At 39.0% G+C, this 144179-nt stretch overlaps 1 protein-coding gene across 1 annotated transcript; it reads left to right on the forward strand.

The window, feature by feature from the left end:
* The first annotated feature begins 35918 nt into the window (after nucleotides 1-35918).
* On the forward strand, nucleotides 35919-119158 carry Ppef1 (protein phosphatase with EF-hand domain 1). Its single transcript, XM_040743946.1, has 16 exons — nucleotides 35919-35946; nucleotides 48206-48333; nucleotides 50507-50567; nucleotides 57742-57905; nucleotides 70222-70336; nucleotides 74356-74402; nucleotides 93653-93819; nucleotides 96900-96936; nucleotides 97805-97954; nucleotides 99779-99931; nucleotides 103525-103710; nucleotides 105589-105731; nucleotides 108341-108447; nucleotides 112912-113075; nucleotides 114132-114216; nucleotides 118548-119158. The coding sequence occupies exons 1-16, from the start codon at nucleotides 35919-35921 to the stop codon at nucleotides 118805-118807; spliced, it is 1995 nt and encodes a 664-aa protein (XP_040599880.1). The 3' UTR covers nucleotides 118808-119158.
* Nucleotides 119159-144179: the final 25021 nt, after the last annotated feature.

Consider the following 144179-nt stretch of genomic DNA (forward strand, 5'->3'; position numbering starts at 1 on the left):
CATGCCTGCCTGCTTTCTGCCGTGTTCTCCACTATGATGGTCATGGACTCATCCTCTGAAACTGTAAGACTTAGTAAACTCTTCTGTAAGTTGCCTTGGCCATGGTGTCTCTTCACAGCACTAGAAAAGTAACAAAGACACGAGGCATTTCTTTTCTGGTCCTGTCCATTTGGAGTTCTCTAGGCCTCTCATACCTAGATTGACATCTCTTTTTCTAGGTATGGAAAAGTTTCTTCTATGATTTTACTGAAAATATATATATTCCATACCTTTTTGCATGGTGGTATTCTTCTCCTGTTTCCATGATCTGATGATAATAGATTTTCTTGGTTTCCTAAAGCTCTCCCATGTCCTGTCACAGATTTTTATAAGTTTGTTATTGTCTTTTATTGACAGATGCAATTCCTTTACCTTGTCTTCCAACCTTGATACTCTCTTTTCCTCAAGGTCCATTCTATTGATAAAGCCTTCCACTAAGGTTTTTAATTTGGATTATTGAATTTTTTATTTCTAGCATCATTCCAGTTTGGCTTTTCTTCAGTAATTCTCTTTATTGCATTCTATTTTTCTATCTTGTATTGGCTTCTTTATTTCATCTCTTTGCTTTTGCCTTCTTTGAGTTGATTGAAGTTATAATCATTCTTTTGAATTCCTTCTCTGGAAGTTCTTTGAAGTCATTCTCATTTGGGTCCATATGATGGGATTGGTAATTTTCGGAGGACACATGTTTTCTTGGATCTTCTTGTTTCAGTTTTGGACTGAGATTTGTGCATTTGGAGTTAGTTGAATGACAGTGTGGGACTGGGGCTGGTGCTCTTGGGACCATTACCTTTCAGTGTTAGGAACTAGTGGAACTTCAGAGGTATGAACAATTGGTTTGGGGTCAGTGATTTGGGTCGGGGGGGGGGTCACTTACTTGTTGGCATTGGAGACTGGGTTGCCTGAGTAGTTTGAGATGAGATGTTGGTGCCAGGGGCCCTTACCTACTGGGGAGTTGTAGCTCAGTGGACTAGGAATGTAAAGGAAATGGCTGGGTCTCAGGAGAGTCTTACTTGTCAGTGGCAGGAACTCTTTTAATTACTTCCAGTGACTAATCAAATCTGACCTCTCCTCTTTTGCAGTCTGATTGTTTATCAATACTTAGAATTCATTCTTAGAGATATGCTTGAGCCTTTTTAGTAATTTAACTAAAATTACTTGGTATTCTACTGAGACGCTTAGGAGGTAAGGTGTGCTGTGATTTGTTGCCCCTTCTCTCTATTCTCTCAGCATTTCCCTCTGTATCTGACTCCGGCTTTTTATTATCTAGACCAATTTAGAATGCCATTTACAGAAAAGTTAATGATAAAACAGATAAAATGTAAGTTTCAATACTTTGTTTTCTAGTAGTAGATCTCTGTTCATTTGCTGGGAACTAGGCATCCCAATTTAGGAAACTACTAGGAATCAGGAAGTATTGATTGAGTGTGACTGCAAAATACTGTGGTTCCAGCATTAGAAGGATAGTTACTAGTTAGTTACTAGGGTTGGGAAGCCTGTCCTGATTTCTCATCCTTTTAGTGCTATTTAACTTGAAGGCAACAGGGACCATGAGTGGATAGATTCCTTAAACATTCCCAGCCAAGCAGACATGTGAATATTGATATTTCTCAATCTATTCAGCTCTGCTGCTGTGCCTAGATTTTATCATATTCCTCAGGGTATGTCATGATTCATAATAGCAGCTATCTATTAGAAGTACTTTGCTTGGGAGAAATTCGAGCTGTGGCCTGCAACACAAATAAAGAAATGATCCAGAGACTGATATAGGGGTTCAAACTTCAAGCTGCAGAAGAGAAAAGCAAAGTAGCAGGCTGCTAGCTCTTACCACTAGCTCAGGCTGAATGGGCTGATCCTGCTGCCTTTCTCTCCTCAGTGTGGCTAGAGAATCAATGCTTCCAATCTTTAGCATGGCTGGAAAACGAATGCCTGATACTGAATCCTTGCTGCTGCCTTATATACTTCTCTAGTGCTGGGATTAAAAGTGTGATCTCTGTTATTCTTTTAGACTGACTCATTCTTGTGTATCCCTGGGTGGCCTTGAACTCAGAGAGATGTGTCTACCTCTTAATCCTAAATCCTAGGAATAAAGGTGTGTGCCATCACCTCCTAGCTTCTAATGAAAGGTGTGTGCCTGAATTCTATGGCTTGTGGCTGACTTTGCTTTCTGAATCCTCAGGCAAGCTTTAATTAATCATAAATAATATATCACTACAGTGGCGAGTTCCAATAAGTATGTGAAACAGGAAAGCTTTTCCTGCAATGTCTCCTCTTGCCTCTGCTGGTAGCCAGTATTCTCTATTCCCATCTGCCTTTTTGAAGTTTGTTACTACTATCCAGATAACCAAGTGTCCTAGTTTGGGGTACCTCAGTAGCAGAGCCTGAGACCAACATTTTAAAATAATAAGTTTTGTTTAGTGGGTTTTATTTTTAGGGGGCAGTCTCATTATGTATCCTTGACTGTCCTAGAACTCACCATGCAGACCAGGCTGGCCATGAACTCACTCTGCCTCCCAAGTGCTGGGATTAAATGTGTGTGTGTGTGTGTGTGTGTGTGTGTGTGTGTGTGTGTGTAACCTATTATGCCTATCTTAGAAGTTTATATGTAAGATGAAAGCAAAGCTAGTAGGTGAGTGGGGAATTGAGAAGAGGGAGACAGTGAAGAGTTAGTCAGTTCCTCCTGTAGAGAGGAACAGGACATTTTCCCCATTATTATTATTTTTTTCTCTTTTTTATCATTTTTTATTTTAATTTTAAATAGCTTGTTTTACATGTCAATCCCAGTTCCCTCTCCCTCCCCTCCTCCTGCACTCCCCTTCCCCCCCACCCTTCCCCCCTATTGCCAAATCCTTCCTCATAGGGGATATCTAGAGTCTGTCATTTTACTCTGGGTAGGGTCCAGGCACTCCCCTAAGAGTCCAGGCTGAGAGAGCATCCCTCTTTGTGCTATAGGCACACGAAGACTGTTTGTATACCAGGGATAGACACTGATCCACAGCTCAGGGCCCCATAGGTTGCCCAGGCCTTCTCACTGACACTCACATTTGGGGGGTCCAGATCAGTCCCATGCTGGCCTCCCCACTGTCAGTCTGGGGTCCAAGAGCTCTCCCCTGTTCAGATCAGCTGTCTCTGCTGGTTTTGCCAGCCCATTCTTTGCCAATTTGCTCATCATTCCTCTCTCTCTGTCACTGGGTTCCTTGGGTTCAGTTCAGTGATTAATTGTGTGTTTGCCTCTGCTTCCATCAGTCACAGGATGAAGGCTCTCGGATGGTTATAGACATCAAGTTCATTATCAGGAATGGGCATTCGAGGTGGTCTCTCCACTATTGCTTAGCTTGCCAATTGGTGTTATCCCTTTAGATCACTCGAGATCGCTCTGGTGCCTGATCTGTATTCGATCCTATGATTCCCTCTTCCCCCTATTCTACCCCCACCCCCTCAACTTCCTGTTCCCCCATGACCAACTCCCTTCCTCTTCACCCCCTCTCTTCTTCCCAGGTCCCACTCCCCCCCACCCCTCGCCGTGTTCCCCATCCATTCAGGGGATCTTATCTCAATCCTCTTCTCTTGGGTACTATGCATATATGCATATCTTTTAGGTTCTTTCCTGTTTCCCAGACTCTCTATCAGTGGAAGTGCAGACTGGCACTATCCTGATCCATGTCTAAAATCCATATATGAGTGAGTACATACCATGTTTGTCTTTTTGCGACTGGGTTACCTCACTCAGGATGGTTTCTTCCAGTGCTATCCATTTCCCTGCGAATTTCAAGATTCCATTGTTTTTTTTCTGCTGAGTAATACTCCATTGTGTAAATGTACCACATTTTCTCTATCCACTCTTCAGTTGAGGGGCATCTAGGTTGCTTCCAGGTTCTGGCTATTACAAATAATGCTGCTATGAACATAGTGGAGCAGATGCCCTTGTTGTATGAACTTGCCTCATTTGGATATATGCCTAAGAGTGGAATTGCTGGGTCTAGTGGTAGATTAATTCCCATTTTCCTGAGGAATCTCCATACTGATTTCCAAAGAGGCTGTATGAGTCGGCACTCACACCAGCAGTGGAGGAGTGTTCCCCTCTCTCCACATCCTCTCCAGCATAATTTTTCTTCATTGTTTTTGATTTTAGACATTCTTCCAAGAGTCAGATGGTATCTCAGAGTTGTTTTGATTAGCATTTCCCAGATGGCTAATGATGTTGAGCACTTTCTTAAGTGTCTCTTGGCCATTTTAGCCTCCTCTACTGAGAATTCTCTATTTAGCTCTGTACCCCACCTTTTAATTGGATCCTTTGGTGTTTTGGAGACTTGTTTCTTGAGTTCTTTGTAAAGTTTGGAGATTAGTCCTCTGCCAGATGTAGGGTTAGTGAATATCTTTTCCCATTCTGTGGCCTGCCTTTTTGTCTTGTTGACTGTGTCCTTTGCCTTACAGAAGCTTTTTAGTTTCAGAAGGTCCCATTTGTTAATTGTCGATCTCAGTGCCTGTGCCACTGGTGTTATGTTTAGGAAGTGGTCTCCTGTACCAACTCGTTGAAGAGTATCTCCCACTTTCTCTTCTAAAAGTTTCAGTGTGGCTGGATTTATGTTGAGATCTTTGATCCATTTGGACTTAAGTTTTGTACAAGGCGATAAACATGGCTCTATCTGCAGTCTTCTGCATACCAGTACCCAGTTATGCCAGCACCATTTGTTGAAGATGCTTTCTTTTTTCCATTGTACAGTTTTAGCTTCTTTGTCAAAAATCAAGTGTTCATAGGTGTGTGGGTTAAAATTAGAGCTTTCGATTCGGTTCCATTGGTCTACCTGCCTATTTTTGTGCCAATACCAAGCTGTTTTCTTTCTTTCTTTTTTTTCTTTCTTTTTTTTTTTTTTTTTTGGTTTTTTCGAGACAGGGTTTCTCTGTGGCTTTGGAGGCTGTCCTGTAACTCGCTTGGTAGTCCAGCCTGGTCTCGAACTCACAGAGATCCGCCTGCCTCTGCCTCCCGAGTGCTGGGATTAAAGGCGTGTGCCACCAATGCCCGGCCCAAGCTGTTTTCAGGACTATAGCTCTATAATAGAGCTTGAAGTCAGGTATGGTGATGCCTCCTGAAGTTCCTTTATTGTATAGGGATGTTTTAGCTATCCTGGGCCTTTTGTTTTTCCATATAAAGTTGATTAGTGTTCTTTCCAGGTCCTTGAAGAATTGTGATAGAATTTTGATAGGGATTGCATTGAATCTGTAGACTGCTTTTGGCAAGATTGCCATTTTTATTATGTTGATCCTACCAATCCAAGAGCATGGGAGATCTTTCCATTTTCTGGTATCTTCTTTGATTTCTTTCTTTAAAGACACAAAGTTCTTGATATACAGGTCTTTAATTTCCTTGGTTAACATTATCCCCAGTTATTTGATGCTGTTTTTGGCTATTGTAAAGGGTGATGTTTCTCTGATTTCTTTCTCAGTCACTTCATCATCTGTATATAATAGGGCCACTGATTTTTTTGAGTTTACCTTGTATCCTGCCACATTGCTGAAGGTGTTTATCAGCTCTAGGAGTAACCTTGCAGAGTTTTTTGGGTCACTTATGTAAACTATCATATCATCTGCAAATAGTGAAAGTTTGACTTCTTCTTTTCCTATTTGTATCCCCTTTATCTCCTTTTGTTGTCTTATTGCTGTAGCTAGAACTTCAAGTACAATATTGAAGAGATATGGAGAGAGTGGACAGCCTTGTCTTGTTCCTGATTTTAGAGGAATTGCTTTGAGTTTCTCTCCCTTTAGTTTGATGTTAGCTGTTGGTTTACTGTATATTGCTTTTATTATATTCAGGTACGTTCCTGTTATCCCTGATCTCTCTAGGACCTTTATCATGAAAGGGTGCTGGATTTTGTCAAAGGCATTTTCAGCATCTAGTGAGATGATCATGTGGTTTTTCTTTCGCAGATTGTTAATATGGTGGATTACATTGATAGATTTTCTAATGTTGAACCATCCCTGCATTCCTGGGATGAAGCCTACTTGATCATGGTGGATGATTTTTCTGATGTGTTCTTGAATCCGGTTTGCGAGTATTTTATTGAGTATTTTTGCATCAATGTTCATGAGGGAAACTGGTCTCTAGTTCTCTTTCTTAGTTGTGTCTTTGTGTGGCTTGGGTATCAAGGTAATTATAGCCTCGTAGAAAGAGTTTGGCAGTGAGCCTCCTGCTTCTATTGTGTGGAATACTTTGACGAGTATTGGAATTAGCTCTTCTTTGAATTTCTGGTAGAATTCTGCACTGAAGCCATCTGGGCCTGGGCTTTTTTTGTTTGGGAGACTTTTGATGACTGCTTCTATTTCATTAGGGGTTATAGGTCTGTTTAGGTTGTTTATCTGTTCTTGATTTAGTTTTGGCAAGTGATATCTATCCAGGAAATTGTCCGTTTCCTTTAAATTTTCAAATTTTGTGGAGTACAGATTTTAAAAGTATGCCCTGATGAGTCTCTGGATTTCCTCAGAGTCTGTTGTTATGTCCCCTTTACATTTCATTCTGATTTTTACTTCTCCTCTCCCAATCCTTGCTAAGAGCTATAGAATGTGCATGTTTATGAGAACAGCCAACAACCAATCTCTTTTTTTATTCTATGTGTTTTTCACATTATGTATCTTGATCCCATTCATTCCCCTTCACATCTGCCCTCCACCCCTCCACTCCCACCCACAGAGCAAAACAAAATTGAAGAGAAAAAAAAGTAAATAAAATGAGAAAAATAAAAAAGGGAAGGAATTAAAAATCTCATCACGGAAGCTACAGTGTGACACAGTAAGTCACACCATGAACCCCTTTTTCCATACATCTTTACTTGCAGATGTTCATTGCAAAGAGTCATTGGTCTGGATGAGGCCTCTGGTTTCTACTACCCTATTGATGCAGGACCCTTGCTAGGGTTCCTGCTGGATATCCTGTTGTTGCCCTGTGTTGTGGAGATCCTGCAGCTCTGGATCCTGCAGGTCCCTTCACATGCTCCAGCACATCATAGATGAGGTGGATGATGGGGCAGGCCAATTCAGAGCCTTGGCTCTGGACCTGGGCAGCTATAGGGTTGGTTTGCCAGATGGTAAGTGGGAACATTTTTCCCATGGCCACAATTTCAGGGCTGACTCACCTTCACCTATGCTAACAGAGTTGGCTCTATTGTGCTACCTTGGTGAGATGCAGGGCTGCTCCCCAGAGTGTTGTAGCTGGTAGGGGTGACAGATAGTTTTCCCACTCTTATGACCACAGGGACAGGTCTCCCACCTGTCCCAGGTGTGGATGGATGGGAGGGGGCACTTATCCCCTGCCCATTATGCACAGGACAGATGAGAAATTGGGGCCACTCTCCCATACTCACAATTTTGTGGCTGGATCACCCACACCTCCACTAACAGGGTTGGCTCTATTGTGCTGCTCTAGTGAGGTGCAGGACATATTCTCCCAAGTGTTGCAGCTGGTGGGTCAGGGACAGCTGTCCTGCTCTTATGACCACAGGACAGCTCTCCCGCGCCTGCTTCAGGCATCGATAGGAGGCACTTCTTCCCTGCCCATGTCGACACCAGACAGGTAGGTAATGGGGCAGCTCTCCCATGGTCATAGTTTGGGGGCTGGCTCTTCTATCCTCACCTCTTCTAAGTTCTGCCCAGTCTTAAGTCATGTGTCCCTTTCAGAAAGCCTTCTCACATCTCCCTCTATGATTCTTTTGTGCCCCTGTAGTGCCTGTATTTTTCCTATTAGGGATTCTATCTTACCATATCACTTTCATTTATTTATTGATGTAATAATTGCATCATCTACTTTGTTACCATCTGCGTCCTTTCCTTCAGCGTAATTGAGTGAACTAGCTCCCGGTGTCTGTCTGTTTGTCTCTGTCTGTCTTTTGAGAGTCTTATGTAGTCCAAGTTTGCCTGGGAACTCACTATGTATGCAAGAATGATCTTAAACTCCTGACTTCCTGCCTTCACCTCCCAAATACACGGTGTGTACCACCATGTCCAGCTCTCCATCCATTTGTTTTTCTTGCATGTGCATTTGGCATCACATCTGTGGGATGTGTCAAGATTAAAGTCTTGAAATTTTTGTTATTCCAAAAAGTTCTTCTTTATTTTCCTCTTTGGAATTTTATGGACACAGGTCTTTCATTTAAGGCTTTAAACCATTTTAAGTTGACTTTATTTGTGTGTAGTGTAAGATAGAGATCCAATTTCATTCTTGTGTGTAAGTATAATCAATCTCCCCAGCACTGATTAATTGGGGACAATTATTTGTTGTTTGAGACAGGTTCTTACTAGTAGCCTTGGCTAGCTTGGAACTCACTATGTAGAACAAGGTAGCCTCAAAACCACAGATATATGCCTACCTCTGCCTCCCAAACACTGAATTTTGGGCATGCACCACCAAGCTTGGTTCTCCATCAAGTTAAAATGATATCATTGCTTGATGGAATAATGTTTGTTACAAGTGATTTACATTCAGAGCTTGCTAGATACCATCCCATGCCTTCTGGATTTGGGATTTTGTGATGAAAGGCCAGATGTTTCTCTGATAGGTTTACTTTTATGGCATCATGGATAGTGTGCTGTTTGGATATGTCCCTAGAGATATCTGGAGAAAGAAAATCTTAATTGAAAAATGCCTCCATAAGATTGGCTTGTGTATTTTCTAGATTAATGATTGATGTGGGAGGGCCCAACCTACTTTGGGTGGTACCACCTCTGGGCAGGTGGTACTGAGTTGTCTAAGGAAGCAAGCAAGCCATGAGGAGCAAGCTAGTAAGCAGCACCCCTCCATGGCCTCTGCATCAACTCCTGCCTCCAACATCTTGCACAGCTTGAGTGACTGTCCTGATTTACTTCTGTGATGGACTGTGATGTGGAAGTGTAAATAGAAGTATATCCTCTTCAAGTTGCTTTCAGTCATGCTGTTTTACTACAACAATAGAAATCCTAACTAAAACAAACATTCTTCTCTAGTCATGCCTATTTAGGTTTTTAAATATCTAGTGCTTGCTATCCACAGACTTAGGAAATTCTATATGATGATTTAATTGAACAAATTGTCCATTCCTTTAACTTTTATCTCATTTTCTTTTTCTACTTCATGGATTCTGAGGCCTGGCTTCTTTCTCCTGTCCCAGAGTTGTTGACCGTTATAGTCATATTTTTTAATTTTTCTTTGTCAATGTGTTAATGTAATATTTTCCTGCCATTGTCTTCTATCTTTAATATTCTTTTTGATGTTTTATCTAGCCTATTAGTGATGCTTCTCATTGTAATTTTTCTGATAAATTGAGTTTTAATTTTCAATATTACCTACCTCCAATCTTTTTCCTTGTTGAAATTTTCTTTTTTATTTAATAAATTTTATTGAAATTAGAAACAATCTTATTTTACATATCAATCCCAGTTTCCTCTCCCTCCCATCCTCCCATGCCTCCCACTGGCCCCCATCCCATCCCCACCCACTCCCCATGGGGGGTGAGGCCCTCCATGAGGGATCATCAAAGTCTTACACATCATTTGGGTCAGGGCCTAGGTCCTCCTCCCATGTATCTAAGCTAAGAAGTCCGTTCATGCACTAGCGATAATCCTGGTTCCAATGCCAGAGTCCCCATAGTCCTTCTAGCTGACACCCATGTTCAGGAGGCCTGGTTTGGTCCTATGTTGGTTCCCCAGCTGTCAGACTGAGGTCCATGAGTTCCCACTTGCTGAGGTCAGCTGTTTCTGTGGGTTTCCCCAGAATGGTCTTGACCCCTTTGCTCATCATTCCTCCCTCTCTACAACTGGATTCCAGAAGTTCAGCTGAGTGTTTAGCTGTAGGTGTCTGCTTTTGCTTCCATCAGCTACTGGATAAAGGCTCTAGGATGGCATTTAAGGTAGTCATCATTCTCATTATAGGGGAAGGGCACATAAGGTAGCCTCTCCACTATTCCTTAGATTCTTAATTGGGGTCATCCTTGTGGATCTCTGCACAATTCCCAAGTGCCAGATTTCTTTGTAAACATACGATGGTTCCTCCTTGCTGAAGATTTTCATCCATTTTTTTCTCTTTTTCTTTAGTTACTTCTAGTTTCTTTTTCTTGTGTTAGTTACTTTCCATTGATGTGATAAAACACCACAACTAAGGAAGCTTATAAAAGTAAATATTCAATTGGGCTTACAATTTCAGGGGGTAGAGCCCATAATAGTAAAGCAAAGGCAGGGCAGCAAGAACAGCTGAGAGCATACATCTTGATCCACAAACAGGAAGCAGAAAGAGGAAACTGGGAATTGTGCCAATCTTTTTAAACCTCAAAGTCTACCCCCAGGGTCATACTTCCTCCAACAAAGTCACACCTTATTTCTTTCCATACTCTTCCACCTACTAGAAACCAGTATTTCAAACTCATGAGTCTATGGGGGCCATTTTAATTCAAACCACCACAATTGCTGACTTATTTATCCATATCTTAAATTGACTTCTTAATTTATCTAGTTTCCTCTTGGAAATAATTGATCTTTTTTAAATATTTCTTTTTATTTAGAAACATCCTTTAGGGAAGGACGTAGGCCCTCTTTCTTGTATCTGGACTGCAATAGTGTCCCTCCATACAGAATGGGCTCCCAAAGTCCATTTGTGCACTAGGGATAAACACTGACTCCACTGTTAGAGGTCCCATAGACTGCCCAGGCCTCCTAGCTGGCACCCACATTCAGAGGGCTTGGTTTGGTCCAATGCTGGTTCCCCAGCTTTACAACTTCGATCGATCTATTTTTTTAAACAGAGACTTATCATATAGCTTTGGCTGTCCTGGAACTCATGATGTATACCAGGGGGACCTCAGACTCACAAAGATCTGCCTGCCTCTGCTGCCAAAGCTCTGGGATTAAAAAATGTATGTATGTTGCTACACTCAATTATGCAATTATGTAAAACAGACTTTTGAATGTTTTGTTAATTATGTCAACCACTTCAGTATCTTTGGATTCAATAATAATTTTTTTGGAGGGATCAGGTTGCATACTTTTTCTTATTGTGTTTCTGTGTTGCAATCTGTTCATGTGTTGGTTTGAATATTTCATCCAGCTTTCTTTGGAAATAGTACAAGTGAGAAACATAGAAATTTTTTTTCTCCCAGGATTGAGATTCAACCCAGCTACCGATGCATGCCAGGTAAACACTCTATCCCTGAACTACATCCTCAGCCAACTTGAGACAGAGGATCTCAGTACATTGCCCAGGTTAGCCTTCAGCTCGCTCTGTAGACTAGGCAGACTTTGACCTTGTGATTCTCTTACCTCAGCCTACAAAAATTTCTGGGAATACAGACTTGTGCCATCAGGGCTGGCTAGCAACCTACTCTCTTTTAAAAACGTTTTCAATCAAAATATAATTACATAATTTTCCCTCTTCCATTTACTCCTTCTAACCCTTCTCATTCCTTCTACCCAGTTCCTCTCATATTTCACTGCCTCTTTTTTATTTTGTTACATATGTATATATATGTAACGTAAATCAAACGTGTGTGTGTGTGCGTGCGCGTGTGCACACGCGTGCATGTGTGTGCATAAAGGACCATTTGAAATGGAGGCAAACTGCTTTTAGGTTTCTGTCCCCTCCCCTCTCTTGGAAGCTATACTGAGAACCATATGGTGGTCACTCATTTTCCTTTCTGTTTCTCTATACTCTTCAACTACCTAATTATCCTATTTGTGATTTCTCATATCTATTTTTTGTCACCCTGACTGTGCTCATTCACTTGTCACATGGAGGCAGCTTCCAATCTGCTATCCTAATTAGAAGTCACCCTATGTTTTTAAAAAATATATATATTAAGGATATAGCCAATGTAATTCGTGGCGCAGAGGCTGGCTGTTAAAATAACCATCTGAGTTCTTTTCCTTCTTTTCTTTCTTTCTGTGATTAAACAAATAATTATTGAGTACCTCTTGTGTATCCAAGGCTATGGACACCAAGAGGACTAGCATGAGTCCTTTCTCTTTAGGGTTTAATTTGTAAAAGGACAAATTAGAGCACACTTTGGGAAGCTCTGTGATTGGACACACCCATGACTTTGAGAGACTGGAGACAGAATGACTAATTCCCCTTTGATGATTTAGAAAAGGCTTCACGCAGAGGAGGTGACATTTGAATAACTACATCTAGACACAGCCATCATTTAATCACTGTGGATCGAATAGGCACTTGGCTGTAAAGCTAGCCATGTAGCTACATGGTTCACAATTTTGCGGGGGAGCCTAGGCAATTATGCTATCATTTACAATGTGTGTGGCAGCCTCATCAGATCCTAGCTTTTGCGTTCCTGCAATGAAAACCTGTATGGTTGTACTGCCTCATAATGAGACTCTCTGGTAATATTAAATATGCTAATAAAATACAGAAACTTCAAACTGCCTTCCCAGTTATTTTTGAAGTGACTCCATTAGACTAAATAGCAAACTAGTCACTATTTTGTTAGATCTCATGTGGTTCTCAATTGTAGAAAGATATTGGACTAAAGAGCAGTTTGGGTAGGGTTATGAAGCGGTTATATCCAGAGTCCTGTCAATCTTGGTTGCCATAGCCTAAAGACAGTTAAGTGTGAAAACATATATGGATGTAACCACCTAGTGAGAGTTTGAGAGAAAAATTGCTGGTGGTGCAGCCAATAGCCAGCATGAGTCTCTAGGAACAAGGGCCTAGGATTGTTCCAGAAGGTGAATGAGCTGCTGCCATTGGCATCTGTGAATGATATTGTTGCTTTAAATTTTCACATGTGCTTTCCATCTCTTACTTCTAAAGCCCTACAGAATTATAGACCAAGTTTCTGTTCCATTTTTGATACTAAGGAGACTGAGTCTTTTTCATAGATGGGTTTGCTATCAAAGAGTTAATTGAATAGCTGAAACAATATAAATGTCATGTGAAACAGTTTTTGACAGTGTTCTGAAATGCATTTCTTTCAGACCCATGTCTTTCTAGTTTTAAGGAATATTTTCCTATTTCTTTCTAACTATACACAAATTACATCAATATTTTCTAAAATTCACCTTCATTTGACCCAAAGAACAATTTTTATGCTGATGTGACTTGCCTTTGCAAACAGCAGTCTGGTCCTGTAGGTGGAGTATGGTCGCCTTGGAAGTAGTCATGTGACCGCTGAGATTGCAGCCCATTACTTAGGCACACCCCTTTAGAAACAGCAGGGTTGTGGCAGATAGCCACACCTTAGAGGCTTGATCAGCTTCTCCAGGATGTGTATATCCAGGCTTACCTCCCACACTGAAAGGCACAGTAGTTTGGCCCTCTTGTAGCTATTGTGCACTCTCTCTCTCTCTCTGTCTCTCTCTGTCTCTCTCTGTCTCTCTCTGTCTCTCTCTGTCTCTGTCTCTGTCTCTGTCTCTCTCTCTCTCTCTCTCTCTCTCTCTGTGTGTGTGTGTGTGTGTGTGTGTGTGTGTGTGTAAGAACTTTCCCTCCAAAGACATGAAGTGTGGTTTTGTGTGTACGTGTGAGCAGCACTCCAGAGAGTACTGAAACTGTACCTCTTTCTTTTCAGACCTCTGAATTCTTTCACACATAAGGCTTTTCTCGTATTTGTTTTCCCCAAACCACCTGGAGTGAGAAAAACCTCTGCATTGACCAAGCAGAAGATACAGGTAATATTTTTTGGTACTTAGGCATTACGGGTCAGCAAAATCATATACTATAAACATATCTCATATGGAAAGAGGGAATATGTACTCTTTAGAGTACATTTTATGGCTTTGTAATTTCTCAGAATGATTTTTTTCAGTATTGCTGTTAGCAAAGCAAGTAGCATCATTTAAAAAGAGTGTATAGATAACTTTGTACTCTAAAGAGCTGTAGCCTATTGTAAATGAATTTAATTTTTTGAAAAACTCTGGTTTCCTTGGGTGAAGGTCAAGAAATGAGGAAAGAGATAAATGAAGAAAGGACCTTTAAGGCAAGTCCTTCATGGAGTATTTTCCACATTCCTCTATACAATTTCATGTTTAGAATTTTCCCTTTCTCTCCTTTGGCCTCATAAGATCTTAGAAGACTACCACATTTCTATCTGTGTGTAAGAATTGGTAATATTTCCTTGCAATGGTCAAGAATTCTGTTTTTTTATTTAGTTCTTATATAGAGTGATAGAACAGATCCTGAAACCAAGACTTGGGTTACTTTTAATGGGTAGACATTTTCATTTTTTGTTTTCCAGACACAGTCTCATTTTATAACTCAGATTGACCTGGTACTTGCAATGCAGTCTGGGCTGGCCTGGAACTTAAGGCGATTCTATGAAATGCAAGGATTATAATGTGAACCACCATGCCCAGTTAGGTCTACTTTCTCCACCCCACCACACTCCCTGCCTGCCTTTTTGCTATGACTTCTGTATATCACCAGGATGGTTATAAATTTACTGTTACTAAAACTGTTTTCAAACTCCTGATCCTCCTGCCCCCATCTCCCAAGTGCCAGGATCATAGGTATGGGCCACCATGCCAAGCTATAATTATTTAATGACTGCTAAGAGGTTTTAGTGTTACCACTAATAACTTTTGCCAAGGAATATGATATTTAGTTTGTGAGCCTTATTTTCTTCATAAAATGGAATGATGATAATACTACCTTGAAGACGTGTTCTGAAAATTCACTGGAATACTCTAAATATAAAGCACCTACTGGATGAGTAAATAGTGGTGATTTTAGCTATTATCGTTACTGTTAGCATAGCATTCTTTCAGATCTTAGTGCCCTGGTGGGGACTAGGAGAGTCCATTTCTTTGTAAAGCTACAGTTATCCCAGATTATCTAGATACCCATGGAGGTTTAGCCTCTGAGAGGCCCCAAACAAATAATTGTGAAGGAAGTGAGTTGAGCAAACACAGTGGGTACCTGCCACGCACAGATCCTCCTAACTTTACACCCACTAAGAAGGGCTGCTCTCTGTTCTAGCCAGTTTGGTGTTCAGCAAGCTCTTCACTAAGTACAAGTCCCATCAGATATTTTTTCTTATGCACAATCTAAAGTACAGAGGAATTGAATACATGCTGAATTCAAATTCTAGTTTGTCGGATTTAAAATCAAGACTCACTGGGCTAGCATTAAGTGCTTTGCTCGTTGTTGCTTTGTTGTTGTTGTTGTTTGGTTTTTGTGACTTTTCCCTCAAGAGTCCCTCTTTGGAAAACAGTGACTGGCTTAGAGATTCACAATTGTGAGAGGTCCTATGGTAAGGAAGTCTGATCAACTGACCTCTCCTGCACTTCTCAGGTGATGAGATCTTTGCCCCACCTGTATCTCTAAAATCATAAACAGCAAAGGCAGTCAAACTTTGGAAAACCTGATGCCAGTGCAAGCCACTGCCTGGCTATAATAATAACTTCAGATGCACCAATGGGTACTTTCAAGCACTTTCCAGGAGTTGCTATAGTTTCCTTATTTTTTCTATCCTTTCATCTGATGGGATCAAGGAAAAATCACTACATCAGTCTTACATGTTTCTCCTTGTTCATCTAAGATCCCAGATACAGGCAAACAGTATAATATTCTCTATAGAAGAGAATTATGGAAGGGACGTACTTAGTGTGGTCTGCCAGCCATTTCTCTACCCCACCCTGTCTCCCTTAAGTACGTTTAGGCCATAGGCGTCAGGCTACAGACCCTGTGTTTCAGTAAGTGCCAATAAAAATGCAGTATGAGAGCCTGGCGAGATAAATGTCCCTCTACCCAGTTAATGCCAACACATTTCACGGAGAATGAATTAAACCTTCCTGACAAATTCCCATTATGTTGGTGAGGAAGGACTTGATGGCAGGGGAAGGACATTGGGTTCCAGGCTTTTACTTCCATAGAGCCAGAGCTTGAGTAGCAGTTTTACAAAAAAAAAACCCAACACCTTTGGGAAAAGCTGAATTTCTGACAAGGGCAACTGCGTAGCTGACATCCAAAGCACTATCAGAAATGGACTCATGGTCAGGGCGGCTGAGCCAAGATGTGGGAGCTGGATAGAGATACACTTTGTAATAAAACATATGCTAAGAATGAATAAGAGCAGGTTGAGGCTGGGCTGGCACTTGGAAAGCTCCTAGAGCTGGAGGTGAATCGGACTCCAGGAGCCATCTTTTGTTCTTTCAACACATTTTCGTCTGTGCAGTTACAGTGGTAAGGGTGAAAAGAATGAACACATTAAACAGTTTCACCCTTCAGGCTTCCCTGGAATACATTGTACAAGCCTACTAGTAGAAGTACTTCCTTTTGCAGATTGGCCATGAGTGTCTGATGACTCACTATCTTATGTTTACTCTTTAAAAAACATCCTTGGTATGATTTTAGAGAAATTGTCATGGTACAAGGTGTCAATTCAAGTGGGGCTTTAGGAACCCTAGAGAAACCCATGCCCCCACCTCCCCGAGCCTGAGAGCTCCTCAGGGAATGGTTTCTTCAGGCTTTGCTAATGCACTAAATGTTTTGCTAATGCTGACAGACGGTGGGGATAGGAGCAGCGCTCAGGCTTTATCAGTTTTACAGTCAGAGGTGTCCTCAGAGGCACATGGACACAGCTCACAATTTGTTTCCCACTCTGCTTCAAGGTCTAGGCTGGGCAGCCTGAGACAGTGTTTCCAATCCTGAACTGGCTCATGTTTTGGTGAGAGATAAACAGAATTCTTTGTTTCTTTGTCATCCTCCCCCCTTTCTCCCTCCCTCCATTAACGGAGAGAGAATAATAGGTTTAAAATAATTTAATAATTAATAACACACAATTCGAATAGTCAATTACTGTTTCTGACTACCAAATGATTCTACAATTACCATTTGTTTCTATCATGATTTTAAAATATGCTTTAACAAAGGTTAGATAAGCACTGCCCATTTCTACTTTAATAAAAGGCTTTTATACCATCAAAACAGCACATATCTGTGTATGAAATAACAATGGACTTAGTAATTAATTTTTAAGGAATCCTGGTTTAGAAATATTCATTTCATTACTTATCTTTCCAGCATTTATTAAACACATTCTAAGTGAATTCACTGTACAGGTGCCTGAGATTCAAGGGTATGGAGGAAGAAGGTTATGCACATGGAGCTCACAGTGTGCAAAATGAACTCAAGTTTCATGCTTTTTAAGTTCCTAGTGATTCTTTTGTTTTTATTTTTGAGACAAGATCTTCCTGGCTGCAAGCTCTTATTTTTACAAATAAATGAAATTTCTTCTTTCACAAGTTCTTTCAAATTTCTCTGTTGCATATGTTTATTTTGTGTAAGTGTGTGGTACTTGCTACAACATGTATGTGGAGGTCAGAAAACAAGATTGTGAGATTAGTTCTTTTCTCCCACTGTGTGGTTTCCAGGGATTGAATTCAGGTCATCAGGCTTGGTGGCAAGTGCTTTTACCCACTGTGCCATCTTGCCATCCTTTTTTTAATTTAAGTTAAAAAAAGCTTGTTTCACATGTCAAGCCCAGCTCCTTCTCCGTCCCCTCCTCCCCCACCCAACCCACCAGGCTCCCCAGTCTCCCAACCAATCTCCACTCTGATATCCAGGGAGGATGAGGCCCTCCATGGTAGATCTCCGGAGTCTGCCATTTCATCCACTGAAATGGCAGACTCTTTTTAATTGGATCATTTGGTGTTTTGGAGACTTGCTTCTTGAGTTCTTTGTAAATTTTGGAGATCAGCCCTCTGTCAGATGTGGGGTTAGAGAATATTTTTCCCATTCTGTGGGCTGCCTGTGTCCTTTGCCTTACAGAAGCTTCTCAGTTTCAGGAGGCCCCATTTATTAATTGTTGATCTTAGTGTCTGTGCTACTGGTGTTATGTTCAGGAAGCTGTCTCCTGTACCAATTCATTCAAAGGTACCACCCACTTTGTCTTCTAACACGTTCAGTGTGGCTGGATTTATGTTGAGGACTTTGATCCATTTGGACTTAAGTTTTATGCAAGGCAATAGACATGGACATATTTGCAGTCTTCTACATGTTAGTCTCTAGTTATGTCAGCTCCATTTGTTGAAGATGTTTTCTTTTTTCCATTGTATAATTTTAGCTTCTTTGTCAAAGATCAGGTGTTCATACCTGTATGGGTTAATGTCGGGGTGTTCAATTCGATTCCATTGTTCTATCTGTCTATTTTTGTGCCAATACCAAGCTGTTTTCAGGACTATACCTCTGTTATACAGCTTGAAGTCAGGGATGGTGATGCCTCCGGACGTTGCCTTGTTGAACAGGGTTGTTTTGGCTATCTTGGGTCTAAAGTTGAGAATTGCTCTTTCAAGATCTGTGAAGAATTGTGCTGGAATTTTAATGGGGATTGTGTTAAATTGGTATATTGCTTTCGGTAAGATTGCCATTTTTACTATGTTGATCCTATGTATCCAAGGGCATGGGAGATTTTTCCATTTTCTGGTGTCTTCTTTAATGTCTTTCTTTAAAGACTCAAAGTTCTTGTGATACAAGTCTTTCACTTGTTTGGTCAGTGTTACCCCAAGGTATTTTATGTTGTTTGTGGCAATTGTAAAGGGCGATGTTTCTCTGATTTCTTTCTCAGCCCATTTATCGTCAGCATATAGTAGGGCTACTGATTTTCTTGAGTTGATCTTGTAGCCTACCACTTTGATGAAGGTGTTAATCAGCTGTAAGAGTTTTTTCAGGTCACTTATGTAAACTATCATATCATCTGCAAATAGTGAACGTTTGACGTCTTCCTTTCCAATTTGTATCCACTTGATTTCCATTTGTTGTCATATTGCTCTAGCTAGAACTGCAAGGACAATATTAAAAAGATATTGAGAGAGTGGGAGCCTTGTCTTGTTTCTGATTTTAGAGGAATTGCATTGAGTTTCCCTCCATTTAGTTTGATGTTGGTGCTGGTTTACTGTATATTGCTTTTATTATGTTTAGGCATGTTCCTGTTATCCTGGATCTCTTCAAGACCTTTATTATTAAGGGGGTTGGATTTTGTCAAAGGCTTTTTCAGCATCTAGTGAGATGAGCATGTGATTTTTGTTTCTCAGCTTGTTTATATGGTGGATTACATTGATGCATTTTCATATGTTGAACCATCCCTGCATCCCTGGAATGAAGCCTACTTGATCATGGTGCATGAGTTTTCTGATGTGTTCTTGGATTCAATTTGCCACTATTTTATTGAATATTTTTGCATCAATGTTCATGAAGGATATTGATCTGAAATTATCTTTCTTAGTTGTGTCTTTGTGTGGTTTGGATATCAAGGTTATTGAAGCCTCGTAGAAAGAGTTTGGCAAAGACCCTTCTGCTTCTATTGTGTGGAATATTTTGAGAAGAATTGGTATAAGCTGTTCTTTGAATTTCTGGTAAAATTCTGCACTGAGGCCATCTGAACCTGGGCTTCTTTTTGGTTGGGAGACTTTTGATGACTGCTTCTATTTCCTTACGGGTTGTAGGTCTTTTTAAATTGTGTATCTGTTCTTGATTTAGTTTTGGCAAGTGATATCTATCCAGAAAATTGTCCGTTTCCTTTAGATTTTCAAAGTTTGTGGAGTACAGGTTTTCAAAATATGACCTCATGATTCTCTCAATTTCTGCAGTTTCCATTGTTATGTCCCCCTTTTGATTTCTGAGTTTGTTAATTTGCATTTTTCACACTCTGCTGTTTCGTAAGTTTGGATAAACTTTTGTCTATCTTGTTGATTTTCTCAAAGAACCAACTCTTCGTTACATTGATTCTTTGTATTGTTTTCCTAGTTTCTACTTTATTGATTCCAGCCCTCAATTTGATTATTTCCTGGCTCCTCCTGGGTGAGTTTGCTTCTTTGTGTTCTAGAGCATTCTGTTGTGCTGCTAATTCTCTAGTGTAACTATTCACCAGTCTCTTCATGTGGGCACTTAGTGCTATGAACTTTCCTTGTAAAACTGCTTTCAAAGTGTCCCATAACTTTGGGTATGTTGCATCTTCATTCTCATCGAATTCTAGGAAGTCTTTAATTTCTTTATTTATTTCTTCTTTGACCCAGGAATGATGTAATTGTGCATTATTCAATTTCCATGAGTTTGTAGGTTTTCTGCAATTTGTGTTGTTAAATTCTAATTTTAATGCATGGTGGTCTGATAAAGTGCATGGAGTTATTCCAATCTTTTGAACCTGTTGAGGTTTTATTTGTTGCCAAGAATGTTGTCGATTTTTGAGAAAGTTCCATGTGGCGCTGAGAGGAAGTTATATTCTTTTTATTTGGATGGATTGCTCTATAGATATCTGTTAATCCCAATTGGATCATAACTTCTATTAGTTTCTTTGCTTCTTTGCTACGTTTCTGTCTGGTAGTCCCTTTTAGTGTTGAGAGTGGGGTGTTGAAGTCTCCCACTGTAAGTATGTGGGGCTTTATATGTGATTTGAGTTTTAGTAATGTTTCTTTTATGAACGTGGATGCCTTTGTATTTGGGGCATAGATGTTCAGAACTGAAACTTCATCTTGGTGGATTTCTCCTCTGTTGAGTATGAAATGTCCTCCTTCATCTCTTTGGATTGCTGTTATTTTAAAATCTAATTTGTTAGATATTAGGATTGCTACCCCTGCTTGTTTCTTGGGTCCATTTATTTGGAAAATCTTTTCCCATCCCTTAACTCTGAAGTAATATCTGTCTTTGAGGCTGAGGTGTGTTTCTTGTATGCAGCAGAAGGATGAGTTCTGTCTTTGAATCCGTCCTGTTAGCCTGTGTCTGTTTATGGTCGAGTTAAGACCATTAATATTAAGGGATATTAATAACCATTGATTGCTCATTCTTGTTTGTTTTGGAATAGTTGATGGTGGTGGAATTATATGTGGATTTCCACCTCTTTTTTCTTTTGCTTGCCAGTCTTTTTTGCCATCTTCATACATGTATGTAATACATTCTGATTACTTTCACTTTCACTCTCTCTTACAGCTTCCCATCCCTGTCAAACTCCTTTCTCCCTTTTAGTCCCTTTTCCATGTCCATGTTTTTATTTTGTTTTGTGACCCACTGAGTTTAACCAGGACCATTGGTGTGTCCTTGGGTATGGAGACTGATGGGCTTAATGGCGAGGACAATGACTGACCTCATCCAGAATGCTTCAGTAGCCAATAATTCAGCATTGACAGATAGGGCCCCATCCCTCATCTGTGACTGGTTACTAATAGGTTTAGTTCTTTCCAGCATCTCAAACTCTTGAGTCTCCTGTTTTCCTTTCCTGAGTGTTGAGATTATAGGTATATGTTACTGTAACCAGATTCCTAATGAATCTTTTGTCATGTTGTTATGTGATGAATTAACTTTGAGGAGAGTCTAGATCCAAATATCTTTGGAAATACACTGCTTTTTTTTCCTGGCAAAGAAAACCATCAATATGATATAATAAACTGTATCACTTCCTGTTATCCAATCAATGTTGCCTGCTCAAGGCTCAACTCTTTAAAATTTTTAAAAATTATTCTAGTTTATGTGTATGGCTATTTTGCCTACATGTATGCTTATGCATCATGTGCATGCCTGGTACCCATGGAAGTCAGAAGAAAACACTGGATCCCAAAACTGGAGTTAAGGTGATTGTAAGCCAACATGTGAGTGCTGGGAATTGGGCCAGAATTCCCTGGAAGAGCAGCCAGTGCTCTTAACTACTGGGCCATCTCTCCAGTCCCTCAAGGTCCTACTCTTACAATTCATTAAAGGGATTAGAAGAAATAGCATAAGGATGGAACAAAATCCAATGGAAATATGAATACTGTGGGAAGATAGTGGATAGTGGTTTTTTTGCCTGGCATATGTAGACTGCCTGCATCAAGTTCCCTGAAGAGTATACTTTATTGTATCTTTTTATAGTTCTGGGAATTGAACTGGAGGTACTTTGGCATACTGGGAAAGAGTTCTACCACTCAGGTATACTCCAGCCCATGGCTGTGTTTCAATTCAGATTCCAAGACCCCATGTTTAAAAAGATGCTTTATTGGTAAGGCCTGGAAATCTGCACCTTAACCCCTCTCCTCCATAAGAAAGCACTGATTGGGAAAAAGATGCTAGATGCAGAATAATAACTTCAAAGGGTGGCGAAAGAATTTGCTTGCACAATTGACATTTGAGAAATTCCTGACAGTGGAAATGGTGCCCTAATTTTAAAAGTGAGAAAAGAACAGATGCTCCCAAACTACTGACTTGTAATTGTGACTGGAAAAATTCATTTTAAATAGATGGATTGAAAGCATTTCTAGGAAAATGATTGCTAAGTAGAATTATGGGTTTGCTAATACATGTTCTCCAGTAGAGGCTGTCAAACTTTGTTGCATATTATAATCATTTGGAAAAATTTAACAGCATTTTTATTCTTTATATATATATATATGTACACACACATATATGTGTGTATGCGTGCATGCATGCAGGTAGGTGTCTGTTTGTATTCATCTATATGTAGGTGCACTGTATGTACTGTGGAGGCCAAAGGACAACTTTATTATTTCTCAGAAGCTGTACACATTTTTTTTAGACAGGGCCTCTCTCATTGACCTAGAAATCCTTGATTAGGCTAGTCTGGCTGGTCACTGAGTCATAGGAATCTGTTCCTTTTTTGCCTCCCTATTGCTTCCTTTACAAGTGTGCACCACCATACCTGGTTTTTGTTGTTATTGTTGTTGTTTTGTAACCTGGGTACTGGACATGAAATTCAGGTTCTTGTGCTTGCACAGCAAGAACATTACTGACTGAACCATCTCCCTAGCTCCCTCATCACCCACTAATAATTATGTAAGAATCTCAGTTGGTAGATCCTGGGCATCAATCTTCTTTAAGCCCCATGGTGATTCTGATTTAATGGTTCAGACTAAGTTTTTAAAAGCTCCCTAGATAATTCTAATTGCTAACAAATTTTGACAACTATTGGTCTGTATGACACTGAGCAAGTTGCCTAACTATCTTGCACTTTGTATACATATTAATTGTAAAGATCTTTCACATCTTTAAATGTCTGTGGTCCCTTTATTAAAAGTTGGCCAAACGGACTTGTTTTCCTTCCTTCATCCCCAAACCACCTCCTCCTTCATCTCCTCTTCTTCCTCCTCCAAATCTACTGAACAACTATGCTTAGGCTTATAAATTATGACTATAGTGGATCTTTGGTGATCCTGAAGAATGATGTGCAGTTTCACAAAGCTTGTTTTGCCTTTCACATGAGCTTAACTTTTTTTAAAGATATATTTTAATTTAAATTTAAATTAGAAACAAGGTTTTTTCTCATGTCAATTCTAGCTTCCTCTCCATTTCCCTCCCTTCCTCCAGTACCCTCCCACCAACCCCCCAATATCGCCTTATTTCCCCAGAGAGGGTGAGACCCTCCATGGGGGTGTCCATAGTCTGTCATTTCATCCAGGGCAGGGCCTAGATCCTCCCCCAAGAGTTCAGGGTGAGAGTGCATCTCTCATTGTTGGATAGGAGTCCAAAGCCCATTTGTATACCTGGGATAAATACTGATCTACTACCCAAGGTTCAATAGATTACCTAGGCCTCCTCCTGACACCCACATTCAGGGGGCCTTGATCAGTCCCATGCTGGATTCCCAGGCATCAGTCTGGGATTCAAGAGCTAACCCTTGTCAGGTGAGCTGTTTCTGGGGGTTAAACCAGCCCAGTCTTAATCCCTTTGGTCATCAGTCCTCCCTCTCTGTCACTGGATTTCTTGAGTTCAGCTCAGTGCTTAGCCGTGGGAGTCTGCCTCTTCTTCCATCAGCCACTGAATGAAGGTTGTTTCCCAGACTCTCTGGCCATGGGATTGTAGGCTGGCACTCCCCAGAACTATGTCTAAAATCCACATATGAGAGAGGACATGCCATGTTTCTCTTTTTGTGACTGGGTTACCTCGCGCAGGATGGTTTCTTCTAGTGCCATCCATTTGCCTGCGAATCTCATGATTCCATTATTTTTTTCTGCTGAATAGTACTCCATTGTGTAAATGTACCACATTTTCTCTCTCCACTCTTCGGTTGAGGGGCATCTAGGTTGCTTCCAGGTTCTGGCTATTACAAATAATGCTGCTATGAACATAGTGGAACAGACATCCTTGTTGTATGAATGGGCATTTTTGGATATGTGCCTAAGAGTGGAGTTGCTGGGTCTGTTGGTAGGTTTATTCCCATTTTTCTGAGGAATCTCCATACTGATTTCCAAAGTGGCTGTACAAGTTGACACTCCCACCAGCAATGGAGGAGTGTTCCCCTTTCACCACATCCCCTCCAGCATAAATTGTTGATGTTTTTGATTTTAGCCATTCTAACAGGAGTGAGATGGTATCTCAGAATTGTTTTGATGTGCATTTCCTGGATGGCTAGGGATGTTGAGCACTTTCTCAAGTGCCTCTCAGCCATTTTAGACTCCTCTATTGAAAATCCTCTATTTAGTTTTGCAGTCCACTTTTTAATTGGATCCTTTGGTGTTTTGGAGACTTGCTTCTTGAGTTCTTTGTAAATTTTGGAAATCAACCCTCTGTCAGATGTGGGGTTAGTGAATGTTTTTCCCATTCCGTGGGCTGCCTTTTTGTCTTGCTGACTGTGTCCTTTGCCTTACAGAAGCTTCTCAGTTTCAGGAGGTCCCATTTATTAATTGTTGATCTCACTGTCTGTGCTACTGGTGTTATGTTCAGGAAGCTGTGTCCTGTACCAATTCGTTCAAGGGTACCACCCAATTTCTCTTCTAAGAGGTTCAGTGTGGCTGGATTTATGTTTGATCCATTTGGACTTAAGTTTTGTGCATGGCGGTAAACATGGATCTATCGGCATTCTTCTACATGCCAGCCTCCAGTTATGCCAGCACCATTTGTTGAAGATGCTTTCTTTATTCCATTGTATATTTTTAGCTTCTTTGTCAAAGATCTGATGTTCATACGTGTGTGGGTTAATATCAGAGTTTTCAATTCGATTCCATTGGTCTACCTGTCTATTTTTGTGCCAATACCAAGCTGTTTTCAGGACTATAACTCTATAATAGAGCTTGAAGTCAGGAATGGTGATACCTCCGGACGTTGCCTTGTTGAACAGGGTTGTTTTGGCTATCCTGGGTCTTTTGTTTCTCCATACAAAATTGATTATTGTTCTTTCAAGGTCTGTGAAGAATTGTGCTAGGATTTTAATGGGGATTGCATTGAATCTGTAGATTGCTTTTGGCAGGATTGCCATTTTTACTACATTGATCCTACCTATCCAAGAGCATGGGAGATCTTTCCATTTTCTGAGGGCTTCTTTAATTTCTTTCTTTAAAGATTCAAAGTTCTTGTGATACAGGTCTTTCACTTGTTGGGTTAGCGTTACCCCAAGGTATTTTATGTTGTTTGTGGCATTTGTAAAGGGTGATGTTTCTCTTATTTCTGTCTCAGCCCTTTTATCATCTGTATATAGTAGGGCTACTGATTTTCTTGAGTTGATCTTGTAGCCTGCCACTTTGCTGAAGGTGTTAATCAGCTGTAAGAGTTCCCTGGTAGAGTTCTTTGGGTCATTTATATAAACTATCATATCATCTGCAAATAGTGAAAGTTTGACCTCTTCCTTTCCAATTTGTATCCCTTGATCTCCTTTTGTATGGCTCTGGCTAGAACTTCAAGGACAATATTGAAAAGTTATGGAGAGAGTAGACAGCCTTGTCTTGTTCCTTATATTAGAGGAATTGCATTGCGTTTCCCTCCATTTAGTTTGATGTTGGCTGTTGGTTTGCTGTATATAGCTTTTATTATGTTTAGGCATGTTTCTGTTATCCCATATCTCTCCAACCCCTTTATCATGTAGGGGTGTTGGATTTTGTCAAAGGCTTTTTCAGCATCTAGTGAGATGATCATGTGATTTTTGTTTTTCAGCTTGTTTATATGGTGGATTACATTGATGGATTTTCGTATGTTGAACCATCCCTGCATCCCTGGGATGAAACCTATTTGATCGTGGTAAATGATTGTTTTGAAGTGGTCTTGCAATTTTTTGTTTATCTTTTCACCCATTTGTTGCATTTTATGAATTTTTTGGTTTGTTCTTTCTTCCATTTCTTGCATTTTTTGGTTTGCTTTTTCTTCCATTTCTTGCATTTTTTGGTTTGCGTTTTCTTCCAGTTCTTGTATTTTTTGGTTTTTTTCTTCCATTTCTTGCATTTTTTGGTTTGTTTTCTCTTCCATTTCTTTGAGGGATTTTCCTATATCCTCTTTTAGGGCCTCTATCATTTTCATTAAGGTGTTTTTAAGTTCATTCTGTTCTGCTTCATTTGCATTGGAATGTTGGAGTCTTGCTTGTGTGGAGTCTCTAACATCTGGTGGTGTCATATTTGTTTTTCTGTTGCTGAGAGTGTTTTTGTATTGTCTATTTCCCATCTCTTCTTCTAGTGGGTGCAGAAAGAGCCCCTTACTGTTCTGGTGGTTAGGGGACCAAAGTTCCTTTTCGGTGGGTGCTAGCAAGTCCAGTAATCTGGTAGTTCCTCTATTCCTCGTCCTCGTTCTGGTCCCATGGTTGGAGAAGAAGACCAGGAATCTGGGGTGCTTAGCCTCCCATCTGGTGCCTTGGTCCCTTTGCTGGAAGAGAAGACTTGGGATCTGGGGTGCTCCTGCTGGGATGGGAAGCCCTGTGGCCATCCCCAGTCACTGGGAGGCACCTGGGATGTGGGGCCTTGCTTACCTGGATCTGCTGGTTTCCAAGTCCTGTTGGTGGAAGAGAAGACCTGGAATCTGGGGTGCTTGGCTTCCGCCGGGATTGGAAGCTCTGTGCAGTTCCCAGGCAATCCCCAGGCATTGGAATTCAGGCGCAGATGCAGGGCCTGTTTTACCTGGTCTCACCAGACCACCTAGTCCCCTGGTCTCCTTGTTGGAAGAGAAGACCTGGTATCTGGCGTGTTTGGCTTTTGCCGGGATGAGAAGCTCTGCAGCCTTCCCCAGTCACTGGAAAGCACGCCGGGGTGTGGGGCATTGCTTACCTGGATCTGCTATGTTTCCTGATCTCGAGTTTAAGTTTTTTAAATCCATGTGTTGTATGACAAAACTTTTCTTGGGGAGATACAACACACAAGTCTACTTACCCCAGATAGGAAGCCCATGACAGACCAAAGATTAGATATCACCAGAGTGTAACTTAGTGAACCAGTCCATTTTATTGGAGTTGCTCACAAGTATGGGTGAGAGGTTACTTACAAGAGCAGAAATGACTCAAAGGCAGATGCATCACCAAAACTCACCCCAGCATGGGTAACTTAAAAAGCTGGAACCTAGGGTGCACTGAGAAGCCTGCAGCCAGCTTAACAACTTGGAAAGTGTCCTCTCCAGGTGTCTCAGTTGGTCTAAACCTCTTCCAGGCAGCTTGACTGATTTCTCTGGTCTAGTCTCAGAGTCTTTACTATTTGGTGTCTCTTGAGTATTAGCAGCTCGTTTGAGAGTAACTCTTAGTAGTCTTTATTGCTCACTCTAGCAGGCAGGACCCTAATGAATCTAATCAGTTTCAGGGACTTCCTGAAGCTATTTTAGGTTGTTTACTTCCTGATTAAAGTGCTTCCTGGCAGGATAGGATGTTTCAGTCTTGGGGGGGGGTAACTGTTATATAACATTATGATTTAGAAAATAAATATGCAAAAGGGGAATCTGAGGATCTCAGATTTTAATTCATAAATTTGGGGGACGTCTTGGGTCTTGGTTATTTTTTGTGGGTTTTTTTTGTTTGTTTGGTTTGGTTTTTTGATAGGAGCTTCTTCCTTAGTGATTCTAAAGAATAGCCAAAGATTTCACTTTAACTTGGTCTTTTGGCATAGTTAAATGTTTTTGTCTCGTAGTCAGCCTCCAAATTGTGGTTAAAAGCCTAGATATATTGACTTTCAGCTTAAAGCCAAAGCAACTGAATTATGTTAGCTCAATTGATAGAGTGCTTGCCTAACATGAATGAAGCCTCCAGCACTGTATAAACTAAATGGTACATATATGTTATCATAGTACTTGTGAAGTGGGGAGGAAGGTTAGGAGTCAAGGTCATACTTGGTTGCAGAGGGAATTTGATGCAAGTCTGGGTCACATAAAACTCAATCTCAAAATTAAACAAGACAAGCCCCAAAGTGCAAAAACAAAACCAACAACAACAAAACAACCCACAAAGAAACATGCCTCTAACTAGAAATAGCCCAATGTTTAGAAGGGCTAATTAACTCAATACATACTAAAATCAGTCTGATTAGAAAATCTCATTAAGGTTATTATTGATTATAAGTAATTCCAAAGTTAGATTTTATTTATTTAATTTTGGTGCCCAGACTTGAACTGAGAGCATCAGGCATGGCAAGAACATCCTATATGATTGAGCTATATTTCTAGTTTGGTCATTTTAATGTTTCCTTTCTTTAGCTCAATTGAAAAAATTTAAAGCTTTTGGTGTAGAAGTGAAAGAAATACACAGTTGTTCTCTATGTTCTTACCAATAAATGTAAACAGGCCATCTGAAAGTATCATAAAATAAAAGAAATACACCCCCTACACCAAACAATGAGACAATGAGTTGAGGAGATGCTATGCTGCACAGAGGAACCCTGTTGGAAGTCTTCATCAGGTGATTCCAAAAGTCCTACTTGGGTGGCCTTGTCTGAAGGATGTAGTAAGCACGAAGGGACATGGCGAGGCTTTGGAGCTGCCTCACCCTCATCTGGAAGCTTCTTTAAGGACACACTCAAATTATATTTGTAAGTTTTAGGGGAGGACTTGAGCCTCCTGTTTTGCAAGGAAGGCCCTTCTTGACTGATTCTAAGGAATATTGCCAAAAACTCACTTTGATTTGATTTTTGGCATAGTTAAATGTGTTGTTTTGTCTCATAGTCAGCCTCCAATTTGAGCTTAAAAGCCTAGATAGATTTAATTACTTTCAGCTTTAAAGCCAAAACAACTGAATTCTGCTAGCTCCTTCATATTCCATGCCCTGTATTTTAATTAGAAAATTGTACACTCTTACATTTCAATGTTTCTTTTCCTTTTTAGTGCCTGATTTTATACAAAGCTTGAACTGACCTGAACATGGGAAACTATCATTTTGGTATAGCAGCAAAAATTATCTATAGCTGTTTTGTGACTGTTCCTGTGGTTTGAAAAATAAACAAGGATCAGAATATGTGATCACTTTTTACATCATGTGATGAGCATAAACTGAATCCTGCTGAGCAGGCCCTTAGCCACCGTGTTGTTAACTGGTGCATTCTCTCCCTCCATCTTCTGTCTTCCTCATTAGTTATCTTTGGACTGAAGGGAATCAGTTGAGTGACTTCTTGAAGCATAAAAGGAGGGACTTCACATTCTCTCTTGGAACCAGAAGTTGAATTTGTAGGCATAATATGATTTGGAAGTCATGGGCTGTAGCGGTTCTTCAATGAAAAGCGACAAATCCTTGAAAGGTAAGTGCTGGCCAGGTACAAGCCTGGTTTTATGAAGAGGGATTAATCAGGACTCACACTCCTTCTTGTTTCTTGTTTGTTCCATGGTTCTCAAGCTGCCCTGTGCGACTCTACTAAAACATCATTATGTGAACTGAAGGTGAAATGTTGGGGGAATATGGGAAACCACCTGTAGAAAGATGCAGCTTTGAATTTATTATGTACCATTAAGTATTATATCGAAGATGTGTTTGATTTAATTCCAGTTAAAATGTTCCAGTATAAAGTATCAATTTATAACTCAGTGACAGGGAGCCAGAAAGACAATGGAATTTACATATCTACTTCTATACTCATGCAATAGGTATACCATATCTATGTGACATTTGGTGGGGGCATTGAATTTAATCAGATTTTATAGCTCAATGATCATATTTTTAAAATAATGTATTCAACACAGAACTTTATGAGATTTTCCTTATGATTTAAAAATATTCTAGCGAGAATGTCAAATAATCTGTTTCCAAAAGAAGTGCGTTGCTTCTGCAAAGACGACACACCCACTTCTACCTCCAAATAGTGAGAGACTTAAATGTTTCCTTTGTTTATTTTGTGTGGAGGTACTTTTCCATGGCTACTGGAATCTAGCTGAAACTCACTTGCATGTTTAAGACACCTAGCTTCTGCAAGAAAACTAAAATAACAAACTGGGACAATTGCACGAACACTTTGCTTTTAAGCTCCATTCTTTTGTTATCTAAGTCATGACTTCTTTCAAAGGTTGCCCAGGTTTGTGGTAGAGAGTTTAGTTAGTCCATGGTATTTCCTTTTGAGAATCAGTTTTTGTTCTCCTCATCAACTGAATTGTGCTAGGATTGCAGTCTCATTTCTGAAAGTAGGAAGGAACATGACAGGTGCACTAACTTTTTGAAATCTAAGTATGCCATAAACTAATTCCATAGTAGTAGTTTACCAACGCAAACAGAGGAGTCTACTTGCCTCCTTTGTTTTTACAAGAGGAGTGAACAGATACAGGACATTATTTCTATGCACATCATGTACTTTGTCATACTCATGTGTATTTTGCTCACATTCACTTTCACATCACCTTCTCCTGCCCACTCCTTCAATTTTTGTCTGATTTCTTAGATATTATAAAACACTAACCTCGGGTTGGAGAGAGGACTCAATGGTTAAGAGTAATTACTACTCTAACAGAGGACCCAGGTTTGGTTCCCAGAACCCATATGGTAGCTTACAACCACCTGAAACTCCAGTCCAGGCAAAATGATGGTCTCTTTGGGCTTCCATAGGCACTACACACTTATGGTACACATATATACATGCAAGCAAACATCCATATACAAAAATTTTTTAAAAGATCATATATTTAAAGGCTGAAAAGATGGCTTAGTGGTTAAGAGCACTTGTTGCTCTTACAGAATACCCAGGCCTGTTTCGCAGTGCCCTCATGGTGTCTTCAACATCTGCAACTCCAGTTCCAGGGAACATAAGTAAGTTCTAGCTCTTTGAATTGCTTTTCAACTTTTAAAATGTTATTTATAAATGGAAATATTAGCTTATGTTTTTTATTGGTTTTTATTTTAAGTCATTTGAGATAAAATTCATATAATTTGAAATTAACTATCATAAAGTAAACAACTCAGTGGCATTTAGTCATGTTTCCATGACTCTAAAGTAAAACCTCAATAGTTTTTGTCTATTTTCATCTCCTCTCAATCTATAACAATAGTCAATTTGTGATCTGTCTCTATGGATTTAGCTATTCCAGATGTTTTATTTCAATGGAACCATATACTATGTGACCTTTTGTTTTTGGCTTAATTCTTGTTGTAACATCTAGTAGTATTTCATTTCTTTTTATTGTTAAATAATACTTCACTATGAGATGAGGCCATGTTATAGTTTTCTCATTTATTAATTAGTAGATACTAGGTTATAATTTATTTATGCTTTACCTGCTTTTTGCTATTATGAACAATGCTTCTATGAACATTCATATATAAGTTATTGTGTAAATAGTGTTTACAGTTTGAGAAACTTCCAAACTATTTCTTTAAGTGACTACTCCATTCTGTGTTTGTACCAGCAATGTGTTAGTGCTACAAATTTTCCACATCCTTGGCTACGTTTTATTGTCTTTTTTTTTATTACAACCATACTGGTGGGTATCAGGAATAATTTTATTGTGGTTTTTATTTGTACTTGCCTAATGCCTAATGATTTTGGGCTTCTTTTCATGTGTTTACTGGCCATTTGTACAAGTCTCTTTATATAACTGTCTATTAAGATCATTCACACCCCCACTTTTTTGAGGCAGGATGTCACTAGGAAGCTCATGGGGCCTGTAACGTCCTATGGAGCACAGATGCCCTCTGTTACTGCTTCCTGAGTGCTGAAATTACAGGCATGTACTACCATGTCCAAACACCTACTTTAAAATTGTTATTTTATACTATTTTGTTCTAAGAATTACTTATATATGCTATATACAAAGTTATTATCAAATATTTATTTTGGAAAACAACTATGCTTATCCATGTTCATCCACCTATCACTCAAATATATATAATTTGTAAGTATTTTTTCTCACTCAATGACTTTTCTTAGTATTTTATTTTATTGTTGTTATTGTTTTCGAAGTGGTCTCATATAGTTCAGGCTGGCCTTGAACTCACTATGTAGTTGAGGATAACATTGAACTACTTATCTGCCTACCTCTACCTCCCAACTATGCACCAGTATGTCTGGTTGGCCTTGAACTACTAATTTTCCTGCCTTGTATTTTTAGCACTTAACTACTAGCATGAGACCTTTTTCGATTTCTTCTTCTTCTTCTTCTTCTTCTTCTTCTTCTTCTTCTTCTTCTTCTTCTTCTTCTTCTTCTTCTTCTTCTTCTTCTTCTTCTTCTTCTTCTCCTTTTCCTCCTCCTCCTCTACCTCTTCCTCCTTTTCCTTCTTCCTCCTCTTCCCCCTCTTCTTCTTTTGAATGGGGGAAATAACTGTATTTTGCTTAATTTAGTTTTTGAACCAATAAGCTTAATTAGAACTATTTACTGTATGTAGCACAGGTGAGGGATGTTTACAGGAGCATGGGGAATTTGTCAGTGACTATACTGCCAAAGAATATCTCCTTCCTTTTGGAACTGTTAACTACAGATCCCAGGGAGAGACTGGAACTCATGAGTCCTTCCTCTCTTTAAATTCCTATGCAGTTAAAATATAACATCAAAACCAGTGCATGTTTTCTAGCTGCCATCTAACTTAACTGTCGCCCTTGTGAGTTTAATGGTGTCATTCTGGAGACCCTGACAGGGAGGTGTGTGTGTGTGTGTGTGTGTGTGTGTGTGTGTGTGTGTGTGTGTGTGTGTAAGAGAGACAGACAGACAGACAGAGACAGAGGTAGACAGAAAGACAGAGAGTTCAGAGAGAGAATCCATTTTCTTCCTGAAGAAAATCTTTGAAATCCTTTAATATAAGCTCAATACCAGAAACTAAGTCCAAATGAAATGTTATGAACTAAAGAAAAAAGGACAGAATAAAGGCTCCATTTCCAAACCTCTACACTTAGTGGGAAATAATGTAGCTCTACTGCTTGTTGAACCCACTTCATCCTATAGGCATATTATGGGCTGGGGCTTCAGACCCTCTAAATCTGAATCCTGGTCCAGTTCTTTTACCATGTAGGAGTCTTGATCAGGTTCATTTTCTCTGCCAATTAAAGAACTGGAATGGTAGGGAAAATCTCAATCTCAATAGGTAGCAATGGGGGAATTCTCAAACATAATAGTCAGAATCATCTGCTAAAGAAAGGCCTTTATTAGGGGTGAGGTATGCGTGCAATAAAGTACAAAGAAAGACTCTGCAAAACAGAGCGGATTCATAACTTTTTTTATAGTGTTCTTCCAGTGAAAAAGTTTTCAATTTTGACAAGCTCTAGGTTACTTTTTAATTTGGCTTCTTTTGCTTTTGATGTCATCTGTAACAATTGTTGCCAATATAAGAAAATTTATGTTCATATCTAACCCATAAAGTCTTTGTAGTTTTAGTTCTTACATTTAGATTTTTGATCCATTTTGGGTTATTTTCAAATATATGAGGTATGAGTATAAATGCATTCCTTGTATGTGGATATATGGTTCTCCTAATACCATTTGTTTAAAAGACTATTTTTTAAAAAATTTTCTTGTTACTCTCATAAAATGAATTAATAATGACTGGAGCTTGTATCTCAGTGATACACTGTTTGTCTAGTATGTATGAAAGTCCTGGATTCTGTTCCCAGCACTACAAAAAATATGGGGCTTCAGATGTAGCTCAGTTGGTAGAGTAACTGTGTAACAAACAGAAAGTCCTGGTGATGATCTACAGCATGGTATAAAGCCAAGTGGAGTGCACACACCCATAATCCCATCAGTTGGGAGACAGATCCTAGGGGATCAGAAATTCAAGGTCAACCTTAATCCTTGGCTACCTTGCAATTTTGAGGTCAGCCAGTTTTATATGAAAACTGTCTCTTAGATTCTGTCTCTCTCTGTCTCTGTCTCTCTCTGTCTCTCTCTGTCTCTCTGTCTCTGTCTCTGTCTCTCTGTCTCTGTCTCTGTCTCTGTCTCTCTCTCTCTCTCTGGTTTTTCGAGACAGGGGTTCTTTGTATTGCTTTGGAGTCTGTCCTAGAACTTGCTCCATAGACCAGGCTGGCCTTGAACTCACAGAGATTCACCTGCCTCTGCCTCCCGAGTGCTGGAATTAAAGGTGTGTGTCACCACCACCTGGCTAATAACTGATTTTTGTATTCCCCCAAGTTTTTCTAACTTGTGTTATTAACATGAAGAGCTACTTATTTAGGGATTTTTTATTTATGTCATGTCATATGCAAATAGGATTAGTTTTACTTCTTTCTTTCCAATACTTTTCACATTGTATCATTACTTAATTATTCTACCTAGATACTTTTTAAAGCATTGAACAGAGAGTAAATTTTATTCATATTGTCCAGTCTCATTGTCAACTTGACTTGATTTAGAACCTCTTAGTAGATTGAACATACTTCTGTTTATCTTTGAGGTCATTTCAAGACAGATTGATGGGAGAAAACCCACTTTGAATGTGGGAGCACATACCATGGGTTGGAGATTGGATGAAATACATTATTTTATTTTAATTAATTTTCTCATACAATCTATTTTTTCATGTTTGCCCTCTCCCAGCTTTTCCCAGATCCTCCTCACCTCCATATCTATACCTAAGCAACTTTATGTGCTGGCTTGTGCTCTCTCTCTTTTATGAGTTATTCTAATAGATTTGCCTTTATATGTTACTTGGTATTTTTCACTTGTAGCTTTTAATATTCTTTCTTTGTTCTGCACATTTAGTGTTTTAATTATTATGTGCTATGCGGAATTTCTTTTTTTTTTTCAAGAAGGGTTTCTCTGTATTGTTTTGGAGGCTGTCCTGGAACTCGCTCTGTAGACCAGGCTGGCCTCGAATTCACAGAGATCTGCTTGCCTCTGCCTCCCGAGTTCTGGGTTTAAAGGCATGTGCCACCAACTCCTGGCTGAATTTCTTTTCTGGTGCAGTCTATTTGGTGTTTTTTAAAACTTTTTGTGACTTTATAGGCATCTCCTTCTTTAGGTTAGGAAAAAAATTCTTCTATGATTTTCTTGAAAATATTTTTTGTGCCTTTAACCTGGTTTTATTCTTCTTCTATACCTATCATTTATACATTTGGTCTTTTCATGGTGTCCTAAATTTCCTGGAAGTTTTGTGCCTGTGTGTGTTTTTTTTAAGATTTAATATTTTCTTTGACTGAGCTATCTTTCTTCTACCTTCTCTTCCAGTCTTGTGATCTGTTGGTGAGACTTACCTCTGAGGTTTTTGTTTGACTTCCTAAATTCTTCATTTCTAATTGTATTTCCATTTGAGTTTTCTTTAGTGTTTCTATTTCTTTGTTAGATTTCGGTTTCATGGCATGAATTGCTTTCATTATTTTATTCAGTTTTTGTGTTTTCATGAAATCATTTATTTTAAGGTTCTTGGCTATCTTCCTAATTGCCATTTTTAAGTCCTTGTCTTGTGCTTCAGCTAAATTGTTTTTCTCAAAGCCTATTGCTTAGTGTTGCTGGCTTCTGGAAGATGCATATTGATTTGACTGTCATGTTTGTGTTTTTGTGCTGGGATCTAGGCATCTGGAATTATGATGTTTGTGGTGTTCCTTGATGTAGATATCTTGTCTTGTCTCTGTTGGGTGGGTGTTCTGTTCTTTGGTTGCTGTTGCCCTCTCTGGATCTTAGCCAAGTATTTTAGATTACTTCCACCATCAAGTGATTAGATGTCAAAGTGCTGCATCAATGGCTTGGGAGAATTTGAAAGCTCTTTATAGAAAATAATAGCTTTTAGGCCTATGGGGTCCCAGGTAGGGTGTTTCTCAGGGTTAGTGGGGAACACAAAGGAAGGGAAGGCTGAGCAGATCTGAAGGAAAAATCTAGGGAGACGCTGGGTCTGCACAAGATGTAACATCTCCAGGGTATGGTGGTCATGTGGGAGGAGGAGCTCTGGAATAAGAGTAAGTCTGGAAAGGGGATAAATATTAATACTTGCACTTAATTTCAATGATTAAATAATAATTTAATACATAAAATACCCTGACCAAAGTAACTTAAGGGAGAAAAGATTTATTTGGGATCCCAGTTCCAGGTTATCATCCATCATGGTGGGTAAGTCATAGTGACAGAACCTTGAGGCAGTTGTAGACAAGAAACAGCGAGATCAATGCATGGTGCTGCTCATCTCACTTTTTCCATTTGTAAAGAGTAGGATCCCTTCCCAGATTTAAGGTGGATCTTCCCACTTCAATTAAAATAATCAAGTAATCTTCCACAGACCTATCCAGAGACCCATTTTCCAGATATTCTGTCAAGATGACTACACTAACCATCACAGGGCTATTTACTTATAATTCTTTTTGTTCTTTCATCGTCCCTTGTTCAAAATGTCAAAGTTTATTATGACCTCATATAATAGCCATCTGAAATGCTAATGCAATGCTGTTTACCCTCATTCATCTATAGATGAGCATTTTAGTAAAAAAAAAGATTTTTGCATCTGTGGTGTGTGCACATGTGCATATGCCTGCATGTAGACGTCAGAGATTGGTTTTCTGTGTCTTTGATCACTTTTAACCTTACATTTTGAGGGTATTGCTCAATTAACCTGTAGCTTACCAATTCTGAAAAACTGACCAGTGATTTTCGGACATCCTTCTGTCTGCACTTCCTGAACATGAGATGTTCCAGGTAATGTCTCTATGTTCGGCTTTATGTATAAGTGCTGGGGATCCAAATTTAAGTCCTTCTTCTTGTGGTGCAGACACTTTACCTATTGAGCCAGCTCCCTGTCCCCATCAATTTTCTCAGTTTTAGAAATTTTGGAAGATATGGAAGCAAATAGAACTAACCAATACCCATAAGTCTACTCCCCAGAGATTACAAACTCCAGATATTTTCTTGAGATGTTTTAATCATCCTAAATATTAGTTTTTGAAGCTGTGCTTGCAACACAAAATATTGTTATATATAAATATTTCTCAATTTTATAACTGTTTTGTAGACAATGTTTTCTCCATTGGTAAATATATCATTTCATTTCATAGGTGATTATAATATACTGAAGTATTTTTCTAATATTGCAGTTTTATGCTAAATACAAATAACACTTTGAAGGATTTCTTCATGCAAAGCTGTTTATTTCAGATTGCTTCCACAATCAAGTGATTAGATATGAAATTACTGTGTCAAGGGCTAGGGATAATTTGAAAGCTTTTTATAGAAAATAATAGCTTTTCGTTCCTGAGTTTTTGAAAGTGTTCACCATAGTGTACGTGCATTTTATTTACTCATAGTAAACCTGAAAATATTTTAATCTTCTTTTCTTTTGAGACAGTCAGTGTCTCACTATGTAGCTCAGGCTGGTGTCAAATCTATGTTAATTCTGCTGCCTCAACCATACCCCTCTCCTGAGTGAAGTTTCATTATTCCTCTTTGTATAGTTTAAGCAGCTGATGGCAAATACTTGTCAAAATTGCACAGCTTTCAACTAGGAGAGCTGGGATTTGAGCTCATGCATTTTTGCTACAAAGTAGTTTTCCATCAGCTATTCCACCCTCCTATGTCTCCCACAGCTGCTCCTTTCGGAAATTACCTTTTCATTTTATTTTTTTCTTGAGACTGCTCTCGAACTTACTATATAGCTGATGACTACTTTGAACTCCTTTTGATCCTTCTATCTCTTCCTCTGGAGTGTTGGGATTACAGACATGTACTTGGTGCTGAGGATCAAACATAGGGCTTTGTACATTCCTGGCATGTTTTCCACCAACCAAGCCACATCTCCAGCCTTAAAAGTGGCTTTAATTAAGTTTTCTTATAAAAATACCTTCTGTTTCTGTAGTGATTACTTATAGGCCAGACCCTTTCATGTCATTTGAGCTTCATAACCTGGTATGAAGGTTTGCTCTTGTCAGAATGGAAACTGAAGTTTTGAGAGGGAAACTGATTTGTTCAAGAATACATAGCTAACAATTGTCAGGGCCATGGCCAAAACTTAATACTTACTTCTTGGGGGTCTGATTGCTTAAGTGTTTGTTTTGTTTTGTTTTATTGTGTGATCACTCAGGTCCATCACAGTACTCTGGCTATTGTGTGTTGTGGTAATTTTGAGGACGAAAAGTCTGTATAGAGTTCCAGGACAGGCTCCGAAGCTACACAAAGAAACCCTCATAAAAAAAAATTCAAGGCCATCTTCTTTTTGTGGGTTAGGCACCATCTATACACAGAAATACCATCTATACTTGTACTATTTTGCTTCTTTTGTGATATGTAACAGATAAGAAAATACACATCATAGATATCATTCATTGAATACTTAGTGCGTTCATTCATTTTCTCTAAAACTCTTAGAGGAAGCTCCGATTAGTTATAGACAGAGAAACTTAGACTTGGATTAAAGAATTCTTCAGTATTATACACTAGTTGTTGGCAGAGACTGAATTGGTGCCAGCTCTAACAGAGTCCAATAATTCTCTGTGTGTGTGCACACGTGCGTGCATGTGTGTGTGTGTGTGTGTGTGTGTGTGTGTGTACATGCGTGTCTGTGTTTGGGTGCATGTATGTATATGCATGTGGAGGCCATAAGGCAACTTTGCTGTTTTCTGCAAATGCTACCCATGTTATTTTGAAATAAGGTCTTTCGCTGACCTGGAGCTCACAAAATAGGTTAGGCTGGGGATCTGCCTGTCTCGCCTCTTCTGCTCTGAATGTATAAGTGCATGCCAACATGACCAGCTTTCTAGGGAAGCAACGGGTCATCATGCATTTAAGTCCCATGTTGCATGCTATCCTAACTTGGAGAATTGGAATTTATGAAATGAACAGAAATTAAATATAGTTACTGTCTGCTGAAATTCACTTTGCACTTAAACTTTTATGTCGATGGGCTTTCAGTTAATGATCTATTGTTGCTTTTTGCTCTGTACAGAGCACTCTGAGAGCACTAATATATTTTCTTTTATTTCTGTCCTTGAGACCACTCAGAAATATAACTTTTTAAATGCTAAAGGGCAGAAAGAGATCCACAACTTTTTGACTTTGAAGTTTGTACCTTAAACTAGAACAGAAAATTTCTCTAGTGAAGATTTTTTTAATCAAACTATTTCTTCTCTGTTTTTACTTAAAAATCTGAAGAAATGGGGAGGAGACTGGGGAAATGGCATAGTAGAGTGATTGCCATGGAAGCATGAGGACCTGAGTTGTTTCCCAGCACCCATATAAAAATTGCCCGCATGATACGACAGACTCTGAAAATCCCTCGTGGAAGGAGCGGAAGGGGGATGGAGTGGAGTGGAGGATTGGGAGGATTGGGGGGTTGGATGAGGAGGGGAGGAAGAGGGAACATGTGTAAAAAGTTAAATAAGAAAGGAAAAAAAATTATGGCAAATTACTGTAATCTCCACACTGTATAGAAAGAGAGAGGATCCCTGGGGCTGATTGGCCAACCGTTCTAGCTGAATAAGTGGGCTCCAGATTCAGCCAGACACTGAGTCTAAAAAATAAGGCGGGAAACTATTGAAGAAGATACTTGTTGATTTCTGGCTTCCATGTGCATGCCCATACATCTGTACACATACCTGCATGTGTGCATGTGAGCACACATATATGCATACACACACACACACACACACATGAAATTAAAATCTGAAAAATGCTAAGTAGCAAACTTATTTTAAAAATAATTAAAAATAAATTTAGTAAAAATTAGTTCATTAAGTTATTTTAGTTATTTAAAATGTCACAATATGTTCACAATTGCTGGAGAGATTCTCTATGGTCACTTCTAGCCCTATGTCTTCCAGCCCCTCACTCCCAATTTTAAATGTTTATTTAAATTTAGGACCTTATGGAAAATGAAACATGACAGCTTTTCTTTGGTATTCCCTAAAGAATGTTCTCCGCAGTTTGGAGAATCCTTTGCCAGTTCTGTTACTGTTGTTATTACAGTTGCCATTAAGCAGTCTTTACTGGCACTGGGAAGTGTAGCAGAAGTCAGTCTGAGCTGAGACCTTCCTTGTTTTCCTCTTCCAGAAAATACAGACACCAGATAAGATGCATTGTAATGTTTGTCGCTGAAAGTCTGCTGGATTGCATGGAGTGGCAGGGAAACTACTTTCCCCATTCTCTCTTTTGTTTAATCCCCTAGCTAGCTGAGACTTATCAGCTTCTGGGTATGTTTCTGTCTTTTCATTTTTTTCTTTTTGAGTATATTGTGAGTGTGTATATATGTTTGTATGTATGTATGTATGTATGTATGTGAGTGGTGTGTGTGTGTGTGTGTGTGTGTGTGTGTATACATGTGCACACATCTGCATGAATGGAGGCCAGGAGGATGACATAGAGTATGCCTTGTTTTACCTCCATATGCCTTATTCTTTTGAGACAAGGTCTCTCACTGGATCTTGGGCTAGATAGGCAGATGAAAAGCCTTCCTACCTCATCTTTCTGTCTCCACTCCCTACAGTGTTTGGCTTACAGGAAAGCATGGCTCAACCTGGCTTTTTACTTGGGTGCTGAGATCTGAACTCGGGTCCTCAGATTTCTACAGTGAGTACTCTTAACCCACTGAGTCATGGCTCCAGCCTCTTTATTTTCTCATGAAATTTTATTTTGTTTTGCTATCTTTTGCTTTCCTTCTGACTTACTGTTCTTGAAAACCAAAACCTACAAGGACAGTGAATACCCCTATATTCATTAGCTAGCTTTACCTGTTCACATTTTGCTATCTTTTCTCTTTCCATCCTTTCTCTTTTCCATTCGAAAAGAGAAAAAACCTAGAGCCATTATGATGTTGACCGATATATACCTCACCATGAATATACTAAAAAGAGACATATTCTTTTATGTAATTAAAAAACTGAATCACATTGAAGAAATTTAACATTGGTGATGGTGTATACAAGTATTAACATTATATTCAAACTTTCCCAGTTGTCCAAAATTGCTGTCTCCTACTTCCTCAGCAGTCCTAGACCAGGGGAAATGATCTGATAGATTCTTAAATGTCTTCAAATTTCAATGGAACATGTCTGTTCTGATTTTATTCAAATTCCTGGCAGAACATGGCATTCCTGTACACCCTTTTCTTAAAGTAGCCATTGCCCTTGGCTTCAGTGACAACACATTCTCCTAGATTTCCTTTTATGTCTCTGTCTTAATTGTTCATACTAGTTCTACTTTCTTCCAACTTTTAAATATTGGAACTCCTCTCGGCTCCTCTTAGGCTTCTTACTTTGTCACACTTATACTCCCCTTTGGTGGCTTTATGACTTTAATTATAAGTCTTAATTTTTCATCACATCATATATTATAATTCCTAGTTTATTGAAAATTATCATAAGAACTCTTCTTTGTAAAAGGAGAGTATTTTTTTCACTTCAAATTGTAGTCCTTCTCAATAATCGTGAATCAATTGCATTTTGATAATATGTTTGCATTGAGACTTCTGTAGGATTGATATTACAAATGTATTTATTATCTGAGTAAAATGGGCAAAAATTCCAAACCAAGCCAAAATAACAACCTAGTTCCAACAACCTTTTTATTCTTTATGCCAATTAAAATATTTTTACTTTTTTCTCTATTTTCTGTGTGATTAGATTACCTTTGCTTCTAAAAATCCTTAGTATTTTCAGACCCTGACAGACCCTATTTAAATATCATTTTTTGAATCAGTAGTCTTTAGAAGACAGAAAATAAAGTACCTCTTAAATGATGTGGTATTATGTATTTAAGTGACTTTTTTTTCACCAACTTCAAGTTTTCACTAGGCCAATGTGCCATCTTTATGGTTGCACCCTGTTAATCATTAGAAAATCCTGTTACAGAGTGACATATTTCAAATTAATAAAGGGCAGTACCTAAGCTCCAGTTGTCAGTTATTTTCCATAATCAGAACATTTATATAATTACGATTCATATTCTATTAGGCTTTTAGCAGGTTTAGATGACAAAATGTTGATTGCATTTGCCTTTGAATAACAAATGTGCTAATATAACTCAGATTAGTAATTAATAGCAAGGGATACAAAACAGAATTGTGATCAAGATATTTGATATTTTCCTAAGTAAGATTAAAGATCATTTTACAGGGCTTTACATAGGGCACATTTCCTATGAGAAAAAAAAATTTAAAAATGATGCTGATACTTTGACCTATCTACATTTCTTTTAGATAGTTAAGAAAACAATAGCATTTCAAATTATATATCTTCACAATAATGATTCCTTTAGAAAATTGGATACTGCTATTGTCCTGCTCTGAGTGTTTACTAAGATGTCTTGCTTTATTTGGTATTACCTAGATACATCTTCACATTTCCGTAAACTAGTGCTGTAGCCAAGGATTACATTTGTAATGTAAACTTTCATAAGATGGATGTTTGTAATCTTTGTGTTGTGCAATCTCATTATTAGATAAAAATAGGGTTTTAAATGGGGTGTTTAAAAATCCAAGTCCTAAAAAAAATCCAAGTCCTAATAAATACAGAAAGAATGAGTTGTAACATGACTGCTCTGTGACCACCACAGAAGCAATTGCTATAAGGAAAACTCAGTAGATATTTTGTAGGACAGAATTTATATATTCTCCAAGCATGTTACTGAAATTGTTTGTTTTTTCCACATTTTTAAAATTTAAATTAGAAACAAGCTTGCTTCACATGTCAATCCCAGCTCCCTCTCCCTCCCCTCCTCCCCTGTCCCCACTAACCCCTCAACCCTCCACCCCTTCCCCTCTCCGGTCCCCGGGGAGGGTGAGGTCTTCCATGGAGGATCTCCAAAGTCTGTCATATCATCCTGGGCAGGACCTAGGCCCCCCATGTGACCTGGAATTGTTTATTTAAAGGATACAAAACAGTACTTCTTTGATAGAGGATCTTTGGTCCTGTGAATACCACCTTTACTGAGCTATCCAAGTTAGCATACTCATTGATGAGACTGAATATCATGTGCTTATTTTTTAATTGTTGCCTTTGCATTTTTATATTCACTTATTTATTTTATTACACATGTATGAGTGTTTTGTGTGCATGTATGCATGTGCATCGTGTTCATGCCTGGTGCCTGTGGAGGTCAGAAGATAGCATTTGATCTCCTGGTACTGGAGTTATGGATGCTTGTGAGCCATCATGTGGGTGCTGGGAACTGAATCCTGATCCTCTGCAACAAGTGCTTTTAATTACTGAGCCAATTCTCCAGGTACATCATGTGCTTCTTGATGTAGTTGTCCCTAGAAGAACACGTTATTTATCCCAACAAAGTATATAACCCAAATGGAAATGAGAAGATATAGCAGAAAAATTAAAATTGAGGAACATTTTACAAACAAATATCATATACTTTTCAATAATTTCAGTGATGGGCTGAAGAAATGGTTCATTGGGGGAAATTTCCCTTAACTTCTAACTCTTCAAGGATTTTCTCCAAGTTTCATCATCCTGATTACCCTCCCCCACACACACATACAATGCTTTGTGACACCTCAGTTCTTTGATCTCCTGAGCTCAGCAACCTACTCCACTACTCAGATTCAGTTGCTTACTTTCATTTCCTACCACAATGGCTTAACTCTCAAATCTCTGTAATTATCATCTCATTCTCTTACTTCTTTGTCTATGTCGTTGAAACCTCTATGCCGTAGACTCTGTCTGTATGTCTGTTGATTTCAGTTCCCTCTGTTCTTAATCTTCTCCATTCATCCTTCCCCACCATTGATCATGCCAGTTCACAGATTAGCCACAGCCATGACTTTTTAGAATATTTAAAGAGGTAAATTGGGAGTGGTGGTACATGCTTGTGGTCTCAACACTTGGAGCCAGTGATGAAGATTGCAAATTCCTTGACTATATATACAGAACCTGCTATAAACCAAACAACCAACAAAATAAAGCAAGACTTGAGACAGTAAGTTATACTAGGAAAATAATGGTCCTGAAACAATTGCTATCAACTTTTGCCACAGTTCCTTGATGGGAAAACCAGAGCTATTTGTAATTTTACGTATGTTTTTTATACAGGGATAGTTTATTTGTTTTTTAATCTAGTTTTATTTAGCAGTGCTAGGGACGAAAACCAGGGTCTTCCACATGGTAGGAAGTGTTCTTCCACTGAGCTACATCTGTACCAAGTCCTACTTAGTTCTGAATAGCCTTTCGAGTTTGTCTTGGTTCTTTTTTCACAAGTTTCTGGTTGAGCATTAAGTTTTAGTCATCATATTTTTGTCCTTCAATAGTTATTTTCAACTCTGCTATGTGCAATAATAGGTTGGCTGCAGCTGTGTCACTAAAAAAGCAGATGGCTTGAATATTTTCTAATTGGAAAGGATCTTAGAGATCACATAAACCCAAAGTTGTCAGTGTCCACAGGAGAAATGATGACCAGAGGAGTTACATGATTTGCCTGAAGTTACACAGCTGGCACCTGGCTCAGAAAAGACCAAAATGGAAGTCTTCTAATTACAAATTCAGAACTTAGTTGGTTTTTTTTTTTACATCTTGTAGATAGGGTTGGTAGGTGGATGAACAAGTAAATAAAATGTGATATAAATGACTTCTAATTCTTACTCTCTTCTCTAACTGGAAAGCCAGAGGTTTCTGACAAGGATAGAATTATCATCTCCATTGTTACTTGAAGAAAATGGTAGTTTTAAAAAAAAACCCATCATCCTTTGGAGATTGGGCTTCATGCTTTAGTTTCTTGTATAAGAAAATGATTGGAGCTGGGATGATGGCTCAGTGGGCAAGAGCATGCAGTACTTTTGTAGAAGAATGAAGTTATGTACCCAGCACCCATATAAGACAGTTGTAACTCCCTCTTCAGGGATCTAATGCCTCTATCCTCCACGGGCACTTACAATCTCTCTCTGTCTCTGTCTCTGTCTCTGTCTCTGTCTCTGTCTCTGTCTCTGTCTCTCTCTGTCTCTCTCTGTCTCTCTGTCTCTCTGTCTCTGTCTCTGTCTCTGTCTCTCTCTCTCTCTCTTGCTTTGTAGCCGAAGACCACTGAACTTCTTCTGCTCTGCCTCTGCTTCCCAAATGCTGGGATTACATATGCATGCCACCACACCTGGTTTTATGCAGTATTTGGCAGTGAACCAGGGAATTGTGCATGATAGGCAAGTGAGATACATTCCTACAACCTCAGATACGCTGGAATTCCTTCTTTCTTTCTCTCCTTCTTCCTTCTTTGTTCCTTTCTCTTTCCTTTTTTGTTGTTGTTTTAACTACTTTATTTCTTTAATAATTTATTTCATATAAAATGTATTTTGATCAAATTCCCCTATTTCCTCTGTTAACCCCCCCTCCCGCACACACACTGAACTTCTTCTTTCCCCCTTCCTACTTTTCTGTCTTTTATGTGTGTGTCACACATTTAGTTAGGGTTGTTTGCATGAGCATGTGTTGGGGGTTATTTACTTGAGTGAGGACAACTTACCAGAGACTATACCACTGAGGAATATGACACCCTCATAGTAATCATTAACTACCTTTAGCTCCTCATGGAGGGGTGAAACCACAAAGACTCTTATTCCATCTATGGTGGAATACTGATGAGTAAAGTCATGTATAGGTAACCCCCACTGATGTGAGTTCATGTACAAAAAACAGCATTTCACAATGCTCTTCTCCATCCTCTGACTCTTATATTCTTTCTACTCCTTGTTTCTTGATGGCTCATTAGCCTTAGAGGGGAGGTAATATAGATGTCCCATTTGAGGATGAGCACTCAAAAGTCACTTAAAGAGATAGAGGGATGGTTCAGCAGTTATAAGCACCTGTTATTCTTACAGATGACCCAGGTTTGATTCCAAGCACCAACATAGTGCCCCACAAACACCCACAACTCCAGTTTCGGGGATCCAACATCCTCTTCTGACCTCTGTAGGCAGCAGGGATTCATCTGGTACATATACATACATGTAGGCAAAACACTCATATATATAAAATTAAAGTATCTTTTAAAAGTCACTGATCATCAGCACTTTGATTAATTATTTCTTTGCATTAATCATTTCCCACTGCACAAAGAAATTTTTCTGACCCAGACTAAAGGCGACAGAAATCTACGGCTAAAAACACAAATATGTAGAAGGCAGATTGACATCTTATCCATTTAGTCAAACAATAGTAGTAAATTTCCTCCTGGCGCCTATGAGCTACTCAACCATGAACTATCAAACAGCATGACCTTTGGAGTAGACCTCAGATCCAATCAGAAACTGCTTAGTTCCCCCATAAGAGTAATGCCACTTTTGTTTCAGTGAGCATATCTTGCCTGGGGTAGTGTATTGTAGCCTTCAGAGTTTACACCTGGGTAAGACTGTTGATGACATCCTCCACCCCTAGATTCTACATAGTACCTCTGGCACTAGACTAGCCATCAGCGAGAAAGCTTCCAAGTTGATTTACCAACTGAATTACATGAGTGATGTAGCAAACGCACATTGTGTGTCCAGAAATAGGGTCTTATCATCTAGTTTTGATGGGTAAACAAGAGTAATAGCAATAGGCTGTGTTATTGGGGGCCTCTGGAGTCTCTCTGACTGTAGGGAGATATCCTATACTTGTGGAATGTTTGACTCACATCTGGCTGAAGACTTTCACGAGACTCCAGGATGAGAGGCTCTTTTCTCTTCCACATCGCTGGCGTTCTATCCTGCCTCAGAATAAAACCCAATGAATGCAGTTGTTTACCAGAGAAAGCAATAACTCCTCCCACACAGCACAGGATTTCAAGCATGCCTGGCACAGGCCAAGCAGAGAGAGAAAGATGTTAGCTCCCATTTCTCCTTGTGCTGGGAAAGAGCATAAAGGGGGGTATATGTAGTGTCCAGTTACTGCCAGAACATACGAGGCAGATAGAATCTAGTGGTTGTTATTATTCAAAGAAAAGAAAGGTACAAATGAATTATGGAATAAAGTAACCAGCTCTAGTGGAGAGAGCTCAGGGTTTGAACTCAGAGATATTTATGCTAGGTGACTTTAAAAACACACTTGCTACTCTGAACTTAGTTTCTTTACTTGTAGCATGGAGATAATGTTTGTAGGCACTGAAAGTTTCGAAGTAGACCATTATGTTATTAAATGGAAATCAGCTTGGTTATATTATTTGACATTGTTAATACTAAGTAGATGAAACTCCAGTGATCATTTCTTCCACTATATCATTGTATAAACTAGGAAACTGATGCATAGCAATAGGTCAGCATCTCTTTGGAGGTGAAAAGCTTGGGCCCTGGAGTCAGATCTATGTCCATTTCCACTTACTGGCTAAAGTGAGCATAAGTAGGTACTTCCATCAGTTGGCTTCATGGTGCTGGGAGGACTGCAGGGACTTTCTAAGTACCTAGTGAATCTTGTTGAACAGCAAGCACCTCTATGCTTGGTGAATACAGGAACTCCAGGGGAAACTGAGATTGAACCTGGAGGCAGGAGCAGATAGAGCAGGAGTTGTGCTGGTTAATGGCTTGCTCTTTCTGGCTTATTCAGTTTGCTTTCTTTCTTTCTTTTTTTTTTTCGAGACAGGGTTTCTCTGTAGCTTTGGAGGCTGTCCTGGAACTCACTTTTGTAGACCAGGCTGGCCTCGAACTCACAGAGATCCGCCTGCCTCTGCCTCCCGAGTACTGGGATTAAAGGCGTGTGCCACCAACGCCCGGCTCAGTTTGCTTTCTTATATCATCTAGGATCACCTGTCCAGAGGTGACACCACCCACAATAGGCTAAAGCCTCCCACATCAACTGTTAATCAAGATAATAACCTACAGGCCAATCTTATGGAAGCATTTTTTTTCAGTTAAGTTTCCTATTCCCATATACGTCTAGACTTGTATCATATTGCAAAAAATCAACCAACACACCCACATTTCTAAGGATTTGTTTAGTCCGTTGTGTCTAATAGTGGCAAGATACTTCATGGTATGTATTCACTGTAAGGCTACATCTACACTCCTTTTCCTAGTGACTGACAGCCAGGAAGTGTCAAGTTCCTGCAAACTTACTTTAAAACTTCTACTCTTAATGGCTATGACATCACTGTTCTATGAGCTCTCTGAGAGTTTGAGATTTAACATTTTATAAAAAGCATAAAGGTCAATCTCATTGTTTATAATTTTCCTATTTTTTAGGACTAAGAAATTGTCTGATTGTTTTTTGTTGAAACATCTGCTTACGTCAAAGTGTATGTAATTGTTTTCTCTGCCTTTCATATCCTGTGGGTCTGCAGCACTGAAAGCCGCATTAGTCATCCAAAACTGGTACCGACGGTACAGAGCTCGACTGAGGGCTAGACAGCATTATGCCCTGGCCATCTTCCAGTCTGTCGAATATGCTGATGAGCAAGGTCAAATGCAGGTCTGTTTAGCAAGCATCTCTCCCTCTGTCTCTCTGTCTCTCTGTCTCTCTGTCTCTCTCTCTCTCTGTCTCTCTCTCTGTCTCCCTCTGTCTCTCTCTCCTCTTCTTGTTACTGAAAGAATGAAACTGTGAGACTGTTTGAAGCTGAGGAACATTGATGAAATGCTTTCATAGAGGCTGTAATGCCATTGTTTTGGAACAAGTTATTGAAAGATTGTTTTTGGGAAAATGGTATTTCTCAGTTTTGAAATTCTCATTTTTACAGCAATGCCAGATATCTAGCTAACTAATAAAATTGTCTTTTTCTACGTTCTGGGCATAGTCTTTAATGGTAAATCAAATCATTACTTCATGAATAGAGAATTTTTTGTAAAAATGGAAGTGGGAGGATTGACCCCAGAGCCTTATAGATGTTAGGCAAGTACTGTACCACTCAGCCATATCCTCAGCCCAGAAAGAATAGTTGTGTTTGCATATGTTCTTGTGTGTGTAGGTACAGGAGTCTGTGTACATCCATGGGTATGTGTGTGGAGTGGGTATTTTTCTTCAAGAGCTTGCCTTTTTTGAGGCAGGATGTTTTATTGAGATTCAAAACTTCCCAATAGGGTTGACTATTAGGGAAGTGATTCCTGGGGAACTTCTTAATCTCTATCTCCCCAGTTCTGGGATTACAAGTGGATACCTCCTTGTTTGGCTTTTTTATATAAGCTCAAGTGATCAACCTCAGGTTCTCATGGCAGGCACTTTTGCCAACTAAGCTATCTCCAAAGCCCTTTAGACAGGCTACTTTAAGGCCTTAAAAAAGGAAGGCTTTCCATGGAACAATCCTATGAAAGTTCTAAAAGAAAATATATGAAAATGGAAGTCCTTTATAAAACTGATGGCACAAATTCACAACTCTAGCTTTAATACTCACTAAAAAATGAGTTCGTTTTAACCATAAAATGATCTTAAAAAGGTCTCCAATATAGTTATTAAAGAAAGAACCAACTTACAGAATACTACCTAGAGTTTATCCCATACATGTAAAAGAAAATTAAGCATTCAACCAAACTCTGGAAAAAGATACATAACAAACTGTGCACAATGGCTCCTGGCAGGGACAAGGGTGGCATTGATGAATGTGTAGGGATATTAAGAAAGACCTCGTTTTCCTTTGGTATTGTTTAAAGTTTTAATGACCACATATAATTGTCAGATTATGGTCTTTAAAAATAAGTAAGCAAATTTCAAAAAGAGTTAAGTTGGCAAATTTCTTTTTGATAGTCCTTTAAATCATACAGGTTAGGTCAGGCATGGTGGTGTATTGTCTTAAATTCCAGCACTCAGGAGGCAGAGGCAGGGGGATCTCTTAGTTTGAGGCCAGCCTGGTCTATATAAAGAGTCCTTGGAAAAAGAGGACTACACAGTGAGACCCTGTGTCAAAAAAACAAAACAAAACAAAAATTCCCACCACCACCACCAACAACAAAAGAGACAGGTCATTCAATGTCACCTTTGCTTGGATTAGGAGCTCATACAGTTGTCTGTCTTTTTTTAAGTTGTTTGTTCGTTTGTTTGTGTATAGGTGTTTTGCCTTCATGTATGTCTGTTTACCATGTGTGTTCAGTGCCCATGGAGGTCAAAAGAGGGAATTTGGTTCCCTAAGACTGGAGTTACAGATAGTTGTAAGCTGCTATGTGGGAGCTGAGAATTGTACCATTGCTCTGTGAAAACAGCCAGTACTTTTAGCTACTGAGTTATCTCTCCAAACCCATGTAGACTGTCAATTTAAACAGTATTAATTTTGCTATCAAAGAGATAAAAAGGAGACCATAAAGAACAAAGAAGCCAGGAAGAACTATACCTTCTGGACAAGTCTAACTTCAACCTGATCCCATGAGAAGTGTTTAAATGTGAAACATCATAGTTTATTCCATGCATGGCAAGGAGGTGGAGGAATGGATTGTTACACATTTGCTTCAGTGACTTATGTATGGGCAGCTTCCCAGGAGGAGTGCATATATAATATCTATGCAGCTCACTGTACTGCTGCCCATCTGTGACTCTTGGCATGTGCTGTAGCAGGAATATGAGCACAGCAGGAGAATAAGGGGCTTGCATAGAACTCCGATATTTGCTGCAGTGGCTCCTTAGTCTTTATTAATGATTTTTGTCTTTTTATCTCTTGCAGCTGTCCGACTTCTTTTCCTTCATGTTGGAAAACTATGCAAAGACACCTAAGGAAGATTCAGGTAAGCAAATAAAAGTTTAGTCTTTTAAGGTTATACTCACTTTTATTTTAAAATTCTCTCTCTCTCTCTCTCTCTCTCTCTCTCTCTCTCTCTCTGTGTGTGTGTGTGTGTGTGTGTGTGTGTGTGTGTGTGTGTGTGTGTGTGTGTGTGCGTGTTTGTGCAGATCAATACAGAGTCCATGGAGGCCAAAAGAGAACATCAGATTCTGTGGAGCTGGAGTTACAGTAGATTATAACCCACTCAATGTGGGTGCTGGGAACTGAACTCAGGTCCTCTGCAAGAATACCACGTACTCCTAATTGCCAAGCAACCATTCCATCATTCCACTTCTAAAATATAGTCTTTTGAAAAGCAGTTTTAGATATTGAATTGTCTTCATTATAAATATAAATGAGGATAGGAGATGCTATGCAGTTAAAAGATGTTCACCTTTCTTGTTCATGTGACACCTAGCAACTTAACTTGGTTCAACTTATTTTTCCCCCTCTCAATGGATGGAATTTGCTAAATCAGTATTTAATTTAAAAACAATATTCTGCATTCTTTTGTTAAATATTTTGTCTTGAACTACAATCTGTTGATGCACAACAGCTGCCCAGTAATGAGGATCTTATGTTTACCCACAGAAGTTTTATGCTTATAAACCAAAGTATTTTGAGTATTTCATGCAGTGGAGTCTAGGTGAAAATGATAGATTAACCCTAACCCTTCTCCTCTCTCCACTCTGGATGTCTGTTGTGTCTTAAATCTTTCCCCAAAGTTCATGCACCATGTTGAAAGTGGGACATGTAAGAGCTGCTTAAGTTAGAGACCCTCCCCACAGTGGGCTCATTATTTGAACAGTGGTGACCTTATAAAGTATGAAACCTCACTCCTCTTCCTGATCTTCTGCTTTGATGTTTTCAGTCGTATTATAACTTGTAGCATAAAGTCCTCACCAAATATTTCTCCTTCATCTTAGAGTTCCCAGACTTTAGGACCCTTAGACACGTCATTTGATTTTGGTATGGAGACTGTGGGTGATTTTACTTCTCGTTGATACCTGAATTCTTTAAAATCTAAAATATATGCCAATTGTTTTTATAATTCCCTTTGAAAATGGTGATAGTTTCAAACTTCAAGCACATGAGAACTCATTTTAGTTTTATTTTTGCCTGAACCAGAATTTAAAAGAATCTAAAAACAACTAGGCCCATTCATAAACTTGTGTTTGCTATAAATCACCCAGTTTGTGGTATAATATAATATAATATAATATAATATAATATAATAGCATAAGCTAGACTAAGGTATTTTCTGTGATATGTTTATATCTTCTGTTTGTCTATCATCTATATAATCATTTTTGAATTGATGTAGCAGTATAGGAGTTAAAATTATAATTATTCATAAGATATATGTTTCTCATACTAAATAAAATCTGCCTGTTTCTTCCAAAGTAGATGCCAAACCTAAAAGCTGTTTTAAAAAACACCTTGGGCAAACCATTTTTAATTCTAACAACATGCAAAGTATTTAGGATTACCACCCCATTATATGCGTATGCATGTGTGCACATGCCTGTGTACTGTGTGTGTGTGTGTGTGTGTGTGTGTGTGTGTGTGTGTGTGTGTAGGTCAGAAAACAACTTATAACTTGCAGGATTTGGTTCTCTCTACCATATGGATCTCAGGAATTAAACTCAGGTCATTAGGCTTGGCAGCAGGCACTTTACCCACTGAGCTATCTTCTCTGGCCTGTAAATACTCTTTAAAGTGCTGAGAAGAGTGGTATTTTAGTGGCATTGTTTGAGCCAAGTACATATGTATGAAACTAATGAAAGCATTTATGAATCCATAGAGACTTTCTGAGTGGTGGAATAGGCAAGTTTGATGTGTGGGAACTGCATGGAATTGGGTATTTTGCCAATTTCTTCATTTTAGGTAGCTGCATTTTGAAGACAGTTGTTTGTGCTTCATGTTCCTGATCAAAAAATGTTGTGGGGAGAAAATATAATTATGATGAAATGAAACATGACTCTCTCTGCTAATGATCTAATATTTCAATCTAGACTCACTTCATCAGAGTCACTTCCATGGGACTTTAGAACCACAGATGGCTGGGTTACAGCTCAGATATATTTATTCAGATTCTTTATTTTTCAAAATCTGCATTTTGAAAAACTTTGCAGATGATTTAAGAATATAACAGAATGTGTTTTTCTCAAAGAAAGTAACAGTGTTTTCCTTGAAATATAAAATATATTATAGGAAAGTATAAAAATCATATATGGCTGAAATTTTCTCAAAGAAAACACTCCCAGAAAACAAGTACTCAGAACAAGAAATAAAACACAGTCTCAGCTTTTGAGTAGGAGGTAGGAGGATCAGAAATTCAAGGTCATTCTTGCTACATGAGACCTTGTCTGAAAACCAAAACTATAGCCTCCAACCATTCATTATTGGGACCACAGAAGTCTCCCTTCTGCCTCTTCTAGCTACAGCCAAACTTCCACTGCACTATGGAGCTAGTTTTGAACATCTATACCATAGGTTAATTAACTATATTTGTTTTAAAATGTATTTATACATGTAGAAACATATAAAATAGACCTTGAATCAGCATTATATTTGTGAAATCATTCATGTTATTGTAATTTAGTCATTCTTATTGCTGAATAGCATTCCATTTTACCAATATACTATAGTTTATGCATTCTAATGTTTATGTATGCTTGGATTGTTTTCAGTTTGGCAGTGCAATTGTACTGCTGTGCATATTTATGTACATGTCCCTTTTGGTGAACATATGTATTCTTGTTACTCCCTTCCTCCTCCTCCATCCTCCTGCCTCCCTCTCCTCTCCTCTTCACCTTCCCCTTTTCATTTCAGGATTTCAGTATGTATAAGGTAACTTTGTCTATGTAAATCAAACTGGCTTTGAGCTGATAACCATCCTGCCCCAGCATATTGGGTACTGGAATGACAGGCTGTAAATGGAGGTTTTTCTCCTTCTCGCTAGTTCCCGAATATACACTCAGAGGCTTAATATTAATTATAGTTGTTTGGCCAATGGCTCAGTCACATTACTGACAAGCTCTCACAATTAAATTAACCCATTTTGTTTATATTTTACCATGATGCTAGTGCTTCTCCAGCAGCTACATGGCATCTCCCTGACTCCACCTTCTTTCTCTCTGCAATTCTGTTTGGATTTCCTGCCCGACTCTATTCTGCCTGGCTATTGGCCAAATCAGCTTTATTTATCAACCAATAAAAGCAACACAGATTCATAGCACACAGAAGGACATTCCGCATCAACAGGCATATGTACCTTTGGTGGGAGGATTCTAGACAACTTTCACCTTGGCCTGTTTAACTGAAGTACTAAGATCTTTTTTTTTTTTTTTTTTTTTTTTTTTTTTGGTTTTTACTAGACAGGGTTTCTCTGTATTGTTTCGGAGGCTATCGGTCCAGCCTGGCCTCGAACGCACAGAGATCCGCCTGCCTCTGCCTCCCGAGTGCTGGGATTAAAGGCGTGCACCACCACCGCCCGGCAGTACTAAGATCTTTTAGCAGACAGAAAATTATTTAGCATTCCAATATGTAGAGGCCAGGTTAGTGATTGATTTTTTTCTATTTTTTTTTCCTCAATATGTTTTTATTTGAATTAGAAGCATGCATGCTTCACATATTAATCCCAGCTCCCTCTCCCACCCCTCCTCCCTTGTCCCTCCACCAGTTCCCCCCCAGTCTCCTACCCAATCCCTACATCATTCCCCAGGGAGGGTGAGGCCCTCCTTGGTAGGATCTCCAGAGTCTGTCATTTCATCCAGGACAGGACCTAGGCCCTTCCCATGTGTCCAGGCTGAGAGAGCATCCCTGCATGTGGAATAGGCTCCCAAAGATCATTCGTACGCCATGGAAAACACTGATCTACTACCCAAGGCCCCAGAGATTTCTGAGGCCTCCTCGCTGACACTACATTCAAGGAGTCTGGAAAAGTCCCCTGTTGGCCTCTCAGGCATCAGTCTGGGGTTCAAGAGCTCCTCCATATCCGGGCAGCTGTCTTTGTGGGTTTCACCAGCACAGTCTTGACCCCTTTGCTCATCACTCCTCCATCTCTGTCACTGGGTTCCAGGAGTTCAGTTCAGTGTTTAGTTGTGGGTATCTGTCTCTACTTCCATCAGTCACTGGATGAAGGTTCTAGGATGGCATATAAGGTAGTCATCAATCTTATTATCATCAGGGAGGGAATATTAATGTAGTCTCTCTGCTATTGAAGTACAGAGTATCTCAGGACATTTTGATTACAAAGGAAAGAGGGGTTCTAATGTAGTACTTGTGCTGGCAAGCACACTACATCTTATGCAAAATTTAATTATGTTTTGAGTTTATGCAAAATTCAAATTATGCAATGCCAGCTTATGTCCCTGTTCTTCTACTTGTAGAGCTAAAACAGATTCATAAACTCTATAGAGAGTAGTGTCCACATACATGTTCTCAGTCTACATTTTACAACAATTCCTTCTACAGTCAAAAAGGCAAAGTGGCCATAGGCTTAAACAGAGACTGGTGGGAGTAGGCCGAGCATATGTAAGTGTTGTTTAGACATTTCTTCTGCCTCCTCATCAGCCAACATAGGTTGCATACATGTTCTTTAGGAATACCTGTATGCATGTATATATGTATATTTTTAACTTTTGTGATGCTAGAGTACTTTTAATTTTTTGTTGCTATGGTGAGTAGGATATTTTCCAGCATGCTATCTTCCCAGTACTTATTTGTAAAATTCCATTAAATTTTTATATCCATATCTCATCTTGTGCTTCTACTGAATATTGTTAGTAGTTCATATATTATTATTGATTTTCAGTAAACTTTACCATGTACCCTGTGTTTCAATAATTTATGTCATTAAATTTAGTATTCATGACAATCTAATAAGACACTGGTATTAATTATTTATCTTTCATAAATGTAGAATCTGAGGGTTTGAGGGTACCCTTCCAAGGTTATTCATCTCATCAGTGATAGAAATATGTTTCAAGCCTGTGAGATTAATCTCTGATTTGTATTTAATTCTCTTATCAGTTTTTGTAATTTTTCTTGAGTTTAGTTTTTAATCGTATCAACAGATTTCATTATTATATATTTGTGTATGCTAGTTACTGCTCTTGTTTCAGCTTCCTGTCTTATTGCATTAGTTAGAGATAGCAGAAGTGTATTAAAAACCAGTTAAAAGTACATAGCCAAGCTGGGCGTTGGTGGGGCATGCCTTTAATCCCAGCACTCGGGAGGCAGAGGCAGGCGGATCTCTGTGAGTTCCAGGCCAGCCTGATCTACAGAGCGAGTTCCAGGACAGCCTCTAAAAGCAATACAGAGAAACCCTGTCTCGAAAAACACCAAAAAAAGTACGTAGTCTTTTTGTTGATGATCTAATGGAAACAAAATTCACTTATTTTTAATTTAAAAATTATGTCAAGAACGTAGCCTTCCATTTATTTATTGACTGTCATTTTGGTATCCATTGAATTTAATATGTGAATACTAATAATTTTGACCTAGATTTATGGTTGACTTTTATTAACTGGCATTTTGACATCCATTGAATTTAATATGTGGATACTAATGATTTTTACTCAGATTTATAATTAGAAAATGAAATAACAATACATGTTGTCATATGGTACTTTTCCTTGTCCAGAAATATATGGGCCTTATTTTCAAAATAACATGTGGGTGACATAAGCTGATATTATCTGTGAGAAAAAAATTATGAACTTAAATGTTTCCCTAAAAATATACTTTTTCCCTCTTCCAATGAAAGAAAAGATCTTTAAGTTTTAATCACTGGCAGTAATGGAATTTACTTATTATGAGCTAGTGGGAAAGGGGAAAATGGCAACATGAGTAAAGACAAGGGTTTCAAAGTTATTTTCTTGTAACAACTTGTAGAGGTATCATTTAGTTGTTTTAATATCTTATTATATTTAATTAGTTTAGATCCATATTCACAAAGTTATAAATCAAATAACTAAGGGTTAACTCCAATTAAATGTTGCACAAATCTTCCTATACTGCTTGCCCTCATTGATTTATTGTTTATTAGTTATGGGCCACAAGGAAAATATATGCACTAGAAATGTTAAAGCTTTCCAGGCATTGGTGGCGCACGCCTTTAATCCCAGCACTTGAGAGGCAGAGATAGGTGGATTTCTGTGAGTTTGAGGCCCGCCTTGTTCCAGGAAAGCCAGAGTGGTTACACAGGGAAACAATTGAACTCTGAGTTTTCCTCACTGGCATTGATATGTAGCTCTTAGACCACACTGTTCAGGATAGTATAAAGTTACGAGCCTAGCTCATCTTGAAAGCAAGGGAAAGCAAACTCTTGATGAAAATCACATTCTAAGAAGCATGGACAGAAGTTAGGATACAATATTGAGGCCAATTTTCAACTAGTATACCACATCCTCTTGCATCTTTCTCTACCTGAATTGTTGAGGTTTCTGTCCAGGGGGATGTTTCATGGGCAACTTGGCAAGAAATGATTGTGGGTCTCAGCCATACTAAATTGCCTTAGTAAATGGGCGTTGCAGGCTGTCTGTTACTGTATAGAACTATCTAAGAGAGGAAGAGGACTTTGGTTATTTCTGCCTATGATTTGTCATTTAAGTTTTATCTGCTTTGTTCCCAAGAAAAAAAGAAAATCACAGAAGAAACATTGTACATAAAGAGAAAAACAAATCAATTAAAACTAAGTAAAATCCTCTGAAGTATTTAACAAGGAAAAAATTGAATGTTGCAGTTTAATTTCCTGTAGATCATGAAAAGCAGCAGCTGCTTGAACCAAATGCAGTGCATTGTTCACGCTTTTAGCCTTGCTTGTAAGAGTCTGATAAGGGTGGACAAAACAATTAGTGCTTCAACTTCAGAACATCAAAATGCCTTGACTGACCAGTGTTTCAAATGCTTCGTGGTCTTCTCCCCATTGATTATGAACTCACTGCTCTGGCAAAGCATGATTCCAGAAAGGGATGATGGTGGTTACTGGCTTTGGAATCAGTTATTCCTCATAGTTTTCTGTGCTCTGTGTTGGCATTCATAACAGCACAGTGTCTTGCATGAGGGTGTTTTGAAGCGAAGCAATGGAATGTTGATTCCCCATCTTATACCTCTTTGTCTTTCCTTTTCAGCATTAGTAAGTAGACTTTTTGAAAACACCATGCGAGAAAACAGGGACAGACAGGAATATGTGGGATTGATAGATGTGCCCGACTCTTATGATGGCCCTCGTCTGCAGTTTCCTCTCACGTTTACTGACATTGATTTACTTCTTCATGCCTTCAAGCAACAGCAGGTAACCTCAAGCAGAGGCTTCTCTGGTTCTCATTCACAGCTATCAAATGCATGAATGAAAATGCTGTAGCATGTATTTCCATGGGAAATTTTTACGTTGTGTGATAGTTACTGTCTTTGTTTAACCTAATAAATAGATGTTTCCTTTGGGTGTACAGTAACTTGATTTGCAAGCCTGCAGAATCTCCCTTTTCATTTTCTGAGAATAGTTCACAAACTGTAAAGTTTGTTATTGAAAAATATATGGTTCGGCATTTTTAATGTAGTCACAAGGTTGTATACTTACTAGCACTATCTAATTATAGAACATTTTCATCATCTCCATCTATTATCCCATCTGTTACCTTAAATTGCTACTATTTCATTTTCAGTCACTGCTGATTTGCCTATTCCAGATATTTCATTTACATGAATGAGCATGTGTTATATTGACTTTTTATATTTAGATTCTTTGACTAACCATAGTGTTTCTAATACTTGCTCATTTTGAAGCATATAGGAATACATCGTTTCTCTTTATGGCTGTGTAATATTTCGTTGTATACTACACATTTGTTTGTGCTGATAAGCACATGGATATTTGAGTGTTTTAACTTTTGGCTTCTGTAAATAATGCTACTGTGAAAATTTACATATAATTTTTATGGACATATCCCCATTCACTTTGTTATATATGTGCCCAGGAGAGGAATTCTAGGGTTATATAGGTAAATCTATGTCTAAGTTTTTAAGTATCTGCTGAAGTTTTTTTGCAAGTGGTTGAATTGTTTTACATTTCTACCAGCAATATAAAAGGGTTCTACTTATTCCACTTGTTGATGCTTATTATTTTATTTTGATTCGTGCTTTCCTAATGTATGTGAAGTGATGTCTTAATATAATTTGGTTTTATTATTATTTTTCGAGACAGGGTTTACTTGCTCTGTAAACCAGGCTGGTCTCGAACTCATAGAGATCCACCTGCATCTGCTTCCCGAGTGCTGGGATTAAAGATGTGCACCACCGCACATGGCCTAATTCTAGTTTTGACTGACATTTCTCTAATTATTAATGTTCAGTCTTTTCATCTATTATCCATCTGTATACCTTCTTTGGAGAAATATCTATACAGAACTTTTGCCTGTCTTTAAATCAGTTGTCTTTTTTAGTTGTAAGAGTTCTATCTAGATATAAGTGCCTCACCACATATATGACTTGAAACCATTTTCCCTTTCTTTAGTTTATCTTTTAACTTTGTATTTTGTTAATTTTGATATTATAGTGTGATTATAACATTTCTCCCTTTCCCTTTTGTCCTTCCAAACCCTCCCATATATCCCTTCCCACTCTTCAATTTCTTGGCCTCTTTTTCATTAATTGCTATTACATGCATATATGTATACACGCATATACATATATATGTACATATATATTCTTAAATTTAACCTTATCAGTATGTATAATGTTACTGGGCTGTGTGTGCCAAATGATCACTTTTTTGATAATGCATTTTGATCTAAGAAGTTTTACATTTTGTTGATATGTGTGTGTGTGTGTGTGCGCGCGCTATATGTGCTTGTATAATCCATTGCCAAGTTCATGATCATGAATATTTCCCTGTGTGTCTTCTTCTAAGAATTTTATTATTTTTTGCTATTGCATTTAGGTTTTTTGCTACTGCATTTAGAGTTAGCATGTAGTAAAAGAGGATGCAGTTATTTTGTTCCAGGTCTTAAAAAACTGTTGAGTATTTTGGCTTTGAATTTCATGTTAGCTGCAGGTTTTTCCCTTTCTTATGTTGAGGAAGTTTTCTTTTATTCTAAGTTTTTAAAGTAGTTTTCACATAAAAAACATTTGATTTGGTTAAATACTTTTCTTATGTCAACTGTAATGATTGTGTGTGTGTGTGTGTTCTTTCATTCTATTCATGTCTTAAAACACATGGATTAATTTTTTATCTTCATCACATGGTTTAATTTTCTATCTTCATTCAACCTTGTATCATTGAAATAAATTCTGTTTGGTCATGGTGTGATTCTTCCTAAAATGTTGCTGGATTTCTTATGCTGAAATTTTGTTGAAGATTTTAAAATCTATATTCATAAGAGAGAATGGTTTTTAGTTTCTTTTCATATTTTTTTGCTTTGCTATCAGGCTAATGCTGATTTCATGGAGTAAGTTAGAAAGTATTCCCAATATGTTTATGAAGAATTTGATAAAGATTGTTAATTCTTTAAATGTTTAGTACACTTCATTAGTGAAGTCACCTGACTTTGCTCCCCTTCCAAGATTTATTTATTTTTATTTTATGTGCATGAGTGTTTGCCTTCATGTATGTGTGTGTTCCGTGTGTATACCTGGTACATATGGAAGTCAGAAGAGGGTATGAGATCTCCTAGAGTTGAAAATATAGACAGTTTTGAAACTGTCTCACATGTGGATGCTGGAAAGCAACTTATGTTCTCTGTAAAAACAGCAAGTACTTTTAACTGTTATGCCATCTCTACAGTTCAAGGTCTTGAATTTTCTTTTTTTAGGAGGTTTTTGATTACTGATCTAATCTCTGTATTTTTCTAGGACCATTCAAATGTGGTTTTGTTTCATCTAACTTATCTAATTTATTGTAATGCAGTTGTTCGTAGTATTGTTATTACCCTTTGAACTGTCTTGAATGTTGATAGTAATTTCTCACTATTGTTCTGATTTTGTTTATATACTCCTGTTCTTTCTCTGTCTCTGTTACTCCCTCCCTCCCTCCCTCTTTCCGTCCTTCCCTCCCTTCTTCTCTCCTCCCCTTGACACAGTTACTGCATTTAAAGTTTTAAAGAACCAATCTTGGTTGATTATCTGTTGCTTTTTTTAAAAAAATCTCATTTATCTCTACCATAATCCTTATTTTGTCCAACTACTATCTTTGAGTTCGGTTTGTTCTTTTTCTAGTGCATTAAATCACTCTTTTCTATTTACTTCATTTTTATTTTTATGTGTGGGAGTGTATCATACCCACAGAAATCAGAAAATGACATCAGGTCATTGGAGCCACAGGAACTGGAGTTATGTATGAATGGTTGTGAACCATCATCATTTAGGTGCTGGGGATCAAACACCTGGGTTCTCTGCAAGAGCAAAATGTGCTCTTGACTGATGAGCCATCTCTCCATCCTACATTAGAGCATTTAAAAAAATCATACAGCTATATATTTCTTTTTAAGCATGCTTTTGCTATATTCTATAAGTTTTGATATGTTGTGCTTTCGTTTTTGTTCATGTCCCATTTTTTTATAATTTGTCTTTTTTAGCTCATTGGTTAAGTATTTGTTGTATAACTTTCATGTATTTATAAATTTTCTAATTTTCCTACTGATTTCTAGGTTTTTTCCATTATGAAATCTACATGATTTCAATCTTAATCTGTTTAGATATTTGGAGGCTTATTTTGTGGCCTAGCATCTAGTCTATCCTGGAGAATGTTCCATGTGTACTTAAGGTAAATGTGTAATGTTCTTTTGCTGGGTGAAGTGTTTTATAAATATATGTTGTATCTGCTTGTGAACAGTATTGTTCCTATAGCTTTTGTTCAGTTTATGTTTTAACAGAGACTGCCTTAAATACCAGAAGACAAATGTAAGCAAGAGAGAAAGAAAAGGGAAAATAAAGTAAAAGCAATTTTGCTTAATTTTTCAATATTTCTCTGGAAAGACTGAGCCTTGGAGATCCCTACACCACCCGTTTCTCTGACATCATCCAAACCTTCATTCTTAGATTAGGATACTAGAATACATATTTCAGAAATCAGAGTGAACTGGAAGTGGTAGATTGAGTTTTCTGGAACTGAAGCAGAGCTTTGAATCATCTAATTCCTAAAAATGATTTGAGATCATACTAGATAGCTAGTTCTTTTGGCCATCTGCCAACAGCAAATTTAAATTCTCCAGGAGAAAATAGACCTAAAAATATTTTTGTAGTTTTTCATGTATAATGTCCAGAACTCAGTATAAATATAGCCAGGCCTATGAGGATATAAAATACAGGAAATAAAATTGAGGCTAATAACAAACAATAACAAAGGACTTGTAAAGTACTTAAATAATTACATCATTAGAGTCAGAGTTAAAACAAACAAGGATAGTGTGTTCAAATAGATGAAATATGCAAAATTGATGCAAGGAACCATTATAGAGACGTTTGATAATTCTGGCTCTATAAATATGAACAAAATATATTAAGAGAAGAATCAAGGTTAAGCAAGTATATATTTTCATTTGCAAACATAAATCAAGAAATATATATCGAAAAACTCTGCAAGGGAACTCCTAGAGCTGAGAAACACCTTCAGTAAAGTGACAGGATACAAGGTTAACTCAAAAAATCAGTAGCCTTATTATATACAGATGATAGTGGCTGAGAAAGAAATCAGAGAAACATCACCCTTTACAATAGCCATAAACAGCATCAAATATCTGGGGATAATGTTAACCAAAGAAGTGAAAGACCAGTATATCAAGAACTTTGAGTCTCTAAAGAAAGAAATCAAAGAGGATACCAGAAAATGGAAAGATCTCCCATGCTCTTGGATTGGTAGGATCAACATAATAAAAATGGAAATCTTTCTGAAAGCAATCTACAGATTCAATGCAATCCCTATCAAAATTCCGGCACAATTCTTCACAGACCTTGAAAGAACAATAATCAACTTTATATGGAAAAAACAAAAGACCCAGGATAGCCAAAACAACCCTATACAATAGAAGAACTTCAGGAGGCATCACCATCCCTCACTTCAAGCTCTATTACAGAGCTATAGTCCTGAAAACAGCTTGGTATTGGCACAAAAATAAACAGGTAGACCATTGGAATTGAAATGAAGACCCTGATTTTAACCCACACACTATGAACACTTGATTTTTGACAAAGAATCTAAAATTATACAATGGAAAAAAGAAAGCATCTTCAACGAATGGTGCTGGAATAACTGGATATTGGCATGCAGAAGACTACAGATAGATCCATGTCTATCGCCTTGCACATAAATCTAACAACACTAAAACTCTTAGAAGAGAAGTGGGAGATACTCTTCAATGAATTGGTACAGGAGACCCCTTCTGAACATAACTCCAGTAGGACAGACACTGAGATCGACAATTAACAAATGGGACCTCCCGAAACTAAAAAGCTTCTGTAAGGCAAAGGACACAGTCAACAAGACAAAAAGGCAGGCCACAGAATGGGAAAAGATATTCACTAACCCCTTATCTGACAGAGGGCTGATCTCCAAATTTTACAAATAACTCAAGAAGCAAGTCTCCAAAACACCAAAGGATCCAATCAAAAGTGGGGTACAGAACTAACTACAGAATTCTCAATAGAGGAGACTAAAATGGCTGAGAGGCACTTAAGAAAGTGCTCAACATTCCTAACCATCCGGGAAATGCAAATCAAAACAACTCTGAAATGCAATCTTACTTCTGTCAGAATGGCTAAAATCAAAAACACCAATGACAGTTTATGCTGGAGAGGATGTGGAGAATGGGGAAAACTCCTCCACTGCTGGTGGGAGTGCCAACTGGTACAGTCACTTTGGAAATCAGAATGGAGATTCCTTAGGAAAACGGGAATCGGTCTACCACAAGATCCAGCAATTCCACTCTTAGGCATATACCCAAAAGATGCACATTCATACAACAAGGACGTCTGTTCCACTATGTTCATAGCAGCATTATTTGTAATAGCCAGAAGCTGGAAGCAACCTAGATGTCCCTCAACTAAAGAGTGGATAGAGAAAATGTGGTGCATTTACACAATGGAGTACTTTTCAGCAGAAAAAAAAAAACAATGGAATCCTGAGATTTGCAGCCAAATGGATGGCACTAGAAAAAACCATCTTGAGTGAGGTATCCCAGTCACAAAAAGACAAACATGGTATGTACTCTCTCATATATGGATTTTAGGCATGTATCAGGAGAGTGCCAGTCTACAACCCCATTGACAGAGAGTCTGGGAAACAGGAAAGAACCTAAGAGAGATATGCATGGTACCCCAGAGAAGAGGAATGAGGCAAGATCTCCTGAACAGATTGGGAACAAGGCAGGGGTTGAGGGGGGGAGTGGGAGCTGGGAAGAAGAGAGGGAGAGAAGAGGAAGAGAGAGTAGGTCATGGGGAAACAGGAAGGTTGGGTGGGGGGGTACTATAGGGGAGAACAGGATGAGAAATACCGTAATAGAGGGAGTCATAGGTTTGAAGAGAGATCTGGCACCAGTGAGACCTCCAGCGATCTAAAAGGATGACACCAACTGGCAAGCTAGCGATCTAAAAGGATGACACCAACTGGCAAGCTAAGCAATAGTGGAGAGACTACATTAAATGCCCATTCCTGATAATGAACTTGACGTCTACCTTATATGCCATCCTAGAACCTTCATTCAGTGACTGATGGAAGCAGAGGCAAACACCCACAGCTAAACACTGAACTGAACCCATGGAACCCAGTGACAGAGAGAGAGGAGCGATGAGCAAATGGGCAAAGAATGGGCTGGCAAAACCAGCAGAGACAGCTGATCTGAGCAAGGGGGGAGCTCTTGGACACCAGACCGACAGCTGCGAGGCCAGCAAGGGACTGATCCAGAACCCCTGAATGTGAGAGTCAATGAGGAGGCCTGGGCAACCTATGGGGCCCTGAGCAGTGGATCAGTGTTTATCCCTGGCATACAAACAGACATCATGTGTCCATAACACAAAGAGGGATGCTCTCTCAGCCTGGACTCTTAGGGGAGTGCCTGGACCCTGCCCTGAGTGAAATGACAGACTCTGGATATCCCCTATGTGAAAGGAAGTGGGGATAGGGTGGGAGACTGGGGGGATAGTGGGGGGTGCGGGAGGAGGGGAGGGAGAGGGAACTGGGACTGACATGTGAAATAAGCTATTTAAAATTAAAGTTAAAAAAATAATTATAATACCCTTTGAATCACCATGTCTTCCATCTTCTTGGCCCTTTCTTCAGTCTAGGGTTCTCCCCCCACTGCAATTCATTTGGAAGGTCACAGGCTTTGCTTTACTGGAAACTTGCTTCTTGGCCTGTTTCTACCTATTTTTATTCCACAGTTTAAATTTTTTCTTTTCAGTTTAGCTGATTAAATTCTTCAGGGAATAAAATAGTTTTGTACCCAAAGTCACAACACGATTCTTGCACTTTGTTTTTGAGAGACACAGAAAATAGTTACATTTCTCTTTTTAAAATGAAGGAATCACAACCAATACCGCCAAGTGTCTGCTGTACAATCCCCTAAGAGCTGATATTCACAATTGCCTTGCTTTGCCTTCCTGCTTGAGAGGAAGGAGGGAGATTGCTCACACTTCAGAGGACACAGAAAATACAAGTTCCTACTAGTCACTCGTAACTTTCTTATATAAATATTACCATTTATTAATTTGTTACAGTCGTGCTTTGATTCCAACGAGCATACAAGTTAACTTAACAAAACTTTACTATGTTTTAAAGCAGCATAGGTATACCAATTTGTATTTTCAAGTAGCTCATGTCTATCATTGATTATTCTTACTCTTGGTAGTTTCAATTGTCTTATTTTATTTGGAGAAGCAATCTTTAATTGTTCACCACAGACTCACTTATGGTCCAGACACATCAACAGATTAATTATAATACATGTATGTTTTAAATGCATGTGTATTTTAAATGTATTTATGTTTTGCTCTGGATTCTCTGGGATTTCAGGCTGTTTTAATGCTGCTTAATGAACCTAGTTTTGTTTTTTATTCCAAAAGAAAACATTAATGTTTCCCTTGTAATTTCTAATTTTTCTTCTTTGAACTCTTGATTTGTTTTGTGTCCTAGAAAACAATGAATTTCTCTTATGCAGGATATTTTAACATTCAGGGTTGTTTTTAAGTGCCTTCTTCCAAATTTTTCACTGTTCACTACAGATAAAGCAAGATGAAAGAGAGGGAGGAGAATGGAACAAGAGAAGTAAAAGAAAGAGGAAAAGCGAGAGAGATGAAAATACAAATTAAAAATAGTGATACAAGCATAATCTTCTACTAACATGTTTGTAGATTTGCTATAAATCTACCCTATTGCTTTGTCAGATTATAGAATCTATTTTAACTGCAATAAAATATCCAAATTTACCCGAAGTTTTGCACTGAATGGTTTCCTTTTGAACAGTTAAGTATTTCTAGCTTTTATTTTTTATTTTAGAAACCATCTTATTTTACATATCAATCCCAGTTCCCTCTCCCTCCCATCTTCCCATATCCCCCAGAGACCCCCACATGTATTTGAATATTTGGTTTCCTGTTAATGAAACTATTTGGGGGAGATTAGGAGTTGTAGCCTCATTGGAGGAAGTATATCACTTGGGGTATGCTTTGAGATTTAAAAAGACTTGAACCATTCTCTCTGCCTAATTCTTGTTGATTGTGGAAACCTGAATACTCGGCTATTTCCTCAGTTCCCCACCTGCCTACCTGCTGCTATGCTCCCTGCTACGACATTCATAGAACCCTCTGAAACCATAATCCCCAAATTAAGTGCTTTTTAAATAACATATTGTTCTGAGTATATTAAAATGCTATACAACTATTGCCACTATTTAGTTCTAGGACTTTTTAAAATTTATTTATTTATTTTACAGTTTAAATTTAGATAAGAAACAAGGCTGCTTCACAAGTCAGTTCCAGGTCCCTCTCCCTTTCCCTTCCCGCCTCCCGTGCCCTCTCCCCAACCCCCCCATTATCCCCTCATTCCCCCAGGGAGGGTGAGGCCCTCCATGGGGGTGTAGGACTTTTTAAAGTTATTTATTTTTCAGTATTAGAGATTGAACCCATAGCCTCGTATATACTGGGCAAGAGTTCCTATTTCCCAAATGTTTTTGTCATTTCAAAATGAAACTTTATACTCGTTAGCATCCACTCTCTTTCCTCCAACTCTCAGCTCCTAACAGTCACTAATCGGATATGTCATATGAAGAGAACATATGTGGCCTTTGGTGTTTGGCTTCTTTCATTTGTCATAATGCTTTCAGAATTCATTCATGTTATTACATACACCAGTGTTTTATTCATATTTTTAGGTTAATGTACAGTTGCTTTGTATGTATAATATGTTTATTTAAGGGATTAAACATTTGTACCTACATATGAATATTAACATATTCATTTTTATCTGCTCATAAACAGATACCCAAAACATCAACATTGACTATCTCTAGGGACAGAGATTACAAACAAAAGTCTGAGGAAAAGGAAAAATAATTTTTCATTATTCTACCTACCCCTTTTAATTATTTCAGCCAAAAGAATGTGTTGTTTGTCATTTAAAAACTACTTGAGCCACTCATGGTTACACATGCTTTAAATCCCAGCACTTGGAAGGCAGAGGAATAGGATCACTATGAGTTTAAGGATAGTTTGGTATGTAGTGAGAAATAAGCCAGGTGTGGTAACATATGTCTGCATTACAGAACTTGGAATGAAGGCAGAGACAGGAGTATTGCTCCAAGTTCAAGACTAGCTTAGTCTACATAGCTAGTTCTAGGACAGTCAATCTCTCTCTTTGTCTCATCTCCTTCTCTGTCTCTCTCTCTCTCATACATACAAACACACACAGACATTAACACACACACACACACACACACACACAAATGCATACAAAGAGGAAAATATCCTTGCAAAGTAAAAGTTTCGTGGTTGGACACCTTTATGATAATGTTAATACTTTGTTGAAGTGGTTCTTTTATCTGATATATTTATAAATATAAAATCAACATTTGAATAAGCTACTTTGATTATTTAATATTTTGGTTGTAAACGTAACAGTTATAATCCTGCTGATATATAGCTTTTTTTAAAAAGTTTATTTATTTATTATACAGTGTTCTGTCTGCATGCATCCCTGCAGGCCAGAAGAGGGCACCAGAGCTTATTATAGATGGTTGTGAGCCACCATGTGGTTGCTGGGAACTGAACTCAGGACCTCTGGAAGAGAAGCCAGTGCTCTTAATCTCTGAGCCATCTCTCCAGCCCAATATACAGCTTTCTAAGCAAGTACTAATATTAACAAGGTTATTTTAGCCAATGTTGAGGATGCTCAAGAAAACCATATTAATATTAAACAATTTCTGTTTACAAAATATTTTTAGTGAAATTTGTTAACATTTTAAAACAAAATGAAGCTAAGTACATCTTTAGATGCAGTTACTCTGATTAATGGTACAATGGGCCAGAAGAACTGCAATTGCACATTAAACCATCATTAGAAATGTATAGATTAAATGTACAAACAGAAACAAGTCATTAAACAACAGCATTTTTGCCCCTTCTTTTAAAATATTTATCCAGGGGCCATTGAGATGAATCAATGGGTAAAGGCACACACCACCAAGCCAAGGAATATGGTGGAAGGAGAGAACCAGCTCTCATAAGTTGTCCTGTGACCTTCAAACATGTGCTGTGATATGTATGTGCTCCCCAATAAAATACACAATAAATTGTAAAACAACAAATGAAATGTTAATCCAAGGACTTGGGAAGCTGGAAGCAGAAGGGTTGTCATGATGTTTGAGCCAATCTACCCTAAGTAGTGAGATCCAGACCCTGTGTTCAAAACCTAAATAAATAAAAAAGTAAAAAGTAATAAAATATGACTAAGGATTGAATGGCTTTAGAATACTTTTGTAGGAAAAAGACCTAAGAGTCCATTGTCTTCTGTGGGCAGGAAATGAGGGTCTAATAGAAGCATTTGGACCATATATTTAGAGTTTTCTGGTATTCACATTAAAAAAGAGAAAAAGCACACTTGGGAGGCAGAGGCAGGCGGATCTCTGTGAGTTCGAGGCCAGGCTGGACCGACAGCCTCCAAAACAGAGAAACCCTGTCTCGTAAAACCAAAAAAAAAAAGAGAGAAAAAGCACACAAAATTAATTTTAATATATTTAATTCAGTACATCTCAGTATATGAAACATTTTCAAATATAATCATATTAAAATCATTAAGACAGTTTGTGCTTCTTTAATACCAAGTCTTTAAAATCCAGTGTGAATTTTGTTCTTTGATGTTGTTTGAGAAAGACTTTTTGTGTGTAACATCCTTTGCTCTCCTGGAACTTGCTCTGTTCATCAGGCTGACCTCAAACTCACAGAGACGGCCTCTGCTACTCCACTGCTTGTGCACCACTGCCCTGCCGGAATTTTGTTCTTACAGCACTTCTCAATTCTCACTAACCCCCATTTCAAGTACTCTGTTATCTCATATTGCAAATGACTACCATGTTGAACAAACCAATTCTAAGCCAACCTGACCCTTAAAGTTGTGTTGAGACCAGTTAAGTTTGTGTGATAATCACCTATTTGTTTTCTTTATGGAGTATGTGTTTGGAAAATTCATAATTGAAAACCAAGGAGAAAGAAACATTGGATTTTTAAAAGCTTAAGAAAGAAACAGTAAATCTGTAGGAAACAATGACCCCATCAATGCTGTAGCTGAAGGAGTGTGGTAAGGCAGTAACAAATAGGAGGTAATCCAAGTATTTTGAGATTGGAATATTTTCTATAGTTAGACTTTTATTGTAATGTGCTTGCTGTCTTGTACACCAAATTCTGGAGCCATACTTAGGAGACTTGGGAGTTTGTGTGGCTCCCTAGTGAGAGCTCTGTACTCAGAAACACCTACTATGCAAGTGGCAGGACATCTCAACAAATGAAGATCTACTGCTCATTCATAGGCTCTTTCCTTTTCCTTTCCTTTCTTGTTTCCTTCACTTTTAAATGATTCTTTTATTAAACTATACATTCCTTTTATTTATTTTTTATTTAGGAACAATCTTATTTTACATATCAATCCCAGATCTCTCTCTCTCTCTCCCATCCTCCCATGTCCCCCAGTGACCCCCCCATCCACTTCCCAGGGAGGGTGAGACCTTCCATGGGGGATCATCAAAGTCTGTCATATCATTTGGGGGAGGGCTAAACGATTCTTATTATTACACTTTTGTCTGAACTTTATCTTTGGGCAAGTGAATCCAACCCCCTCCCCTTTTTTTCATCTCTCCTCTTGTGATCTAAGAACCAAAAATATTGTAAGCAAATGCATAATGTCAAAAAACATGAGACTATAAATAATTTTAGGAACCATTCATTCATTCAATTACAAATATCTCCTGAGAGCTTTTTAAATTCTAGACACTATATTAGAATAATCTGAAAATAAAGATTATCCTGAAATACAACGACCTGAACTGTTCTCATATACTCATTGTTATAGTTTTCTACAATCATATCTTTCTCCCTCATTCATTATCTCTGTTTCCTCTGCTTCCTCTTCACAGACACTTCATGCTCATTACGTCATAGAGGTGCTATTTGAAGCTAGGAAAGTCCTGAAGCAAATGCCGAATTTCACTCACATAAAAACCTCTCCCTCCAAAGAGATAACAATCTGTGGTAAGTTTCAGAGGAGAGTTGTCACATTAATATTTAGGAGTCTCTTGGTCCTGCATCATTTGCCTAACTTGAAAACTATGGAAATTGGATTGTGTTAAGGGGGAAAATGTTAATATAGAAATATCTATCATGATAATACCGTTCCCCATCTTGTCTTTGTTTTGCATACCAGCTGGCAGGAATTAATTATGTGAGAAATTAAAGAACTCTTGTAGCTTTTTCTAAAAGCAGATAGCATTTTAATATGGAAAGCCACTGATGGGTAGAATAAGTGTTCTTTGCCCTCTGACTAGCTCTCATTATCTCCATCCCATGTTGCTTTTTCCAGGTGTGCCTCTGTATGCATGCCACTTCTACTGGGAAGAGAAACACCCAAGGCAGGGTGGAGATTAATTTATTTTCTGCCCTTGGCTGCTGTTTCAGATTTTTCCAACTGGTCTTTGCAGCTTTTAAAGGAATGGGAATGTCCCCAAAATCTGTTTCTTGTTCTTCTAAATAAGAAGATTTGAGATTTTGTTATCTTATAGGCCAGCCTGGCAGGATATTGCTTCAAGAAACAGTACACATTGAAATTCATCACAGTTGGTGCCCGGCATGCTTACACTGTCTGAGAGTGGGATGCATGGAAGCAACAGCAATTCCCTAACTGCTAATTAAGGCTTTAGGTTACAAAACAGTGATTGTTATTTTCCAAATCAGTCGTTAGCCCACCTTCTCTTATGCTGGCAGGTAGAAGTGGATTTGACAATCTAATTAAACCCTTTCCATTCCCAGCATCTCATAGTGGTGACAGGGACTTGATGTAGCAGTGTATATCCCATGACATGGCCTGACTGCGGTTTTTGAAGAGTCTCTAATGGTTTAATTTCAACCTAATCAGGCCACCAGATCTCTCTAGACAATAATATACCTCAGCACAGAGACCTTTTATTTAAAGCCATAGCAGACTTTGCTTTTGATGGAAATAAAGAACTATGGGCCATAAGGGCTCAGTAAACCATGCCAACCTCTTAAGCCTCTGAAGCCAGGGGCTAGGTTTTCTAGCTGAATGTACTTTACCAGTCAAAAACAGATGCTAGGATGTGATCCTGTGCATTTTCCATTAGCCCTCCAGTTGCCATTGCAGATCTAGCTGCATTGAGGTTACAGATGTGTGCTATTGCTCCCTAGAAGAAGAAAGGAATTAGAGGGCATGGAGGTCCTAGTATTCCACAGTATGAGAACTGAAAATCCCTTACAAAGATGTTCTGATCCTTTTACACAAAGCTAAGTTCTTAATTTTTTTCATGTTAGGGATCAAACCCAGGACCTTCCATGTGCTGGGCAAGCACTCTATCTCTGAACTATATTCCCAACCCCTATATCTTGTCCTTATGTGTGACATAGTGGCCTAGAGAAAAATACATGTTGTCAATGCATTTCTACATAGTACCCTGCATGCTAGGTTGCTCAGCTAGTCAATGATAGAGTTGGGATTAAAAGTGAGTTCTTATATATCCCAGACTAGGGAGAGTGTCATCTTTGTACTTGTCTGGCTGTTTTTCACTTATCCTCATCAGAAAAGTACCAGAGACCAGGTGGAATGGATAAGTCCATTCATTTAAGGGACCCTACATTTTAGTCATTTATTTTCAGATTCCCCCCCACATAGCACCTTTGATAAAGAGAAAAAAAGTCAAAATCAGTAGATTTCCTTAACATAAATTATTATTTTATGACTCCTACCATTTTTAATTAAAAAATCAGATTATATCTCATTATGTTACTGATGCTGGCCTAGAACTCACTGAGTAATGTAGGATGGTCTTGAGCTCTTGATCCTTCTGCCTTAGTGTCTTGAAGTTTTGCTGTTTAGTTTACAATTCATGTTATAAATCATAATCAATTCTGTACTCAAGTCATTGCTTGCAGTGAAAATATCTTTATGTCTGACTTTCCATGGTATGTTGATCTTATGTCTAACTATAAACTAAAAATATTGTATAGCTTTCTTTTATCCAATGTGCTGTGACTTGAACCAAGGATCCTCAAATCTTAATATGTTGAAACAACTTCATATTTTAGCATGCCAGCTATTGTGGTACTTCATATTCAAATTTCTGTATGAGTGGTGATTGTAGTGGTGGTGGTGGTGTTTGTGTTGTTGGAGTTTGTGGTAGTGGTGGTGGTGATGTGTGTGTGCATGTGCATGCATGTGGAGACCAGAGATTGATGATGGATGTCTTTCTCAATTGCTGTCCAACTTACTTTTTAAGACAGGGACTTTCTCTGAACCTGGAGCACACTAATTGGCAAGTTTGACTGGCCAGTGAGCTCTAGGACTCTGCCTGTCTCTGCTGCCTGCAGCAAAACAGTGCACCTTGTTTTTTTACTTGGTTGATGGGGATCTGAACTCAGGTTGTCAGGCTTGAATAGCAAGCACTATACTCACTGAATCATCTCTACTGCCAAAATACTCATAGTTTTAAAAGGCAAATGACTCTGAAGCAAATAAGGAAAACAAAATAATTAGCAAAATGCATTAAATATTTAATTAAGTTTTGAAGTGAGACTATCTAGAAGTATTGGCATTTAAGTATCCACTAACATCAATATGCCCTTTATCTTATTGCTAATATTGAGATAATATTATGACAATTTTATAAATAAGTGCTGATGATGTAAGATTTAAACTTTATTATTTTTAGTGTAATTCAAGTCTTCTGTCACATATAATTGATTTATTTTTGTGGGATTTTAAATAAACAGAAAATAAATTAAATTACATGGTAATTAAATTGAATACAAATTTCGAGCAAAGATTATAAGAGATAGATATTTTAATTAAAATTATTTATCCAAATAGAAATGTTGAATATTCATATAGTCAGTCTTTTTAATTAATGAGTCATATATTCAATAGTTTCTCATAGTTGGCATTTGTTTTTTCCTATAACTGTCTCATCAAAAGAATCTCAGCTATCTGGTCATAAATTTTAAACTTTTTTTTTCCAGTTTAAATTTAGATAAGAAACGAGGTTGCTTCACAAGTCAGTTCCAGGTCCCTCTCCCATTCCCTCCCCTCCTCCCGTACCCTCCTCCCAACTCCCCCCCCGTTATCCCCTCATTCCCCCAGGGAGGGTGAGGCCCTCCATGGGGGTGTCCATAGTCTGTCATTTCATATAGGGCAGGGCCTAGATCCTTCCCCAAGAGTTCAAGGTGAGAGTGCACCTCACATTGTTCTATGGGAGTCCAAAGTCCGTGTGTATACTCGGGATGGGTACTGATCTGCTGCCCAAGGCTCAATAGATTCCCTAGGCCTCCTCACTGACACCCAGATTCAGGGGGTCTTGATCAGTCCCATGCTGGATTCCCAGGCTGATGCCTGGGAAATTTTAAACTTTTAAAATTAGAAATAAAATAAAGCAAAATCCAGCAATGAATTGCTGTTAATTTAGTGGTTAAATGCATGTCATGTCACTTTTGAGTGTCTACAGTCTCCTAGGTTCTATGGTAAGCCCTGAGAGAGTTAACGCTTCCTGTAACAGGTATTTTTGCTGCTTTCCTGAGCATTAACATATAGGCAATACAGAGGAAATCACTTTGAGTTTTAATTTTGAGGTGAGAGAATGCTGGGTTTGAATTCTAGCCCTGATTTTGGTGACTGGGTAACTGTATAGGTTTCTTTACTCTGTGCTTCATTTGAAATATAAGAATGATGACAATACCTTTCATCTCATAAAATGATTATTGAGGATTGAACAAGAAAATAAACGTAAAATTCTTAGTATAGAGATTAACAACATAAATGGCTAGAGCAAACAGTTCCAGCTGCTGCCCCACTACCACCTACACAGCATAAGAGGAGATGAAAGAATCTGTGGAAGAAAACTGCATATGAATTAGTATCATCAATATAAGGTGAAACCCCAACCACATGAGAATACTTGGGGTATTTGAGATTTAAAATTGTGTAACAAATTAAGCATTGCATTTTGGTGCCTACTGAATAGTGATTTTTTTTTTCATTTGTATTCCAGGTGACTTGCATGGGAAATTGGATGATCTTTTGTTGATCTTCTATAAGGTAAATGATTGCTTTTCTAACTATTTGTGCTTTTGTTGAGTGAGTGCAGTCCTACGGCATGTAACAATATTAGTTTTGTTGTATGCATGCCTATACACACAAATGTAAATGTAATATAACAGGTTTTTTGCATTTTAGAAGCTCAAAGATTTGTAGAGACATGTCTTTTGATTTTTTTTCACACATCTCAGAAATTTGCTATAAAATGTAATTAGATTCTTTGTTCAACATTGTGGCTATCTGCATTTCAGTTAGAATGTGTACCTAGCTGTCTTTATTATGTCATAAAGGCTCAAGCGGTACAGGATGAAGAGGAGTGCAGTTTGCTTTATTTTGCTTGGAAATTAACACATCGTATAATGAGTCTTTGATCACATACTAATTATGTGCGAAAAGAGATTCCTTTAGTAAATTTCAAATTGCTGTCTTTTCTCCCTTGATTCATCAGCTCTGAGTTCAGTCACTCTGCTGGTGCATTTATTATCCATCTACGACATCCTCATGACTGGCAAGATTAACCGCAATTCATTTTTCAGTTTCCATATTATCTTAGACTTCCATTCTACAGATTATATTATAGATACAATAATATTTATTATATTTTTATTTAATTTTTTCATATAATACATTCTGATCATATTCCTTCCCCTGTCCCAACTTCTCCTAGATCCTTCCCATGTCTCTACCAACCCAACTTCAAATTCATGCTCTCTCCCCCTTCCCCTCTCCCTCCCTCTCCCCCTCTCCTTCCTCTCCCCCCCCCCACCTTCCCCTTCCCTCTCTCTCCCTCCCTCACTCTCTTCCCTAGCAGCATTTGATTTTTGGTTTTTCGAGACAGGGTTTCTCTGTGTGACAATCCTAACTGTCCTGGAACTCTCTTTGTAGACCAGGATGTTCTCGAACTCACAGAGATCTGACTGCCTCTGCCTCCTGAGTGTTGGGATTAAAGGCATACTCAGCCATTCCCGGAGCACCCAATAGCCTTTATAAAGAACCACATTGTAACAGAAATGCAATATTTTGTTTCATTCATCCATAATGGCAACTTGGAAGAAAATGGGATAGGTCAAACTAGTTGTAGGTCAATGGACCTGGCACTTTGAAACATATTTGGATGAGATTTCCAGCATCCTAAGCAAGGTTACAGGGCTAGAGATGGTGTTCATAGGAAGTTGGAAGCTCCCCAGGCAGTTGGTGGTATAGGAATTTCAGACAAAGGTTTACTGGTAGGGAGCTGAGGGAGTTAGTAAGGACAAGTTCCAGATATCAGCCATAGGAATCAAGCTAGGGAAGGAAGAAAGAGAAGCCAGTGTGGGAGAAATGAGAGGATTGAAGGATTAGAATGCTCACCAGGGTCAGGGAGTAGCTTGAAGGGCCTTAGGAAGCAGGAGGGGTAGAAAATTGCAGGAGAAATATTCCCAGGTGCTACGAGGGTTTGAGGTGGAATCCAGAAGGCAAGCTAGAAGGATGAGTAAAAGAATATCAGCAACAAGGAGGAAAATTACCAGGAAAAAAGTGTGTGTTGAGTGAGTTGACCTCGTAGACCTAGCTAGAGCTGAGGAGCTGAGGAAGATATTTACTCAAAGGTCCTGGGGCTGAAAGCAGTCAGGCAAAGTGTTAGACCTCCCACTACCCTTACCCTGAAGTGTTCATCCTTGCAAGAAATGGGCTCTTTTCTTCCAGAGTAATTCTGGAGTCAGATCCAGCAGTGTCTTTAAGGAAGGCCCACATTTGTGGAGAGAATTCTTTGAGGATGAGGTGAATTAGAGCGAGTTTATTCACCATGGCATGGGGATAGCCCAGGACAGATTGGAAAGGCGTAGGAGACGAAGGATGGAGTGGTAAAGGGAAGTCTCGGGTTGCCCAATGTGAGGAATATTTGTCTGACTTACCATACTACTTCACACTAAATGTCCAAAAGTCCAGTCCTGCCATTTCTGACAGGTACGATCTGAGGGTGGGGATATGGAGAGTAATAACCAAGACAATGTGGCAGTAACCAAATCTGTCTGGCAATAACCAAAAGTAGCTCGCAAGTCTTTACCAAGAGACTCTGGAAAATATGTAAAAGGGAAAATGACTGACCAAGTTAAATGGGGAAAGTGATCACTAAATTCCTACGCATTTGGAAAAGAAACATTTTCAAGGGGGAGCTGAAAGTATTGACATGTGATCAGGGACTGAGTCCTGCAGTAGAGAGGTCAGAACAGAGTATTCTGACACAGTTCTTTAATTGCACTGGCAAAGTGACATGGAACATATAAAACTGGAAGGTGCTAATGTAAAGACTGAACAGGAGGAGGTGGGTGGTAAGAAGCAGAGAAGGAACTCAAGGTGAAAATATAGCATTCAAATGGAAGCAAGAAACATCTCCAGAGTTCTCCAGTGACAATATTCAGGGAATGGAGATATCAGGGCCTGAAGTAACAGAGAACGAAGCTACTCTGGCATAGATTAGGGTAGAAAAAGGTAAGCGGACATTCTGGGGTGACATATGGGTTAGAATTTTGTCAAGCTCAAAGTGAGAAGATAAAATGCAAATTAGGCCTGGAATGAACCATACACATTACTTGTGTGACTTAATGGGGAATGGAGGGAAGGACCATTGATGACAGTAAGGTTTCACTTTTACGAAACTGAAAAGAGATCCATGTCCAACATGAGGGTATTTATTGGCTGCTGAGTTGTGAGGTAGGTACCTTTAGGGACAAACACCTGTATTAATGCATTTTCAAAGTGTCCTGTCTCTTCTGCAACTAAAACCTTATGTGGAAAGTAAGCATGCCCAGATGATTTCCTTTTTGCCATCTTTATATTACAGGCTGAGCATACCCCAAAGTGTCCCTATCTACCATTTTAGCTTTGGAAATGTGTGCTTCATAACCCTGAGATGAGCATGCTCAAAAATGTGTCCTTCCTTCTTAAACTGAATGTGCTCAGAAATGTGCTCGCTGCATGAGTGCTCCAGGAACATGCCCACCTTTACAGAGCCTTCCCATGTAAAATCCCTTTGCTGCTTTCACTTGAAGAAAGTGCTGCTTTGGGAAGAAAGCAATTCTGCTGTTCCCTTACCTACTGCAGGGAGCAAACTGCCCTCACTTTCATTTCTTAGTCATGCCTGTTTTGGTTTCATGCTCACTGAGATAGATGCAAACCTACCGTGCTAAGTTACTTACAGTGTCTGAGATTCATGCTGAATGCGCTGATTTTAGTGGTGTGTTCAAAAACAACAAAACAAAACCAAACTGAGTGGCTATGTGAGAAGATAGGTATGTTGGTTTGCTTCACTATGGTTACTTTTTAAGTCTTTGTTTGTAGCCTGCAACATCATATTATATATCTGAAACATAACAATTATAACCTTTTAAAAGGAAGAAATAACCTTTTAAAGGAAGTCAGGAGTAACTATGCTAAGTAACATTTTTTAAGGCAGTGAGGGCAAGGGTAGTTGGTCACTAATGTCATTAATATTTTTAACAATGGCACAAGAAAAGGTGTGTGTGTGTGTGTGTGTGGTTTCAGTTTTTTGAGACAGGATCTTGCTTTGTGACCCAACCTGCCCTCAGCCCAGGTTTCCCCAAAACTTCAGATGATCCTCCTCTGAGTGCTGAGATTACAGGTCCAAATCATCATGCTCAGTTTATATCATCATCATCATTATTATTATTATTATTACTGTTTTGAGACCGGCCTCACTATGTTGCATTGTTGGCTTGGAACTCACTCTGTAGAGCAGACTGTCTTTTGAACTCACAGAGATCTGCCTGCCTCTGCCTCTTAAGTGCTGGGATTATAGACGTATGCCACCATACTAAGTCTCATATTATTATTTTAAAGAAATTTGTACTGATTGAATAAAGATTTCTCTTTTGTTGGGGAAACTTCCTGAAACATTGCAGTTTAATGGTATCTTGAGAAAAGATACTTATACTGGAGCAGGGTCTCTTAGCCTATGATACATAAGTACCTAAGATAAAGGCAGTGAAATGAAGAGTCAGGACAAAGACACATCCAAAGAAGTACACTCTCTAATTTTCTAAAAGTCAAGATTTTGGCCCCTTCTGTATCATTTTTGTCTGTAATTGAAATGCAGGATGATAACATTTTGTATGATGGTGGTGCAACATAAAACCAAGAATACAAACTGTTCTACAAACAGTGTTGCCATTTGAGGAAAAGGATAGCTCACCTCTCAAGCTGTTAAACTTTCAGCTGCATTCCTTTCTCCACTGTCACTCACATGCTTTCAAATAGAGGATTGGTTTTAAACCTAATCTTTTGACCTCTTGAAATAGTCACGAATCCATTCAACTTTATTCATAGGACAGACCATAGGCCCTAAATCAAAGATCATTAATCATATATCAGGGAAACATTTCCTCACACATGGTCCACATGAATTTGCCTGTGTGACTCCTCACCCCCACAGGTCAGTAGGAAGAGATGAAGCAGAAGTCAGATATAATGGCAACAACAGAAAGTGAACATGCTTCCTTATGATAAGAGGAGATGTGTAATTAAAAAACAAGAGAGGAAATGAGGTAGTGACATTCTATGAACTGGGTAATACTGAGAAGCATGGTAGACTTTGCAGAAGCACCTGAGGGGGATAGATCAATGAGGCTATGTGACCCTGAACGTCTTAGGCTGTGTGGCATGTAGTGTGCTAAGAAACAAGGAACAAATGGCACATTTTCCAAATTTCCAACCAAAGAGCTTAAAGTGACTCAAAAAACTATTTTAACTTTTAAAAGTGTAAGTTTCTATCATCTGGATAATTCATATAAACAATGTCTACAGTCTACAGTATGAATGCATATTAATTGTGGCGTCAGATACAAAGGTTTTCTGTTCTGTGCTGTAGCAGGTACATAGCTCTGAAATAAGTGATAACTTCAGGACATGGTGAAATTTCTGTGGTGGCTTCTGATTTTCACTGTGCTATTTTGTTCTCAATTAGCACAACAGCTGAATGAATCCCTGTCCAGTGCAATGAATCACTCCAGCTCATTGACAGGAGCTATGGGTTGAGTCATGTTGGTGTGAACCCTGATCTCCAAAGCTTGTTTAGAGTCAGCTAGTGGTAATACTTTAACTTAAGTTGATTTCATTATTATGCTTTAAGGAAAGCAAGCTTTGATTTTTGATGAACAATTTGTTCAACTGTACCATGTTGGAAAATTTTAAAGCTAGGAATACCTGATATTTTTGTCTTCTTGTGGCCAAACTATTCTTCTCCACCAACCCTAAAGAATCCAGAAGCTTTGTTTTAATGAAAAATTCTTATTCATCTCTCAGTTGGCATTTTGCTGGGCACTTTCTTCCTCTGTATAAGCGAGACTATTAGCTCAGGCTTGGTCCAGGTCAACCAAGTCTGAGGGGCAGCAACATTAGTGGAATGCCTTACTATTTTCCTTTTCTAAGTGGTTGATTTGGCTCAAGACTTTTTTGAACAGTGCCAGGATTGAAACTGGATCCTCCCATATGCTAGGCAGGCCCTCTATCACAAATCTATATCCTCGATCCTTTGTTTCATTTTTTTAGTTTGAGACATTAGGGTCACTCCAGAATCCAGACATGTTTCAAATTTGTGATCTTTCAGTTTCGTCCTCATGAGTAGTGGAATTTCAGGGTCAAGACCTTTATCATTATAACTGATAATATGCAAAAATGAATCTTTCCACTAATTTATTCACTTAATAAATCTTTTATTTGATCTCTGTGGTGATGAAGACATAAGCACCATGTAAAAGCTAGAGCAACATACAAAGACAAACTATAGGGTTCATTCATTTCATTTCATACATATTAAATATCAGTTATATATGAAATAATATATTAAAACTTGGCAACATAGTGTGACTAAGAGATTATTGCCCTGACAGATAGAGTTTAGTGGGAAATCTGATTGATAAAAAAGACAAGATACCTGGGATCAGTTCCTATCACAGGGATGGAGGTGAAGACTTTAGCATGAATAATATAAATCCAAAGACAGGTATTGTGGTTCAAGCTGAAGATCAGAAAAGCAAAGCAGCCAACTACTAGAGAGTTCTTATCTCTACCAAGGCCCAGAGCAAAATGGGTGATTCTGTCTTCAGTATGACTGTAGACTGACTGACTCCTGTCTCCTCCCGGCTTATATTCCTCTCTAGTGCTGGGATTAAAGGTGTGTACCACCACTACCTGGCCTCTATGGCTAACTAATGTGGCTAGCTTTGCACTCTGATCCTCAGGTAAGCTTTATTTGTTAGATCATAAACAAAATATCACCACAGGGGATCACAAATAAAAGATAATTAAGAAAAGGTGTATTATGATTGAGATGGATTTGGAGTTCTAACAGCTTATTGACGGGACACTAACTTCACTGAAGACTTCCTGGATGAAGTTTTGTGTTTGAGACAGGATCTTGCTGTGGAACCAAGTTTGAACTCCAACTTGCAGCAATCTTCCTCCTTCAACTTCCCAAATGCTGGGATTCGATGTGTGTGGCATCAAGCCTGACTTACTTTATTTTATCTTGAGACAGCCTCACTATACTACCCAGGCTATCCGTGAACTAAAAATCTTTACCCTTTAGCATTCTGAGTACTCATGGGATTACAGACATGTATTACCATGCCTGGGTTAAGGGATGGTAGTTTTGACAAGCCTTTTAAGAAAGCTTAATAAAGGTCCAAATCATGAAACAATGTCTTGAAGGGTAAGAAATATTTTTGTTGCATGCTTTTATGTGGTATACTGCAATACAGTTTGAATTTCAGACCAATGATTGCTTTTGAGGAATTGTTCTTTGTTTGTTTGTTTGTTTGTTTGTTTAGTATTTGACTATTCTTACATTCTTTGTCATTTAGCAATTTAATATTGAGATATTTTGAGCTCACACAATGCCATCTGGCTTGGGAAAGAATTTTTCCCCTCTAGGTACCATACTCTTAACCACAAGAGACCTTTGCTAAAAGGGCACTTCCACTTTACGTGTCTTCAAATGTAATTTTATCATCAAGTGAAGCAATTTGCATATCATTAGTTAGGTCGTGGTGTTAGATTTCATTTTCTGAAAAGGTTAATACTAATCAGACACTTTTGCTTAATTGGAGTGACCAATTTGAAATACTTCATTTAGAGCCTCAGCCTTGCTACCATTACAAGACATTTTCCCTCATTGAATGGAAAGCTTGAAACTGTAGATCAAGTATTAGTGAATTAGTTTGTTAAATTGGTGCTGAGAGTAGTGCTCCTGAAGCTGAAAGGAGCTGACCATGGATACAGAACAGCTAATTAACTCTGAACCCTGTGGGTATCCCACAGATGCTGTTTGTTGGGTTCCATGCTGTCTTGTTTTACTTTTCTTCCTTTCTTCTCCACACTCCTCCACCTCAGCTCATGCCCATAACTTTCCCACTGTGAAGGTAATCAAACCCTTCACTGGGATGTTTCATGCTGCCACTGGGATGAAGTCGTCTCCTTTTTGAAAAGAATAGATCTTCAAAATCAAGATTGTAAAAATGAAAGTTGCAATATTATGGAGTTGAAGTCCAGAGGTTATTGTTTGATATGCCTTAGGGAATATCAGATATGTTGAAATAACTTCCAGATATCTATTATAAAATGCTTCAGTAGGAAATCAGCGAGAATAGAGGAAAATGTCTCATTTTTGTATATATATTCAAGTTAATTATGTTCTACTTAATTTTTTTTCTCTTGTAGATCATCTAAGTGCTTTTGAAAATTGTAGTTATCCTAGGTTTTCTGTAATTTTTGGCTTAATCTCCATGTCATAAGTGATGTTATTTATTAGCTACAGCATAAATCTGAGTTTACCAGAACTGAGTGAATAATTTTTGCTCTTTCGAAAGGAACTAAAAGAGCTCTTAGTAGCAGGAGCCTAAAGAGTGTAGAGACTCGTGTAACTAAGGAGACTTAGTTCCTTTATTATTTGGAGACTAAAATCGGTTCTAACTTAGATTATGCAAAGTAATTTTTTGCATATTGAGAATTTATTTCATTTTTTCTCATAAACCTGAGCCTTGAGCCTCCTGTATGCACCACACACAGTGATGCCAAAAAAAATGAACAGAACAGACACCAAAGACTAATAGGCCATTGCTGTTTGTGGTGCCGAACAGAAAGAAACAAGGATATCCAGCACCTACGGAAACCTGTGGTTTTCAGAGTAGCTTAGAGATGGAAACTTTGCTCAGAGCCTTATGCAAAGTAATTTGATTACTCCTAAACAAGCAAGCCAGAAATATAGTCAAATAAATCTTGTCTTTCTGGAAGCCATTGCCTTGTGAGGCTTAACAGTTAGAAGAGGTCCAGTATAATTTAAGATTTCTTATTTTTTTTTAATTGTGGGAGTGCGGTGGGGAAGTGGTGGTGGTGTTTGTGCATGCATACATGTGTATGAATGTGTGTGCATGTGTGTGGGGGTGGGCGGGGCTTCTCCAGCATGGTCTTGACTCCTCTGCTCATCCCTCCTCCCTCTCTACAACTGGATTCCAAAAGTATGGCTCAGTGCTTAGCTGTGGGTGCCTGCTTCTGCTTCCATCACCTACTGAATGAAGGCTCTAGGATGGCAATTAAGGTAGTCATCAATCTCATTATAGGGGAAGGGCATCAAAGGCAGCCTCTCCACTACTGACTAGATTCTTAGGTGGGGTCATCTTTGGGGAATCTCTGAACATCTCCCTAGTGCCTGATTTCTCTTTAAACCTCTACTGGCTCCCTCTATTAAAGTATATCTTTTCTTGCTCTCCTCTATTCCCCTCCTGTCTCAGTCTTGTTCTCCTCCCCCTCCTCATCTCCCCTTCTCTTTTTCCTACCTCCCTCTCCTCCTCCCTCCCCCCACCCCTGTGTTCCCAATTTGCTCAGGAGTTCTTGTGTTTCTCTCTGAGGGTCCTCCTTGTTTCCTAGTTCCTCTGATGGTGTGGATTGTAGGCTGGTAGTCCTTTGTTCTAAGTCTAATATCCGTATATGAGGGAGTACATAACGTGCTTGTCTTTCTGTGACTGGGATACCTCACTCAGGATGGTTTCTTCCAGTTCCATCCATTTGCCTGCGAATTTCAAGATTTCGTTGTTTTTATCTGCTGAGTAATAGTCCATTGTGTAAATGTACCTCATTTTTTCCATTCATTCTTCAATTGAGAAACATCTAGGTTGCTTCCAGGTTCTGGCTATTACAAACAAAACTGCTATGAACATAGTTAAACAGATGTCCTTGCTGTATGAATGTACTTCCTTTGGGTACAGTGGAATTGCTGGATCATGAGGAAGACTGATTCCCATTTTCCTGAGAAACCACCATACTGATTTCCAATGTGGCCCCACAAGTTTACACTCCCACCAACAATAGAGTAGTGTTCCCCTTATTCCACATCCTCTCCAGTACAGACTGTCATTGGTGTTTTTGATGTTAGCCATTCTAGCCAGTGTAAGATGGTTTCTCAGAGTTGTTTTGATTTGTATTTTCCTGATGGCTAAGGATAATGAACACCTTCTTAAGTGTCTATCAGCCATTTTGGATTCCTCTTTTGAGAATTCTCTATTTAGTTCTGTACCTTACTTTTTAATTGAACTGTTTAGTGTTTTGTGACTAGATTCTTGAGTTCTATGTATATATTGGAAATCAGCCCTCTGTCAGATGTGGGAGTGCTGAAGATCTTTTCCCAGTCTGTGGGCTGCCGTTTTGTCTTGTTGTTATGAGCTTGGCAATGACCCTTCTACTTCTATTATTCAGACCACTTTAGGGAGTAGTGGTATTAGATTTTCTTTGAATCTCTGGTAGAATTCTACACTGAAACCATCTGGCCCTGGACTTTATTTATTTATTTTTTGGTTGGGAGACTTTTGATGACTGCTTCTATTTCATTTAGTGTTGTAGGTCTATTTAAATTGCTTATCTGTTCTTGATTTGATAAGTGATATCTATCCAAAAAATTACCCATTTTTGAGTATTGTGGAGTACAGGTTTTCAAAGTATGACCTGAAGATTCTCTGAATTTCCTCGGTGTCTGTTGTTTTGTCCCCCTTTTCATATCTGATTATGTTAACTTGCATGTTTTCTCTCTGCCTTTTGATTAGTTTGGATAAATGTTTGTCTGTCTTTTTTATTTTCTTGAAGAACCATTTGTTACATTGATTCTCTGTATTGTTTTCTTTGTTTAAACATATTTATATATTTTTTCAGACATAAAATTTCCTGAGTTTTTGTTTTAATACATCTTTACTATTTTAATTTGAAAATTTAGCTCATTAGCTTGTTTGAATTTTTCCTTCTATTCTTTTTTACCATTTATTTTGCTTTCTTTTTTATGTTGTTTTGGTGATTTTCTTTTGTATTATTATTGTATTTGGACTTTTTAAACAATATTTTAAAAGTTTTGTTTGAAAAGTTAACTTTTTCCCTTTTAGTTTGGCGACTTTCCTAGTCTTGATATTTCTAATACATTGTGTATATTTGTTAAATAGTTATTCATTTATTTTTACATCATATTTCTTAGTTAGGGTTATTATTGGTGTGATAAAACACCACCACCAAAAGCAAGTTGGGGAGGAATTTGTTTGTTTGTTTTTTGGCTTACACTTCCACAGCACTGCCCATCAGTGAAGGAAGTCAGGACAGGAACTCAAGCAGAGCTGGAACTTGCAGGCAGGAGCTGATGCAGAGGCAATGAAGGGATGTTGCTTCCTGGTCTGCTTCTCATGGCTTGCTCAGCCTGCTTTCTTATAGAGCCCAGAATCAACAGCCCAGGGATGGCACCACCCACCATAGGATAGGCCCTCCCACATCAATCACTAATGAAGAAAATGCCCCACAGGCTTGCTTATAGTCTGAATTTATGGAGGTATTTTCTCTACTAAGGTTCACTCCTCTCGATGACTCTGTCTTGTGTCAAGTTGACATAAAACTAGCTAGTACACCATGATTCTCCTTTACTAAGTAAATCAACCATTTCTTGTTTTTTATTTATTTGTTCGTTTGTTTGTTTCTGAGATAAGGCCTAATGTTATATAGCTTAGGTTGGCTTTGAACGCTCTATGTAGCTGAGGATGACTTTTAATATCTGATTTCCTGCCTCCATGTCTCAAGGGCTGAAATTACAGGTGACTGCCATCATGCTTAGTTTTGTGTGATGTTGGGGGACTTTATGAATGCTGTGGTGGTCTGAAAGAAAATGGCCCCTGAACAGAATGACTCTATTAGGAGGTGTGGCCTTGTTGCAGGAAGTGTGTCACTGTGGGGGTGGGCTTTGAAGTCTCTTTTACTCAAGCTTCCCTCAGTATGACCATCAGTTGACTTTTTGTTGCGTGCAAGAAGTAGAACTTTCAGCTCCAGCACCATATCTGCCTGCAGGCCAGTTGCTGAGTTCATGGTGTCTCTTCACAGTAATGGAAAACCCTAAGACTCATGCCAAGCTAGCAGTCTACCTGCCCAGCCCTATTTTATTAGATCCTGAACTTTATTAATGTCTGTCTATTTAGTCTGAATAATGTATTTATAATTTTAAACAATTTCCTTTGGTGTTTCTAGAATTCTAGCTTAGTACTTAAATATAAGTTTGATAATTTCATATTGATTTATGTTTAATAATATATTTGAAGGCTAGCTGTATTCTGTAAACAGATTTTTCTTTGTGCTGCCAGCTCAAAAAAATGACATGGAGACTTATTATTATGAAAACTCACCCTTAGCTTAGACTTGTTTCTAACTAACTCTTATAAGCTAAATTAACCCATACTTTTTAATCTATGTTCTTTCATGTGCTCATTACCTCATCTCCATTTTTCCCACCCTGCTTCTTCTGCATCTGACAGGAGATTCCACCTTTCTTCTTCTCTCAAGTCCTCTCTGTCCCACCTCACCTCTTTTCCTGCCTACCTATTGGTCATTCAGCACTTTATTAAACCAATCAGAAGGCACCTTGGCAAAAACACATCTTCACAGTGTACAAAAAGTTTATTCTACAACATTTTTGCCCTTTTGTCTAAATAAAAAGGAAAGGTCTTTAACATAGTAAAACTATAGACAATAAGAACAGTTATCAGGTAAGAATTACCTTTATAATGTCCAGTCCATTAGCATTTTGCAAATTCAGAGAAAATACTATATTATCTATCTTATCTTAATGAATTTAAAGTTTTATGCCTAAGCCATTTTATATTATAGTTTATATTACCATTTTAAAACTGTCTTTTTAGACCCAAAACATTTTCTTGAACAATTTAAGCTTTTATGTCTCTCAGCCTTATAAGCTATACATCTCTTAATGTAAGTTTTTTTTCTGAATTTGGTAACAAGAACAAATTTAAAACTCTATCTAGTCTTCAATCGCCATCAGAGACCAAAGAAGGATAAAATATTGCTTGAGTAAATAGGGAGTACAGAGAAAGCAACTTCAAAAATTATGATACATTACAGAAACAGCTGGCTGCCTGGACGGTCACCCCAAATCTCTTCTGCAATGTTGAGACATCCATCTTCAGCCTACAGGCCTAGAATATCTGACAGACTTTTCTATGAAGCAGGAATTTTGAAGAACTGTCCTATCTTGTCTTGCCAATGTCTGGCAGATACTTTCTTGCTTGCCCAATTTGGACAGCATACTGTCATCAGTTGAGGCAAGGGCAGTTTCTTGTTCAAATGGCTAGCTTTTGTCATAAAGAAGACAAACTCCATATGGAGGTTCTTCAATACCCATCATCCTTTTATGAAGTAAATTGGTGCTGCCAGCAGCAGATGTGTCTCCCTGTCATGAAAAGCCCTATGTTTTAAAACATTTAAATGCTATATTCTGTAGCTCTCCAAAGTGTTTGAAGACCATGTATCTATTTAAATATCTCTTATTAACCTTGAAAATATACTTAACATGGCTATAAGTTTGATTGTTATAGATGACTATTAACCTGAATGTCTTTATTATTGTTATGATTAAAGCATGTGAGGAAACTTGGCATATTCCACAGCAAGTGAGTTTGACCGAGCCAGGGGACAAACATGCCAGGCACGCAGAGCTTAGTGAGAAGTTTCATTAGAAAGGGGAAGGAAATAGAAAAGAGGTAAAGAGACACAGAGACAGAGAGGGGAAAGGAAGGGGAGGGAGACAGTAAGAGTCCTGTCTGCCCCAGGGGAACATCTGGAAAGAGAGGATCAGGGAAAGGGAGTTTAAGGGGTTTTTCTTTTAAAGGGGTCCTTTGCACCGGCATGCAGACTACACAACCATGGAACCCTGGGCTGACCAGAGTACTGCCTGAGTGCATTCTGCCAGGTGACAGGAAAAGGCCAGCATAATGCCTGAATCCTTACCATTATCCTAAATAGCTTTTAAGGATTAAAACTTTACAAAAATCCATACCACTGTTAAAATATTTGAGACGAGTGGTTGTTCAAAAGGAGTCTCAACAATTCACCCTTTTATATCATTATTTCTATACAATCACTCTTTTCCCTTCAGAAAGAGATCCCTGAATCTAATCTAATCTCCTTTGTTTAGCTTTTTCCATGATTATGACCAGTAATAATGTATAACCAACCCCCCTAAATGATGACAAACATCCATAGCCCACCTAACAAGCAAAAACCACTCACCCCACCTACTGAGAAAACTTGAGATTAATGGTCAACTCCTGGGAAAACTTGCCATAACATTTGTTGTCAAGTCTCTATGCAATGGAAAAACAAAGGCTTAGCTGTACTGGCAAGAACAGTCTGTGAGGCTAGACCAGCTTAGCCAGCAGCTTTGAAGATGTTCTAGATGTAGAACTCTGAGTAAACTGCAGCAGAGGCACTCTGAGAGGCTGGATCATCTGGGCCACATGTTTTCATTGGTGTCTGGTCTCCTTGCTCTGAAAATATACCAACTTTTAAAGGTAACATACATACCTATATTAACACAATTATGGACTGTGTGTTGTACACAAATCAGCCAAATATGACTTTTGTTTTATGTTTGAGCAGGCAAATTATGTGTCACCTGTTTTGTAGTTTTTTCTAGGTTTATTTCTTTATAGCTAGAATTTTCAGGGCTGGGGGTTCCCTTATCAAATCTGATCTCTATCTACCTTGAAAGAATCCACAGTCTCTCATTTTCTGTGGTAACAAAAGCATAACCGTTTGCACAAAGCAATACATTTTCTGACTTCCATTTTAAAGTTAAGGCATTCCTAAAGCATCTAGGCTAGTTTAATTTAGCAGTCCCTCTTATATCCCCATGTCTCTCAGCAGATGTTTGTTATTCACTCATCAACAATCAAAAAATTCAAAGTCAACAAGACACCATACTGTCCAGATTCTCTGTATATTTTCCATCTTTACGTGGCTTATCGTTTTTGATATTACTTTATTCTCTCCTTAAATATTTTATCTTATTATTTATAAGCTATCTTTTCTATAACTGTTTATACCCATTTTCTTTTCTTTGTTTAAGCCTATGCACATTTTTAAACACACTGTAACCTGTTTAGAGGTTTTTATTTTTTTCCGTCTGGATCTGTCTTTACTGAGCACCTGCAATGTTTTCTGACCATGTGAGACAAATATTAAACTATCATGTCAGCTGAGGCACTGTTCAGCTTAGAACACGGTGCTGGTTCAAGCCCACAGGCAGTGGCCAGTAGCTGTGTCTCTGTACGCCAAACCTGTCCAAAAGACCTCGTCACAAGGAAGCCTCATTTGGCATTGTGTTCCAAACTTACTTTTAATCTTTCTTAGGTCATATGTGGATATACATGGCCAGACATTGAGTGCCATGTGTAATAGTCTTTCTCAGTCCTGCCTGCCAGTTCTGAAATAAGCACATGGAGACTTATCAATTATGAAAGCTTGACCTTAGCTTAGTCTTGTTTCTAACTAGTTCATATAACTTAAATTAAGCTATTTCTATTTATCTATGTGCTACCATGTAGCTTGTGGCTTTTACCTCTCCTCCTACATGTCCTTCCTCTGCATTCGCTGGTGACTATACTTTTTTCATTCTTCTGAGACCTCTCTGTCCCCAGAAGTCCTACCTAACCTCTTTTTGTGCCTAGGTATTGGCAATTTAGCTCTTTATTAAATCAATCACCAGGTACTTTTGCAAAGACACATTTTCACAGTGTACAAAAAGATTATTCCACAAGAGTGTTCTTTCCTCTTACTCTTTCCTGAGCTTGAAGACATTTTATTTGATATTGTTGCATTTTGTTGAATGCTTTTCTTTGATGACATATGAGGGTTATCTCTAAGCTCATTGAATATAGTGGCTTTGTATTATTTTTGTTTGTTCCTTACACCTGAAACTGCTTGATTTGCATGTATACATGCTCATTGCTTTTGTGGTACTAAACTACTACACATTTACCTTCTACCCTGAAGAATCTTTGAACCCTCACATATCTGTAAATATTTTTCTGCTCTTCTTAGATGTTAATGATGTCTTTGTTGATATAGAATTCTTGTTTCATAGTCCTTTTTTTGTCTTTAATTTGTAGATTGTATTCTACCATGAAGTAGAATATTATTTTCAGGTGTGTGACTTTTATTTATGCCGCATTTGTTCAACTTGGTGAAGCTGTGATTCTTTGCCTGCCTAAAACACTTGATGGTCTAATAAAGAGCTGAACGGCCAATAGTGAGGCAGGAGCAAGGGCAGGAGGGGCTGGCAGGCAGAAAGAATAAACAGAAGGAGAAATGAGGATAAAGACAAGAAGCAATGAGAGAACAAAGAGAGGAGGACCTCAGGGGCCAGCCACCCAGCCACCCAGCCACCCAGCCACCCAGCCACCCAGCCACCCAGCCACCCAGCCACCCAGCCACCCAGCCACCCAGCCACCCAGCGAGCCACAGAGTGAAAGAAAGATGTACAGAAGAGAGAGATTAAAAACCCAGAGGAGAAGGTAGACAGGTTAATTTAAGATAAGAAAAGGTAGCTAGAAACAAGCCAAGCTAAGAGTGGGTACTCATAAGTAATGATAAGCCTCCATGTGTGAGCTTTTTGGGAGCTAGGTGGTGCCCCCCCTCAAAAAGCCAAAAAGTGAAAGACTAAAACGTTAAACAGCACTACCATCTTTTGCCTTCCTCTGCTTCGGATGATAAGTATAATACCAGGCTTAGTCTTTCTTTCCCCTTTGTTATTGTTTTTCTGTTTGACATCTCTAAAACCTTTAACAAGTAATGAGATTTCTCCCTCATTATGCCTAAGAGTAATTAGCTCTTTCAAACATCAAACTGAGATTTCCTTTTAAAATTTTTTATTTTTAATTGGTATGTTTGTGTCTCTGCAAACATGTGTGCATGCACATGAATATGGACACCTATAAAGGTCAGAAGAAGGCATTGAATTATCCTCCTCTGGAGTTACAGGTGGTTTGAGACTCCCAATGTGGGTGCTCATGGATCCTCTGCAAGAGCAACAAGCTCTCTGAACCACTGAGCCATTGCTCTAGCTCCTGAAGTCTTTTAGCCATAGAAAATTCCTTTTAGTATTATTTTAGTTATTTCTTCTCCATCTGTTCTCTCCTTCCCCAACATGGAATGCCTATTATTAGTCCATTAGTTTCTTGGATTTTTAGTTCTCTCTCTCTCTCTCCCTGCCTCACTTTCTTTCCTTTGCTCCTACTTTTTCACTCCTTTGTGTATATTTTGCTTTTGTTTCTTTTTCTTTTTTTGAGGGGCCTCATGTTTCTTAGGCTGGCCTTGATCTCACTATGTAGTCAAGGATGACCTTGAATTCCTGTTACCCCTGCCTTTATCTCTTACCCAAATGCTGAGATTCAAGGTATATACACCACCATGCATGGCTCCTACTTATTCTTTATGAATTTTTTAGTAAATGTATTTATTTAATTTAGAAACAATCTTATTTTACATATCAATCCTAGTTCCCTCTCCCTCCCATCCTCCAATGCCCCCAACCAACTGCCCATTCCACCACCCACCCACTCCCCAGGGAGGGTGAGACTTACCATGGGGGATCATCAAAATCTGTCACATCATTTGGGGGAGGGCCTAGTTCCTCTTTTGTGTATCTGGGCTGCAATAGTATCCCTCCATAGAGAATGGGCTCCCAAAGTCCATTTGTGCACTAGGGATAAACACTGGCTCCACTGTTAGAGGCCCCATAGATTGCCCTGGCCTCCTAGCTGGCACCCACATTCACAGGGCTTGGTTCAGTTCAATGCTGGTTCCCCAGCTTTACGACTGGGGTCCATGTGCTCTCACTTCTATAATTTTTGCTTTTTAAAATTCTGTTTGTTCTTTCAAGCCAGTAATATATTTCAACTCTTCTTTAGTTATCTCTAATCCATTTTGAGCATGGGAGCGCTGCCCCCATTATTCATCTGTCATGTGGCAGCATGGGTTGTGGAGAGAAGCCCCCAAACCCCCCCTCCATCAATGCCTGAGGCAGGTCAGCTGGCCCTGAAGTCCTAAATGCAAGAGAGCTCTCTCTGCCCCTCATCAGCTGCAGCACTGGAGAGAGTGACCCCTACCTGGTAAACACAGCAGTGCTGGTCCTCGAGGTATAGATGTAAGGGATCCTACCCTGAGGATGTGAAAACTAGAGAACTGGTCACACCCCTTGCTCATTGCTTCAAGGGGTGAACTAACCAGAGCAAATGCTGGAGATCTCACCTGGGTGGTGAGGGCAAGGGAGAGCTGGCAGGCTGACCAACCCGGCAACTACCCAGACCCAGAACCAGGGTTATGTGTTGACCCACGCCAACGTGCAGCCCATCTGTGATCTGAGGCTGAGGGGTGGTGGGGTGAGGGTGGGGTCGGTCCTGTGAATCCAGGGTTGCAGGATCCCCACAACACAGAGCAGCAACGGGATGCGCAGGAAGAGTCCCAGTGAGGGTCCAGAGTTGATGGTGTAGCAGAAACCAGGGGCCTTAAAACTGACAAACTATTCTTCGCGATGAACACCTGAACGTAAAAATGTATGGATAAAGGAGTTTACTGGATGACACACTGTGTCACACTGCAGCTTCCATGATGAAATTTGTCCTCTCTCCCTTCACCCTTTTTTTCTTTTAATTTTTATTTTGTTTTATTCTGGGGAGGAGGAAGATGGGATCAGGAAGCATGATGCGAAAGACACAAAGAATAAATAAAAACAATGTTAAAAATGTTAACTAATGCAATCTTAAAATTAGAAATAGCATGAAGATCATAATTAACGAATATCTTTATTTGTATTTATGGTTTTCATGGTTTTGTTTGTACATATAATGTTGAGTTCCCAAATATTGTTGCATGGTAATTAAAGAGGGGTTTCATTCCCATTTTTCAGACGAAAAAACTTTCTCAAAGATAACTGTGTTATATGAAGGGCTGGACTGTGATATTAATCATCTCATTACAATATGCCACTGCTTCCCTCCTTGACTTGCCTTCAGAACATGTTACACTGTATAAATGATTCTTAGAATCCCTAAATCATGTGTTATAACCTATAATATTTTAAATTACATTTCATACTGAAATTTATGATTTAAAATGCTAACAAATGGTGGAATGTTGAAATAAAGTAGTAAGATTTTCTTACACAGTTTGAACTAACTATCCTGGAATTCACTCTGCAGACCAGGCTGGCCTCAAACTCACAGAGATCCACCTGCCTCTGCTTCCAGAGTGCTGAGATTAAAGGCATGCACCACCACGCCCCCTCTTGCCTGCGTTCTTGCATGTCCATTATCACAGGTGATTTAGCAAGGGATCTATTGTCATCTCCACTTTGCAAATTGAGATAATTACAACCCATAGAAGTTAAATATTGGGTCCTTTGAATGAAAATGCTCAAACTGTTAATTTAGTGTTTTTCCCTGGGTAAAAGTTTCCCACTTTTCAGAGAAAAGGGCAAGATAAGACTATGCACTTTATTGGTAGTTACATTATGTGTTTTCTTTTTATTGGATTTTTTCATACAATATATTCTTCTCACAGTTTCTCCTCCCCAACGAGGGTATGAGGGTATCTACTTTTGACAATGGCACAAATCCTAGCACCTGCCAGAAAAAAAAACTCATGGTATGTGATAGGCAGAATAAGCAATCCCCATCCTCCCTGAAATCTTCCTGTCCCAAGCTTATTCTTTGGTTCCAGGTCCCTTGCTGATATGTGCCCTGGAAGAATCTCAAACCAGTGAGCAGATTCTTCCCAGTGAAAGCAATGACTGGGTCTGTTTTCTGTTTCTGCAGGAACAAACACATAACCCTACTTTTAAGAGAATGTTCTTTTAACTTCTTCTTTTCTCCCCTTTCTTTCCCCAGAATGGTCTGCCTTCAGAGAACAATCCATATGTTTTTAATGGTGATTTTGTAGATCGAGGGAACAATTCCATGGAGATCCTAATGATCCTGCTTGTTAGTTTTCTTGTCTACCCCACTGACCTGCATCTGAATAGGGGGAACCATGAAGACTTTATGATGAATCTGAGGTAACATTGACTTTAAATTTTCTTCTCACTGTGGAATTGCTGCTATGTTTAGCTCTGAACTGATAAGTGTAGGTTCGGTTGTATAGGAGAGATAAGATGAATCTCAAGGAAAATCTCCAAGTTCTCATCCTTGTTCACCAACCTGCCCTTCAGCTAAGTATCAGCTTCTTTGAAACTCTCCTCTTATCTCTCCTTCCAGCCCTGTGTTTCCTCTTCCTCTTTATTAAATTCTTTTTTTCCTGTCATATTTACCCTTCACGGTCCAAACTGCATGCTGAGTAGGCATGTTAGGTCAGCTTTGTATGTCTTATAGGTTGTATGAACAGACTTAGAGGGAAGTTTCTGTTGCTTCTCTTGACTTGCTTCAAATTCTGTCTCAGAAGCTAGCATAATGTTTTACATTGCTGTGTGTATTTTTTGTGTCCTGGTAATTGCTTCCGGCATAGTTGTTCATAAACACTTTTTAGAACAGCTGTAACATAGCATTTGGACTATCTGACTCACTGGAGATTTGAGGGATAAAGACTGCTTAAATGGTTTATGAATTCTGCCTGAAAGGCACAGTAGGTGATAAATGTTCCCTTCTTTCTTTTTCTTTTCTTTTTATGGAAAACAGAAATCAATTTGTTCTAGAACAATAGAGGTTATGGAATGTCTTATGCTCTGGGTCTTAGGCTTTTGGATATTGTGTGCAAAGCTTAGCAAATCACTTTTGTCTTCTGGGTAGTTTCAACACCTGACTCAAGTTCAGAGTTTCCATTCTAATTCTCAAGGTATAAAAGCAAATGCAAAAGCTATAAAGAACAAGAATTTAGAGGTGTCATCAGAAACCTATTCCTGGGTTCTATAGGAAGGAAGGCTGAACAAGCAATAGGGAGCAAGTCAGTAAACAGGGATCCTCCATATCCAGGGTTAGTTTCCTTCATGATGGACTGTGATTGGGACATGTAAGCTGAAATACAACCTTTCCTCTCCAAGTTGCTTTTGGTCATGGTGTTTTATCATAGCAATAGAGACCCAACTAAAACAGTTCCTGGTAGGACTGGAGATGTAAAAGATGGTTGAGTGTTGTGAAGGAATATGAACATGTATCTAAGGATGAGAGGATATCATTGAAGAATATTACACCTGTTTTAAAAAGAAGAGTAACTTGGAAGAAGGCCATGAATGGATATAGGAAGTCCAATTAGAAAGTAGTTGAAGAAATTATAACTTCTTATTTAGGCTAGCATGATAGCAATGGAGATGCCAAAACATATACTTAAGAATTTTGGCAATAACAGTTTAGCACCCAATAACTTGATATGGAGGCCTGGAAAGAGGAATTAATCAAGGAAAAGCAGGCTTGAGTTTAAAGGGTATAACAGTGTCATTCTGAATGGAAATGGATTCAGTCTGAGGTAGGTTTATTTGATGTATTGTTGAGTATGGGACCAAAGATAAAAAATGAAGTGTAACCTGGACTGTCATCCTACATTTTGACACTAGATAGTAATTGAAACCCTGGCTGGGTAGGGGTGAGAGTACTAACAAAGAAAGTGAAGTAACAGATGGCCTAGGACAGAAAATGAAAGAATTCTAACAATAAAGGTTTTGTGGAAGAAAAGAACTTATGAGGTTGTTTCACAGCACCCTGAAAATCTACTGTCACAAAATGGAAGGGAGGAAGTTTTCTAGAAGGATGGCACAGAGGGACAGAAGGGTAAGGATGTTGTCATAGTTATTTCTCTATTTCTATAACTAGAAACCATGACCAAGACAACTTATAAATGAAGGAATTTAATTGGGGGCTTGCTTATAGTTTCAGAGAGTGAGTCCATGATAGCAGGCTGGCAGGCATGGAGCTGGAGAAGTAGCTGAAAGCTTACATCTTATCCACAAACATCAGGGAGAAAGAGACAAAGACAGAAAGACACAGAAACAGAGAGATAGAAAGAGACAGACTGATGGGGAGACACAGAGAGAGAGAGAGAGAGAGAGAGAGAGAGAGAGAGAGAGGGAGGGAGGGAGGGAGGGAGGGAGGGAGGGAGGGAGGGAGGGAGGGAGGGAGGGAGGGAAACAAACCCTGGCTTGGGTTTCTGAAGCCTCAAAGACAACCCTTAGTGATAACACTTTCTCAAACAAGGCTACACTTCCTAATCTTTCCTATATAGTCCACCAACTGAGAACCAAACATTCAAATATATGGCCTGTGGGGGCCATTCTCATTCAAACCACCACAGATGGCAAGATGTATGTTGGTCTAACAATGTGATGCTTTTGGTGAGTACAGGGAGGGAATTCATCTTGAAAATTACAGTTATCATACTGGAGAAACCTTACATGATGTGGTTTGCATGGAAATAAGGATGAGTATGCTTTGTTCCTACTTTCCTGTTGGGGATTAAGAGTATACATTATTATCTGAATGTGTCTCCCAACACTCAGGAGACAGAGGCAGGTGGATTCAAGGACAGTCTCGTTGACATGGCAAGTTCCAGTCCAGGAAGGGCTACAAGAAAAGGGTGCACAATATTATCCTATATTAAGAAAAAGTAATTGAAAAATCTCCCTTAGCTTTTGTTAGCCAGGCATTAAAATTCCTGATACTTTCTATTAAACCCTTTAGTGTCATTCATTCATATGATCCATGTCAGAGAAGGCATGAATACCCAACTTACTTCGTGTGATTTTCTTTGTCTTTTTCACTGTTTTCTTTTTCCTGATGATTCATTTTGAATGATCAGATGTCTGAGCAATGTTAGCTAGATGAAGTCTTCTCCATACAGCTTCCTCTAACTGTCATTGCACACCTCTGAAAATACTAGTAACCTTTACATATCCCATAGTACACATTTGTTAAGTTGTCTCACAGTTGTTCCACAAGTATCTATTTTCTTGCCCTGGTCATACTCTAGATTTCTTGAGAATAGAGGTCATGTAAATTGGTTGCTTTTGTTTTTCTCACAATGTTCCAGAAAGACTCTGCTAAGCATTTCAACTGAGATCTATAGTTTCTTGAGTTCCTAATATTTGGTAATAGTGAGACATCAATGGCTCTCCTTTTTGCAATAATTAATAGTTTGAAATCTATTTTTCAGGTATGGCTTCACAAAAGAAATTTTACATAAATACAAGGTAAGACTCATACTTGTTTTGCTGTGAAAAAGGAAAGAGCTAATGAAGACCAGATTGTTACTTTTAGAAAGGTGATGGGCTAATTAGCTAGAATCTGTGCCAATAAAATAATAATCACAGCAGGAACCCCTCACCATGATAGAATCTTAGATTTTCTTTTTCATTATGACTGTTGGAATGGTTTCAGCACAGCTATGAATATATCGCATTGGTTTAAAGGTACCCATCCAGAATTTTTTATTCAGGTGTAGCACAACAGGCAAACAGAGAAATGACCAATATGATGGAGGAACTTTATTCAGCTACTTACATGCCGGAAGCATAGCATGCCACACTGGGGATACCTCAATTACCAGAATCCGACAGGGAGAGGCAGAAGAAAATACAGACAAGGACATTAATTAGGGTTCACAGGAAAGAAAGGGCAAAGACCTTCAGTGTTGAAAGCTGAGTAGTTGGAACAATGGCAGCCAGCTGTGGGGCATGAGGGTTATCACTAGTTGTCTACTATCTTGCTCTGGGTTGATTAGCACACCAGAGTAGTGGCCCTGCATTAGAGTCTAATAAAAGAATTCCTTAGGTTGGAATCTGAAATATCTGGTTTGTACATGAAATTAGTCATTTAAGATCTCTAGGAATTAGGCCTGAGAGGGGTGGTTTCCTCCCTGAGCAAGGCCCACAAATGTCAAAATGTCAAAAATACAGAATGAAATTTTCCGTGATAAATACTTTCTTGTTGGTTGATAAGCTCCCTGGCTGCTTCCTTTGTTTGGCATGGAAAGCTTAGGGTTTTTTGTCTGTATATTGAGACTATTCACTTAACTGAACATATAAGGAAAATAAAACTTACTCAAGCTCTTACTTACAGCTACATGGAAGAAAAATCTTGCAAATCTTGGAAGAAGTCTATACCTGGCTCCCAATTGGTACAATTATTGACAATGAAATCCTGGTCATACATGGTGGGATATCAGAGTCCACAGACTTGAATACACTCCACAAAATACAAAGAAATAAAGTAAGAAGTGATAAATGCATGTATCTTGTCTCAGATTTATAATGGAATATATGCTGCTTTTCATTTGTCATTTTAAATAGCTATGTGCTTTGATGGTGTAGTTGAGAAAATTAGTAAAAGTCTTAAGAAAAGCTATGATTGATTGCATGACAACTAGGTGGTTTTTCTATATACAGTACATTTTTACAAAAGAAATCCTGTTTAAAATGGAAAATTAGCACATCAGATAGTTTCTAAAGGTGAGATTTTTTTTAGAAATAAAGTTTAAACAAATTTACTTACATTGTAGCAAAAAGAAACACAATTTAGCACTGTAGTCTTCTGTAAGTATAAGGTTCTTGGCACTGAGTCCATTCCTCTTGTGCTACTTTCAATTGCTGTGACCACCATCCATTCATAGAATTTCCTTGACTGAAACCATGCCCATACAACAGTAATGCCTCCTTCCCTCTCCTTGTAGCTCTGATGAACAACATTTTCTGTATGAACTCTAGGTACTCATATAAGTAGAGGCAATAAAATTTATTTCTGAATTGTTATTCTGCCCCTTTATTTCAACTGAGCATAGTAACTGTCTTCAGATTATTTTAACTCTGAACAGTCATTCAATACAACACAGCCGGGCCAAGAGCCTGTATAGACCTTCTCAAGGAACTGGCTCTATGGTGTCTGTAAGATTCCATACCTACTAAAGGGTTCCTGGACTGTACCTTACACACAGCTAGAGCTATCTTCGTCCTTTACCAGAGTCAAGCTGAAGCTCCAAGACTAGAAGTAAACTAGGTGCCAGATGAGCATGAGGACCAATGGCCGCTATAGAACAGATGATGGCATATGACCCAAGTGGGAAACTTAAGTCACTATCTTTAAAGACCAATTGTAAATGTCCAGTCATTCTGGGGTCTGAAACTGGTATTTGATCTGATAGAGACAGACATGTGATCTTGGTCGCACCTTGAAGTTTAGGATCCTCCATTCTTTTGTACACATGTGGATGACAATATAACCATCTTCTCATTAACTTTGCACTTTAACCTTACTATAACCTCTAGGCTAGATAGGTCCCCTTTGTGCACTCTCAAGACCTTTACACATGTCTTTCGTAAGTTACCAAATTTAAGTAGGGAATGGTATTTTATTACTATATTCTTGTACTTCTCTGATCCCTGGCAAAACCCCAGTACCTGAGATGTAATAAGTATGTCTTATTTGTTGAATGCTTCTTTAGAAATTTAAGACCAAAGCATGGCAAAATAAAAGTGGATAGAAATTTTCTTGTAACTTCTTTCCCTGGTCTATGGTGATGCCCTTTAAGTGTCAGTCTCCACCATGAGCAAGACCTCAAGATGTCAAAGTATCAAAAATACAGAATAAAACCTTCTGGGTCATTTAGCCTGATGACAGCCTCCATTCTAGATTCATTAAAGGCCTTTTGTAAGGTGAAGAGAATAGGGGTCACTGCTGAAAAATGAGATTCTTTAAGACAAAGGCTCTGGTTTAGTAGTCCTCAAATTCCCAAGAAGGAGTATAGAGAAGGAAGAAAAAAAGATGCTATGAAAGTTTACTTTCATATAGTTTACCATTAGAATTTCTCATTTGAAATTTCTCCCATAAGGTAGCATCTTTAGTTATAAAATACATAAAGACACTTTAATAAGCCCACTTTATAGACATTAGTAAATTAACAAAGCATATGAGATGAATGAGATGAAAAAAGGGGAATGAATATTTTTCAAAGTTGATTCACTGTATAGACAAATTCCCAACTAGAACTGAAGTGACTGCATACAGTATTTAACTAAAGCATGATTCTACGTTTTACAGATGAGATCTGTGTTAATGCCACCAATGTCAATAAATCGAGAATATGACGTTAACATAAAGAAAAATAAAACAGGGTCAAGCATTGCTACACCTGGGAAGGCTGAATCAGACAATTTCCCTTCAGAACAGTTAACAAAGCATGAATGGGAACAAGTAAGTAACCAAAATCTCCACCAGCTGGGTAACATCAACTCATCAACAGTGATGATGTTGTACCTTACAAAATACAGGTTAAAATGACTTCACTTTTGTAAGCACAATAGATCATTTTCTCATCTATATTTCTAGTGTATTTAGTATATTTCTAGACTGAAAAAAGAAACCTAGAACTCATGGAATGGATTCTGAAAAAGAAACTCATTTCTTAAAACCATTAGCTCTTGTGATTTTAAGTCAATGAAAAATTAATAATAGATACTTCATTGTTTTGTTGATAATGACAAAGACTCAAATAAGTAAAGTGACTTACCCAAAGTAACACAGATAACTGCCGAAAAAGAAGCCTTTGGCTGGTACTTATTCTGCTTCAATGGAGTTCCAGCAATATGTATTTTTAAATTATTTAAAGTTTTTAAGATCATAACATCATTTACTCTGTCCCTTTCCTTCCTCAAACACCTCTCATGGACCCATTGCTTTCATTTGAATTCATAGCTTCTTTTCCTTTAATTCAGTGGTTCTCTACCTTCCTAATACTGCAACCTGTGAATACAGTCCCTCATGTTGTGGTGACCCCCAACCATAAAATTATTTTCATTACTACTTCATAACTGTAATTTTGCCATTGTTATGAATTACAATGAAAATATCTGTATTTTCCAATTGTCTTAGTATACCTCCTTGAAAGGGTTGTTCAACCATCCAAAGGAGTCACAATCCACAGATTGAGAACCACTGCTTTAGGTCTATGTATCTATCTATGACCTAAACATTGCTATATCCTGCTTAGTCTATATAATGTTACTTGTATTTTTTATAGTGCTAGAGATTAAACACAAGCTTTGTATAGGCTAGGCAAGCACTCTAATATTACACTATACATGCTAGTCTTTAGTTTTTTTGAGATAGGGACTTGCCGCATAGTTCAGGTTGGCCTGGAATTTGTAATCCTTCTGCCTCTGCCTCCCTATAGCATATGCCTCCATGTTCCTCTCATATGTACATTTACTTTTTGAAAACTTTGATTATTGGTAGTAGTGGTAAAAAGGAAGAAAAAAGATGCTATGAAAGTTTACTTTCATATAGTTTATCATGGAATGTCCATTCATTATCATATGCAAAATATTTTCCTATTTATATTCCTATGTAGGGTTATATATATAAAATAATGTATAATATATACATCAAGAGTAAGTTAGGATGCTTCCCAGAGTAAAATTTTACATATAAACTACTATGCTCATATAGGAATTGAAAATTTAATCCTTTCCTAACAAAATCACCTTCTATTATTATTATGTATACAGTATTCTGACTGCATGTATGCCTGCAGGCCAGAAGAGAACACCAGATCTCATTACAGATGGTTGTAAGCCACCTGGGAATTGAACTCAGGACCTCTGGAAGAGCAGTCAGTACTCTTAACCTCTAAGCCATTTCTCCAGCCCTTCTTTAAGATTTAAATTCTCACCTCAACTAGTCATCAAAACTCTGACTGGTCTGAACTTGGTACAGAGTGTCTCTAGTTCTGACTAGGTACCGGTCATTTCAGAATTGTTCTTCTACTTTTGCTCTTCTTTCTGCCACTCTGTCCTCTCTATCTCTCATTTATCTCCAGGTCTCCCTTTATATCAAACCTATAAATGGTTGCACAGTCCAGTTTAGTGGAACAGCAGTATCTGGACTTCTTCTCAAGACCTGATTTGAACTTCCTAGAATAACTAGAGATTTTCAATTGAAGGTACCTGATAAGATGGCTCGGTCAGTAAAGTGCTTGGCATGCAACCATGAGGTCCTAAGTTCATATCCCCAGCACTGGCATGAAAGTTAGCTGTGGCATTACTCAACTGTAATCCCAACACTTGGGAATACAAAACAGGTGGATTGCTGGGGCTCATTGGCCAATCAGTCCAACTAAATTGCTAAGCTATGGATTAGTGATAGAGGAGAATAGTTGAGGAAGACACCTGATATAGACCTGGCTTCTACACACATAGAAAATTACAGTTGTGTGTTTTTTCTCCAAAGGAATATGTAGATGTGGAGTGGTTGCGGGTGTGGCTCAGAAATATTACATTGGCCTAACCTACATGAGGCCCTGGATTCAATTCTATGCACACATAGGAACAACAGAGAAATTATGGAAAATACTAGACTTTAACTCAAGAAAGCCAGTATCAGAGAGGGAGGACTGATGATCAAAGGGATTAAGACTGGGCTGGTTTAACCCCCAGAAACAGCTGACCAGACAAAGGTTAACTCTTGAATCCCAGGCATCAGCCTGGGAACCCAGCATGGGACTGATCAAGACCCCCTGAATCTGGGTGTCAGTGAGGAGGCCTAGGTAATCTATTGAGCCTTGGGCAGCAGATCAGTACCCATACCAAGTATACACACGGACTTTGGACTCCCATAGAACAATGTGAGGTGCACTCTCACCCTGAACTCTTGGGGAAGGGTCTAGGCCCTGCCCTATATGAAATGACAGACTATGGACACCCCCATGGAGGGCCTCACCCTCCCTGGGGGAATGAGGGGATAACGGGGGGGGGATGGGGGAGGGCACGGGAGGAGGGGAGGGAAAAGGAGAGGGACCTGGAACTGACTTGTGAAGCAACCTTGTTTCTTATCTAAATTTAAAAAAAGAATAAAAAATCATAAAAAAAAAGAATTGTTGTCTAGTCGGGCATTGGTGGCACACGCCTTTAATCCCAGCACTCGGGAGGCAGAGGCAGGCGGATCTCTGTGAGTTCGAGACCAGATAGCCCACAAAACAATACAGAGAAACCCTGAAAAACCAAAAGAAAAAAGAATTGTTGTCTATTAGAACCCTGACATACTTTGCAAGTTAATTGACCCAAATACCTGATTGAGGGATTTCCAAAGTGAGACACAGTTTCCTCAAGGTTGTCACTGTCTTTAGTGATAAAGATTCTTCTGTTTTTTGGTTGTTTTTTAAACTATTTTCTTAAGTACTTGTTAGTAGTTTAAAAAATTGAGTGCAATATTAGATGTAGACTAGAGACTCCATGGCCTCTGATTTTCTGTGAAAACATTATTAGAAATTTGAGTCTTCAGTCCTGGATAATGTGTGACCTGGATTTACTTCTTCCACTCACCAAAGGAAATATTAAACTGAAAAATCATCTTTGTGTGTTTAGAAGACCTGTTGGAATCTAGTCAATGGATGAACATACTGCTGAATTGGAGAATGTTCTTATGGGGAAAAATGGTCAAAGAAGCTTTGGGGATGTTCTTGGGGAAAAATGAACCACCATGCCTGGCTAAATTCATAAGAGAATGTAGTTCCTTCCAATAAACATATATTAGGCCTCTGTAATAAGTTCAATAGAGAAAAAACCTGGACCAATGGGTGGGAGATCCATCTAATCTCTTTTAATATACTAAGAACACCTAATATGTGTTCATTGGTAGGCACTACTTTCTCTTCTACATGTAGCCAGGCATGGTGGTTCATGTCTGTATCACCAGATACCTTTAATATTTCTGCCAAATAAGTTGGAATAGAAAAAAAGATGATAGACCGTTACTTGTAAGTAGAAGCCTAATTTTTTTATTGTTCCAAGATTATTGACCTTCTGTGGAGTGACCCCAGAGGCAGAAAAGGCTGTTATCCAAATACAAGCCGAGGAGGGGGCTGCTATTTTGGACCAGACGTTACCTCAAAGATTCTTAATAAAAACCAATTGAAGATGCTCATTAGGTCTCATGAGTGCAAACCTGACGGATATGAAATCTGCCATGATGGAAAGGTGAGCTGGCATCATGGCTGAAATTCTCATAGACATCCTTGCCACAAGCCTTGTCTTCTCTGCACAGTGTTGTCCTCCCTAAAAGGCCATGTGATGTCTTCACTACTCCCAAACAGAAAACAAAGACTGAAGGGGCTTCACACTCTCTTATCCTTAGAAATAATTACTTTACTCCTCAATCTTCACAACTCCCAGGATCAGAAATTCTGATGTATGATTGCATTAGTTACTCTTCTCATTGTTATAACCAAGTGACAAGAAGCAGCTTAAGGAAAGAAGGTTATATTTTGACTCACAATTTGAGTGTATAGTCACATGATGGAGAAGATATGGTGGAAGGCTGCTTCTCACATCTCAGATGACCAGGAAGTAAAGAGAGATGCTGGTACTCAGCTGACATTCTCCCCCGCACAGACACACTTTTTGTTTTTTTGAGAAAGGGCTTCTCTATGAAGCCCTGGCTCAGTCTATAGACAGAGATCTGCCTGCCTCTGCCTCCTGAGTGCTGTGATTAAAGGCATACACCATCCTTTTCTCCCTTTTCCCCTTTTTGTTCTGTCCAGGACCCCATCCTAAGTAATGGCATCATCTATATTCAGGAGAAATCTTCCCTCCTCTATTAATCCTCTCCAGAAAAGTCCTCACAGACATACCCATAATTATGCTCTGCTCAGTAATCTGATCAAATTGACAAAATTAACCATCACAAGTGTACCATTTTCCAACCAATACCCAAATACATTACTTTAAACCATAAGTGACACTAAGTATCCCCCCCCTCTCTCTCACACACACACACACACAAACACACACACATGTGCACACCTACTTCATTTTTTTTTGCTAAGTGTAAGCCAATCCTCATAATGCACAGTGGCATTTCCCACAGACTGCACTTCTCATTAAAAAGTATGTACAATCCCATTTTCTCTCTTTCTTCTTTTACACATTCCCTGTATAGGACAGAAAACACACAGCACACTTCTTTCAACTCACTGAGGAGGTGATCACTAGCAAGTTGCTTACTGTGGTCAGTTTAGCTACTGTCATGAAAATGGAGTATCTTTTTCTCCTTTAGTTGTGTCAATAATGCTAGAAGAGGTGAGTACTAAGAAACTGCTTCTTTTGCTCTCCATAGTGAATAAAAATAAGTAATAATGAATATGGAGCCCTTTGACATTTCCTTCTATCCCAATACTTTGATGTTCTTAACTTTATTAATTCATTTTTGGCTCATACTAACACTGCAAGATGAATAAGACAAGTATTATTTAGAAAATAGCAATGGTTCATCTGAAGTGACATCCTTTTTAGACCAAAACTAGATTAAGCCAGATTTCCTGTCAGCAGCAAGTATTATGTTTCTATAATGTACCTACCATGCCTGCAAGGCTGATTTCTTCCTAAGGTAGTAGCCATAGCCCCATCATGTCTCTGCTCTTAAAACATTGGTGTTGTGCAACTCTGAACCCTCTAAATCACTCATCTTTGTGCAAAAGAGAAAGAATGAGCTTCTAACCAAATTTTATTTTGAACCTTTGAACATCACAGGGAACGGAACTATGGGATTTATCTTCATGGAAAATCAGAATTTATGAAAGTAAACATTAAAGAGTATTCTAAGATCTTCCACTACAATAGTGTGTGGGAGTTCAGGGTCATACCCTGGTATACTAGATAAAAAGATAGGAGTTAGTACTGGAGACAATGACTGAAACTTTTCTTTTCCTTCAAGGGAATCATATGAAATGATGTCAGACCCAGATAATTTGCAGAGATTATGAGGGGCTTTTTTGAGAATTGAGCTATTTCTGGATTTTATTGAATGACCTTTTGAGAATTAACTTAATGAACCTGATCCTCTTTTTCTTTAATCAGGTCATTACTGTATTTTCTGCTTCTAACTATTATGAAGAAGGCAGCAACCGGGGAGCTTACATCAGACTAAGTTATGGTTCAACTCCAAAATTTTTCCAGTACCAAGTAACTAGTACATCATGCCTGAGCCCTCTTCACCAAAGGTATATAGCTCTGAAAATACTAAGGACTGTATTTGTGATCATGTGGGATTAAGGACTATATTTGTGACCAAGTAGAACCAGTCCCAGGTGACTAAGAGCAGCTCTGCCAGTGAAGTTCCTAGCAATCATTATTGAGTCATCTGTTTCTTTAATTCTTTTAGTTTGTGCTTCATGTAGTTTTAGGTTCTGCTGTTAGGTTCATTACCCTCCATCATTAAGAATTACCTGCCTTTACCTCTAGTTCTCAGTTACAGTTTCTAGTTTCAGTTTCTGGTACAGTTTTCATCTAATGTCTGTTTTGTCTCCTATTAGCATGACACTCTTCATTCGAAACCTCATTTGAGTCTCATAATCTCTGTCTTTTTTAGTTGATTACTTAATTTATTTACATATGCTGCAATTATTCATATGATTGTATTTGCATCTGCCGTTTTATGTTTTTGATACACTTTGTATTAGTGGGCTCCACAGTGAAAACATTTTTGAAAAGAGTCTGTTCTGAAAATGTACAAGCATTTTTCTTATCATATCCCCCAAATAGTATGATATACCACCTATTTGTATTAAATTAGTTAATCTATAAATTAAAGTATATAGGAAGTTGTATATCAGTTATATGCAAATATATTGTCAGTTTGTTTAAGGAAATTGTGAACCCTTGGAACTTTTTATGTGAATGCCATATAGCAACAAGAACCTGTTTTATTTTTTCAGATATAGAAGTTTGTATGTTTTGCAAATACTGCTTGAGAGCAACACTCCTCTGTACAGTGCCTTCTGTCTAATAGCATGTAAACACATATATGTATCCACAGTGTAATTCAGGCTCAGCCAGAATGCACCTTGCATACATAGTTAGACAAATGACTGACCAAACCAGAAACAATGTGTCAAGATGACTTCCCATAGGTAGATAGTTTTTTTAACAGACAGAACATGGGTACTACACATCTTTATAAATGGTATCATCATTGTTTTCAAATAACAGATTCCTATGCTCCAACATAGGGGTTAATTCACTTTAACCCAGGAACTAGGGGTGGAGCCCCTCAACATGGCTTTAAGTTAGGAAAGAAGTGAGAGTCTGCTTCCTTAAGAACAAAAGTCACAATGAAACCAGATTATTTCCTTCACAAAACCTAAATGATAAGCCCAGCAATGACCACATGGCAAAATTAGTTTCTGAAAATCTATCTTTTGTTTGTTTGTTGTATTTTAAGACAGGGTTTCTCTGTGTAGCCCTGACTGTACTAGAGAGAAGTTTTAGATTTTTAAAATCAATTTTTGCATCCTAGAATCATTACTCAGTGAACACTGAAGACGTCTGTATCTCAGGACTGTTCTGTTCCTCCTTCAAATGTTAACGCAGTTAACTAAGTGTTGTAGCATCTAACATCAATCAAGGTTGTCTTTTCTACTGAATTACACTATTCCTCTGTTGCCGTATGTGCTCTCATAACAGTTGGATTTATTTTTTGAAGATCCTGTTATGTTTCACTCATGTGCATGTCTTCTTTTATCACATTCAGAACCCATTTTGTTCCACTAATGTGTAGGTAGAGTTTTCCATCAGGACCTCTGGTTTCCCAGTAAACGCACAGAGACATAATATTAATTATAAATGCTTGACTGATAGCTCAGACTTGTTACTAACTAACTCTTACAACTTAACCCATAATTCTTATCTACTCTCTACCACATGGTGCTACCTTTTTTCAGCATGGCATATTCATCTTGCTTCTCCCTGTGTCTCCTGGTGACTCAACCCTCCCTCCCCCCATGCTCTCTTTTTTCCCTTAAGTCCTGCCTAACCTCTACCTGCCCAGCTATTGGGCATTCAGACCTTTATTAGACCAACAAGAGCACCAAATATTCTCAGTGTACAAAAAGATTGTTCCGCAGCACTGATGTAACAGTGAATTTCAATATCTCATATTACAAGTTCCTGCTTTCAAGTAATTATTCACATGAATCTTTCAAATTCCAGAGAACTCTATCTGTAATCTTCAAAAAGAAAATGCAGGAAAACACTATGTGTGGCTGTTGTAATTGCTGAGACTGTGACGCTGGGTCATAAATGAAATACAACATATAAAACAAATGGCTGAACATGCTGGTGCATGCATGTAATCCCAGCACATGGAAGTCAGAGGCAGGAGGATTTTGGATTGTAGGCTAGTTTAAGCTCTCAGGTTCTCAAGACAGCTCAGCAGGTAAAAATACCTGCTGTGCAAACGTAGTGTCTTGTGTTTGAGCGGGCCCTGGAACATAGATAAAGGTACAAGGGAGAACCAGCTCCACGAAGTTGTCCTCTGAGCTACACACATGAACAGCACACAACCCCCTCACCACATCAAGTTGTCAAATACAAAACATAAAATGTCAAGAAATGAAAAAGGAACAATACACAAATAATAATAATCTTTCGAATGTTTACCAAATCTCCAAAATGCACACACAAATATGCTACATTTACCATCTAACAATATAGTATTTATGAATACAATTTATTCAAAGTGGAAACTGGTATGTGGTAACATAGCACATTAAAATTAAGTAGAACAAAATGATTTATGAAGTTTCACTGAAATGCTGTTTTCTTAAAACAGGGTGAATACTATGGAATTCAATGCCTTCAGGATATTAAAAGAAAGAATGCTTTCACGAAAAACTGATCTCACCAATGCTTTCCAGCTCCGAGACTACAGCAGATCAGGTAAGAAATTGTTTACCATTTCTCAACATATCTGGCTATATACAGAGTAGGTTTTCTTGGATAGGTTTTAGTTCTTTATTGCTAGAAAGGATTGCTAGTAAATAAAGAATCCATTATTCACTGAAAACTATCAAAATATATCTCCTTTTCAGTAAGCTTCGTTGAACTCAGAATACTAAAAACCCTGAATTAGACTTCTCTTCTGGTTGCCTGTGAAGAAACAGATGCTGGAAGATGCAGAATTGCAATGTGTTTGTCAGCCTCACAGTATCTTAGTCTCAGGACTGCAATTCTTTTGAACAATCTTTTCTGCCTGGTATAAAGGCATAGGCCTGTGATTCCCAGGTTGAGGCAAAGGCAGAAGAATTATGAGTTGAGGCCAGTTTGGGCTACACAGAGAGATCCTGTTTTTAAAAAGTCATAACAAAAAGATTATTTGAATCACACATGGAAGCCTGGAGCATCAAGCACCAAATGCTAGACTGTCCTGGTATGAAAGCTAATGTTGCTCTAGCAACCATTCTGGCACAAAATTCTAGCGTGATAGAAAGAGAAAAAAAAATGACTTTTGGGTTTCGGTACCTTCAAAGTGGCTAAATAGTGTTCCCAGCTGCATCCTTGAGAAAAACATCCTTAATTGTAGCCACTGGTACATTCAGAGGTTAGCATCAATTAGTATGAGCTTGCAATTAAGGACTGACTACTAAACAAATGAGGTGAGCTATGATGATGACTAAGAGTCAACAACACAAAAAATGAAAACCAGAAAATAACACAGCTAGTTTGCCCATGGAAATCAGCTGTTGGAATTGTCAAATGCAAAATATAAAATGTCTAAGAAAGGAACAAATGAGAGCCACATATGTGTGTTTGAAAGATTTGAAATATGATATGGTTTGAAGAAGTATCTAATAGTTATAACCCTATGTTTGTTAAAATAAAGAGGAAACAGAGCTGGTGCTGCATACCTGTAATGCCAGCACTTGGGTGGTGGTGGTGGCAGGAATTTGAGGCCAGCTTGGCTACATGAGACTTTGTCTCAAAAAAAAAAAACCCAAGAGAGAGAGAGAAAGAGACTGTTCATAATGAATGTGCTAAAGAGAAGATTATCCTCAAGAATTAGATTGAGAGATAGCAACTTCAAGGCTAGCCTAAACTGCACAGTAACCCCAAGGCAAGTTTGTGCTATGTAGTCACACCCTGTCTCAAAAAAATTGCTATGGACAGCAAAAGGAGAATGTTCAACAAACATGCAGTCTGTTTCAAAGTCTAACATATATCAGGATACCAGAAGGAAGAGACTTGTAAGGGAGGCAGGCTATATTTAACATGAAAATGTCTGCAACTCTTCCAGAATGGATGACAGCCTCCTAGAAATAAAGAGGAACAATGATTCTCAAACAGGACAAATTAAATAAATTTGCACTTGCATTCACTTGTAATGAAGCTACAGAGCACTAATAGGAAAGAAGACATTCAAATGCAGGCAGAGAGGAAACACATTGCTACAAAGACACAGCAGTTAGACCTATACACTAATCAGTAACTGAGGAAAAAAGCCAGTAGATACTGGAACACATATATGAAGATTGAAAGTTATATTTAGAAAAATAACATGAAAACATTAACAGAAACACAGCTGGAACTACTCTGTTAATAGCAAACAAAATAGACTCTGAGGAAATATATGTTACTAGACATGAAAAAGGACACTTCATGATAGCAAACATTTAATTTACCAGTCAAATTTGTTCTACATGTTTATGTTCCTACTGACACAGCCTCAAAGTATATAAAACAACACTGACAGAGCAATGAGCAGAAGTAGAAAACTCTGCCATCATAGTGGGAGATTTTTAACACTCCTCCCTCAGTAACTAAAAGAGACAGACCAAAGATAATACCCTGACATTGTGTGTAGTGCTACAGCTCAATATAATCTAACTATAAAAATCACTTTTGATGGCATATGCCTGTAATCCCAACATTCAAGGCAGAGGCAAGAGAATTGTGAGTTTGGCGCCAGCCTGTGATATATAACCAAATACACACACACACACACACACACACACACACACACACACACACACACACACACACGAACACGTACATGGACACAGGGACACACACATATACTTTTGGAAATGAGAAATGTACTTCTGAATAATCTTTGAACAAAAGAAAAAATAACAGTAGAAATTAAAATATTCAAGGTGAATGACAATGGAAATTTACCATGTAAAGTTTACAGAATACAATTTGAATGTATCGATTTTAAAAGATGAATCTGTTATCAACTAATAAAAAATAGTTCTTTGAAGAAACTGGTAAACTTGATAAAATGAATACAGAAAGAGAAGAGCAAGTAAGCACACAAATTAGAGAACACACATTCAAGTACAAATAACCAATAGTCAGATAGAAAGATATCATTATAGGATTTATAAGCACCAAGATAATAAGATACATTATGAAAATCTATGTAGCAATAACTTAAAACTTCACATCAAATGAATACATTCCTACAATATATACATCTATATACACACACACTAAACATACATAAATAAACCAAAAGTCTTAATGACTCTGTAACTGTTAAAGAAACTGAATAGAAAATTGGAAAGTTTCTATAAGAAAGCCCTGCTTTCAGAAAGCTCCACTCAGCTTTACAGAAGGCATTGAAGACAACACGGAAACACTTCCACTGCCTCTTCTGGAAAATAGTGACAGAATATTTTAGGAGGTCAACATAACCTTTGTGTTTAACCCTAACAATGATATGGAGAAGGACAATTAAGGGCTGATCTTATTGATAAGTTTATATGAAAAATGAATGAAATAGTCAAATATTAGAATATCAACACCAAGTTTGACTTTTGCTGTGAATACTAGCAATTCCAAGTTGTTTTGTCATTCAAAACCCAGTCAGCGTAATTCATTATTTCAATAAAGATACCCTATAATTCACTTAAAAACAATTATTTGGCTGGGCAGTAGTGGCTCATGCCTTAAATCCCAGCATTCGGGAGGCAGAGGCAGGTGGATCTCTGTGAGTTTGAGGCCAGCCTGGTCTACAGAGTGAGATCCAGGACAGGCTCCAAAGCTACAGAGAAGCCCTGTCATGAGAAAAAAAATAATACATTTTATCCTGTTTTTATGGTTTAGTGTTATTTTATTTTAAAAACTTTGAGACAAGATCTCTAAAACAATCTGGGCTCAAACTCTCCCTGTAGCTGAGAATGAATGCCTGAATTTTTGTTTCTCCTGCCTACAACTCCTATGTACTGAGATTACAATTTATGCTACCATGTCAGATATGTGGTATGGGCATTGAACTCAGGGCTCTGTAAATTCTAGACAAGCATTCTACCAACTGAGCTGCATCCTGAGACCTGGTTTCATGGTTTGTCAAACCATTTAGACAATGAAGAATAAATGTTGAATATGGTGGCTCATGCCTGTAATCCTAGCACTGGGGAGGCAGAGGCAACAGGATGAAGAGTTGAAGGCCACTTCAGCTACATATTGTATTCAAAGTATGGGCATTATACACATATGATGCTCAGACATACATGCAGGCAAAACAGTCACACACATAAAATAAGTCTAAAAATGAAAAGACTATATGTATTTATGTGTAAGTACTTACATGCTTAGCAAAAAGACTAGAAATAATAAAATTGTTAATTCAAAATCATTTAAGTGCTGGGCGTGGTGGCTCATACCTGTCAAAAAGGATAAAAAGAAGGTTACAAGTTTCAAGCCAGTTTGGGCTATATAGCGAGTTCAAGGCTAGCCTGAGTTACATTATTGAGACTGTCTCAAAAGTCAGGGGTTGGCAATATAGATTGGTGGTAGAGTGCTTGCCTATTGTGTATACTAGGTTTGATCCCAATAAAAAGTTGCTTCAATGAATATATATCTTCAATAATTAGGAAAAATAAAAATAATCTGTAGTTTGACAAATTACAATATAATAGTAAATAAAAACAATAGTTGGGAAAAATAGGTGAATGATATGCTAAAATGTTAAAATGAAAGTAAATTTTTCTTCTATGTTTTCAAATCTTCTGTAATACCTTACTTTGTGTATTAGATAAAGGGAAAAAGATCTTTCTTTTTTCTTTCTTTTTTTTGGGAGAGGGTTTCAAGATAGGGTTTCTCTGTATAGTCCTGGATGTCCAGATTGATCTTGAATTCAGAGATCTGCCTGCCTCTGCCTTCCAATTGCCTGCCTGGCTACAAGTGGAATTTCTTTCATGTGACAGTAAGATTTATAGAATAAAAACTTTCTTTACTTATTCTTCCCTCAAGACTTTGGGGCCTGGTCAGATAGATCATAAAGGAGAACATGGGCCCTCAGGTCTCAAAATCCAGGCTGCCACTAGCTCTTCGAAAGAGCTTGCGCCTTTCTTTTGTCAAATTATATACCAATCTGTGGGCTTTTGTTGTTGCTGTTAGGGAGGATTTCATTGGCCCAGTGGGCTTTTTCTATGGAGAGCATTTTGGGGCTGAACTTACCATGGAGATCTCTGAGTTCACACCTAGTAAACATAGATCATGATGGAAATGTTGACTACATGTCCAGCTTTGAGGATGTCCACATTGAAAAACCTGTGAAAGAGGTGAGTGACATATTAGTTACAGCTAAAAATTGGGTTCACTCGAAACACCCCTTGGGCAACCTCTAGGCAACTTAGTGCTTTCAAAAGTAGGGAGTGGAATTATCTAATGATTGAGAATGACAGTCTTAGGAAGGCCAAAAGGGAATCTCCAAGGAATATGGTGAGGAGGTTGGGAAATATGTGTATTCTCTTTAGAACACACAAAAAAGCAAAAGGTTTGTAAGCAAATGTACGTAAAATCTGACATTGTTATTTTAAAGTTCTGTCCAGTAAAAGGGCAGATACAACAACATAACATTCTCTCAGAAAAAATACCATTCAAATACTCAACACACATGTACAGACTTGCTGACATACCCTAGAATGTGCCTTAAAGTGTTAAAAGATATAAAATATCTTATTAAAATGACAGTACCACAAGGATACTGATCAGATTCCATCTAACTAGTTAGCAATTCATGAATAATTAGTTATAACACTGAGCTGATGGGAACTAAGACTTAGGTGATCATTTTCAGGAAAGATGAGAAGAACAGAGAGAACACGTAGGCTAGATGGGAAAAATATCCATGGAAAGAAGGCCTTGGATGGTAGAGACAGCTTACCACAGTGATTCAAATCAAAAGCCTTAGCACAGAGGGGCTAAGATCTAAATATCACTCAGTAGCTACCTTACCTCTGGGAAAATTGCTGTATCTCTTTGTTTTCTGTTCCTTTTAAGATCATAGAAGGTGAAATGGAGCAATCCTGTAGAACTTTCCATAGATTTGCAATTGTTATTTCCTGCTGTTTTATTGACTCTTTGCCCCTGTAGAACACATGAGCAAGTCTTTAATCTGACTCAAAGTGCTTAGACCAAGGGATGGCTTGCTTTCTCAGATACCAATTCGTGGTCTTAAGACCTAGTTCAGTGCTAAAGCACTTGCCTAGCATGCATATAAGTCCCTGGCTTTATCCCTTGGCTCCATAAAAAGATAGAAAGAAAGGAAAAAGAATTTGCTAGGTTATTCTGTATTTGTTACATTTGCTAAAATTAATCTGTATTGTTAATCCTAGATGAAATCTAGTCTAATTGAAACTCTGTACAGATACCGATCTGACCTGAAAATCATATTTAATGTCATTGACACTGATCACTCAGGTAAGTGAGCATTGATTGTTTCAGGACTAACACTGAGTGTTGATTGATTCAGGGGTAATACTGAAGTTCGATTGGTTCAGGAATAATACAAAGCAAAGGCTAGTTTGTTTATTTGAACTCAGGACTCAGTTTTCATCGATTTCATTCTTCATCCAAACTTGGGGGAATGTGAAGAGAAAAAATAAGCTAGTATTTAATATTATTGGTAATTATGTTTGGCCACAAATTCTACAGAAGCCATTGTAGTCATTGGTCTCACAGGAATAGCTCCTTTATATAAACCACCAGCAAAGATGAGAAATACAGCTCACTTTCACTTGGTCTTAGCCACAAGGCTTAGTTAATATGAAAAAGAGTTCTAATTTTGTTTAAGGTATTGAAAACTTGGTTTTGATTTAGCTTTGATATATGATTATTTTCTAACTTTAAAAATGCAGATCTGGGACTATAGCTCAGTTTTAGAGATTGCCTGTTGTGTATGAGGCTCTGGGTGCCATCCTCAGCACACTGCCTCCACCCCAACCTCTGTGCAGAGACACCTGAGTATGAAAAAGTATCAATAGTTGTGATGATATATTATTTATTAAACCTTACCTGAGGATTCAGAAAGCAAAGTCAGCCACAAGCTATAGAGATTAGGCAGTGGTGATACACACCTTTAATCCCAGCAGCCAGAAGGTATGAGGTGGTTGCATACACCTTTAATCCTAGGACTCAGGATTAAGAGGTAGACAGATCTCTGTGAGTCCAAGGCCACCCAGATCTACACAAGATTCATCCAGTCCTAAAGAGAAACAGCTCACACAAAGATGATCTCAGCACCTGGGGTCACATGCCTTTAATTCCAGCATTAGTGAGATATATAAGACAGTAGGAAGGTCTCAGTATCAGGCATTCATTTTCCAGTCACAGTGAGGATAGGAAGACATTGAAGTCTCAGGATTCTCCAGCCTTGCTGAGGAGAGTCAGCAGGATCAGCCCATTCAGCCTGAACTAGTGTCCCACTACGTTCATGGCTTTTCTGTTCTTCAGCTTGAAGTTTGAACCCTAATACCTGTATCTGGGTCCTTTGATTTATAGTGTTACAAATAGTGAACCATGGAAGTAGATTATTGCGTATAAAAACAGCAACAGTGGGTTTATGAGATGAGTCATCAGGCAAAGGTGCTCACTGCTGACCATGATGATTTGAATTCAATCCCTAAGACTCATGGGGTAGAAGGGTGGAAGGAGGAATTGACTCTCTCCAGTTTTCCTCTGACCTCAGCATATTCAGTATGTGTTAAGAGAAGCTTTTTCCTTTAGAAGGAGCCGTTCTGCCAGCCTGGTTCTAGAGCCGCTTTCCCGCCAGCCTGGTTCTAGAGCCATATCAGTCCCAAATAAACACACAGGAGGCTATATTAATTATGAAGCTGTTGGCCTTGTTTGTCTCTTACTGGCTAGCTCTGCCTTAAGTAATTACCCCATAATTGTTAATCTAAGTATGTTTCTTACCGGAGAATAGTCCCGGGCTTCCTACCCCATGCGGTTACATGTCGACTCTCTTTGTTTCCCCTCCCAGAATCCTCCTTGACTCCTAGTCCCTCCTATCTAGGTTTTCTATTGGCCAGACAGTACTTTATTAACAAATGCACAGGCAAATAACAGGACTTCCCCAACATCTCCTCTTTTCTGTTTAAACAAAAGAAAGGTCTTAATTTTAACATAGTAAAATTGTATATGACAGAACAGTTATCAAGTAAGAACATAGTTACAATATTTTAGCAAGATTTAAAGAAAATATCATCCATCCCATCCTTGTGAGTCCAAAGTCCTATATGTAGCTTATCTTTTATCATAACTAAGGAAAACTATAATTATAACTATCTGTCTTTAACTCCATCAAAGACCACAGAAGGATAATATATAAACACTAGGATTGACAGAGACATCTTACTGCCTGGACAGTCACCCAAAGTTCCTCTGTAACGTTGGGGCATCCATCTTCAGCCCATAGGCCACAATGTGTCTGGAACACTTCTCAGCAAAGCAGGAAATTTCAAACTGTCTATCTGCGTTGGCAGTCTGTCAGTCATTTTTCTTTGTCCTGCAGAAAGTCTCGTAGACTCTTCATCAAGCAGGAACCCTGTAAGACTGAGTTCAGTAGTCACTTTCCTGTGGGTCCTGCATGTCCAGATGATACAACAACAGTCAAACAATCTAGGCAAGAGTAGTTTCTTGCCCAAATGGCTAATCTTGCCATGTTGAAAGCAAACTTTATAACGAGTTTCTTCGATGCCCATCTTCCTCTCAGACGTAATTGGTGCTGCCAGGATCAGACATTTCTCGTTGTCAAGACAAACCCTAAACCATTTTAAATGCCATGTTCTGAAGGTCTTTGAGAGGTTTGAAGACTGTCCATCTCAAATATATTTCTGTATATCTAGAAACCTAACTTATGTAACTAGAAATTCTATTATAAGTACCTATCTATAGTCTGTATTCAATTATGCATTACGTTGTAAAAGATCAGTATAAGCACAATACTTAATCAAGAGGAGAAATATACACATCACAAAATTGACCTTGATTTTGTCTCAATAAATGAAAAACAATACCCATACCATAATTCCCCTTTTTACCATTAAAAAAGATTGGCTGTGATCACTAGCCAATTATAAACAATCCCATTTAAATGAAAACAAAGATTTATAAACAAGATGGGAATTGGGACGTCGCTCATTCCAAACTGCTTCCTGCTGGAAGGGGGCGCTGTTCACACCATGGGGATCATGACAAAACTCAGAAACCTGTATAAGTCCATATTTTCGGGGTCTGTAAGACTGCATCATCTTCGCTGTTTCGATTGTTGGAACACCTGGTCCACTGCTTCCGGGGGTCTTGGTTCGTCAAACCACAGAAGTCTGGAAGAAATCCTCAGCTTTTTATGTTCTGTGGAAACATAAATTAAAACTCCTTTTCCAAGTAACATATCCTTATACTTAAATTTTGAAGTCAAGGCATTTTCAAAAGATAGAAGTTGGATTAATTCAGCAGCATTTATAATCAAGTGTACTTCAGTAGCTGTTCCTTCCTTAGCAATGAAAAAACTGAAAAACATAATAGCGTACAGTATCCAGACTGTCTGTGTATTTTCCATCTTTACGTGGCTTATTTATTTATCTATGATTACTTTATTTCTTTCACTTTTATTTATTTTTCTCTGAGACAGGGTTTCTCTTTGGAAACCTGCCTGCCTCTGCCTCTGGAGCAATCCTACCGGCGTGCGCCACCACAACGCCGGCTTTTGTATTTATATACCACTTTGCCGTTTCATTTTCTCTCTCAATCTCACGTATATTTTTAAACACACTGTAAACCTTTAGAAGTTTTTCTTTATCCAAGTCTGACTTTACTGTAAATCTTTATGTTTTTCTGGCCACGTGTCTTATCTGTAAAACCGCGGCTGTTTTAAACTGCCGTTTCAAGATGGCGGGCGTAAGCGTGACTGCAGCTTACCTCCTCAGTCCATGCTGACCTCCAGCAAAAGCTGCCACTTCCAGCTGTACGTACACACCTTTCAATCGTTAGCAGAGTCTCTTAAAACACCCTTGCTGGGTTTTTTTTTCTTTTTCTTTTTATGCTGAGTCAGGAAGACTCCGGTAACCGAGCCACGTGAATCTCGACTTGTCGCTAGCAAAACAGAGCACACCTGAGAAAATGCTGCTACCGAAATCTATGCTTCTCTCCGTTCTTCTGTTTCTAAAATTCCTTTAAAGCTTTTGTTGTTTTGCGTGGAAATTCAATCCCGCTTCTGACAACCATTCTGTTAAGAGAAGCTTTTTCCTTTAGAAGGAGCCGTTCTGCCAGCCTGGTTCTAGAGCCGCTTTCCCGCCAGCCTGGTTCTAGAGCCAAGTATGGCTTGGGCTGCATACACACACAAACACACAAACACACACACACACACACACACACACACACCATCTTAGTGAGTCTCAGGGTATTTTCTCCTGCTTTAATGTTGCTCTCTCTTCTGTCATCCTTCTCTGAGCCTTGCACCTTTGGAATTTAGTTCTTATAATTTCTACACGAACTTTGTCCACATCCACTCACTATTTCTTTGCCGGTTACTATTTTGGGCATTAGAATATTCCCAGGATCCTTGGTAGTTGCAAGTGACATACTGTTTCTTCCATGTGTGATCTTATTCTTCTGTTTGCTTCAGTGCTTTGATTATCAGGCATATATAGTGAACTTGTATTTGGGGCTGTTCAATCAGTGTGGCTTGTCCCATACTCTTTCAGGGGAGGGTCTTAACATTAAGCACTTAACCTCTTCCTGTTTCCTTTTAGGTCTGATCTCCATGGATGAATTCCGGACCATGTGGAAACTGTTCAATACTCACTACAATGTTCACATTGATGATTCCCAAATTGATGAGCTTGCCAGCATAATGGACTTCAACAAAGATGGAAGCATAGACTTTAATGAGTTTTTAAAGGCTTTCTATGTAGTACATAAATATGAGAAACCAGAGAGCCGTCCTGATCAAGATAAACAAAAACTTCCCCCAGCCTCCTTAAAAACAGCTGACCCCAAATTGCAGTCTTAACCAGGACCTTTGAAATCCATAGTAGTAGAGTAAAGTAGACCATAATTCATACCACAAGCAGACACAGCATTGTTGGCAGTCTTTGGCAAACCATTATTGATAAGACTAGGTTAGATATCAGTTGATGAGACTTACTTCCAATGTTGGGATCCACACACTGCCGGTGATAAACTGCGTTTGAGCCTAGTGCTGATCTCAGATGATACCTAACCAGTAGGCTAGAGCAATTTGGAAGCATACTGAAAGGAACCCACTGAGCATGAGAGGAAATATTAGGTGTAATATCTGTGAGTTAATGAGGATAAGAGGAATTCTAAATCATTATTGAAATAAAATGTTTCCATCATCAAACTGTAATCATTTTTGGAGATTCTATAACCAGCGATCTTCAGATGGTGGGGGACCACCTACAGGGATAAGGTTATATCAGAATCTTGAGAGATACTATGAGAACAACATCAATAGCCCTATTTTTCATGTTTGTTGGAAATCCAAAGTCAGTGTGTTCAGATTGAGCCCTATAATTAATATTGTCTGACAACCTGACTGATAAGACAGGGCCTTGGTTATGTGTACGATACAACTTATTCTGCTGTTCTGATTGCATAACAAACAATTGATTTCTGTCTAAGGGCAAGGCTGTATTTCATTGTTTTTAAAGCTTTAGAACTTCTAGATTGAAAAAGAAACCCGATCATACAAGCCTGCCTGCTGCATATATTGGAAATAATGAATGAATATATCAGATATCTTTTGAAATGAATATACAAACTTGTGGAAAAGCAAAAGAAACCCTCTGGGGCAGGAAAACAGTATCATTTAAATGATGGTAATACTAGCATCAAACAAGATAGGGTTTAATGCTGTCAATGTAAAAACGCAACTTACACCTCAAAGAATGAGTGATAATTTATTTAAACATATATGGCCATGCCCAGAAAAATATAATCTCTACTTCTATGTTCAAACATGGCAACATTTTCGTAAAGTTTTACAATGACAGAAAAATGAAAATCATTCGCGAAAACACAATACATTGATGAAAACATCAGGTATGAGAGTTAGAGCAAAGTGTGGAAATTTTCATCATAGGCCTCACACTATGGATGACACTGTTAGAGTGGATTGATGGAAGCTAGTGGCTTGTTAAGAATTCATCTAAAGTGTTCTTTTCATTCATTTTTGAAATTACAGTGTAATTATACCCTGTTTCCTCTTCCCTTCCTCCCTGCAACTACTCCCATGTACGCCCCCTCCCCTGCTCTCTCTCAAATTCAGGGAATTTTTCAAACTTAGGAATGGGCAATGCATGGCTTTTAAAGGGACTGAAAATATCCCAAAATAATTTGACTTTGGCTGAAACATTTTAATTTTCCATAATCACAAAATTAAGTCGTTTGGCCTTGTATAATGTTTAACACAGGTACAGCTCTTTTTTTCCCTTCCCCTTGGGAACTTCAGTTCATAATACAAAGAACATTATTGAAGGCTTAAAAGAGATCATTACTAAATGCTAAACGGAATAATTCATCAGGAAGAAAAATAATTGTAGATGTATATGCATCTAACAACAAAGCTTTAAAGTTAATACAGAAATCTGCATCAATGCTGGGCTTAACTGATAGAGGAAGCTTTGTGATATACTTTTGTCAACAATTTGTTATGGAAATACAAAATAAATGTATGGAAGACTGGACAGCCTAACTAATCAACCTGGTATGCCATGTGAATGTATACAAATGTATACTACATAGATGTGCATATGCATTTGCAAACATTTATGGAACTCAAATCAACTTTTGGAGAATGATTTTTAAGATCAACTCTAATGGATACATATTTTAAGCACACAGGAACGTTTATAAAAACTGACCACAAAAAAGTCCACAATTACCAATCAATGAGAAACATATTACATTCTCTAAATCTAGTGCAATTAGGTTCAAAATAAATATGCACAAGGAACTAGGTTTGAGCCCCAGCACTGAAATAAAAAACTAAAAAGCTAGCCATATTAATGAGGACTAAAAAGTAATAGGAACTATGGATTTACCATAAAACTTTAAAAAGAAGTTCACAAGAATCCTGTAACTTTATGCTGAATTTTAACAACAGAAATAACTGCTACATGAAAATGTTTTGGTTGCTGAGATAAAATACCCTGACTGAAAACATCACAGTGGAGGAAAGAGTTTATTTGGCTTCCAATTGCAGGTCTCAGTCCATCTTTTCAGGGAAGTCAAGGCAGGAAATCAAACAGCTACTCACATCACACCACAATCAAGAACAAAAGAGACTATACTCAGCCTTTCTTGCATGTGCTGGTTTTCACATAGCTTTCTCCTGTCTCAAGTAACTCAGAGTCCTCTGACTAAGGAATGATGCCATCCATGATGGGCTGGGCAGCAGCTATGAAGAAAAACATGAGGTCTTCAACCTATGTGTACAAAACTCCTTTCCTCTTATCTCATATTAAAACTTTAAAACTGACTGATAATGCAGGATTTGAGAAATGTCTAAAGCCTCAGGTAGTTTCTGATGACTATGTTTTTGTTATTTTGTGAATAGCATTTGGTTATTTATTCCCAGAGTTTTTTTCTGGAACCCTAGAAAAACTATATAGGTGCTGATCCTCATGCTCAGATCTCATATTTACCAATTTTCCTGCTCACTAAAACTTATTCGTAATCCTAAATCAATATGTACAATTGTCATGTGCAAAGATGGTGAAAAAATAAGTCAAATGGGTGGTCCCAGTTGAGGTCAAACAAGGCGACACTCTGCCTTTTTGTTTAAGTTTTCAGATCATAATCAAGTGTCTTTCTAGAAAAACTATGCATCATTCTTTTCGTGTGTGCGTGTACATGTGTGTGTATATGTGTGTCTTAGAGAGTTTGCTATTGAAAATGGCTACGAAACTTAATGATGAAGTGTTTCTTAATATTCCTTAAGTGTAAGAAAGCTGTGAGGTATCTTATGAAGAAAATACATATGTAAAATAAAACTAATTCAAGAATGTGTAATAGTACTGTTGGCATAAGTTTAGTGTTAATGAATTGACAATACACAGTAAATGAATTCTATTTAAAGAGAAATACTTGTATAACAGGTGTATATTGATCAGTTGATAGAAATGGTGTCCAAAGCCTGGTAAGAACCCAATGCTATATTTCCCCAAGGAGCATTCTAATCTAGTATTCACTTAGAATGCATAGATCCAAAATACTATGAATAATGAGAATCAAGTGGGTTCTCCAAAGATTTTCTTCTTTATTTTTTATTTTGCTTTCCAAAAGCATGTATCTGCTTAATTCACTGTGATTTAGGGGTATTTATTGAATAATTTATTTGTTTTTACTCATTTATCATGACACTTCTGTCATATAGTAAGCTCCTACAAGCATGTGAGTCTCATTTTAGACTCCTTGTTACCATCCACTGATCTCGGGAGCTATGTTCTCACAAATGCTTCATGTATTAAATACTACAGGTTTATACTTTTCTTGCTTTCTGGTAGCATGAACCCCGTACTCACCTGGACTCTTTGAATTTTTTGCCCTCTGTACACACATTAGACTCAGCTTGTTGATTTTTGTGAAATTAGCTATTGGATTTTGGTAAGAATTGCATCATTTATAAATTAGCCTTTACTCTAGTGACTCTCCCTGCTCATACACATATTTCCCAATAATTCTAAATTTTGTTCACCTATTTTAATGAAAATTTTATGTAATTTCCATAATGATATTAGAGATTTATGCTAAGGAGGAGTACATGGGAGGGTTTGGAGATAAGATAGGGAAGGGGAAAATGATGTAATTACAATCTCAAAAATAAATGAAAATTGTTTATGCCAAGATATATTATGTGAGTTTTGGGTATTGTTGTTATTCTTTTTCTTTTTTAAAAATCTTTCCCCACCACAGAGTTCTATTTTTAGAGTTTGATTGATTCTTTTCTATTCTTTGGTTACTTTATGTGTTTCTTGTATGATCTGTATGTATTTGCTGGGGAGAACCTATTTATGTGTTTGTACTATGTACAGACACATGATCAGTCTGGGTTGTTCACTTTTGTGGGCTTTGTAATTTTTCATTGTGAACTCATCATTAGTAGCACTTTGTTGTTCTACATGTTTGTATGTCTGGAACAGTCCATGATATTTGGGATGTGGGAGCTTTTCTTCCATGTCTTTGTTTGGCAAAGGGGTATCAGTGCTTAAGGAACTGTTCTTATGTAACTTTTTAGTTTGGAGTCTCTGAATTATGTGGGTAGAGTCAAAGCAGTGTAAATTGTAGTCCTGTGGTTTTAAATTCTCGGAGAGCTTTTATTATTTTCCCACCCAAGCCCAGTTGCCCTGTGGTCTCATTTTTAAATCTTTTCATAAATAAAATAGTTCTTTGAGGGTCTTGGCTTTATGTGAAGTTCTCAGTTTAATTCTCTACCCCCTAGAGCCCAAAGCCTCATTTCCTGGGCCTATGTAGGGGTATTAAATCCCAAACCCCTAGGTTCTGGAGACAAATACCCCTTGTTATCTCAAGCATTCACTCTTCTGCTTTTTCTTTTTCCCAATTGTTTCTGGCACCTAGGGGTTGGCTTTTATTATTTGTGAGCCTCGTTGTACATTTAAAATAATCATGCAAGATTTTACTCAGTGTATCTAGGTGATTATAGTAAAAGGATTTTCATGTTGTCTGAGTTGCTATATTACTAGCAGTGATAAATAGAGTTTTTGTGTTCTGTAGTGTGATACATGGCATTCTTAGTATTTGTTAATAATCTTTAGCCTTCATATTTTTATCCAATGATTAAATGTTCATAATATGCAATGCATTTGAATTATATAATGTATGTCATTTATTACACCACAATTTTAAAACCATGGTAGGACTTCTGAATTTCTGTAACAGTTTTTACATAAATGGTATCATATTGTATATATTTTTAAAAGCAAGGCCATACCTTTTTTCTTTTCACTTTTCCTTCCCCAGCATTAGCATGGCCTTCATCCATTCTTCCTCATATACAGAAGTCATATTAACCCACTATAAGACTTTCCATATTTTTACTCTCTGCAATAAATCTGCATAGAACTACTTATATCCTCATATATATGCATATTCACATGCACTTTAAGACAATTGCAGAATTTTTATTTTGTGCTACATTGAAAATAGAATTAGATAATATTATTTTTTGCATTCTACTTTTACTATCATATGGTGCTGAAGGCCCAGGGAGCTGTTTCACTTCCTGCTCTTTTACCTTTTGAATGGTGGTACGTTTGAATTGCCACCCCCAAGTTAATGTGTTGAAAATGTAATCTTGACATTCCTATGCTAATGATTTTTAGAGAAAGTGCTTCTGGTAAGTAAGTAGAATTAGAAAAGGCCATCAGAGTGAGGGCCCCATGATGGCCTTAAGTGAATTTTAAGAAATAGAGCTCAACTAGTACAGGTCTTCCCTGCCATGTGATGTCTCCTGCCTTGTTGTGTTATGCTGTAGTAAGAAGGCCTGTGCCACATGCTTAAAAGACTCCAGAGCCATGCTCTACAACATCCCTGCCTTCAAAACCATGCCCCAAATATATTTATTTTGTTTCTAAATTATCCAGTTTCAGGAATTTTGTTCTAAGCATCAGAAAATGGACCAAGAGAAATACACAAATCATCAGTATACTGCTTAATGAATTCCCACATGCAACCAGCACCCAATCAAGAAGCAGACTATTGTGCTGTCAAGATGACTAAGAAAATAAGGGGACTTGCCACGAAGCCTGGTGACATGAGTTTGATCCCTGGAACCTATATGGTGTGAGGAAAGACATTACTCTCCAAATTGTTCTCTGACCTCCACATGCACAAACACATGTGTAAAATACATATGAAAAAATTTTTACAACAAAAATAGAATATTACCAGTGCTCCAGAGACACCCCCACCTATGCTTCCTCCTAGGGGTACCCATCATCCTGACTGTAACATAGATTTCTTTGGCCCTTTTTGGGGGGATTCTATAGAAAAGAAACTACTCAATGGTATTCTATAACATTATTTATAGCATTCATAATGCACTTGCATTTAGCTATTCAATATGATGACTGTATAATACCTCATCATGTGAATATATCAGAATTCATCTACTAGTAGACCTAGGAGCTATTGCAGACAGTGCTGACATGAACATTTTTGTTCCTTAATTTATTCTTTTTAACAACTGTAAAATATTCTGTGTTGTGGAGGACTACCTTTAATTTAGTCACTCTGCTTTGATTAATGGGCTGCTTGTATATTGATAATAAATTTGACAGGATCTAGAATTACCTTGTAGACAAATCTCTGGAATGTCTGTGAAGAATCATCTATACTAGGCTTATTGAGGGAGAAAAACTGGCCTTAACTGTGTGCAGTACCATTCCCTTGGTTGGTGTCCTGGACTGCATCAAAAGGAGAAGTAAAGCATAAGCATTCATCACTCTCTGCTTCCCAACTGTAGATGCAATGTGATCAGCTAGGTACCTTATGTTCCTAATACTGTGGCTTCCTTGCCACGATGAACTGTATCCTCAAACTGTGAGTCAAAAGATCCCATTCTTTCCTTAAGTTGATTTTTGTCCAGTATTTTATCACAACCATGAGAAAATGGTAACTTGTACAAAACCTTGGAATAGAGAGTGGGGTCATCGCTATGATAATTCTGATCATATGCGGCTTAGGCTATTAGAATTGGGTTCCAGGAGGACTGTGCAAGAATTTGGAACTTTGAGCTAGAAAAGCTCTAGAGTGCTGTAAGCAGAGATAAATGGTCCATTCTGGTGGGAATCTATAAGAGAAGAATGCTGAAAGAAAGACACTGGAGGCCCAGCTCATGAGGTTTTAGGGGGAAAGAAAGACTTTATCAGGAAAGAAGGAGAGAGGAGAGAGAGGACACACCACACCCCCCCCCACACACACACACACGAGGGAGAGAGAGGCAGACAGAGAGAAATGAAATTCTGTGAGGAAAGGGTATATAAGCAAGCTTAAGGTTATGGACAATAGGAACGGTGTCCTGAGGGCAAGAACCCAGACACTACAGGCTGTGGGTTATGAGACTGCAAATCCATCTGAGAGAGTGTGAACTGAAAATGATGCTGAAGTGGCTCCTTGTTCCAAAATAACTGTGGATTCTGATAAAAAACAAACATGGTAACCATAGTCTAAGGGCCCCAGGCTGTATCTCAGCCTGACAGCAGCACTTGGCACCATCATCAATGTGGAACTGATTTTATAGGTATGAAAGTTGCAAGGATGGGCTTTTGGAAGTTTGTACGAGAATTCAAGAAGGCTGCTGAGACAAGAGAATGTCCAACAAGTTCAGATTCTCCGTAAAAAGGTCCCAAGAGCCCAATACATAGAGCTGCAAAGAATTGAAATGAAGAGTCCAGAACACTGGAGATGCTAGGATCATGGGACATCTGCCAAGGAAAACTTCAGCTGTGTAATAGAGCCAACCCATGAGAAAGGCTATATATATGCTACAGGCAGCAGAGCTGCAGCTGTAGAGCTGCTTAATCCTTTCGGAGACCTATTCCATTAGCATCCCAGATACTTAACGTGGATCCTCAATATTTGGTATTTTCCCTTCTCAGTTTCTATCTTGTTTTGGGTTTGATCTTTCCATGCTGTGTCTACAATTCCTCCGTTGTGGAATGGGACTGTTTCCTCAGTACCACTGTATTCTGGGAATATGTAAAAGGCGTTCACAGTTAAAAGACTGTCTGAGTCTCAGAAGAGATTCTACAGTTACATTCTTGAATAGTGTTCGAACTGTTTGAGATTATGGTAATTTTGAAGTTAGACTGAATGCACTATGCATTATGAGGTGGCCATGAGCCTATTGAGACATGAAGTAGAAAGTAATGGCTGAAAAGTGATATGTTTGGGTATCAAGCTGGCAAGGGATGAACCTGTGATGGTTTGCATTGATTGCCAACTTGACAGCTCTAGAATTACCTTGGAGACAAATCTCTGACACATCTATGAGGGATTATTTAGATTATGTTAATTGGAGTGGGAAGACCTACCCCTAACCATTCCCTACGGTTGGGTTCTTGACTGCACAAAATGGAGAAGGTTGAACATAACACACATCACTTTCTGTTTCCTAAATGTAGATGTGATGTTACCAGCAAGCTACTGCATGTTCCTGTCTCCATAACTTCTTTGCTATGATAAACTATACCCTCAAACTGTGAGTGAAAACAAATTTAGGTTGATTTTGTCAGGCATTTTATCATAGCAGTGAGGGAATTAATCAAATAAGTTATTAATTATATTTCCTGGTCTTGACTTCTAAGGTAAAAATTCAATAAGTATTATGTATATTGAGCATGCATAGGAATGTTGATCTAACCCTGACGGTGATATTAGATTATCAGAGATCAAATTGGCTACCCTTGGGCAAGTGGGGAGTAAATAGAAAGAAGCATGGGTGAGGATGATTTGGGGGAACTGGTAATCTCTTTCTTCATCTGCGTGCTCTTTGTATGTGGAAATTAATTAAGCAATGTTCTGGTGAGCTGTGTATTTGTCTCAGTCCAGCAATTGCCTTTAAAAATTTAGAGCTGTTGCTTGATGGTATATTAAAAGAACAGAACAAACCTGTGGCGATATCATTATCATCCACCATGTATGAAATCCCTTTTCTCTCATCTCTACTAGCAGCAGCTGTTATATATACCTCTTTCCATGCATTATGAGTCTGATGGCGACAAAATGATGTCTTTCCAAGTTCTTATATTCCTTGAATGGCTGGAGAATTTGTTTATACTCATCTCAGATATAAATTGTTTCCTCATGTTTTTGTTAGCATTACTTTTGGTTTAAACATCTCTTTTCCTCATCAGTTTGTAAATTAATCCTAGCTGGAAATGGTGACATGTAACTGTAATCGCAGCATTCTGGAGGCTGAGGCAGGAGGACTGCAAGTTCCTGGTTAGCCTGAGCTAGTGAGACGCTAACTGAATAAAGCTAACACATAAGTTGCTTTAATTGAAATTATTGCCATGTCTATTATTTCTCTATTAACTTTGTTCACATTACTTTGGGCTATAGAAAAGTTTTATATTTTAAAATAGTAATTATATCCATATTTTCTATTTTTGGTTTTATGAGACAGGGTTTCTCTTTATTGTTTTGGAGGCTGTCAGACCAGCCCGGCCTCAAACTCACAGAGATCCACCTGCCTCTGCCTCCCAAGTACCGATTAAATGCTTGCACCACCACTGCCTGACAATTACTTCTGTTTTTATAGAAGGTCTTTCCAATGTCTCTAGTGAATATATTTATTGTCTGGAATGTGCTCACATCATCTTCATTTTTTAATTTAAATCTTTGTAGTACAATGATTTATTTTTATGATATATGTACTTTATATCTATATTTTTATGGTTCCCCCCCCCCTTTTCAGTACTGGGGAGTGGACCCAGGGCCTTGAACCAGGCAAATACTCTACCTCTTCTCTAGCTTCTCACCCCAGCCCTATTGTTTATTTTTGTATTATTCTATATAGGTGCCCTGCCATGGCAGCCTCATTTATTGACTGGTCCACATTTTCCTCCTGAGATGAATGGCTGCAGTTGTCATGTACTAATCTCTCAGCTCATCCATTAATTTTTGTTCATTTTCATACTATTATATTTGTTCTGTTTTAGTGGGTGGATATTCTACCATAATCTCTAATAATGCAGGAATCATTGTGCTGTCCTCTTTTCAGCTTTCTTAGCTATTTCCAGACATTGATTTCTCTATTGGAAGTTTAATATAATTTTATGAGATTAAAAGAAAAACAAACTCTGCTAATGTTATTGAGCGGGCATGATTGTTCATGCCTGTAATGCAAAAAAAAAAAACTATGGCAAGTTTGAGTGTTGCCTAGGCTACACAATGAATTCCAGTCTGGCAATGAACTCCAAAAACAAAACAAAACAAAAGCCTCCAAAAGATTCTAATTATAATAGAATACAATTTATATTTTACATTAAGACATTTCCTGTTTTATGATAACAAATGTACCTACCATTTGTTCACATGTTTGTTTCCTTTATGTTTTATGTTTCTTTTATTAAATTTATCCCTCACCATTTATATTTTCCCACTATTGTAAAGGGGATTTTTCAGTTTCTTTTGCATTTATAGATACTTACCATTAGAGTAAAAGAGGGAAAAGGCTGTTTATTGTTTTATCTAGAATCTAGTCTCCTTACCAAATACTGCTAGTATTGCTTGCATTTTCAAGCTAATGATTTACAACATCAGTAGAATTAATTTATACTTATATTAGGTTGTCACATTTAATGCAAAACCAAAGAATGATCAGGAAACCAAATTTCATGTAAACAATGAAAAGTTTTTTAAATGAAAGTATCTGCTTTTTGCTTTGTTTTGTTTTGTGTTTGGAGACAAAGTCTTACTATATAACTTGAAGTCTGCCAATCCTCCTGCCTCAGTCTCCCAAGTGCTGGTATTATAGGTGTGATCTACCCTATTTTATATTTGAGACATACACTGGAAAGAATTCATTGTTAGTTTGAAATCCTGATATATCTGGATGGCATGCATTTTATCAAGCACCAGTGATGATGTCTACTTTTTTGTTTTCTTTTTATGCTGCATTTGCTGAAATCTATAGACTATACCTCTCACGTAGGGTGCACATTAGTATGAACCTGGAATCTAGGATTTTTTTTGTTTTGTTTGTATTCAAAAGATTTTTATTAAATGTTTCCCTTTTGGTGATGTCATGGTTTTATTTTCTGTATTTTTATTAATTTATTTATTTCCCCTCCCTCCTCTCTTCCAAGCCCCTCCCATCCACCCTCTCTCTGTTTCCACCCACCCCCAATACACTCCTCCTCAGTTTCTGATTAGGATAGACACTGAACAACCCAATCTCCTCTGACCTCAGGAATCTGTTTTTTAAGAATACTAATGACATGTCCTTAGGTTCAGATGGTTAACTAGAGGTCTATACATTTTAAAAGTTTCCTAAATATTCTAATGTGCACCCAGTGTTGAAAGCTACTATCTTAACATTAAATAATAATGATGTCAGTGTGCATTAAGAATCTGTGTCAAGCCAGGCAGTGGTGGCACACACCTTTAATCCCAGCCCTTAGGAGGCAGAGGCGGGTTCAAGGCCAGCTTGGTCTACAGAGTAAGTTCCAAGACAGCCTGGGCTGGGCTATTACATAGAGAAACCCTGTCTTGAAAAACAAAAACAACAACAAAGAAAGAATCTAAGTCACAAGTTGGGTGTGGTGGCATGGGCCTTTGATCCTAGCACTTGTAAGGCAGAGGCAGGTGGATCCATGTGAGTTGGAGACCAGCCTGATACACAGAATGAGTTACAATATATCCAGGGCCAGTGAGATCCTGTCTTTAAAAAATACAAAAAAAAACCACTCAAAAGAATCTGTCAAACGTGTTCCAGTGGAAGGCCCCACATCTAGACCATAGGGGCAGCAAAAAAATAGATTTGATGGCTTTACAAAAAGACACTGTGGTGGTTTGAATAAGTACGGCCCCCCATAGATTCATGTGTGTGAATTCTTGGCCCTTAGGGAGTGGCACTATTAGGAGATGTGGCCTTGTTGGAGGAAGTGTATCACTGTGTGACGGGGCTTTAAGGTCAATTTTGCTTAAGCTTCCCTCAGCATGACTTTCAGTTGACTTCCTGCTGCCTGAAACATATAGCACTGTCGACTTTCAGTTGACTTCCTGCTGCCTGAAACATATAGCACTGTCAGCTCCAGCATCTTGTCTGCCTGCACACTGCCATCTCCCCACCATGACGATAATGGACTGAAACTGTAAGCCAGAAATGCTTTGTTGTAAGAGTTACCATGGTCAGGGGCTGGAGAGATAGCTCTGCGGTTAAGAGCACTGACTACTCTTCCAGAGGTCCTGAGTTCAGTTCTCAGCAACCACATGCCGTAATGAGATCTGATGTCCTCTTCTGGCCTGTAGGGATACATGCAGACAGAACACTGTATACATAATAAATAAATTAAGAAAAAAAGAGTTATCATGGTCAAGATGTGTCTTCACAGCCACTGAAACCCTACCAAAGACGGGCACTAAGATGGGTGGGTAGGAAGGGGGGGTGAATCCAGGAGGGGTTGGGGAGAGAGAGTGAATATGAACAAAACACACACTGTACAAAGTTCTCAAAACCCTAATTAAACTTGAGTTTTGTTTACATAGTTTTCATCTGCTTCTGTTACTGGGGTGTCACTCTACATTCCTTAGCTCCTGTGTCTTGTCAATTCCATGGAAAGGATTCAGACCAGGCAGATGGAACAGTGTAGAAGATAGGTCCAGTGTATTACAGAAGAATAGAATAAGAGTGGGCAGTGGGCAAAGGGGCCTCTGTGGAGGAAAATACTCACAGAATGAGAGTTGGACACTGACCAGAGACACTGTTGTCCAAGTGATTGGCAGGTGCATTTGGATTGACTCTTAGAGTAAGGGGGAATGGTTGGTTCTTCCCCTCATCCCGTTCCTCCTTCTCTCCCTCCCCCTCCCTCCCTTCCTCTCTCCTTTCCTTTCTTTAAATTAAAAAGCCTCCTACTACATAATAATGCTACATGGTTTAGTAATTAATGAACTCCTAGGCAATTCAAGATGTCACAACTCTTCCTGTGGCTAGAGATGGAAGTCAGGTCCTGTTCTTCCAACCAGTAAGTTCTGTTTTTGCAAGCAGTTGGTTATATGGAGGGGTCCAGTCCTATTAACTTCTAAGGCTTTTATCTGACTACTTAACTGACCTATTCTATTTTGTTTTGAGACAGTGTTTCTCCTGACTGTCCTAGACCTTGCTCTATAGCTCTATAGCTCAGGTTGGCCTCAAACTAAGAGAGAGATCTGTTTGCTTCTGCCTCCTGAGTGCTGGAATTAGAGGCTGGTGCAGCACCACCTCCCAGCAAACTGACCTATATTAAACAGTTGCTTTTATTTTAAAGATTTATTTTATTTTTATGTGTATACATGCTTGTGTTCGTGTGTGTGTATGAGAGAGAGAGAGAGAGAGAGAGAGAGAGAGAGAGAGAGAGAGAGAGAGAGAGAGAGAGAGAGAGAATGTATGTGTGTGCATGTGCCTGTGGAAGCCAGCGGCACTAGACTCCTTGGAGCTGGCGTTTCAGGCAGTTGTGAGGCACTTAAATGGGTGCTAGGAATGAGAGCTCTGGATTTTGTGGTAAACATTCAGTTCTTGCAGGAGCAAGTAGCCCTGAATTCATTTGTCCACCAAGCTCAGATGACATTCACTTTAGGACCAGTGTGGTCTCCAAGCATTTTTTTAAATGGTAGATAGATACATCCCTTTCAAAGCTTTTCCGTGCTAATTGGTCCATTTGTCAATTTTGGTAGCTTCAGTCTTGCAAAGCAATCATCCTTTTCTCTGAAATTGTACAGGTCTACTTCTTACTGTCATCATAGTTCTTTTAATTTTTACTAAATCTCTAGCTGAATCATGGTGCTCAGCTCCTCTGGTGAAATTCTGCTTGTTTACTCTTTTTTTCTCTTTGAGCTGGCTTTTGAGGAGTTTTGTAACTGGAGTGTAAGCCCCAGCATACCAGGGGCTGCCACTCTATATAACCAATATAGACCCATATATACCCAATATAGATCCATATATGCCAATATAGATCCATATACACCCTATATATTCCCATGTATACCCAGTATAGACCCATATATACCCAATATAGACCTATATACACCCAATATATATCCATGCCAGGAGAAGGACATTTAACAAATGTGGAAGAACACATAAAGGGGTCCAGTAAGCCCAGGTCCACCTTCAGGGTACAGGCACGAATTTAGGTTTAACAGAGGAAGAATTTGAGCATGGAACAAAAGGCATGCATACTACAGCAGTCCTGGTGAAGACTTGATACTCAGCTTTGTCTCAGTGCTGATCCTGCAAGCTGGGCCAGGATGTTGTTATAGCTGTCATCATACAATTTAGTTCTCAGGATATAATCTCTCTAGATTGCATCCTCACTATTACAGATAATTACCCTTATCTGGGCAGGGCACTGTGGACAGCCCTACAAGGCTTTGCTGCTCCTGGAATCTGAGGCAATTTCAGGTGTAAGTCAATAATTTATTTCTGTGTTTAGTATTGAAAGGGAGTGAAATAAGTTAGGTGTCAGTGAATGTTTAGACAGACCTACTTTGAGGGGTTAGCATGCCTATGCAAATTCAAGCAGGAATCTGACTCCAGGTTAAGGAGACAGGTAGCAAGGAAGGAAGGTGTAGGTGCCAGGCTTTCATCCTGCTTAGTTACCTTGTGGGCCCAAATCAGGAGTCTGCTTTTCAGAAAAAGCACTTTCTCGATCTCGCTCTCCCTCTCTCTCTCCCTCTCTCTGTTGTTGTTTGGTTAGGCTTGTTCTTTCTGTTGTTTGTTTGATTGGCTTTTCAAGACAGGGTTTCTTTGTGTAGCCTTGGCTGCCCTGGAACTCACTCAGTAGACCAGGCTGGCCTTAAACTCACAGAGATCCACCTGCCTCCACCTCCCGAGTGCTGAGATTAAAGGCGTGAGCCACCACTGCCCGGCTCAAAGGAAGTTTCTAAGTGGCTGTTCTAATATCCTCTCCTATGAATCTTTACAGAGCACTTAAAAAAATAAAAAAAGAGCAAAAACCCAGGGTCTCCTGTAGCCCAGGGCGACCTCATACTTTCAGTGTAACCAAGGGATGACTTTGAATTTCTGATTCTCCTGCCTCCACCCCCTGAATGCTTAGGTTACAAGTATGTGCTAGCACACCCTGATTCTGTGATCCTGGGACTAGAACCAAGGCCTTGCCCATGCTTCACACGCACACCACCAACTCAATTGTGTCTTCAGCCCTAAGTGTCAGCATTTGTATTTATTTGCCCTTTGAGCTATGGGGGATGTTTTCTTCTACTTGTTCCTTATTCCCGTAATTCTTTTCAGACAGTATATAATGCATCCCAGACTGGCTTCAAACTCATCCAGCCTTTGGCCTCTCCCTCCCAAGTGTTGGAATGACAGACATGCTCCACCTTGCCAGCATTGCAGTTCTTTTCCCTACAACTGGATTCTGCTTTCAGTTGGGTTATGTTATTTGTTTTTCTGATTTTGTAAGATTCTCATATAGACTTAATTTGTACAGCTTACTTACAACAATGACGACATCAAAGGCTATAAAATTTCAAAGCACTGCCTTCATTCCATGTGTCACTTTTAGCTTGAAGCGTTCACCTTTACACTATTTTCTAAGAAGTAATTTCCCTTTTGATTTTTCTCTCTAACGGTTTTCTGGAAGCAAGTTTCTTATCTTCCATATTTAAGAGTCCATATTTCATTTTTTCCGTTTGATTTTTCCTTAAAATTTAAATTGTCTTTGTGGCCATGAACCCAATCTATGATTATAAATGTTTCATATAGGTAAAATGTGTTTCATGTGAAGAATATATAATATTGGGAAATGTATATTTGTTTCCACCCCATTTCCCGGCATACAATTCTGAAAACCTTTTCAATCTTCCAAGTCATGTGCCCTTTTGCATGCCAATGAGTTCACTATGAAGCAACCTGAGAAAGTTTCTGATTGGGAGCTGAACTCTGGAAAGACCAGAGTAAGATTAGAATCCTGAGGCTTTGAGCTGTATCCACCAGGCTCCGGGGGGGTTTACATTCATAGCTGATGGCCGAGATTTTAATCAGTTATGCATATGTAATGAAATCCCCTTGGAAATCCCAAAAGTACAGGGCTTGGAGATGAGCCAAACTTATCGAGTCTTTTGGATGTCCATCCCTGCATGACCTTTTCTATGCATCTCTCCATATCCCTTGTGACATCTTTTATATTAAACTAGTAACCGTGTTTCACTGAGTTATGTGAGACACTCTGGCATATTAATCAAACCCGAGGAAGGAGCTGTAGCAACTCTGATTTAGAGTTGGCAGGTCAGAAGTGCTAGTGGTTGGCATCTGGAGGGGGCATTGGTTCAGTCTTGTGGGACTGAGCCCTTAGCCTATGGAGTCTAACCCGACTTTCAGGTAGACAGTGTCAGAATTGAATTGAATTAGAGGATGCCCAGATGGTGTCTGCTACAGAATTGCTTCTTGGTGGGTATGAGACCTCCCCAAACATCTGGTAACAGAACTGTTTTGTGTTGTGAGAGTATGGTAGGAGAAACTGAATTTGAGCAAAAAAAAAAAAAAAAAGAATATTTTTTTCTCACACAGACTATGCATTTGCTTTTACCATAAATTATTAGTATTATCATTTTTTTATTTTTCAAGTCAGGGTTTCTCTGTGTAGCTCTGGCTGTCCTGGAACTCACTCTGTAGACCAGGCTGATTTTGAACTCACAGAGATCCTCGTACTCTGCCTCCTGAGTGCTGGGATTAAAGGTGTATGCCACTACCACCCAGCAGTTGTGTCAAATATTTTATGCCCTTGCTAACTTTTGCTAATTAGATATATGTAGTTCTTATTTCTATTATATGTGTGCTAGATGCATATGCTCCGATGTGCACATATGCATGTGTACATCCATATGTAGACCAAAGGCCAATTTTGACATAGGGTCTCTTGCTGAACCTGCAGCTCCCGGGTTCATTTACACTACCTAGTTAATGAGTTCTGGGGATCTGCTTGACTCTGTTGGTTGCAGATACATGCTGCCATTTTGCTTTTATATAGATGCTGGGATCTGAACCCAGGTCCTTCCACTTGCATGGTGTAGGGGCGTGGACAGTATTGTGGGCTCACTCCTACAGCATGGCGGGTACTTTACCTATAGAACCATTGCCCCAGCCCCAGATATATGTAGTTTTAAAAGATATGAATTCAATGAGCCCAGTAAATTTTATTTTGTTCTGTTTTCTATTTCTACAAATTTTCCACTTTATGCTTTTGGCATTTATGTACTTAGTATCTTTAGTTTATAAATATTGTATGTTTTTAGTTGTATTTCTGTCATATATATATATATATCATCCTTTTGAAGTATGTTTTGAGCCTTAACTTTCTTCTTACCTCTGTTCTTGCTGTTTTCTTTATTTCTTTTTTAAGATTTTAATTATATACACAGTCTTCTGCCTGCATATATCCCTGCAGACCAGAAGAGGGCACCAGATCTCATTACAGATGGTTGTGAGCCACCATGTGGTTGCTGGAAATTGAACTCAGGACCTCTGGAAGAGCAGCCAATGCTCTTAACCTCTAAGCCATCTTTCCAGCCCTCTTGCTGTTTTCTTATTCTTTTTTCTGAATTAAAACTTTTTGAGATTTAATTATTTTTATTTTATCTGAATAGGTGTTTTTGCATACTTGTATGTCTGTACCACATGCTGGCAGTGCCCACAAAAGCCAGGAGAGGGGTCAGATCCCCTGGAACTGGAGCTGCAGATGGTTGTGAGCTGCCATGTGCGAGCTGGGAATTTGAACTGGGGCCCTCTGGAAGAAGTCAGTGCTTATAAACATTGAGCCATCTTTCCAGCTTCCTTTCTGAAAAAAATTTTGGCATCTTACTTTCAATCTCTATCATTTCATGCATGTTTTTCTCTAAGTAACATGTATCTGGATTTTAATTTTGAAATCAAATAGTCTCCTTTATTGGACAAATTCAATTTAATCACCTTTGGTAAACTTAGAGATTGATTTTTCTAGTTTTATTAAATTGACATTTATTTCATTTCTCCCTTGTTAATACACACTACAGACTAATAGACTTTTCTGTTCTGTTTTGTTGTGTTTGGCAGAACCTTTCTGAGGAGCCCAGGCTCGTGACGACCCCGCAATCCCTCCTGCCTCTGCCTCCCATGTGCTAGGATTATAGTCATGTGTCACCATACATGGCCGACAAATACCCTTCAAAAAGATTTGAAGTCTTCATTTTGTTGTTTTATTTTGGAACTGAGTTCTACTATTGTTGGGGACTGCTAGAACCTTGAACAAAATGGAGTCTGTCAACCGTTTCTTGGCCTTCTGACTACGTGACTACTAGCACACATGCCCTTGAGACAAAGGAAAAGGCTAACCATAAAAGTTAAATTTACACAGGGCAGCCCACCCGCCTAGCCAGAGGGAAGTACCCTTACAGAGCAATTGTCTTTGTTAACAAAATTATAGTGTTCTGCTGTACACTTCCTATCCTTCCCTAATTCTTGCACCTGACTTACGCTGACAAGCATTTGTGGAATGCAACTAATGACTGATGGAAAATTACAGCTTTGTTTTTACCGTATTTGGTGTATATTTGAAATGAGACTTGATTGACATGCTTGTACCACCCCCTGAGGTCCTTCCTCTATAAGTTCCAGCGCGCCCCAAAAATAAAGGCTCTTGATCAGCGAACGTTGTCTTGAGCCTGTTTCCATTAACCTCTTGAAGTTCACTTTCCAGATCGGATCTGCTCGTGAAGGCCCACTAAATTAGTAGCGACCCTCATCACCTCACCCCCGCGGGTCGGGGGTCCCTTCCCGGGGGTCGCATACTATGTAACTTGGGCTAGCTTTGAACTTACTACGCAGCCCAGGCTGACCTTGACCTCAAAATCATGCTGTCTCTGCCTCTTCAGTGCTAGGGATTACAGGCCATGTGTCTGGCTCTAAAAAGTGTTTTGGGTGACATCCGAAATGAAATGCAGCAGATGAATTTGTGGAGTTGGAAAGTCAAACTGACATCCCTTTGGCTCTAATTCAAGTGTCCCTTCCACAATATTGGGTTGTCAGAGCAAATACAAGCATTTCTAATTAATGAGCCCGGCTCAAGTTTGGCTCAGCATAGGGTGGCTCTGACACACCAGCTAGGGTTTCAGATGGGCCAGACCGAGCACACAAGGCAAGTGAGCGTATCAGGTGGAAAGCATATGAGATGGTGAGCATAGTAGGTGATAAGCGTTATTAGGTTGAGAGCACATTTGGAAATCAACATTTCAGGATGTGAGCATAGTAGTAGGTGGTGAGCATATATGGTAGGAACAGCTGACCAAGAGTGTTCAATGGACCCACATGTCTGGTATGAAAGAATTATAAGTCAGTAGTATGTCTTAGGAATGTGTCTTCCTGGCATTGAATTCAGGGCTACCCAGGCCAAGGGCAGAGCTTTAGACCTGTGTGTTTAGAGGGTTCAAAAGATGATAGTCTGTAGAACCTCTAATGGCTGTCACCAAGAAGTGGGGCCAGAACTGCTGGAGTGGGTAGTCTACCTTGGATCTGTTCTAGGCTTTGTCCCTAGCACCCTTCTCCTGAGGAAGACACATATCCATTTTGTATATACAAGCATATCCTACAGGAGGATCAGAGGCCATCCCTGCCACACGACTCTCTGCTTGGGGTCCCTGGACCACTTGGGATAGAAGCTATCTTAAAAGAAGCCTGTCAGATACTGCCATAAGCCTTCCAGAAAATGTTCTCAGAGCTTCAAATGGATTATCCTGGGCCAATGAAAATGTCACATTTCTTTGTTCTTGGCAAGAATTACAGCTCCTCAGCTTGGGAACACCATTCATCCCACACCAAATGGAAACTTCATTTGGGTATTATGTTCATCTCCAATTAATAAATTATAAGGGAACAAGTTAATTCATCACTTGAAGCTTGGTCCATAAAATCTTCCAAATCATTGGAAATATAAGATGATAAAGAAATCCCTCATTGGGGTGGGGGGTTTCTTTGAGAGTACTTGCATGATGGGTGTGAGGACATTAAATAGCTCCCAGGAAATCTGCAGTTGGGGCAGCCCCCACCAATGGAAGGGATCCAAGTAAGGTGACAGTGTTAGAACTTGAAGTGCCTCAAGTATGTATGCTGAGTGATGAGGTTTGACTTTGTCATGACTGTAGGAACTCTTAGTCCCTAGCCTGACATTTCCCAAAGTGGCTGACAACTCCCCATCATCACTGTCTGCTATAAACCCTACCCTATAAATCTCCTCATGGGAGAAAGCTGCTGGTAGAATGCATGAAAGAGCTCTGCTCAGACTTGCTGCTAAAGCATGAGATGCAATGAGTGTTTCCTTGCTTTGTAGCAAATCTCATCAGACAGGCTTCCCTCCCCTGGAAATGCCACCTCTGCCCTGTCTCCTGATGGCGGTTTTCTGCAAAGCTCCCTTGGTGTTCACGGATGCCATTGAATGGCTGATGACACTGATGTCAATGATGAAAACCAGCATGTCCTCTGAGCACTGTTCTCAGCATTTGTAATACAGAAACGCATGAACGTTCTGTAGCCACCCTGTGAGGGAAAAGGCTATTGTCATCATTCCCGCTTCACAGAGGAGAAAATAGAGACCCAGAGAGCTCAGGCAGATACTGGGGGCTGTGCTCACTAGTCTATGCTGCCAGGTACCATCCTGGTCCCCAAATTGCCAAAAGCTACTCAGGAGACTTCATTTGAACCAAGAACTGCAATCTCTTTTTTCTCCAAGTCTTATGTTAAAAAAGAATTTCATAGAACAGTCAAAATGGTCAGATTTCCCCCTATTGTATTTCCTGTCTCTGGCAATTCTAGGGTGCCGTCCACCCCAGGCAAAGAAAGCCTGGCACTGGGGAAATGTTTCCCTGGGTGTCTGCAAAGCCCCAGTTTCAGAGGTCTCCTTCCTGGCTGCTCAACTGCTCCTTAGCAATCTCCATCCTCGAGGCTTTGTCCCTGAGAGAGAAGAAAGGACTAGGGGATAGTAATCCTGAACTGAGGTACAAAGTCCCCAAATGCAGCAAATATAAATGGCATCTCTGAGGCCGGGTGATTCACTTTGCCAACATGACTCATGTTCTGCTAAAGGTTTCCGTGAACAATATGTTCACAGTCTGGTTTAATTATAGCCTAGGTCTGCCACTGGCTCGGTGAGCCCCGGAGGCACCCAGCCCTCACCCCCAGAGTTGCCAGTTAAAATGCCTCCCTGGGGATAGATGGGGAGAGGACACTGGAAATGTTTCTCTGCTGGTTCTATTGGTCACATGACACAGTGGATAGCTTCTGCAGGGCCCTCAGTGAAGGGTGCCCCCCAAAGGTGGTAGAAAAGCTTGTGCTCACAGGGTGTTTGTACTGATGGGGCTTCCCCTCTGCGTAGAGTTGAGAGTCACAAGCACCCAGTGTGGGTGTTTGAAGTGATCAATTGAGAGAAAGAAACAGGGTTGAGTCAAAGCTCCCTCAAGCGAGGGTGGAGGAAACCCCAAAGCTGCCTGATGAGCTTGGGGGTGGTTGTACATAGGCCTGGTAACAGTGGACAGAAAATGATAAACAAACTTGTCCCATCCACTTTACAGGCATTTTGCTATTGCAGTGGCTAGACACCAGGGTTCCTGCATGGGAAGGGTATCATTTTACAAATGTAGAGTGGACCTTTGGTTTCCTCTTCCTTTTTTCCAGCTATTAGAGTCTCGGGGGCGGCAGAAGTTGGCTCCATGAGTGAAGGGGAGAGAAGGCATTTGGGGCTGTTTCTAAAAAGAATTCGTTGAATGTTTGTTAGGTTCCAGGAGACTTTCCCTAACTATATTGCAATTTTAACATTTATTTAGCATTTACTATGTGTCAAATGGTATCTACCCACTATACAAATATTAATGTTTGTCTCTTGCAACAACCATAGGAAGCACAGGTATGATCACAGCACCAGTCACCATGGAGCTGCAGGTAGCCTGTCTTAGGTAGGGTTTCTATTGCTGTGAAGAGACACCATGACCACAGCAACTCTTTTTTTGCTTGTTTGTTTGTTTTTGTTTTTCGAGACAGCATTTCTCTGTAGCTTTGGAGGCTGTCCTGGAACTTGCTTTGTAGACCAGGCTGGCCTCAAACTCACAGAGATCCACCTGCCTCTGCCTTCCCAGGGCTGGGATTAAAGGTATGTGCCACTACCACCCAGCCATTGCAACTTTTTTTTCTTTTCTTTTTAAATTTAAATTAGAAACAAGGTTGCTTCACATGTCAATTCCAGGTCCCTTTCCCTTCCATCCTTCCACACCCTCCCACCAACCCCCCATTACCCCATTTCCCCAGGGAGGGTGAGGCCCTCCATGGGTGTGTCCATAGTCTGTCATTTCATCCAGGGCAGGGCCTAGACCCTCCCCTAAGAGTCCAGGGTAAGAGTGCATCTCTCATTGTTGGATGGGTACCCAAAGTCCATTTGTATACCCTGGGTAAATACTGATCTACTACTCAAAGCCCCATAGATTGCCTAGGCCTCCTCACTGACACCCACATTCGGGGGGTCTTGATCAGTCCCATGCTGGTTTCCCAGCCATTGCAACTCTTATAAAGGAAAATTTAACTGAGGGACTTGCTTACAGTTTCAGAGATTCAGTCCATTATCATCATGGCAGGAAGCATGATGACATGCAGGCAGACATGGTGCTGGAGAAGGAGCCAAGAGTTCTACATACAGATCTACAGGCAGCAGGAAGAGACAATGAGCCATTGGCCCTGGCTTGAGATTCTGAAACCCCAAAACCCACCCCCTAGTGACACGTGTCTTCCAATAAGTCCACACCTACTCCAAGGCCATACCTGTTAATAGTGCCACTCCCTATGGTCCTGGGGGTGTCATTTTCATTCAAACCAATACACAGCAACATGCATGGCTTGGTCTGGGACCAGTGTTGCGTAACAGTGCTGGTGCTGGGCAGTTCTCCCCACCCAAGGTTGTGGTGTAGGAACAGAGGGTTGAAGAAAAGCAGTGCTGTTTGTTGCATGCTCATGACCTTTGTTGTTGTTTGCTGCAGCTCCAGGAGATGAAACATAAACCACAAAACTCAACAAAACACACGTGGAGTTTATTGGGAAAGGGAGCGAAGGGTGGGGTAGGTGTTGGCTGACCGGGAACGATGATGATTTTGATCAGTGGTCTTTCTCCTTGCATCTTTGGGATTGATAGCTTCTAGGATTCTCCTATCTGTCTCCCATCAGGTTGTCAGAGGTCTTGGATCCCAGAGGCACTACAACATACAGCTTTACAGGGGCCCTGGGAATCCAGACTCAGGAACTCATGCTAGATTGGCAAACACTTTACCCACTGTCCATCTTCTCATTCCCACTCTCTCTCTTTTGGTTTTTCGGGACAGGGTTTCTTTGTGTAACAGCTCTAATTGTGCTGGAATTAGCTTTGTAGACGAGGATGGCCTAGAATTCACAGACATCCACCTGCCTCTGCCTCCCAAGTGGGATTAAAGGCGTGAGGCCTGCCCCACTCTCCCTTTTAAGAGCATCTGTGTTTCTCTCAAGGAAGGCAAGCAGCTCCAGCCCACTGCAAAAAACAGGCCCTTGAGTGCCAAGTGCCAAGAGGAGGAAAGCTTATCAGTAAACTACATGTGGTGTTTAGGATCTGCTTGCCTTCTCTAGTGCCATGCCCTGCCTCAGGCTTCAGGGGAGAGACCTGCTTTGAGTGGAGCACTGGACATACATAGCCTTGGCCATTCTAGGTGTCCACCGCAGATGGTTGAATTGGCCTCCCACCACGCAGGCCAGCTTGGGGTCCTCAGAGTCCATTCTCTCAGACTCTGTTTCTACTAGCTGTTTCGTAAGATCTGCCAAAACTTCCTGTGATGCAAATTACCATTTACTTTGCATACTGAGTAAACACACTAGGAGAGCTGAGTCACCACCCATACTCATAGTTCAAAGGTCACCTACCTGAATGCAAATTTCACTTTCAGAAGCATCCTGGCTTGCCTTTCAGAGTACAGAAGTGCTTGCACAAGGTGCCATAGGGGGTGACAGCTACAATTGGCTCCTGAGCTTCTGCCATAGGCCAGCAATTCACATACAGTATAGCATTGAATGCATTCACTGTTGCATGCATTTATTGTCTTGCTGACCTCTAGACCCCACCACACAGATGGATTAGAAACTGAGGCACTGAGAGACTAGTCTAATCAGAGATGCTCTAAGCAGCAGGGGGGGCTGGACTTCAGATGTGTCCGCTGGCAGATCCTCTGGAGAAGACAGGATGGGGTGGCGCTCAGGCAGTAGTAGAGGAAGTTAGGGCCCAGATCAAAAACTAAATGCTGTATCCCTTACAGCGATGCCAAAGGCTCACCAGGTATCTAGGGTGACTGTCTCTATTACATCAGAGGCCCTGGTTAAGAGCTTTGGCTGTTCCCAAAATACCATTTACCTTTCTTTTGACCTTCAAGTGGGCCCTTTGAGAGAGCTTCCTAGGCTGTTGTCCCAAGACTTGAAAGCTGGACAACCTGGAGAAACGGTCTCGGCAGAGCTCTAATCATGGAGCTAAGATTCCCTAGAGGAATTAGGGCCAGTCATAAGAGGACACTGTGTGCTCTTGGCAACTCTTTTGCTAACATGACTGCAAGATCCCAGGCTGGATTTAGGGTGTAGGGTGTGTGGTGTATGAAACCAGCTCGTCTTCCCTCTCTTTCCCAACACCCGCAGGAATACCAGGCAAACACCTTCCAGGACAGGGCCACTTATTCCAGGGCCACCTCAGAGCCAGTCCTCTTATCCAAAGGATTTCTGCCCATTACCACTTCCTCTACCCCTCAAGGTATATGCTCCTGGCTAATCTTCTGGAAGTTTCCCTATGGCCACCTTCCCTCAAGGAGGGCCTCCCTTCTTTTAGCAAGTGACTCACATTTCTTTCTTGCTTTCTCTTGTTTTTCTGATTATGACTTTTTTGGGGGGGAAGGGGTTGAGTCAAATTGAAAACTCAGTCCAGCACATGTATTTCAAGTGCATGGGAAGCAGAGTTTGAGCAACTTGCAGAAAGCAAAGACCTCAGGCCAAAGTCTGTGACTCATGCCTCCTGACTTGAAGGGCACTCAGCTGCATGGAGACATCAGAGGTCTCAAGTCCATCAGGTGGGTGACAGGGAAACATCTTGAAAGGGCAGGTAGGAGCGGAAGTTTACGGGTCCCCAGGGTTGGTTCCCAGCCCGTCTCCTTTGCTGCTTTGACTGCATAGCAACTACAGCCCCACCCGAGATGCATAGACTAGGCATTAGTATGTGCCCATGCATGTGTGGACATTACAGCTAGGCTTGCTTGGAAAGCTTCTAAAGAGCACTGCGGCCTGTAGGCCTGAGCAGGAAGGATGGTTGAAGCATAGAGAGAGCGCTCCACTCTCTTTACTCTGCCATTTCTAGCTGCCAGAGTCTTACCCAACACAGCAGCAGAGCCAGAGCGACTGCTCCTAGAAACGGTGGGTATCTGTCGAACCTGGTGCAAGTTTCAGCCACTCTGGGCACTTGCCCCTTCCTTATTCTCCCCTTTTGTCTCTAGATAGCCTCATTGCTCAGATTCTCTTTAAAGCAAGTCTCCCAGAGAAGCATTTATGTCAGGCCTGTACTCAAAACTCCCCAGTGACTTGAGACAAAAAGCAGAGTAGATGCTCCCCTACC

This window comes from Mesocricetus auratus, unplaced genomic scaffold, assembly GCF_017639785.1.
Source record: "Mesocricetus auratus isolate SY011 unplaced genomic scaffold, BCM_Maur_2.0 Super-Scaffold_100003, whole genome shotgun sequence".
In the NCBI taxonomy this organism is placed as follows: domain Eukaryota; kingdom Metazoa; phylum Chordata; class Mammalia; order Rodentia; family Cricetidae; genus Mesocricetus; species Mesocricetus auratus.

Excerpts from the sequence above, each read along its gene's own strand:
- Ppef1 (XM_040743946.1), top strand. The coding sequence starts at position 35,919 with ATGTGGGAGGAGGAGCTCTGGAATAAGA. Across the intron at positions 50,568-57,741 it reads GACACCTAAGGAAGATTCAG|CATTAGTAAGTAGACTTTTT; the intron begins GTAAGCAAATAA and ends TTTCCTTTTCAG. Across the intron at positions 70,337-74,355 it reads CAAAGAGATAACAATCTGTG|GTGACTTGCATGGGAAATTG; the intron begins GTAAGTTTCAGA and ends TTTGTATTCCAG.